This window comes from Schistocerca serialis, chromosome 2, assembly GCF_023864345.2.
Source record: "Schistocerca serialis cubense isolate TAMUIC-IGC-003099 chromosome 2, iqSchSeri2.2, whole genome shotgun sequence".
Taxonomy (NCBI): Eukaryota; Metazoa; Arthropoda; class Insecta; order Orthoptera; family Acrididae; genus Schistocerca; species Schistocerca serialis.
This window is the reverse complement of record NC_064639.1, coordinates 1,154,429,342-1,154,573,520: the sequence shown is the minus strand read 5'-3', so window position 1 is coordinate 1,154,573,520 and position 144,179 is coordinate 1,154,429,342.

Genomic DNA, 144,179 nt, shown 5'->3' with positions numbered 1-144,179 from the left:
AGCCTGTCAACCTGAAGCGGATCTAGGAACTTGTCATAAACGACATACGATTCAGAATCGAAGCAAGCCATTGAACCTGTTCTGAAGTTTCCTTGATCTTGGCTACAAGACAGCCATGATTTTCTAACGAATTTGGCTGCACGTGTCAAAACTAAAACCGATGGCGCCTGTTTGTGGAATGTTCCTGGGAGCCATGGACGGCATCACGCCGCAAGACAACATTCTTCAAAACTGATTCACAAATACGAGACGGTGAGAGACAAACAATGGTGCAACACACAAAAGGAGTCACGTGACACTGAAGAGAAGCAAGGAAGCTCCGCGGCGCTGCAGTAGATTCTGAAACAGGCAGAACCTACCCGCCCACTGAGCGAATCGGGAATATCCACAGACATCGAGTGACAATTTACAAAGATGAAAGTGTCAAAAAAACACCCACACATTCGGCATAAAAAGCTGAATGAGCAATAAATAAAAGTATTTTACTGACTAGCAGAACAAGTTAAGGTACAAATTAGCAAATATAACGCCAAATGTCCCACAAACAATTAGTACAATGAGAAACTGCCTGTCGGCTTCTATCTCGGGTTCTTCGGCCAACGGTTGTTTGATGATGTGTCTCACGTTTCGCCAGCACGAGTGGCTGGCCTTGTGAGAGCTTCACCCTCCATTGCTGGCGGACGGTGGAGCTTTGACAATGGCAGTCACTAGTGCTGGCGAAACGCCAGAAAAAAATGCATCGGATACATGTGGCTCAGTGTGAGATGAAGTACCATACTGAGACGTGGAAATGTTAAGATAGGCATTACGTAGCAAACACCAAAGGGCCAAAGCCAGAGGGAACTTGGTTACTTGGAGCCAAAAACACCAGAGAATGGAGAAGATAGATATAGGAAAGCCCCTAAGCATTGATGTAGAGTCGAAATGAATTGGCTGACACACAAAATCGCTTGAAGGGAGGCATTTGTGCATTAAAAGACAGTATGAGTTACGTAACTCAAGCTTTGTTGTTGTCGTCTACTTCGGAGATAACGAGTACACGTGAGAGTGTCAAAAGGAGAGATAAATTAACGACACATCATAGCCTGAAATTTTTCAGATATCGGCGGAATTAAGCATTGGGCATTTCATTACTCTCAGCTGTAACATTACGTGCGTAATGGAAATTACTGATGTCAGCGCTTTCCAGTGTCAGTATTTCAAAACTGGAATGATGCTAGTACATTTGGGTGTCAGTAATTCAAGAACAGCCTCTTGTATGCTAAGGCTATTGTCCTTGCTGTGTTCACTGATCCTCCTCTCTTCCGCATCCCTCCCCTCCGCGTAAGGTCGTCATGGTCTCACCCAATCGCCAAGGAGAGGGAGGGGGGCAATGCTTTTGAACAATTTGCTCCCAGCCAACAGAAAGTATGTTCCCCCTTCCCTCTCGTTTCTCGTTATAATAATCAAACTGCGTATCATTCTAGCTCGGCACCTCATAGTTAAAGGATCACCACGAAGAGTCATTACAAGGCAGAAGTCACTACCTCCAGCCAGAATAGAAGGCAGAAGAAGGCTGATTGATTTGTCGATCAAGTATTAATAATAATATTGCTACTAATATATTCATTTACGCTTACATTTCCTTATATATATTAGAGAGAGAGAGAGAGAGAGAGAGATAGAGGTCCAAAAAAATGTATCCACTCTTTAAAAGTCCATAACTGGCAAACTAATTGACTGAGTTGTCTCATCTTTGCTAGTGTAATAGTTTGTAGTTCTAGCAATTGCCACACAAGTGTTGTATTGCGTTGTCTTGTTTTGTTAGATGACAATCGCCAGATAGTGTTTTGTTCTTAGTTGCACGTAGTTATCCGAGTAAACATGGCTGGCGCTGGGCTTACATTCGATGAAAGGAAGTCAGTTCTGAAGTGGTACTTTAAGTACGAAAACATTAGTGAGGTTCAACGGCAATGGCGAAATGAGCATGAAACAAAGCCACTGACACATTTAACGATTCGTCGCATTCGAGACAAATTTGAAGCCGAAGGCTGTGTTCGAGATGTACACAAACAACGATCTGGACCACCTGTAACAGTAACAAGTACAACTAACTCCCGTCGTGTGTTACAACAATTCACTCGCTCACAACAGAAGTCTGTGAGACAGTGTGCCCGTGAAACTGGAGTGAGTCGCTCAAGCGTTCGGCGAATTTTGAAAACAGAAAATTGGAAGTATTACATCCAACGATTGCTGCACGCAATGAACGAGGACGACCCAGATCGTAGAATGGAGTACTGCGAGTGGTTTACTAACATGGTGCGCAACGATGAAGAGTTTGCAGAGATGATTGTGTGGTCTGATGAGGCACAGTTCAAACTCAGTGGTACAGTAAATCGGCGCAATGGCATCTACTGGGCCGCAGAAAATCCGAACGCCCAAGTAGACAAAGCCGTGAATTTGCCAGGAGTAAATGTGTGGTGTGGGTTGTCCTACCGGGGCTTGACTAGGGCATTCTTCTTTGACGGCATAGTTACCGTTGAGGTGTACTTTCAGAAGCTTCAGACATCCATTTTACCTGCCATCCGAGACTTGTATGGAGACGGAAGAGTTTAGTTTCAACAAGATGGTGCCCCAGCCCACTACCAAAATCGTGTTAGGGCGTATCTCGACGAAAATCTACCAGGAAGATGGATAGGCCGTAGAGGTGCTGTGGAGTATCCACCACGTTCCCCAGACCTAACTCCTCTGGACTTTTGCCTGTGGGGAACACTAAAGGACTGCGTAAGCTACACTTTCACCAAAAATGAGACAACTCCGTCAATTAGTTTGCAAGTTATGGACTTTTAAAGAGGGGATACATTTTTTTGGACCCCTCCACTCACGCGCACACACACACACGCACATATATATATATATATATATATATATATATATATATATATATATATATATATATATAAGCATAATACGGCCATGATTCAATACTAGCAGAACTGCTGGACCAATACACGCAGGTGTTCAACATATTATTGTCTGCGCCACCACAGTAACAGTAGCGATCCATAGGTGGTCTTCCACACTTATGCGACCCGCCGTTCGACTGTTCTGTACCGCCACAACAGCACCATCGGCAGCCACTGAAGCTTTATCAACTAACTGAACCTCAGTTAAGTATCAGCAGAGTACTGTTATTACACATATAATTTGACTTGTAGTATGTCTAAGCGCGTGAATGTTGGTCCAGCATCCGCCCGAGACTGTGATGCAGTATTCAACGTACTGTCCAGCATGGAGGAGTTTGCCGGCCGCTGTGGCCGAGCGATTCTAGGCACTTCAGTCCGGAACCGTGCGACTGCTACAGTCGCAGGTTCGAATCCTGCCCTGGGCATGGATGTGTGTGATGTCCTTAGGTTAGTTAGGTTTAAGTAGTTCTAGGTTCTAGGGAACTGATGACCTCAGATGTTAAGTCCCACAATGCTCAGAGCCATTTCAACCATTTGGAGGAGTTCACCGAGCGGAAGGTGGCTGAAGACGGCCCACCTCATACACTTGTTAATATCGATATATTTGGGAGAAATGCTTCCATAGTGGGTGTGTATGGAGGACTTGTCCTTCAATTAACTTCAAGCGACACGCGCCTTTACTCAAAACATTCCAGCGTCCTGAATCTTAATGTGTTAAAAATGTAACGAAAACAATATTTTATGACCGATGACTTTTCATGAAACCACGTTACAAATGTTTTGAATCCTGATGGTCTATACTGTGCATTAATTATTGCTACAGACAGAACGAGCGACAGGCGTTCATAGGTCAGAGGTGCATAATATAGCTTTATCCACTAACTGCACTAGAGTAGTGTAAATAGAATAGTGTATAAATGCCTGTATTCACCTAGTGCAAAGTGTACAAGTGTAGATCCAGTGAGCGTAAACTCCATAGAAGATTAGTTTATGGACGGTATACCTACATATACTGTTACAGCTTTAGATTTGAATGCCATACAGACTGAATTTAAGGCATATAGAAAGTAATTATTTGTTAAATATTGCATAACTGAATGACTGTAGGTACGTAAACGAAACAACATATTTCCTGCAAAATTGTTCTTACTTCCCCGCCCTGAACATTCAAGTGTCAACAAAGAGTAAAAAGAAGTACATAGCTACTGTGGGTTAGTGAGTAAGGTGTTTGATTCCTAGACAGCAACGAACTTGTTAAGCTGCCATAGCTACTTGTATTATTCTTATTTTTAAGAAAAATCATTTGTCCTTGTTTCCTTTTTTACAGCCTTCACCGTGTAGTTGAACATGCTTTCAGTCGCTATTATCCCTTAAGAGGGAGTCAATGGTTATATTCAAATTATGCGCAATCTTGTGATACAGACTCACTACCCTCACACAACCTTATAAAGAGGACTGTCAGCTTTCATTTATCAAGTTTACTGTCAAGGTTTTAATGTTGCCCATTTTTCCACGAGAAATGCCGATGAACTGACTGTAGATCCTACAGCAATTATTCTTTTATAATGAAACTTGATATAAATTATTTTTAAAAGTTGCTTGCACTGCTGCTAAAAATTATACATATTGAAAGGTCCCCTTAGAAAAATTATACAAGACTGTGCTTAAACTGACACACAATATTTTTAGCGCAACGCAATCTGACTTTCAAAAATCCCTAAAAAATTACAGTAAGGACAACAATGCAGACAAGCGAAATGTATATTCACATCTTAATGTCTATGTAATTAAAGTGGCGCACCACAAGAAGTTATTCTACCAAAAAAATTACCAAGTAGTTGAAAAGAAAATTCCGTATGCAATTCCTGTGAAGGGAAATGTCTTTTTATGCTCCTTCGTTTTTTTGAATAGATCATAAATTTATAATTGACTGGATCTGTAGGCATAAAATAACTATATTAGTACATCTATTAAATTTTATTTTAACCAATGCTGCAGTGCAGCTAAAAACTAGATATTAAACGAAATGAGCAAATATGTACAAAGGAAGGCATGAAACATCATTCATTAGCCATATGGCATTCCATAAGGTAGTAAAAAAAAATCTCTCAGCTAGAAAGACAGTAGTCATAATCAGGTGTACAGACATAAAATATTTCTCGTCATTTCATTAGACATTTCAGTAAATATAATAAATTAAGAGCTCCACAGTGTTATCATATGTTTTCAAGTTTGAGCGTGTCGTATTTGCGATGCTTTCTACAAAGGAATGTCAATAGCGAGGATAATGCCTCCCTTTTTTTTTGTCCACCTAAGCCTCTGAAAGGCACACACTAATGGCTTTTTTCCAGGCGACTGTCGCGCAGCTGCCCACATAATGTGTCGTGCCAACGACGGATTATGTGAAGGTCACTTAACTTTCTTGCCAAAATATTTACTACACCAGTTTCCGCTACAGTGACAGTCTCATATAAAAATATTTCATAGGTCAAGAATTTGCGTTACAAATCTGTAGAAACAAAATGCTATTGATATAACAGTGTCCAAAAAATTTTTGACGGCATTGTAATACATTCACACATTTACATACATTTCATAACTCTTAAAGTACGATTCTTGGTTTCCAACAACCTTTTTCACAAACCAGAGTCCCTAAACACTACTCATTATTCCTTACCTTATTCGTTGACACTTCTTCAATATTTCATCATAACAGCTACGTAGCATAATCAAATAACTCATATAGCATCAGCTTATTGATCATAAACATACCGCAACAGCATAATACACATCGTCATCGTAATAATAACATCATAACACCTCAATCAAATCTCAAAAACGTCGTAGCTTTCTGCAATAATTTCAAAACCTAAAAAAAATTCTCTGCTCATATCAGTAGTGTCATCTACCTCAAACATACTTTAAAAATCATGATCCCATACCAAATACATCATTCAAAGCTCTCATAGTATCACAATGGTTCTGAAAAGATATGAACAGTTCACAAAGTATAGACAAAATACAATTTCGTAAGTGTGAAGTTATCCAACAGTGTAATTATGTAAACATCTGTCACTTATGTAGTAAAATAAATGTTTGTCTCTCTCAGTTAAATGATCAGATAGCTGTGTAATTTGTGTGTTAGAGAAATATGGTACCAATGTGTAAAGTTGTATAAGCAAATACCATATTAGCTAGGGCTCCTTGTGCTTGCCAAACACATGGCACACAAAATAAGGATTAACGTAATTAAACCCTCAGGTGTTACAGATAACAGCAATGGAATGAAATGTATCACCGAAAACCTTTGTATCTTTGTACTTCAAATATCTTTAAAAGTAAATGTTTTAAGTACAAAATTAATCACTCAAATACGTGTACTGTAGCGCTAAACCGTGCGTCTTGTTGTAGGATAATCTCTGTGGAAGTGTCGTAGGTATCGTCGTCCGAAAGCTAAGTTCTGCAGAAGTCAATGTACTTACCTCATGATAAACAAAAGTGAAATGCATTGCGTATACATATCTTACTTATTACGCTTATTGCCGTGATGAAGAAAGTACTGTGCTGTAACGTATTGTTGTGCTACGGAAAAGGCTGTCTCATTGTAGCTATACCACAAAAGTTACTACTAAAACATGTTTACATTCCAGAATAATTCAGAAAAACTGTGCAGATATAAAACAGAAACACCGCAAAAGCAACATTGTAAATTGTCACTCATTAGTAGTAGTTGTTGTTGTTGTTGTTGTTGTGGTCTCCAGTCCTGAGACTGGTTTGATGCAGCTCCCCATGCTACTCTATCCTGTGCAAGCTTTTTCATCTCCCAGTACCTACTGCAACCTACATCCTTATGAATCTGCTTAGTGTATTCATCTCTTGGTCTCCCTCTACGATTTTTACCCTCCGCACTGCCCTCCAATACTAAATTGGTGATACCTTGATGCCTCAGAACATATCCTACCAACCGATCCCTTCTTCTGGTCAAGTTGTGCCACAAACTTCTCTTCTCCCCAATCCTATTCAATACTTCCTCATTAGTTATGTGATCTACCCATCTAATCTTCAGCATTCTTCTATAGCACCACATTTCGAAAGCTTCTATTCTCTTCTTGTCCAAACTATTTATCGTCCATGTTTCACTTCCATACATGGCTACACTCCATACGAATACTTTCAGAAATGACTTCCTGACACTTAAATCAATACTGGATGTTAACAAATTTCTCTTCTTCAGGAACGCTTTCCTTGCCATTGCCAGCCTACATTTTATATCCTCTCTACTTCGACCATCATCAGTTATTTTGCTCCCCAAATAGCAAAACTCCTTAACTACTTTAAGTGCCTCATTTCCTAATCTAATTCCCTCAGCATCACCCGACTTAATTAGACTACATTCCATTATCATTGTTTTGCTTTTGTTGACGTTCATCTTATATCCTCCTTTCAAGACACTGTCCATTCCATTCAACTGCTCTTCCAAGTCCTTTGCTGTCTCTGACAGAATTACAATGTCATCGGCGAACCTCAAAGTTTTTATTTCTTCTCCATGAATTTTAATACCTACTCCGAATTTATCTTTTGTTTCCTTTACTGCTTGCTCAATATACAGATTGAACAACATCGGGGAGAGGCTACAACCCTGTCTTACTCCCTTCCCAACCACTGCTTCCCTTTCATGTCCCTCGACTCTTATAACTGCCATCTGGTTTCTGTACAAATTGTAAATAGCCTTTCGCTCCCTGTATTTTACCCCTGCCACCTTTAGAATTTGAAAGAGAGTATTCCAGTCAACATTGTCAAAAGCTTTCTCTAAGTCTACAAATGCTAGAAACGTAGGTTTGCCTTTCCTTAATCTTTCTTCTAAGATAAGTCGTAAGGTCAGTATTGCCTCACGTGTTCCAGTGTTTCTACGGAATCCAAACTGATCTTCCCCGAGGTTGGCTTCTACTAGTTTTTCGATTCGTCTGTAAAGAATTCGTGTTAGTATTTTGCAGCTGTGACTTATTAAGCTGATAGTTCGGTAATTTTCACATCTGTCAACACCGGCTTTCTTTGGGATTGGAATTATTATATTCTTCTTGAAGTCTGAGGGTATTTCGCCTGTTTCATACATCTTGCTCACCAGATGGTAGAGTTTTGTCAGGACTGGCTCTCCCACGGCCGTCAGTAGTTCCAATGGAATATTGTCTACTCCGGGGGCCTTGTTTCGACTCAGGTCTTTCAGTGCTCTGTCAAACTCTTCACGCAGTATCGTATCTCCCATTTCATCTTCATCTACATCCTCTTCCATTTCCATAATATTGTCCTCAAGTACATCGCCCTTGTATAGACCCTCTATATACTCCTTCCACCTTTCTGCTTTCCCTTCTTTGCTTAGAACTGGGTTTCCATCCGAGCTCTTGATATTCATACAAGTCGTTCTCTTATCTCCAAAGGTCTCTTTAATTTTCCTGTAGGCAGTATCTATCTTACCCCTAGTGAGATGCGCCTCTACATCCTTACATTTGTCCTCTAGCCATCCCTGCTTAGCCATTTTGCACTTCCTGTCGATCTCATTTTTGAGACGTTTGTATTCCTTTTTGCCTGTTTCACTTACTGCATTTTTATATTTTCTCCTTTCATCAATTAAATTCAATATTTCTTCTGTTACCCAAGGATTTCTACTAGCCCTCGTCTTTTTACCTACTTGATCCTCTGCTGCCTTCACTACTTCATCCCTCAAAGCTACCCATTCTTCTTCTACTGTATTTATTTCCCCCATTCCTGTCAATTGCTCCCTTATGCTCTCCCTGAATCTCTGTACAACCTCTGGTTCTTTTAGTTTATCCAGGTCCCATCTCCTTAAATTCCCACCTTTTTGCAGTTTCTTCAGTTTTAATCTACAGGTCATAACCAATAGATTGTGGTCAGAGTCCACATCTGCCCCTGGAAATGTCTTACAATTTAAAACCTGGTTCCTAAATCTCTGTCTTACCATTATATAATCTATCTGATACCTTTTAGTATCTCCAGGGTTCTTCCATGTATACAACCTTCTTTCATGATTCTTAAACCAAGTGTTAGTTATGATTATGTTGTGCTCTGTGCAAAATTCTACCAGGCAGCTTCCTCTTTCATTTCTGTCCCCCAATCCATATTCACCTACTATGTTTCCATCTCTCCCTTTTCCTACACTCGAATTCCAGTCACCCATGACTATTAAATTTTCGTCTCCCTTCACAATCTGAATAATTTCTTTTATTTCATCATACATTTCTTCAATTTCTTCGTCATCTGCAGAGCTAGTTGGTATATAAACTTGTACTACTGTAGTAGGTGTGGGCTTCGTATCTATCTTGGCCACAATAATGCGTTCACTATGCTGTTTGTAGTAGCTTATCCACATTCCTATTTTCCTATTCATTATTAAACCTACTCCTGCATTACCCCTATTTGATTTTGTGTTTATAACCCTGTAGTCACCTGATTAGTAGTGTCATGATAAAATCGTGTAGCTGTCACATAAACTAACCATTGTGTCATCTGGTATCTCACAGAAAGTACTTTAAATCCAGAATTATTTTCAAGTAAATCAAAATGTTGCATTAAAATCTCATTAGCAGTACTGGTAAATGTTCTGAGTATGTGAGCCTTATAGTCGTTACGTAATCGTGCAACTAACAAGCAAGAATGCACACACACAATAACACTGTGTCGTCTGTTCACAATAACAATGCATTTGTAATTTCTGTTTAAATAAGTTCTCATATTTCGTGACTGGATATTTAACTTCAACATTGTTGCATGTTAACAGTTTCTAAGTCTGACAGCATACTAGAAATGTAAAGTGAAAAGTTATATGGCAAAGACAAAGTTAAAAAGCAGAATATCTTTCAATAAACGGTTTTACATGTGAAATGTGGTGTAAACCTTTACTCTTCCTAGTACGCAGAAGTTCAACTTGAATGGAATTATCATGTGGTATACGTCGGTGAGGAGTGCTAAAATTTTTTTCAAGGTTAGCGTCTATGTTATTTTTCTCTGAGCCACCCGGCTGCCTGCGGTGTGAGTCATTGTCTGTTCCTTTGTTGGCGCGCGTCGTTATTGGGATTTGGAGGTCTAGCTTCTACAAATTCACCTTGCCCAGAGGGCCCAGCCCTGTTTAAATCCCGCCAGTTCTGTTGAAATTCAGGTCTGTCGTTATGATTATATCGTCTGTCGTCATGTCGGTAGTTCCTGTAGTTTCTTTCTTGTCGGTTAAGTGGTGGAGAATTTCTCCCTGAATTATCACTGCACGGTGGACTGTTGCGTCTGAAGTTATTCTGTCTCCCGTGATAATAATTGTTTTTGTTCCCATATTGTCTGTTTCTATGATAATCTCTGTCATATTCATTACTACGGAAATGCGATCTTTCTCTGTAACTATTACTCTGCCAGTGGTTATCATATGGGTGGTGTCTGTTTTGTTCACGATTTGCGTTGTAACAATAGCCTTGTCATGTCCAGTTATTATTTCTGTCGTCACGGAATTGTGACGGATGTGACCTGTAGTGATTGTTTTCCTGATTTCGCATCCTGCGACTGTCTGTGTCAATTTCCAGTTCTTGTAAGAGTCCCTGAAAAGCTTCAATGTCGCCTTTGCAACGCCCTGCCTAAATAATATTTCGTAAATGTTCAGGCAATTTGATTAAGCAAATGCGGATGAGTTCTGAGAGGCTGTATGGGTTTGAAAGATACTGATTCTTATGCAACATGTCTTCAAAATATTTCATAAGACTGGAAAATTCAGATTGTTCGAAACGTTTCATCATTATGATGCTATGTTTTACTCTGTCTTGTGTAGCTTGACACCAATATGCTGAGAGGAAGGCATGATAAAAATCTCCTTCACTGTGACAGTCGTGAATGACCGATCGCGTTCTTTTAGCTGATTCATTCTCTAAGTAGCCACACATAAATTCTAATCTGTGCTCTAACGACCAGTTGGGAGGAAAACAATGAGAGAATTGATGGAGCCATGCTTGTGGATGAATGTCGTTGCCAGAGTTCTTAAATGTTTTGAATTTACGTGTAGTAATGAACAGCTTATAGTCAAAATCATCATGTCGGCGAGTCACATGTCGGTCATTGTTACGTCGTTTCGGCGGTTCCATCTCAAAATTCGGTGCGCCTTGCCAATTTCTTTCATAATTTGTGTTATTATTTTGTGGTTGTTCCGTATTTATAAGTCCCTCTTCCCGTGTTGGAGCGCGAGTGTCCTCTGAAATATGTAATTTTTGTATTACTTGTGCCAACTGATCTTGTACTTCCCGGATTTCTCTTTTGTGTTGCGTATTAATTTGATTCTGATTTTGTTTGAATTTCTTAATTTGTTCATACTCTTCTGTGTCCGTGATGGCTACAGGTCTTGTGTCATTCAGATCATCATCAACCTTTGTAGATAAGTTAGTGAACTGATCTGAAAGTTCGGCTACTTTATCCGTTAGTGACATTATTTCCTCTGTGTGTTTTTCTGAACCAAGTTTCAGAGTATCCATTTGTGTTGAAATCGTATCTACTGTGTCCTTTAAGTTTTCCTGAGTTTTTGCAAGTTGCATAACCGAATCGGTAGATGCAACTGAGTCAATTTTCGCTTGCAAGGTCTCATGATTTTCATGAACAGTAGTTTGCAGTTCTTTAATGGCTGCTTCGTGATTCTGTAATGCATTTTCATGACGCGAAAAAATAGGTTGGAAATGCTCACAAATTTGTGTTTTTACGTCATTACAGACTTTTTGACATTTCGATTCGATTTTATGTAACTCAGTAGTTAAATCTTCACGTGTTTGTTCAAGTGTGATGTCTAACTTTAGAAGATTTTGTTCCATTGTGTCTAACTTTTGAAGATTTTGTGCCATTGTGTCTAACTTTTGAAGATTTTGTTCCTTTGTGTCTAACTTTTGAAGATTTTGTCCCATTTGTTTCTGATTTTGTTCAAGCGTTGTGTCTAACTTTTGTAGTCTTTGTCCCATTTGTTGCATTAACTGTAATAACAATGCACTGGTGTCTGAAACATATTCCTCAGTGCTTTTCGGCAGTGAAGTTGCACCGGCAACATTCGCATTTTGACAAGCAGAAATTGTGTCTTGACTTATTTGAGAAAACGGTGAGGACCCAAAACCTGAATCTGCAGTGTTTGCAAGATTGTGTCCTGTCATTTCCGATTCCTGAGGCGGGCTGTTGCCGACCGATCGATTGATAATGCTTCCCTGTTCACTAATTGTTTCACTGCCTACACCATTATTTGCAGCCTGCTCCATTTCCGTATGCACAATTACCAAATTACTACTTTGAACATTAGTTAATTCATTACATGGTGGCGCTAACACACTGCTTTCGCCTTCACTGTCATTTCTCAGTTTACTTTGGAGCCTAGTATTACGTTTTTCATACGCCATTATTGTCACAATATTTCACACGACAACACAGAAATACACAATTTGGAGAGCAAAAATAAGAGAACACATTAACATAGCACTGAAAATAATATCTAGTTAATTGCAAGCGCAGCTGCGAAATACTTGCTGCATATCTACATGCATGTCACAACTGTTTTACTGTACAACAATGAAAAACTACAACTACAAAGGAAATTCTCTCTACAATTACGCGCGCTAGCAATAAACAAAGGCTGCACTAATTGCACAAACTACAAGAAACAAAATCAGAAGATTCCAGTGAGGTATGCTCGGCTAAGTGTCGACATATTAAACGTCCCCTTAGAAAAATTATACAAGACTGTGCTTAAACTGACACACAATATTTTTAGCGGAACGCAATCTGACTTTCAAAAGTCCCTACAAAAGAATGGCCCTGACTAACATTAACCTATACGTTTCACAAATCACTTACCTCACCAAAAATCTTCGTTACTCGAACTACTGCAATACAGCGAGCGCCACTACTGCCAGCTAAATAAAAGATTCAAACTATGGAAGGCACTAACTACTGATAGGCATAGTTAGCAAATGAAAGGCTTTAATAGAGAACAAACAATGTATTTACCTCAATAGTGTTCAAAGGTCATAATGTATATAGCAGTGCATGATATCCAGTATTGCAAATTTCAAATCTCCGCCATCTCTCTCCTCACATCCACCACTGCTGGCGGCTCACCTCCAACCGCGCAACGCTACGCGCTATTCACATCCAGCTGCCCAACACTACAATGGCAGACAACAATGCAAACTAGCCACAGACTGCACACAGCACAGCCAGTGATTTTCATACAGAGCGCTACGTAACGTTGCCAATAAGAAAACATAAACAGCCTACTTACAATATTAACAGCTGTCGATAAATAATGCACCTAATCATGTAAGAACTCCCTGCTACAAGACACATGCGATGTGAGTATTAGCACTGACGATGGCGAATAAGAATGTATTCGAAAAATATATATATAAACTTAAGCAATAATACTTTGTTTTCTTTTTCTTTACAGGTGTGGCAAACTCAGTGCAGTAGCAGCCACCTGATATGCAAATAATGCTCTTAAATGTCAGCTGCAGTTTAGATAAGGACACCTGTAAACACGTCAGTGAGGGAACGATGCCAGATCACGAATTCTATCCGGTGGTAGTAAAGGCTTCCATAGTGATTATATGGCGTAACATTTTAACAAGCTACTTATTTAGGTCTTTGTGACCAATGTCGTCAATACGACACATACCAGATAGGTTTGTCTCTTGCGGACGAGAGCACTGGCACCCGATTTGCCGACAGCTGACCAGCCGAAGTTGCTTCCTTGGTCGCTCTTCGTCTCTGTCCGGACCTTTCCGTTTTCCATCGATCAATGGGCCCACTACGTGGTCGGGCCTGAAGATGATCTCGGCCCTGTGTTAGTGTTAGTGGCAGACGAGCACTGCAAATGGCGGTGGCTTCCACATTACCGTGCTTTATTTGCATTTGCGCTACACCTTGTATTTAATCGTCAAGGTACTGTACAGTTTTTCTTTCTTTTTCCACTTATTCTGCAGCCTTCTCTCAAAGTTTTCTTCCCAGAAAAAATGCTTTTGAGTCCCGTAATCGTCGAATATCTGTCTATCAAGTTTTATTTTAAAAAGATAAATAAATGAATAAACAATAAGAAAACAAGAAAACGGGACATGTAAGGGGACAGCCCAGTGACAGTGGGAGTGGCGGAGGGAGGGGGGGAGAGCAGTGAGTATCTCACCAGTGTGAACCTGACTGTTTCCGTTCTTTCATATAAAAGGAAAAACAAATGGGCAGCATCTTTGACTAGGGATCAAAACGTCCTGGTTTCTGCGGTCGAACCTAGTCACCGAGTAAAAATTTTCAACAATGATGGCCTTATAGTTCCGCTATAAGAAACACCCCTCTTCTTGTCAAAAAGAGCGGAGGAGTGGGCAGAGGTTCTGAGCACTCAGTTTGCCTTGAGGTGCGAAACTGCCCAAAACGGGCGGCGGAATCAGCAGTGATCATCCACATGAGGATGAAGAAGGCAGTGGATACCTCTGCACTAAAGAAACATAGTCAGTATCCACAGGGAACTTGGCCTGTAATTGAAAAAGTGGCATGGAGATCTCTCCATTGGCAAAAGGTTCCAGACTAGTCCCCCACTTGGAACACCGGAAGGTTGCATCCAGTGGGGCGGTGACCATGAGCGAAAGATGGACTAACCTACGAAAGGGTAGACTTTTACAAGTCGGGGTGCGGAATGACAGAAGTCTGAACGGCGTAGGAAAGTAGAAAATCTGAAAAGATAAGCGCTGAGGCTCAATAAAAATATAGTGGAGGTCAGTGAAGTGAAACGGAAGGAAGATAAAGATTTCTGGTCAGATTGCCAGACGAGTGTAGGGTAATATCAACAGCAGAAGGAAATGGTATAATGTGAGTGGGATTCGTTATGAATATGAAGATAGAAAAGAGCATGAATTACTGTGAACTGTTTAGTGGTATGGTTGTTCTCATCAGAATCGACATCAAACCAACGACGACAGCAATAGTTACACAGGCATACAAGCCGCTGTCGCAAGCAGAAGATGAAGGGATAAAGAAAGTACATCTGCATCTACATCTGCATGGATGTTCTGCAAATCACATTCAAGTGCCTAGCAGAGAGTTCATCGAACCACTTTCACAATTCTCTATTGTTCCAGTCTACATAGCGCGTGGAAAGAACGAACTCCTATATCTTCCCTTACAAGCTCTTATTTCCCTTATTTTATAATGGTGATAATTTCGTCATATGTGAACAAAATATGTGAACAAAACTTTTCTCATTCGGTGGAGGAAGTTGGAGATGGGAATTTCGCGAGAAGATTCCGTCGCAACGAAAAACGCCTTTCCTTTAATGACTTCCAGCCCAGCTCGTGTATCATTTCTGTGACACTCTCCCCCATATTTCGCGATAATACAAAACGTGCTGCCCTTCTTTCAGCTTTTTCGATGTACTCCGTCAGTCCTATCTGGTAAGGATCCCACACCGCGCAGCAGTATTCTAAAAGAGGACGGACAAGCGTAGTGTAGACAGTCTCCTTAGTAGATTTGTTACATTTTCTAAGTGTTCTGCCAATAAAAAGCAGTCTTGGGTTAGCCTTCCTCACAACATTTTCTGTGTGTTCCTCCCAATTTTGGTTGTTCTTATGTAATTCCTAGGTATTTAGTTGAATTTACGGCCTTTAGATTTGACTGATTAATCGTGTAACCGAAGTTTAACGGATTTCTTTTAGCGCTCATGTGGATGACCTTACACTTTTCGTTATTTAGGGTCAACTGCCAGTTTTTACCCCACACAGATATTTTTTCTAAATCGTTTTGCAATTTATTTCGATCTTCTGATGACTTTATTAGTCGCTAAAAGGCTGCGTCATTTGCAAATAATCTAAGAGTGTTGTTCACCATGTCTCCCAAATCGTTTATATCGATAAGGAACAGCAAAGGGCCTATGACACTCTCTTGAGGAATGCCAGAAATCGCTTCTATTTTACTCGATGACTTTCCGTCAGTTACTACGAACTGTGACCTCTCTGACAGGAAATCACGAATTCAGTCACTTAACTGAAACGATAATCGATAAGCACGCAATTTCACTACAAGTCGCTTGTGTGGTACAGTGTCAAAAGCCTTCCGGAAATCGAGAAATACAGAATCAGTCTGAAATCCCTTGTCAATAGCACTCAGCACTTCATACGAGTAAAGAGCTAGTTGTGTTTCACAAGAACGATGCTTTCTAAATCAATTTTGACTGTGTGTCAATAGACCGTTTTCTTCGAGGTAATTCATAATGCTCGAACACAGTATATGTTCCAAAATTCTGCTGCATATCGAATTTAATGATATGGGCTTGTAATTTAGTGGATTACTCCTATTAACTTTCTCGAATATTGGTGTGACCTGTGCAACTTCCCAGTCTTTGGGTACGGATCTTTCGTTGAGCGAGCGGTCGTATATGATTGTTAAATATGGAGCTATTGCATCTGCATACTCTGAAAGAAACCTAAATTGTATACAGTCTGGACCCGAAGACTTGCTTTTATTAAGTGATTTAAGTTGCTTCACTACTCCGAGCGATATTTTTAAACATTTTTACTGGCTGAGGTCCAACAACCGTGCGTTAACTTAATTACAGAATGCATGAACAGCCACCTCGGTTGATTAAATTGTTGTCAAACTGACCATGGTTTCGACAGCACTAAGGTGGTCTTCATCAGAATAACAATTATTTAGGCTTATCATCATCATCATTTAAGACTGATTATGCCTTTCAGCGTTCTGTCTGGAGCATAGTCCCCCTTATACAGTTCCTCCATGATCCTCTATTCAGTGCTAACATTGGTGCCTCTTCTGATGTTAAACCTATTACTTCAAAATCATTCTTAACCGAATCCAGGTACCTTCTCCTCGGTCTACCCCGACTCCTCCTACCCTCTACTGCTGAATCCGTGAGTCTCTTGGGTAACCTTGCTTCTCCCATGCGTGTAACATGACCCCACCATCTAAGCCTGTACGCCCTGTCTGCTACATCTATAGAGTTCATTCCCAGTTTTTCTTTGATTTCCTCATTGTGGACACCCTCCTGCCATTGTTCCTATCTACTAGTACCTGCAATCATCCTAGCTACTTTCACATCCGTAAACTCAACCTTGTTGATAAGGTAACCTGAATCCACCCAGCTTTCGCTCCCATACAACAAAGTTGGTCGAAAGATTGAACGGTGCACAGATAACTTAGTCTTGGTACTGACTTCCTTCTTGCAGAAGAGAGTAGATCGTAGCTGAGCGCTCACTGCATTAGCTTTGCTACACCTCGCTTCCAGTTCTTTCACTATGTTGCCATCCTGTGAGAATATGCATCCTAAGTACTTGAAACCGTCCACCTGTTTAACTTTGTTCCTCCTATTTGGCACTCAATCCGTTTATATCTCTTTCCCACTGACATTACTTTCGTTTTGGAGATGCTAATCTTCATACCATAGTCCTTACATTTCTGATCTAGCTCTGAAATATTACTTTGCAAACTTTCAATCGAATCTGCCATCACAACTAAGTCATCCGCATATGCAAGACTGCTTATTTTGTGTTCACATATCTTAATCTCACCCAGCCAGTCTATTGTTTTCAACATATGATCCAAAAATAATATGAACAACAGTGGAGACAGGTTGCAGCATTGTCTTACCCTTGAAACTACTCTGAACCATGAACTGGCTCTGTGCACTATGCGACTTAACTTCTGAGGTCATCAGTCGCCTAGAACTTAGAACTAATTAAACCTAACTAACCTAAGGACATCACACACATCCATGCCCGAGGCAGGATTCGAACCTGCGATCGTCGCGGTCACGCGGTTCCAGACTGAAGCGCCTTTAACCGCACGGCCACATCGGCCGGCTGAACCATGAACTCAATTTACCGTCAACTCTAACTGCTGCCTGACTATCCATGTAAAGACCTTTAATTGCTTGCAAAAGTTTGCCTCCTATTCCATAATCTTGTAGAACAGACAATAACTTCCTCCTAGGAACCCGGTCATATGCCTTTTCTAGATCTATAAGGCATAGATACAATTCCCTGTTCCACTCATAACACTTCTCCATTATTTGCCGTAAGCTAAAGATCTGGTCCTGACAACCTCTAATAGGCCTAAACCCACACTGATTTTCATACAATTGGTCCTCAACTAATACTCGCACTTTCCTTTCAACAATACCTGAGAAGATTTTACTCACAACGCTGATTAAAGAGATACCTCTGTAGTTGTTCCAATCTTTTCTGTTTCCATGTTTAAAGATTGGTGTGATTACTGCTTTTGTCCAGTCTGGTGGAACCTGTCCCAACTCCCAGGCCATTTCAATTATCCTGTGTAGCCATTTAAGACCTGACATTCCACTGTATTTGATGAGTTCCGACTTAATTTCATCCGCCCCAGCCTCTTTATTGCACTGCAATCTATTGACCATTTTTTCCACTTCCTCAAATGTGATCCTATTTCCATCATCATTCCTATCCCATTCTACCTCGAAATCTGAAACATTACTGATCGCATTTTCACCTACATTGAGCAACTCTTCAAAATATTCCCTCCATCTGCCCAAGGCATCCACAGGATTCACCAGCAGTTTTCCTGACCTGTCCAAAATACTTGTCATTTCCTTCTTACCTCCCTTTCGAAGACTGCTAATTACACTCCAGAATGGTTTTCCAGCAGCTTGACCCATAGTCTCCAACCTGTTTCCAAAGTCTACCCACGATTTCTTCTTGGATGCTGCAATTATCTGTTTGGCTTTGTTTCTTCCTTCAACATAACTTTCTCTACCTGGGTTCTGGTATGTAGCCATTTTTGATACGCCTTCTTTTTCCTTTTACAGGCTGCCTTGACTGTATCATTCCACCAAGCTGATTGCTTCATCCTACTTTGACACACTACTGTTCCAAGACATTCTTTAGCCACTTCTAGTACTGTGTCCCTGTACCTTATCCATTCCTTTTCCAATGACTGTTATTGACTACGTTCAACTAACTGGTACCTTTCTGAGATCGCTGTTATGTACTTGTGCCTGATTTCCTTATACTGAAGTTTCTCCACTCTTATCCTCCTACATATGGACCTGACCTCCTGCACTTTCGGCCTCACAATCCCAATTTCACTGCAGATTAAATAATGATCAGTGTCATCGAAGAATACCCTGAATACACGTGTGTCCCTCACATCCTTCCTGAATTCCTGATCTGTTATTATATAGTCAATGACAGATCTGGTTCCCCTGCCTTCCCAAGTATACCGGTGAATGTTCTTATGTTTAAAAAAGGAGTTTGTGATTACTAAGCCCATACTGGCACAGAAATCCAAGAGTTGTTTCCCGTTCCTGTTGGCCTCCATATCCTCTCCAAATTTACCCATAACCTTTTCATACCCTTCTGTTCGATTTCCAATCCTGGCGTTAAAATCACCCATGAGCAGAACACTGTCCTTGTCCTTCACTCTAACAACTACATCACTGAGTGCCTCATAAAAACTATCCATCTTATCTTGATCTGTCCCTTCACAATGCGAATATACTGACACAATCCTAATTTTCTTGCTAGACACTGTCAAATCTATCCACATCAGTCGTTCTTTTACATACCTTACTGCAGCTACGCTGGGTTCCATTTCTTTCCTGATGTAAATCCCTACACCCCATTGTGCTATTCCTGCTTTGACTCCTGACAGGTAGACCTTGTATTCTCCCACTTCCTCTTCTTTCACACCCCTTACCCGAATGTCACTAACAGCTAAAACGTCCAGTCCCATCTTACTTGCAGCCTCTGCCAGCTCTACCTTCTACCCAGAGTAGCCCCCATTGATATTAATAGCTCCCCATCTCATTACCATTTGTTTGCCAAGTCGTATCTCATGAGTCCCTGGTTTGTCAGTTAGAGGTGGGACTCCGTCGCCTCCAAAGGTCCGAGGCATTTTGCTCTGATTGTTGCCAGCATCATATTTAAAGTACCAGGGAAGCAGGTTTCTAGCCTTACTTGCCCCGAGTCCCATTGGGTTTTACCCCTAACGGCTGAGGGACTAACCGGTGGATTTGGTAGTCTTTGCCGTATGAGCACAAAGGTGACCACAACTCAGAATATGTCCGAGATGCCCAGCCTTATTCCAAAGTAACTGGTATCCCGACTGTCGGGACCACTTACTTGGCCACTCATACGTTGCCCGTGGTTCATGAACTAGGACATGACTACAGGAACCCACACCATGAACCACAGGCTTATCTAGAAAATATAATGACTTGGCTCAGAAATACAACACATTTAATAGGACTGCTTCCACAAAATGTACAATCAGTGTACTTACATGTAATCACACCAAGGGTGAAAAACATCTGAGCAAAAATGTTCTCGTCAAATAGAACACTGCGTAGGCAATTTTAAACATTACAGGCAATGACAGGAACCTGTGCATGGACGTTGCAACATACCGTAAAGGTCTTATTTTACAATAGAAATGCAATTCAAATAATGTACTTAGAAAATACGGAAATGGAAAAGGAAGCGATGTTTAAGAGTCTACATTGAGGTGAGTATCTCCATTCAGACCATTTTTAATCAGCTGCTCTATACCTTGAAAAAAGTTTTTGTTGCGTAATTACAACTGTTCGTTAAGAATGAGACCGTCCTTCAGAGATAGATGTTTAAAAAATCTAACTCTTCTAAGACGTTGAGCCTAAAGCCCTTTTTCTCCGAGTGCAAGATCTGGACGTCTTTTACATCTTTAGGATTATGTCCTGTGATTAACAAATGGGCAGCGAAAGTTGAATTGTGAACGTTGTGCCTTTCTTACCGAGAAGCTATTCTTTGAAACTCATCGAAATAGCTCGGCCTGTTTGGCCTATGTAATAGGCGGGACAGTTGCCGCAAATAATTTTATAGACACCAGAATTCTGCAAAGGGGAAAGTGTAGGTTTCACGTTATGTATGATGTTACTTTTTAAAGAATTATTAGTGGAGATGGCTACTCTACAGTTATATTTATTTTGGAGTAAACGCTGTATCCCGTAAGAAATTGGACCCAGAAATGGTATAGAGAAAAATATTTTCTTTTCATTAGGTTCGTTATTAGCATCGCCTCGGGTGATGACTCTCTCACTGGTTTTCCTACTATAAATACTATCTACTATAGAAGGATCATAGCCATTATTGAGAGCAACAGTCTTAATCAGATTGATTGCAGAATTGAGATTTTCAGAAGAAAGAGGTGTAGAGGTGGCTCTATGAATAGCTGAATGAAAAAAGGCCATCTTATGAGAATGCGGGTGTACTGAAGTGAATGGTATAATTTTATCAGAACTGGTTTCTTTGCGGAAGATATTGAAGCTAATTTTGTCGTCTACTGTCGTAAGAGTGAGATCTAGAACGTTTAATTGCCGCGTTCACAGGTGAAAGAAATATTTTCGTGAAACTCGTTGAACATATTAAAAAAGTCTATCAATACCGTCATTAGACCCTTTGCAAATGATCAAAATGTCATCGACGTATCTAGCATATGATATAATGCTTACAGTTGACGCTAAAAATTATTGAAAAATTTTACCTCAAAGGAATTAATGAACACATCTGCAAGGATTCCTGCTAAGGGTTTCCCCATTGCAAGGCCATCTAGTTGCTGATACAGTTTTCCATTAAATTCAAAATAATTGTATTTTACTACAATACGAAGTAAATTCATAAATTTGGTGATTTCGTCATCAGATAAATCTGTTTTAAAGAAATGTAAATTACTTTCTACATGGGGGATCGTGTTTAATAACTCTGCTTTAGTGGCACTGTCATCAGTGACTTCACCGTTGTTATCGCGCAGTGAAGGTATTGGTTGCTTGTTGCCACTAGTGTGCTTTATGTATTACCAGGATCTCTTAGGATTTTCTGCTAAATTTCGAGTCGGTCAGAGTTTCGTTTTGGAAATTATTCAAAGCATCTCGCATTGAAGTGCGCACTATATTTCGAACTCCTGCAAAACTTAGATATTCTTGGGGATTTTTCGTTCTTTTAAATTTGGCATGCTTTTTTCGTTGCTTCTGCAACAGCTATCTGACCCGTTTTGTGTACCATGGGGGATCAGTACCATGAGTTATTAATTTATGTGGAATATATGTCTCTCAATAGCTTTCGATACTATCTCTTAGAAATCAGTAACGAGTTGGAACTTTGATTTCGCTCCAGACTGCAGCGTCCAGTGTCACTACTTTCTCTGTTTCGGTTTAAAATGATGATAACTCGAACGAGTTCCGTTTTATCATTCAAGTAGAAACTGTCGAAACTAGTGGTCTATATATGTATTTGTTACGATCTGGGCAAATAAAACTTCTCTAGTAAGAAGATTACATTTTTCAAATAGAAAGTGTATTCAATCTCAGTAGTACAGTGGCTCCCAACCTTTACTAGTATCCCTTAGCTCTAAGTCCGCCAACTTCTCCGTCCATTTTCTCCCCCTCCCCCCCTCCCCACAGCCCCGCTTCCACCATCGTCAATACCAGCGCCTAACTAAACATTAGAATGAGAAAGAATCTTTTTCTAGCGTTTTTATTTTTCAAAATAATCAAACATAAATGATATTTATTTTTTGTGGATGTTTCATTAAGCCGTGAAATAATGAGTCAATGACGGAATCGTTACTGTTTATTTCTAGCGATCGGTTATTTATAGAATGCTGAAGCATGCCTCAACTCATAACGAGAGCAACCTACAACTCCTTATGAGAGAAAAAGCTGAGACATTTGCTATAAAACACACTTTCTCTGCGTTACTTCTCTGCCTAATTGACACTTGCTTCGCTTCGCCCACACCCTTATTTGGGTTTAAAGACAACCAACCTACAACGTTAACTGTTGGAAAATCACTTGATTGGTGAACTCTTTATTTTTGAAATGACAGAAGCTGGAAGCCTTCAGACTGTCAATCCTTTGTGTACGACTGTTGCGACTAATGATAATAATAACAATAATAAAAATTATCATTATTATAAATACTGAGAACGGGGCCGAAAGATCTTAGTGGGAAGTTGAAAACCAACATTACTGACAAAACATCTATCTGCCAACTATATCCATCGATTGGCACGTGTCCAGCTAGTGGTAAGATGTGAAATCTAGTACAGTGAACGTATTGGCTGTGTTAACTCTTATAAACAATATGTATAATAATAATAATTGAAACTAAGAAAACAATACTTTTGGTAGGCAATCGAAAGGGGAAGAGGTCAAGGAAACTTGAAAGTTTCATACTCAGTCTTTGCAGACGACTTGGCGACTCTAACCGATAGTGAAGAAACAGCAGTAAAATAAATGGAGACCGACAAAGAGACTGCAGAGAAGGATGATCTAAAAATCTCCTTTGAGAAGGCTGAATTAATTTGTTCCAAGTCAGATATTCTGCAACTTGAAATAAGTTATGGTGTAATCAACAGAGTGAAACACTTTAAGTAACTAGGTGAAATTATTGAACCAATAGGACTTGAAAAAAACAGCACAATAAACAGATTCCAGAAAATCAAGGAAGCGTTAGAACTTGTTTCAAATTTGTATAACAAATAGTGCCTGTTAAAAGACACCAAAATCAGACACTACAACATAGTAATCAAACCGACAGTCACATATCCAAGTAAAACACATTCATTGAATAGAGAACTAGATTTACAAGAAATTAAGAAAGTAGAGAGAAATATTATTAGGAAAATTCTGGGACTACAGCACACACAAGATGGATACAGACGCACGCCATCGAGACAACATCGAAATTGACGTCAGAAATAGACGCATAAAGTTCTTTGGACACCTACACTGATTACCCAAAAACAGACTAACTAAACGTGCTTATGCAGTGGGGTGGAGGTTACAGAGTTACAGCGTGTGAAACAAATGTTTCATTTTACCCACCGAAGAGGTAATTACACCCAGGTTGGGAACTACTGTTGTATTATATTGATATTATCTTTACTGACTTTCTTGACCGTTTTTGTATCAAGCTACTACCCACTTCACTCAATTTGTTTCGCTGTACTCTTTATTATACCTGATACAGACGCTGGTCTGTCCGGTACCCAGCTACCACCACACTGTATTTTAACTAAACTCAGCTGGTTTATTGTATCTTTAGAACTCGTCTGAACGCCCATAAAACACACTGTTACCATTCTGTTTACGTCAAATAATCGATAACTGCGTACACTGATAAACAAACTGCTGCTGTACTCCGTCCAACTTTTACATAAATAATATATACATCAGGATTCAATTGCACCCTCAAACCCGACGATATATCGTTGGTGTGGAATAATAACGACAATATATTATAGGAAGTAATTTATGTGAGTACGTGTTATTTACTAGTCACTAACTGAATGTAATGCTTTGCTATCAAGTAAGAATTATTGTTATATTCAGATTTGTTATTATTTCATACACTCTACACCCAGTTTAAGTTAACACAACCTCAGAGTTAAATCACAAAACGTTAGCGTTACTACTTGCCCTTTAAAACAAATTAATTGTGGAAAATACATAATCTATCTTCAAATTTTCTCACAAGTAACGCGAATTTAACTGGATGCACTCATACAGAAGATGCATGTATCTGTGTTTTCTACTAAAGTCTAACCAGCTACAGTTTACATGAGACTTTTTTTCAAAGCTTTGTACTAATTTATTTTTATTATTTCATTTTCTACTGAATATAAATATTTCAATTAATTTATTTGTTTGAAAAGATGTCGTGATGATCGCGTCGTTCAAAGCTGTAATAATTATGCTTCTGCTATCGTTTTCTAGCTGCTGTCAGAGCTATTTATTTCTGAGAAATTCCTGCCTGTGGATGAAGATAGTTGGCTGTTGCTAAGTGGTGTACCGATGGATCGCTCTGCCGTCCCTGACCTGAGATGACTATAATGGCGGCATCAATAGGTCAAATTACCAAAATTAAGGTGAAAATTAATACATTCACAACTCTGTTCTTGGTGACAGTCTGATGAACACTGAACGTTTTGGGGAATCTAGGAAAAACGTACAATGTATTTCGATGAAGTATCTTGATAAAACACGAAAATTTTCCATAACACACATAATGGAACAGCTCTAACATGCATGTCAGTCACGACAGTCTGCGTAAAACCTAATTTGTCGCAGCAAAATACGGTCGATGCACCTTTCCACAGTTCATAGACATATCTTCGTCTATATTGGCAAATGAAAGTATTCTTGGCCATTCTAGATATTACACTTTTCTATTGCTCCTTTCACCAACACATCTTCATCCAGAGAAGATGAGACACATAGCGAACTTCGGTAGTTACGTCTTGAAATCAGAGTTTTCGAGCAGATGTCTGTAATTACTGAGAGAAGACCGATAGTGTACCACAACAGTAAGGGAAGACAAGATGAAAAATGAGAAGAAAAAAATTCGGAACATACAAACATGCTTACGTTTCGTAAATAGATCTGTAGTGTGGTCTCCACCATGTGATGTGATCAGCTGAGAGGAAACGTTGGTGCCAACCAAAAACGCGAAGAACTATCCCACTCATTACACCTTAAAGTGAAAAATGTGGAAAGCGTCTGGCAGAAATCAAATACAGTGCAGCAAGAAAAGGCGGCTTTTATTTCCAAAACAAATATTATTTAGTTTTATCAGTATCGATTCGTACTCCCCCTATACCTATAACTCCTAAAAAGCAGCAGTTTGAAACGTGTGTCGATGTCTGCGTGAAGATACACTATACTACTGTCTAGCACCGCCAGCTGATGTTGCTGCTTTCCACAGGCGGGGTATCACAACCAACATCTGTTCGGCTGGCGAGTACGCTGGCGGACATTGGTAAGACAATACGGAAGTAGCCAAGGATGGACAACGGATGACTGCTTCAGGCATCCAGAAGAGGTCTGCAGCCGTTTGCGGGGAAGCAGCACCAAGTAGCAGCCGTGTTTGATTGGGTATGAGCGTTCAGAGACGGCAGGGGTTATGTTGATAAACGCAAAAGCACTTGGCTTCCAACAGCTGTACGCAGCCTACCCAATGCCCAGCGTGTCAGTGACTTGTAATGCGCACAGACGAATCACTTTTGATGAACCAGAGAAGATAATAGCTCTATCACGGATAACCCTCCACAACATCATAAATAAGGATTTGAAAATGAAGAAGGTATGTGCACAATGGGTGTCTCTTTCCCTCAGCATTGCACATAAGTGTGAGGAGTTACCACAAAAGTTGATGCAACAGTACAGTGCAGATCCGGCGGAGTTCTCTGAGCATCCGGTATCGGTCGACGAGTCACTGATTTCCACGCGACTCCAGAAAAGAAACGCCAGCTATGGTGCGGAAGCATACAGAGCCGTGCTGCAGATCGCATTGGTGCTGTTGTAGGTTTCCGTCCTCTGTGGGTGGCCAGACTGTATCGTTTAGTTGACATGGTTGCTGTTGACTGGCGCCACTTGGTTTCGCAAGCGTTGCCTCTCCGGTAGTGGCAGCAGCGGCATTATCGATATGTAGCAAGTGTGGCCCTATCTTTGGGGTGACGTCGTTGTTCTTCCGGGTCGTGTGAGTGAGGAGTTCGGTTGGGGAGTCCGGAGGAGCCAAGAGGGCAGTGCGTGAACACGCCAGGACCGCTGGCGGCACGCATGCACTGCCAAATGGAAGGTCTGTGGTCGCGAGGGTACACGACGTAGTCGTAAACCGGACCCAACAAGCTTTAAGTCGAGAGGAGTTTAATCCTAGCAATGAAACCTCCACCACTGTGAGATCTCGCTGATTCTCCAGTGACTTGGGTTAGTGTTGCTGCTCGCAGTGTCACCGAGACGAAGAGCAGCGAGTGGCGTGCTTGGGGAAGGCGTATCTAATCAGCTTTCCTTGACCTCTTGTTACTAATTTGCTGCATTTTATGTGTTACTATTTGAAATACAAGTCGCTGAGGAATGAAATAAATAGGAAGTGCAGGGAAGCTAAGACGAAATGGCTGCAGGAAAAATGTGAAGACTTCGAAAAAGATATGATTGTCGGAAGGACAGACTCAGTATACAGGAAAGTCAAAACAACCTTTGGTGACATTAAAAGCAACGGTGGTAACATTAAGAGGGCAACGGGAATTCCACTGTTAAATGCAGAGGAGAGAGCAGATAGGTGGAAATTTTGCTATTGCCTTGCTGTTTGACTGTATGTTTGCTAAATTTTTTTTTTATAATTCCCATTCTTGGCGTTAAAGGCCTTCAGCCATTACTGTCGCTACTTGCCTTAAAATTCTAATGTGGCAACTGTATTTTAGCGATTAATCTTTAAGACCTTGGTGATTTTTTTCAGCATTTTAATAACTGTAGTTTGTAAGTTTCAACAAGTTAAACAATTCACAATTTATTGCCATTAAGGCCTTCAGCCGTGAAACAATTCTTAATTTGTTGCCGATAAGGCCTTCAGCCGTGAGTTTCGTTACTTATCTTACAATTTTAATTTGGCAATTTTGTTTTTGCAGCGAGCTTAAGACCTTGGTCACTTGTCTTTTATATTTTAATAACTGTAATTGTAAGTTGCAGCAAGTTTAATCAATTCTTAATTTACTGCCATTAAGGCCTTCAGTCATGAAACAGTTCTTAAATTATTGCCATTATTTTAATTTGTTGTTGATTTTAAACAAATTGTGTGTGATTAAAAGAAATGCCAACCAATAGTAACTGATTACTGCCCCGTCCACAATCGTAACCGAATTCTGCCTTCCTTGACCACCAGGTCTCACGTAGTGGCATTCGTCGGCCCCTGAAGTCACGGTCGGTACTGTTCGCTAGGATGACTGTCTTCTGGTATCAGGAAGAGATACCGCTGGTGGACTGGCTCCCCCCCCCCCCCCCCTCGTCCACTCCTATTGCACCTAAACAGTGAGCAGTACTGCAGTTCACTGCACCAACCAAAAACCTCCGCCACGGAAAACTTGGCCATGACGTTCTGCTTCAACACTAAAATGTACAGCCATACCCTCCATATCCGTGGGCCTCTCTCCTTAGGGACTATGCTTTATTCGACGCAATAGAAGAGATCATGTGGGGTAGGAACACCATGCATTTTTCCACCAGTGGCGCTGGAACACCCCCAATTTTATGGTTTGCTACGCAAATACAGAAATTGCCAAAACGATGGCGAAACTGCCTGTATTTATTTATTTATTATTTACACGTCAAGTTCCGTAGGACCAAATTGAGGAGCCAATCTCCAAGGTCATGGAACGTATCAGTACACGAAATTACAACAATAACAGATAAACATAAATGTTTATGAACCTGAAAAAAGCCAGTCCACAAGTTTAAGTAAACGGTATTAGCAGTACAATAAGAAACAGCTTAATTTTTCAAGGAACTCCTCGACAGAATAGAAAGAGTGACCCATGAGGAAACTCTTCAGTTTGGATTTGAAAGCGCGTGGATTAGTGCTAAGATTTTTGAATTCGTGTGGTAGATTATTGAAAATGGATGCAGCAGTATACTGCACACCTTTTTGCACAATAGTTAAGGAAATCCGATGCAAATACAAGTTTGATTTCTGCCGAGTATTAACCGAGTGAAAGCTGTTTATTCTTGGGAACAAACTAATATTGGGAACAGGAAACGACAATAAAGAATATCCATATTGAGAGGCCAATGTGAAAATACCCATACTCGTGAACAGAGGTCGACAAGAGGTTCGTGAACTCTCACCACTTATTGCCCGAACCGCAAGTTTCTGAGACAAAAATATCATTGAAGAACGGGAAGAGCTACCCCAAAGTGTAATACCATACGACATAATTGAATGAAAATAAGCAAAGTAGACTAACTATCGTGTCGAAGTATCACTCGCTTTTGATACCGTTCAAATAGTAAAAATGGCAATATTAAGTCTTTGAACAAGATCCTGAACGTGGGCTTTCCACGACAGCTTACTATCTATCTGAACACCTAGGAATTTGAACTGTTCAGTTTCACTAATCATACACCCGTTGTGTGAAATTAAAACGTCAGGTTTTGTTGTATTGTGTGTTAGAAACTGTAAAAACTGAGTCTTACTGTGATTTAACGTTAGTTTATTTTCTACAAGCCATGAATTGAGGTCATGTACTGCACTATTTGAAAGCGAGTCAGTGCTGCGCACAACATCCTTTACTAACAAGCTAGTATCATCAGCAAACAGAAATATTTTAGAGTTACCGGTAATACTAGAGGGCATATCATTTACATAAATAAGGAACAGGAGCGGCCCCAACACTGATCCCTGGGGTACCCCCCACTTGACAGTACCCCACTCAGATGCCACATCACAGCCGTTATCAACATTGTGATTAATGACTTTTGGCTGCCTGTTGCTAAAGTAAGAAGTGAAGCAATTGTGAGCTACTCCCTGTATTCCGTAATGGTCCGACTTATTTTGTAATCAACACAATCAAATGCGTTAGTTACATCAAAAAATAGGCCAAGCGTTCGAAACTTTTTGTTTTGCTCATCTAGTACCTCACAGAGAAAAGAGAATATAGCATTTTCAGTTGTTGAACGACTTCTAAAGCCGAACTGTACATTTGATAGCAAATCGTATGATATAAAATGATCAATTATCGTTACATACTCAGCCTTTTCAATAACTTTTGCAAACACTGATAGCACAGAAATATGTCTAAAATTATCTACATTTTCCCTTTCTCCCTTTATATAAAGCGACTTTACTACTGACTACTTTAATCGCTCAGGAAACTGACCATTCCTAAAGGAAAAATTACAAATATGGCTAAATACAGGGCTAACATGTGCAACACAGTACTTAAATATTCTGCTAGACACTCCATCATAACCACGAGTGCCCTTAGTCTTCAGTAATTTGGCTTGCCACTAAATAGTTCTTGTGACTATACAGAAATTGTACTAGCAATCATTTTCGAGCAGTATTAAAATATCTGTCACAGGCTCTCGATGAAGAATGGACTGCAATTCCTCCACAGCCATTCAGACACCTCACTGGAAGTGTCCCAGCAAAATGAAAACGTGGTAAAGGTGAAGGATGGACATACCTCATATCGGCGTCAGGCAATAGGTGTTCGAATACTTTTGCTGTGTCCGCAGCTCGTGGTCGTGCGGTAGCGTTCGCGCTTCCCACGCCCGGGTTCCCGGGTTCGATTCCCGGCGGGGTCAGGGATTTTCTCTGCCTCGTGATGACTGGGTGTTGTGTGATGTCTTTAGGTTAGTTAGGTTTAAGTAGTTCTAAGTTCTAGGGGACTGATGACCATAGATGTTAAGTCCCATAGTGCTCAGAGCCACTTCTGCTGTGATATTGATTTTACCATGTATGTTGTAAGAGTAAGCAACCTCAATAATTTACATTGTAAAAAGTAATCTTTCTCGTAATAAAATATTATTGTTCATTGGAAAACAGTGTCTGTTACTTTTTTCTTGCTCTTCCTACTTGTCTTCTGCAGTCGTAAACCTCATTTTGCACCGTTTATAAGACACCGTAACGGAGAAATAAATACTGTACATGCAACGCTTTCACGTAAGTGAGAAATTTAAAAGTGTAAGTGATTACTCTGGTTCGCTTCGGAAGCGAGAGCGACCACTCTCGGTTTCGCCATCCTCCGACGCCCTGGGGGCTGCAGCAGGTGGCCACCGGCGGCGCTGGAACAAGAGCAGCCCCGCGGGGGGGGGACGCGCGCTAAGCAGATATGAACAGCCATCAATTCCGCCTACGGGAACCGGCAGCGCGGCCGCTGTGGCCGGCCGGCGCGGATCGAGACCGCGATCGATTAAGATGGGCGGAGATAGCGAGCGCCGGCTTTCCCCCGCCAGTGCGGCGGCGGGACAATGTCTCTCGTTACGGCGGCTCACGACTCGCGGAACACGGCCGCGGGAAAACTTCATTAGGCGACGCCGGGCGCGGCCCGGCCATCCATCAGCCGGCGCTTTGAGGTCGCCGCGAGCAGGTGGCCGGCGCTTTGTCTGCGCGCCACGCTGACCACTGACCCGTGGGGGCGGTCCGGCCGCCGGGCACCCTGCCTCACTGGTCGCCAGTTGCTGCGTTCTGTGCCGATTCTGCGGCCGAAACGGTTTGTCTACCAGGCATTCACCGCCGGACACTGAAACATTGGAACGGTTCAACCGCTAGAAAATTATAGAAGTCGTACCATTTGTTTAGAACGGTCGCCCTACAATTCTTTTGCAAGAAACAGAAAAATTCACAGGATTCTCCGCAGGTGAGACGTACGTCAGACACCAGAGAACTGTGCATCCTCCGAACGCTACTCGAGAAGTGGCCATCCGCCTAGCTGACTAGTCATCGAGTACGATTGCCATGCAGCCGACCCGCGCACGATTGTACCGGGTGATGAAAAATTTGAAAACTTAATAAACCACAGAATAATGTAGAGATAGATAATGTAGATAGCCTCCCCCCCATGAACCATGGACCTTGCCGTTGGTGGGGAGGCTTGCGTGCCTCAGCGATACAGATAGCCGTACCGTAGGGACAACCACAACGGAGGGGTATCTGTTAAGAGGCCAGACAAACGTGTGGTTCCTGAAGAGGGGCAGCAGCATTTTCAGTAGTTGCAAGGGCAACAGTCTTCATGATTGACTGATCTGGCCTTGTAACAATAACCAAAACGGTCTTGCTGTGCTGGTACTGCGAACGGCTGAAAGCAAGGCGAAACTACGGCCGTAATTTTTCCCGAGGGCATGCAGCTTTACTGCATGATTACATGATGATGGCGTCCTCTTGGGTAAAATATTCCGGAGGTAAAATAGTCCCCCATTCGGCTCTCCGGGCGGGGACTACTCAAGAGGATGTCGTTATCACGAGAAAGAAAACTGGCGTTCTACGGATCGGAGCGTGGAATGTCAGATCCCTTAATCGGGCAGGTAGGTTAGAAAATTTAAAAAGGGAAATGGATAGGTTGAAGTTAGATATAGTGGGAATTAGTGAAGTTCGGTGGCAGGAGGAACAAGACTTCTGGTCAGGTGACTACAGGGTTATAAACACAAAATCATATAGGGGTAATGCAGGAGTAGGTTTAATAATGAATAGGAAAATAGGAATGCGGGTAAGCTACTACAAACAGCATAGTGAACGCATTATTGTGGCCAAGATAGATACGAAGCCCACACCTACTACAGTAGTACAAGTTTATATGCCAACTAGCTCAGCAGATGACGAAGAAATTGAAGAAATGTATGATGAAATAAAAGAAACTATTCAGATTGTGAAGGGAGACGAAAATTTAATAGTCATGGGTGACTGGAATTCGAGTGTAGGAAAAGGGAGAGAAGGAAACATAGTAGGTGAATATGGATTGGGGCTAAGAAATGAAAGAGGAAGCCGCCTGGTAGAATTTTGCACAGAGCGCAACATAATCATAACTAACACTTGGTTTAAGAAGCATGAAAGAAGGTTGTATACACGGAAGAACCCTGGAGATACTAAACGGTATCAGATAGATTATATAATGGTAAGACAGAGATTTAGGAACCAGATTTTAAGTTGTAAGACATTTCCAGGGGCAGATGCGGACTCTGACCACAATCTATTGGTTATAACCTGTAGATTAAAACAGAAAGAAACTGCAAAAAGGTGGGAATTTAAGGAGATGGGACCTGGATAAACTAAAAGAACCAGAGGTTGTACAGAGATTCAGGGAGAGCATAAGGGAGCAATTGACAGGAATGGGGGAAATAAATACAGTAGAAGAAGAATGGGTAGCTTTGAGGGATGAAGTAGTGAAGGCAGCAGAGGATCAAGTAGGTAAAAAGACGAGGGCTAGTAGAAATCATTGGGTAACAAAAGAAATATTGAATTTAATTGATGAAGGGAGAAAATATAAAAATGCAGTAAGTGAAACAGGCAAAAAGGAATACAAACGTCTCAAAAATGAGATCGACAGGAAGCGCAAAATGGCTAAGCAGGGATGGCTAGAGCACAAATGTAAGGATGTAGAGGCCTATCTCACTAGCGGTAAAATAGATACGGCCTACAGGAAAATTAAAGAGACCTTTGGAGATAAGTGAACGACTTGTATGAATATCAAGAGCTCAGATGGAAACCCAGTTCTAAGCAAAGAAGGGAAAGGAGAAAGGTGGAAGGAGTATATAGAGGGTCTATACAAGGGCGATGTACTTGAGGACAATATTATGGAAATAGCAGAGGATGTAGATGAAGATGAAATGGGAGATATGATTCTGCGTGATGAGTTTGACAGAGCACTGAAAGACCTGAGTCGAAACAAGATGTATGAAACAGGCGAAATTCCCTCAGACTTCAAAAAGAATATAATAATTCCAATCCCAAAGAAAGCAGGTGTTGACAGATGTGAAAATTACCAAACTATCAGTTTAATAAGTCACAGCTGCAAAATACTAACACGAATTCTTTACAGACGAATGGAAAAACTAGTAGAAGCCAACCTCGGGGAAGATCAGTTTGGATTCCGTAGAAACACTGGAACACGTGAGGCAATACTGACCTTACGACTTATCTTAGAAGAAAGATTCAGGAAAGGCAAACCTACGTTTCTAGCATTTGTAGACTTAGAGAAAGCTTTTGACAATGTTGACTGGAATACTCTCTTTCAAATTCTAAAGGTGGCAGGGTAAAATACAGGGAGCGAAAGGCTATTTACAATTTGTACAGAAACCAGATGGCAGTTATAAGAGCCGAGGGGCATGAAAGGGAAGCAGTGGTTGGGAAGGGAGTAAGACAGGGTTGTAGCCTCTCCCCGATGTTGTTCAATCTGTATATTGAGCAAGCAGTAAAGGAAACAAAAGAAAAATTCGGAGTAGGTATTAAAATTCATGGAGAAGAAATAAAAACTTTGAGGTTCGTCGATGACATTGTAATTCTGTCAGAGACAGCAAAGGACTTAGAAGAGCAGTTGAATGGAATGGACAGTGTCTTGAAAGGAGGATATAAGATGAACATCAACAAAAGCAAAACAAGGATAATGGAATGTAGTCTAATTAAGTCGGGTGATGCTGAGGGAATTAGATTAGGAAATGAGGCACTTAAAGTAGTAAAGGAGTTTTGCTATTTGGGGACCAAAATAACTGATGATGGTCGAAGTAGAGAGAATATAAAATGTAGGCTGGCAATGGCAAGGAAAGCGTTTCTGAAGAAGAGAAATTTGTTAACATCCAGTATTGATTTAAGTGTCAGGAAGTCATTTCTGAAAGTATTCGTATGGAGTGTAGCTAGGTATGGAAGTGAAACATGGACGATAAATAGTTTGGACAAGAAGAGAATAGAAGCTTTCGAAATGTGCTACAGAAGAATGCTGAAGATTAGATGGGTAGATCACATAACTAATGAGGAAGTATTGAATAGGATTGGGGAGAAGAGAAGTTTGTGGCACAACTTGACCAGAAGAAGGGATCGGTTGCTAGGACATGTTCTGAGGCATCAAGGGATCACCAATTTAGTATTGGAGGGCAGCGTGGAGAGTAAAAATCGTAGAGGGAGACCAAGAGATGAATACACTAAGCAGATTCAGAAGGATGTAGGTTGCAGTAGGTACTGGGAGATGAAAAAGCTTGCACTGGATAGAGTAGCATGGAGAGCTGCATCAAACCAGTCTCAGGACTGAAGACCACAACAACAACAACAACAGTGTAGATAGAGAGGTAAAAATTAACACACATGCTTGGAATGACAAGGCGTTTTTCTAGAACAACAAAAAAAAGACCATATTGGTAGACGCGTGAAAGATCTCTTGCGCGCATCGGTTGGTGATGTTCGTGTGCTCAACCGCCCCTTTCGTCATGCTTGGCCTCCCAGGTCCCCAGACCTCAGTCCGTGCGATTATTGGCTTTGGGGTTACCTGAAGTCGCAAGTGTATCTTGATCGACCGACATCTCTAGGGATGCTGAAAGACAACATGCGACGCCAATGCCTCACCATAACTCCGGACATGCTTTACAGTGCTGTTCACAACATTATTCCTCGACTACAGCTATTGTTGATGAATGATGGTGGACATATTGAGCATTTCCTATAAAGAACATCATCTTTGCTTTGTCTTACTTTCTTATGCTAATTGTTGCTATTCTGATCAGATGAAGCGCCATCTGTCGGACATTTTTGGAACGTCTGTATTTTTTGTTGTTGTTGTAATAAAACCCCATGTCATTCCAACCATGTGTGTCAATTAGTATCTCTCTATCTACATTATTCCGTGATTTATTCACTTTTCAAAATTATACTCACTTTTTGATCACCCGGTATTTCCAGAAAACCACCCAGACTCCATCACAGCTCGCATGGTAGATGCGTAAGGGCCAGGATATCAGGAAGCGCCAGTTAACGTCGCAGATACTCCGTACAAACTACAATGTGTAAGGGATTATTACTTACAGGGAGGCTATTTCCTAGAAACGGTCGTCAACCGTCGCACGAGGACAACGAACATGTTATGCGTAGGACTACGAGGGGAAGCACGAAGAAATAGGACAAAGGCCAAAAAACCACACAAAAAAATTAGAATCAATTGTGGCAGAATACAAAGGAAAGCGCGGTTTACACGAAGATAAAATCTACCTGGTACAAAGTGATAAATGAGATAATAGCGACTAACGCCAAACTGGTTGCAATGAAGTTAAGGCCGTCGGAGAAATGTCGCGACTGCGATCAAAGGGACACAATAGAGCACCGTTCTTAATGCAGCAGCGCGGCGACAATATGGGATACCTGTAAAAAAAAGAAAAAAAAAAAAAAATGCCGGTCGGTGTGGCCGAGCGGTTCTAAGCGCTTCAGTGTGGAACCGCGTGACCGCTACGGTCGCAGGTTCGAATCCTGCCTCGGGCATGGATGTGTGTGATGTCCTTAGGTTAGTTAGGTTTAAGTAGTTCTAAGTTCTAGGGGACTGATGACCTCAGATGTTGAGTCCCATAGTGCTCAGAGCCATTTCAACCATTGTAAAAAAAATGGTTGCGCTAATCAACAGAACAATGCCAGCAACCATAATGGGCGATCTGCTGACGATACCGGATATAAAACCCTTCCCGAGACAAAAGAAAACAATAGCTTCATTGATCTTATGCCAAACAGTACATCCGATTGTAGACCTCAAACACAAAGACGAAATTGAATGTCTCACGTACCTAAGGGAAGAAAACATAAAAGGCACTGTGTTCAAAAGCTACAGAACAGAATTCATGAATTTTCTACAGATAGCCCTGGAGGCGGCCTTCAGAAAAGCCATACCGCCCGTGTGAGGTCGTCGCCCCACCGCCGCCCCGCCCCCCGCAGACGGAGACGCAGCTGAGGGCGGCCAGAGGCCAGAGGGAAAAACCGCAGCCGCCGCCCCCGCCACCAACCACGCCCCGTCAACAACTCGCCACTCGTATCTTAGCAACAGTGTCCTAGGGAAATGTGCATACAAACAATACAACAAACCACATCGGAGGACACAAACATGACCACAGATTCCGAAACCGAGGAAGGAACACTAAGTGAACATGACTCAGAAGGGGTCAACATGTAAAGGACCAAAACCAACAATGGATGACACTGCATGCCACAACACAGTCACAAACAATACAACAATCATAAAACAAATAAACACCGGCACCACATACTACGACTGCAGTAATGAGGTAATGTCGCTTGGGAGGAAAAGGCTCGAAGAACTTTTATTGCGAGACTCCTCCTCCCCAGTGACATAGTGTTTAAAATATACTGCACACAAGCAGTAATGTATTGCTCGTCTTATTGCGTGCAGACAGAAGTATATTCTCTTCTCTACTCAAAGGTACAATCAGTAAATTTCATATATCAGAACTGTATTAAGTTATTTAAGGAATAATGCATTCATGTAGCGATGAACTATACCTTATTTCTGCTAACAAGTTACAAACATAACTGTATTTCTCATGCAGAGCTAAAATTCATGTTTTCCATGTAGGAAGTTCTTAATCAGGATTTAATCTGTATAATCTCTGTAAACATACATTAGCACAAATCATTTCAGATGAAAATACCTTCTCATATGAAATAGGGAGAAATAGGCCATTATTAACCAACATGCTACTTAGACAGTATTACACATCGAAATGCAGCATTTCACTTCCCTCTACATACTACAAAATATTTTCACCATGCTCATTGTGTTACATTTTCTTTTTTTTAAATTTTTGTTTGACATTTACATTATATAAATTATATTTTAATCAACTAGGTAGTAACAAATTATATGGAACCATTTTAACAATTGTTAAGCATTCAATTCGCTATAACCTCAGATAAATCTTTATATATTATGTTCTTTATATTATTAAAAAACAGTAACAACTGTATATAAGTAAGATTGTAACAATGACAAGTATTTGCTATTAAATTAAGAAGCAACCGACCCACCTTACATTTCAATGCAGTGGGTTCCTCTGTACTGTTAATAAACTTAAATAAATAAATTGATGTGCATACAAAATTTTGTACACAGTGATTTCTCCTCACATCAGTGTTTAATTCAAATTTGTTTCTCTCTCCTATTAAACTTGTTCCACGAAATTCAAATTGTAATGAACTTATCTACTCATGTATTCCTTCCTATTTAATTTCAGCCTTTTTCGTGATATTTGTACTTTCGTTTTTAAGTTCCTTCGTTTTTGTGATATTATTATGTGCTGTCTTCTTCGTTCCAACCCTCATGTAACCTTTACCAATGCTAATACCGTCGTAGCGGCCCCTCATCAGTTAGAGAGCCCGCACAACAGACAAGCAAGGTGGGCTGCCGACCTCCCTTCAAGAGCTTATATCGAAACATCACCAACGAATGTAAACATCAACAGACCATTCACATAAACACGGAACTACTTCGTGAAAAGCCATGTGATAGAGATCCACCAATTGGAACTAATGTGACTAAGTGCAGCACTCCGCAGAATCGTTTTTACAAGCACGCCAGCAGAGTGAGACCAGCAGTGTGTACCTACAGCCAGGACAGCTCCGGCCATACCTACGCCGGCTCTAGCCCGGTAGAGATTCGCCACAGTCTTATGTAGAAATCTGTATCTCGTTGGGCGTTGTTTTTGGTTATCATTATTTCTTTTCATTGTCTTGTCACTTTTGCCTGACTTTTTCCACTACAAGAACTATTGAGTTTCTTGTTGATCTTGAGTTTGAAAATTAGTGCACGCTAAGAAGGCGTTTCAGTTAAATCAAGTGTGTTCAAACTTGAGCGTTAGTTTTTTCCTGCCGACCGCAGGACACTTCAAATACCTTCCTTTGTAGTAATTTGCACTGTATATTTGCCACTGTTGTTATTGTATTTACTGCTACACCTGAAAATTAAAAAAATTGTCTTGATTGTAGCAAACTGTGCACCTAGACCAGTGTGCAAGCAAATAGTTCTGAAGAACTATGCAATGATCTCTTAACATGAAGCCAAAAAACAAAAGGAAAATGTGAAAGGGAAATTTAATGGTTGGAACAAGTTGAATAACAAACGAAATTCATAATTTTATACCCCATTGTTATCTTCGTACGTCGTTATAAGAAACAAAGAGTTATAATGTTAAAAAAAGTTCGATTCTCAACTAATTCCGAAATTTTCTCCAGTCAGGGACTAGCTGTTGTGTTGTGTTGTCCTCAGCATCAACTTATCATCATCACCATGCAAGTCGCCCAATGTGGCGTCAACTAGAAGGCTTGCAACTCGGCAGCCGAACTTCCCCAGGCCATCAATGCCATATGGTCAATTCTGTATTCAGAAAGTAAGGTCCGACAGGTCGCGAAATGGAAACGACAGTGAAAATCCGATAAAACTCTGGACATATACGTTGGGCAGTGTCTCTAGTACGCCTATCGATCGCGTCACATTTGTTCAGTTTTGAGCACACAGTGAGGACGTAAAGATGTCTAGAACAATACCCAACCCAACCTGTCGGCATTTCCTTCTTCATGACAATTTTCGGCTGCACACTGCAGGGGAGATGTGGACACCCCTGAGCGGTTTCGATGGGAAGTGTTTGATCACCCACAGTGCAGCCTGGACATGGCTCCCTCGGACGTTCATCTCCGCTCACATGAATCGCTGGCTATGAAGGCAATATTTTGGTGGAGACAACGAACAGCTAAGAATTGGCACAAAGCACAGGCTGCTGCCTTCTTTGTGAGTTTATTGGAAAGTTGGTGTGACACCGCCACAAATGTCTTAGTAGGAGCGGTGACTATGTAGAGAAGTAGTTGGAATTAGTGGTAAATTGTTGCAAATAAAACTTTTTTTTGAGTACATAGATTGAAGCCCCGAATAAAAATTTTTCTTCAGTCTACATGCAAAAAATCATACCTGTATGAGACCAGTAAAGTATCCAAACCTGTATCACTTCGTTTGTAAAACTTTTTTCTTTTCACTGCGATTTCCATTTCGTGACCCAGTGGACCTTACTTTCCGAGCACTCCTTGTTCAAAATGGTTCAAATGGCTCTGAGCACTAGGTCATCAGTCCCCTAGAACTTAGAACTACTTAAACCTAACTAACCTAAGGACATCACACACATCCATGCCCGAGGCAGGATTCGAACCTGCGACCGTAGCAGTCGCACGGTTCCGGACTGCGCGCCTAGAACCGCGAGACCACCGCGGCCGGCGAGCACTCCTTGTATAATACGAAAAGACATCAAGGACATTGTGGCCATCCATTTACTTGGTCCCCTACCAAGGTCTCGTCGTAGTCCTAGAGATGTGTCTCAAGTACATGAAGTTCTGCCTGCTGTGAAGAGTGAAAATTAGGGTACCACGCCGCACATGGATGCATTAATGCGGGGATAGATCATCATTTATCTATAACAGAAACATGTGGTCACTATAATCATCAGGTTTATTATTACAGAGCATCAACACTGTGCCATGGCCGGCTCGCGTTGATGCCGTTTCTTGTTTAGCATTTTCTCACAACCAAGTGGCGTCTTATTGCTCCCTGAGTTACTACCATAACGAGTTGCTGACTTTCCTCCGTCAGTGGCAGCATTAGCTCTTATCGATACTAATACTTCTGTACCATCTTTGGTGTGACCGCTATATTTCCGTGTGGTGGTGTCTGTGAGTGGTCGGTGAGATGCGTCACAGCACCGAGGAAGTCTCCGCGGCGTGTGGTCAGGCCGTGGCCGCTGACGGTGTGCACACGCAGTCAAAATTGTGAGGCACTAGCTGCGAGAGCTGCAAAGTTCGTCGCCCACCGAACCTGGATACTGGAGTTGAATAATCAGTTAACGTGTTATAAAACCTCAACTGCTCCGACATCTCTTCGTTCATTGCCGTTTGCTGCTTCCTGGGCTATTCTCGCAAGCAGCAATGTATGGTGTGAATGAGTCGGCAAAATTTTGTAGCTGTCTTCCTGTATGGTGTTTAACTATTGAATTGATTGTAGCTTATTAGTGAAGTGCACCAGTGGTATCTTCTGCCTTGTGGCCGTTAACGTTCCAGTTACCTGCCCTGGTCGTTAGAGTAGTTTTCTGGTTCAAATGGCTCTGAGCACTATGGGACTCAACTGCTGAGGTCATTAGTCCCCTAGAACTTAGAACTAGTTAAACCTAACTAACCTAAGGACATCACAAACATCCATGCCCGAGGCAGGATTCGAACCTGCGACCGTAGCGGTCTTGCGGTTCCAGACTGCAGCGCCTTTAACCGCACGGCCACTTCGGCCGGCAGTAGTTTTCTGGCAGTGTGGTTTCCTCGCCATGTTGATGCTGTCTGGCACGGCATGTAGTTCGACAGCCTTGGTGGTGGTTGGTCCTTCTCCCAGGCCAACCCTTCGAACACTTCTGAGCACCACTGTTCTGTTGTTTTGGATTGTGATTTTCTTTTAGTCTCATACAGTGCGAGGCCGGTGTACTGATTTAGTTTGTTTTAATGTTCAGTATGTGGCCTTCAGCCGGACTTCTACGTGAAATATTTTAAGATAAGGCCTTCACCCGAATTAAATTAAAATTTGAAAAATGATTTGAAAATTTGAGATTTCCCGTATCTATCTTAATTTTGTTATGCAGGCCTTAAGCCTTGAGTTGTTCTGTGTTCGGTATATGGCCTTAGCTGAACATTATGTGAAATATTTTAAGATAAGGCCTTCAGCCGTCTTAAATTAAAATTTGAAAAATCATTTGAAAATTTGAGAATTTTCTTCCTATCTTAATTTTGTTATCCAGGCCTTAAGCCTTGAGTTGTTCTATGTTCAGTATATGGCCTTCAGCCGAACCTTATGTGAAATATTGTAAGATAAGGTCTTGAGCCATCTTAAATTAAAATTTGAAAGATCATTTGAAAATTTGAAAATTTTCCTCTCTATCTTAATTTTGTTATCCAGGCCTTTAGCCTTGAGTTGTTCTATGTTCAATATATGGGCTTCAGCTGAAATTTATGTGAAATATTTTAAGGTAAGGCCTTCAGTAATCTTAAATTAAAATTTGAAAGATCATTTGTCTAAAACTTTTTAAAATTATCTTGCTGAAATTCTTGTTATCCAGGCCTTAAGCCCTCAGTTCTTCTATTTTGTAACTAAGGCCCTCAGCCATGTGTATTCCTTAAGGCAATTTTCATAACTTGTGTTCTGGCCTTCAGCCGTATTGTCTCTGAATTCTTTTACGGGCATGCGTGATCAATTGTTTTAGCAAAATAAAGTTTCTATCTTTCTGCAACTACCAGCAACTGATTTGGGCCCCATTCCAAAACCTGATCCGCTATGTCATGTGAAACCAGTTTTCAACTGGTAGCAGAGCGTGGTTACGTTCGTCATATTGCCATTCCAGTTGCTGTTAGTTTGAATTTTATTTCTGTTAGTGTTGCACCATATTGTTTTGGTTGTTGATTGTTTCAGGTGCCTTATTTAAATGATGGTCAGGCAGTGCCTGGGGATTGGCCTGTTGAGGAAGGACCACCTTCTTCATGAGTTGGCGGTAAGGCGCCAGCCTGTTTAGGGCAGTGTTCCCGACTTGGTGGCCCGCTTGCGTGCTACCGTTCTCCACCTGGTTGACGTCACGCCGGCGGTGGTGGGTGAGACATAAGCAGCCTTGGAATATTTGTTTAAGTCTGTTAGGGGCCTTGATGACACCGTTTTTTTTTTTTTTTTTGTCATCAGTCTAATGACTGGTTTTGATGCGGCCCGCCACGAATTCCTTTCCTGTGCTAACATCTTCATCTCAGAGTAGCACTTGCAACCTACGTCCTCAATTATTTGCTTCACGTATTCCAATCTCTGTCTTCCTCTACAGTTTTTGCCCTCTACAGCTCCCTCTAGTACCATGGAAGTCATTCCCTCATGTCTTAGCAGATGTCCTATCATCCTGTCCCTTCTCCTTATCAGTGTTTTCCACACATTCCTTTCCTCTCCGATTCTGCGTAGAACCTCCTCATTCCTTACCTTATCAGTCCACCTAATTTTCAATATTCGTCTATAGCACCACATCTCAAATGCTTCGATTCTCTTCTGTTCCGATTTTCCCACAGTCCATGTTTCACTAGCATACAATGCTGTACTCCAGACGTACATCCTCAGAAATTTCTTCCTCAAATTAAGGCCGGTATTTGATATTAGTATATTACTCTTGGCCAGAAATGCCTTTTTTGCCATAGCGAGTCTGCTTTTGATGTCCTCCTTGCTCCGTCCGTCATTGGTTATTTTACTGCCTAGGTAGCAGAATTCCTTAACTTCATTGACTTCGTGACCATCAGTCCTGATGTTAAGTTTCTCGCTGTTCTCATTTCTACTACTTCTCATTACCTTCGTCTTTCTCCGATTTACTCTCAAACCATACTGTGTACTCATTAGACTGTTCATGCCGTTCAGCAGATCATTTAATTCTTCTTCACTTTCATTCAAGATAGCAATGTCGTCAGCGAATCGTATCATTGATATCCTTTTACCTTGTATTTTAATTCCACTCCTGAACCTTTCTTTTATCTCCATCATCACTTCCTCGATGTACAGATTGAAGAGTAGGGGCGAAAGGCTACAGCCTTGTCTTACACCTTTCTTAATACGAGCACTTCTTTCTTGATCGTCCACTGTTATTATTCCCTCTTGGTGTTGTACATATTGTATATGACCCGTCTCTCCCTATATCTTACCCCTGCTTTTTTCAGAATCTCGAACAGCTTGCACCATTTTATATTGTCGAACGCTTTTTCCAGGTCGACAAATCCTATGAAAGTGTCTTGACTTTTCTTTAGCCTTGCTTCCATTATTAGCCGTAACGTCAGAATTGCCTCTCTCGTCCCTTTACTTTTCCTAAAGCCAAATTGATCGTCACCTAGCGCATTCTCCATTTTCTTTTCCATTCTTCTGTATATTATGCTTGTAAGCAGCTTCGATGCATGAGCTGTTAAGCTGATTGTGCTATAATTCTCGCACTTGTCAGCTCTTGCCGTCTTCGGAATTGTGTGGATGATGCTTTTCCGAAACGTGAATAGTCGTTTTGTTGCCACTTCCCCCAATGATTTTAGAAATTCTGATGGAATGTTATCCATCCTTTCTGCCTTATTTGACTGTAAGTCCTCCAAAGCTCTTTTAAATTCCGATTCTAATACTGGATCCCCTATCTCTTCTAAATCGACACCTGTTTCTTCTTCTATCACATCAGACATATCTTCATCCTCATAGAGGCTTTCAATGTATTCTTTCCACCTATCTACTCTCTCCTCTGCATTTAACAGTGGAATTCCCGTTGCACTCTTAATGTTACCACCGTTGCTTTTAATGTCACCAAAGGTTGTTTTGACTTTCCTGTATGCTGAGTCTGTCCTTCCGACAATCATATCTTCTTCGATGTCTTTACCTTTTTTCCTGCAGCCATTTCGTCTTAGCTTCCCTGCACTTCCTATTTATTTCATTCCTCAGCGAATTGTATTTCTGTATTCCTGATTTTCCCGGAACATGTTTGTACTTTCTCCTTTCATCAATCAACTGAAGTATTTCTTCTGTTACCCATGGTTTCTTCGCAGCTACCTTCTTTGTACCTATGTTTTCCTTCCCAACTTCTGTGATGGCCCTTTTTAGAGATGTCCATTCCTCTTCAACTGTACTGCCTACTTAGCAATTTCTTATTGCTGTATCTATAGCGTTAAAGAACTTCAAACGTATCTCGTCATTCCCTAGTACTTCCGTATCCCACTTCTTTGCGTATTGATTCTTCCTGACTAATGTCTTGAACTTCAGCCTATTCTTCATCACTACTATATTGTGATCTGAGTCTATATCTGCTCCTGGGTACGCCTTACAGTCCAGTATCTGATTTCGGAATCTCTGTCTGACCATGATGTAATCTAATTGATATCTTCCCGTATCTCCCGGCCTTTTCCAAGTATACCCCCTCCTCTTGTGATTCTTGAACAGAGTATTCGCTATTACTAGCTGAAACTTGTTACAGAACTCAATTAGTCTTTCTCCTCTTTCATTCCTTGTCCCAAGCCCATATTCTCCTGTAACCTTTTCTTCTACTCCTTCCCCTACAACTGCATTCCAGTCGCCCATGACTATTAGATTTTCGTCCCCCTTTACATACTGCATTACCCTTTCAGTATCGTCATACACTTTCTCTATCTGTTCATGTTCAGCTTGCGACGTTGGTATGTATACCTGAACTATCGTTGTCGGTGTTGATCTGCTGTAGATTCTGATTAGAACAATCCGGTCACTGAACTGTTCACAGTAACACACCCTCTGCCCTACCTTCCTATTCATAACGAATCCTACATCTGTTATACCATTTTTTGCTGCTGTTGATATTACCCGATACTCATCTGACCAGAAATCCTTGTCTTCCTTCCACTTCACTTCACTGACCCCTACTATATCTAGATTGAGCCTTTGCATTTCCCTTTTCAGATTTTCTAGTTTCCCTACCACGTTCAAGCTTCTGACATTCCACGCCCCGACTCGTAGAACGTTATGCTTTCGTTGATTATTCAATCTTTTTCTCATGGTAACCTCTCCCTTGGCAGTCCCCTCCTAGAGATCCGAATGGGGGACTATTCCGGAATCTTTTGCCAATGGAGAGATCATCACGACACTTCTTCAATTACAGGCCACATGTCCTGTGGATACACGTTACGTGTCTTTAATGCAGTGGTTTCCATTGCCTTCTGCATCCTCATGTCGTTGATCATTGCTGATTCTTCCGCCTTTAGGGGCAATTTCCCACCCCTAGGACAAGAGAGTGCCCTGAAACTCTATCCGCTCCTCCGCCCTCTTTGACAAGGCCGTTGGCAGAATGAGGCTGACTTCTTATGCCGGAAGTCTTCGGCCGCCAATGCTGATTATTTATCAAATTTTAGGCAGTTGTGGGGATCGAACCCGGGACCGAAGACGTTTTGATTATGAATCAAAGACGCAACCCCTAGACCACCCAACCTAGTAACAATCAACTGGATCGGGTGCGGGCACAGTTAGTGGATATGAGCAGTCAGATAGCGGATTTGGGCATGTTAGGTTTGGAAGATCATCATACAAAATCAACCATCGAGTTGGGTCTTTGGTTAATGCATTTCAGTTTAAGCTTACATGTCTAGAATTGGATGGCAGGAGGTCTGAAGAGTGGGACTTCCTATATCAAAGAGGAACCATGAGCCAGCCTGGGGGTTGGTGTTGTTGTATCCGCCGTGAAGTTAGACGCAGCGTTTGCCAAATTGCCTAATCCTCTGGCGTATTTCTTTCGAGATATTACTGAATTAGTTGTAGATCGACTTGAGGAGGTCGAAAACTTACTATGGTTGTTGGTTCGTCTTGAACAACATGCTGCTGTCTTTCGTGTTCCGCACCAAGTAGTTTTGTCACTGTTGTACCTGTTAGTTAGAGGTGAGCCGCGGAACCTCCTGTCCTCAGCCATGGCAGAAGGGTTCTCCCTACAGCAATTGAGGGAGCTCGTCATTAGCCAGAGATTGACCACCAGGGTCCAGAAACAGCTTGAGTGTCGTTGCATTTGGGAGATGCAGCAGGATAAAGAGCAGTTACGTCAGTATATCGACAGAGTTCGGACGGCCTGCTTGGCCTTGTTCATCGATTTGCCGGCCGAGCGGTTCTAGGCGCTTCAGTCTGGAATCCCGCGACCGCTACGGTCGTAGGTTCGAATCCTGCCTCGGGCATGGATGTGTGTGATGTCCTTAGGTTAGTTAGGTTTAGGTAGTTCTAAGTTCTAGGGGACTGATGACCTTAGATGTTAAGTCCCATAGTGCTCAGAGCCATTTGAACCATTGATCGATTTGCTAGAACGAGAATTGGTGTCTGTTGTGCTTATGGGAATGCGAGCGGCGGATAAGTCCCACTTTGTTTTTCGTGATCGTCTTCTAACCTGGGAAGAGCTCCGTGCTGCTGTTGTAGCGATATCTGCGTTGCCACTTGCGGACAATGTATGTCGTCAAGTTAAGGGTCAGGCCACGCGCATTGTCAAGGGAGACTCCAAATTAACCACATCGGCTGAGGTCGTTAAGAGGGAACCCCGGCGTTGCTTCAGTTGCGGTAGCAAGGCTCATTTGGTGCGCTCTTGCGTTCAACCTCGCGCGCCCAAAGCCAATAAACGACGCCAGGCTGGCCAGCGACCTCCGGATCGATCCCTTAAACCTTGGTGTACCCGTGTTGTCGCTCCCTCATCACGGCCCCTGCCTTATATTTGTTCTCGATTAAGTAGGGAACCGATTTTCGCCGTTTTGGATTCTGGTAGCTCCTTTCCGCTATTAAGTTTCGAGTGGTTTCTTGAATTTCGTCATCTTACGAAATTACGGTCGGTCCCTTCTCCGGTGCAGAGATGTCGGGTGGCCAATGGCCAGGCGTTGCCTCTACATGGTTGAGTCCGGGGGAGTATTTCGGTTGGGGATTTTTCCTGGCCTTTATCATTAGCCTTGGTTAAAAAGCTGCCAGTCGATTTAATTTTGGGGTGTGATTTCGTCAGTAAAACTGGGTTCGTCTTAGATTACTCTGGGCACACCATCTTCTTTAAGTTCTCTCCTGCGGAGGAGTTTGGTTTCTGGGAATGTGCTAAACGTACTGTGCATCAGGATACCGGCATCCTGGCTGTTGAGGCTGTGCCTAATGAGTTCGATTTCGCCCATCTCTCCCCATATCGAGCTTCTCAGTTACAGGACTTGCTGCAGAGGTTCCCAAAGCTTCTTTGTGATAGGTTGGGGGTTACTCATGTTCTTAATTACCATCCCAGTAAATTGACGTTAGCCAGACAGCAGGTGTCCTTTTTAGGTCACCTAGTGTCAGGTCAGAGTACTCACTTCGACCAGGAGCGAAGTAAGGCATTACAAGCTCTGTCTCCGCCCACTGATAAACGTGTAATTGCTAGGTTCATAGGCATGGCCAACTATTTTAGGCATTTTGTCCCTAATTTTGCTCAGTTGGCGGCCCCCTTAAACGAATTGCGCCGGAAAGGAGTGCGATTTGAACGGGGACCTGCCCAAGAGGCCGCGTTTGAGCACATTAAGGCAGCTATAGACAACCCTCCCATTCTCGGAGTACCGCACTTTAATAAAAGGTTTATTGTCCAAACTGACGCATCTAATGCCGATATTTCGGCTATCCTCCTCCAGGACTTCGAGGGTCAGAGGCAGCCATTAGCGTACGCGTCTTGTCGGTTGATTGGTGCCGAACTTAAATATTCTGTCTACGAGTGCGAGGCGTCGGCTGTTTGTTCACACTGGAGAAGTACCGCTTCTATTTTGAGCATCGGATATTTCAGAGAGAAACCGACAGTCACACATTGACCTGGGTATTAGCCAGACCACGTAAAACTGGCCGTATTATCAGTTGGGCACTACGGATTTCTGCATTTCAATTTGAAGTTAAACACGTGAAAGGCACTGAAAGCTTCCATGAGGATGTCCTCAGCAGGATGTTCACTGAACCTACACTGAGTGTGGACACCCCAGAGACAGAGGGAGGCAGTTTTAGTTGTAGCGTGTTAGGTGAGATTCTCCTTTTATTTGATGATGTTGGTCAGCATCAGGATCAGGACCCTACTTGGGCACCCGCTGAACAACGCCTCTTGGCTGGAGAACTATCGGATGAGTATGTTATCAAGCAGGGCATTTTGTGTAAAAGGATGGGACGTGCTAAGCTACTCAAGACCTGTTTGCCAGTAGCTCTGGTGCGCCTGGTTTTCCGTTATTTTAATGATTCGTCGGTGGGCGGGCACTTAGGAACTTACAAGACCTTGCAAAAAATTAAGGAGCATTTGTCTTGGCCATCCATGGACCGTGACGTGAGAGAGCTAGTTTCTCGATGTCGGATGTGTAATGCAACCAAACCTAAGAATGCTCTTCAACGGGGTATATTGAGCTCTGAGCGTGAATTCTGTCCTATGCACAAGCTCTATGTCGATTATGTAGGGCTCTTACCTTGGACTAAGAAAGGTAATCGGTATGTATTGGTTATTATCGATGCGTTTTCGAGATTTACCTGGCTCCTTCCGAGCCGTAACGTGACTGCTACCACATCTATTCCGCATTTAACCAATGTTTTCAGTGTTTTTGAACCCACTAAACAAATAGTTAGTGATAATGCGCCCGCCTTCCTTTCGGATCCCTTCAAGGCCTTCTGTTTTCAGGGAACTTTTGCAGAGAGGGTCAATCGAAATCTTAAATCCGCTTTGATTATTTATCATCAGAAGATGCCTAGCCTGCATGACTTAGTTTTGTTTTCAATACCGCCAATCACGAGCCCTTAAAAGCTACTTCCGCCTCCTTGACGCTTGCCTATCATGTTAATTCCCCTCTTTCGAACTTGTGGGAAATTACCCCTCAGGTCGTCAAGGAAAACTGGAACCGTGCAAGACACAATAACTCAGAGCCCATAATAAACAAGCTGAGCGTTATAATCGTCATTGATGAAACTTTAGGGGAAGGCCAGAGATCAGGTATATGTCCATAATTTACCTGGGAGGCAGGTGCGTGTCGGAAATCTTAGTAAATTCACTCCCTGTTTTTTGGGGCCTTGCTCCATTGTACATATTTTGGGCCCGGTGAATCCGATGGTTCAGGATAACTGCATTGGTAAGCAGTACTGGGTCCACCTTAGCCAAGTTAAATTTGGTTGGGTTACACCCCCCCCCCCCCCCCTCCCCAGGTTGGTGTTAGAGGGCTGAGAGGTTGAGGAGGCCGTTGTGGCCGAGCGGTTCTAAGCGCTTCAGTCTTTCAGTCTGGAACTGCGCGACCGTTACAGTCACAAGTTCGAATCCTGCCTCTGTCTCGGATGCGTGTGATGTCCTTAGGTTTGAGTAGTTCTAAGTTCTAGGGGACTGATGACCTCAGATGTTAAGTCCCATAACGCTCAGAGCCATTTCAACAATTTTTTGGTGGAGGTTGAGCCGTGGCAGGCTCACATGAATGCTGTTTCTTCTTTGGTATTTTCTCACAATCGAGTGGCGTCTTATTGCTCCCTGAGTTACTACCATAACGAGTTGCTGACTTGCCTCCGTCAGTGGCAGCATCAGCACTTATCGATAATAGTACTGCTGTACCATCTTTGGTGTGACCGCCATATTTCCGTTTGGTGGCGCTTGTGAGGCAGTCGGTCGGTTGCGACAGAGCACCAAGGAAGTCTCCGCGGTGTTAAGTCAGGCCGGGGCTGCTGGTGGCGTGCACGTGTGGTTGGATTTATGAGGCACTAGCTGCGAGAGCTGCTAAGTTCATCGCCCACCGAACCTTGAAACACGTATGTATCATTACCAGCGATGGCGAGGCATGACAGAATCTCTGACCAGAGAGTTATTTATCGTTGCTAGTCTGCGCTTGACCGCGCGAGTCGTCAGTTAGTTGCGTGTAGCGAGTCGGCAGTAGTAGTACCATGTAGCGAGTCGGCAGGAGCAGTTGTACTCTGTCTGTAGTAGAAGTCAGTAGTAGTGTGTGGCGAGTCGGCAGAGGTAGAAGTCAGTCTGCGCTAGTATACGCGAGTCTGCAGTAGTAGTCAGTCGACAGTAGTAGCGAGTGGACAGTTGTACTGAGCAGAAGTCGGCATGCGTCGGCGGCGTGCTCTTCTCGCGACTCTGGTCACGATTCGGGACGATATGTATTGTTGTAGAAGGTAAAGACGCAGCATTGCGCACATCTAATAATGTATGTTAATTGTAATTAATTTGTTCAAAAAAAATGCCCCAAATAATAATTTCTTTTATAAAGTAAATCTTTTAAAGAAAAGTAATCATTTCAATTTAAAGAATATTTCCTATGCATTTCCTCCAAGAATCAAAATTAAATATACCCCAGCATTGCACGAAGCTGTGTCCATAAATAAGAGCAGATATAGATACAGTTTTTTATTGAGGTAAGAATTTTTGCTTTTTATTCAGAATACAGGGCCGAAGGTCAGCGCTCCTGTCCTTATAAAATTTATCTGGTTTAATTATTTCACAGGGCCGAAGGTCAGCGCTGCTGTCCTTATAAAATTTATTAGGTTTAATTATTTCACAGGGCTGAAGGTCAGCGCTGCTGCCCTTACAGAATTTATCAGGTTTAATTATTTCTGTTAGGAGGTTCCATTTGGGTCATGGTTCACTATTTAATTAATATTGTTGTTGGTTTATGGTCAATTTTCATTCCTTAATTTTTTGCATTTTTATTTAACAATATTTCGTAAGGAGAGGTTACACTTAGCTAAATTACCACATTTATTTATTTAAATTTGTGTGGGGAGGTTACAACCTGGATACTGGAGTTGAGTAATCAGTTAACCTGTTATGAAACCTCAACTGCTGTGACATCTCTTCATTCATTGCTGGTTCTTGCTTCCTGGGCCATTCCCGCAAGCAGCAACGTATGGTGTGCTGGAGTCTGCAAAATTTTGCACCTGTTTTTCTGTATGGTGTTTAACTATTGAATTGATTGTAGCTTATTAGTGAAGTGCACCAGCGGTATCTTCTGCCTTGTGGCCATTAACATTCCGGTTACCTGCCCCGGTCGTTAGAGTATTTTCCATCAGTGTGTTTTCCTTGCCGTGTTGATGCTGTCTGGCAGTGTGTAGTTCGACAGCCTTGGTATTGGTTGGTTCTTCAGCCGTCCGTAGGTTGTGTTGACATCCGATTATTCAGCCTTACACTTGGAGTGTCTGCCTCACCTAAACTTATGTTAGCCCGACCCTTGCAACACTTCTGAGCACCACTGTTCTGTTGTTTTGGATTGTGATTTTCTTTTAGTGTCAAATACTGCGCAAGGCCTTCAACTGTGTATTAATTTAGTTTGTTTTAATGTTCAGTATGTGGCCTTCAGCCGAACTTCTACATGAAATATTTTGAGATAAGACCTTCAGGCGAATTAAATTAAAATTTGAAAAATCATTTGAAAATTTGAAAATTTTTCTCTCTATCTTAATTTTGTTAAACAGACCTTATGCTTTGAGTGGTTCTATGTTCATTATATGGCATTCAGCTGCAATTTATGTGAAATATATAAAGATAAGGCCTTAAGTCATCTTGAATTAAAATTTGAGAGGTCATTTGTTTAAAACCTTTTAAATTTTTCTAACTAATATTCTTGTTATTCAGGCCTTAAGCCCTCAGTGCTTCTAGTCTGTAACTAAAACCTTTCAGCCGTGTGAGTGTAGCGCGGGATTAGCCGAACAGTCTAGGGCGCTGCAGTCATGGACTGTGCGGCTGGTTCCGGCGGAGGTTCGAGTCCTCCCTCGGGCATGGGTGTGTGTGTTTGCCCTTAGGATAATTTAGGTTAAGTAGTGTGTAAGCTTAGGGACTGATGACCGTAGCAGGTAAGTCCCATAAGATTTCACACACTTTTTTTTTTCCTTCAGCCGTGTGTATTCCATAGGGCAATTTTAATAACTTGTGTTCTGGCCTTCAGCTGTATTGTTTCTGAATTCTTTTAAGGGCGTGTGTGATTAACTGTTTTAGCAAAATAAAGTTTGTATGTTTGTGCAACTGTTAGCAACTGATTTGGGCCCCTTTCGACAACCTGATCCGCTCTGTCCAGCAAAACCAGCTTTCAAACACACTGAGATAAGGAAATGAAAATGTAATAAACCGGCAAGGGATAATGATTTGAGAATATAAGCTAGGCACGACAGAAGCATAATTATGAGAATAATCCACGGATACAGCAAATGATGTTAACAGTGGTTAGTGTTTTAAAGTAAGAACGTAGAAAAGTGGGCCTTGATGGGAGTTAACTATCAGTACATCCCTATCAAATAAGTGATTGCCATGCCAACCAACTCATACCACAATTAAACAGCTGGGATGTTGAAGTCCACAGCAGTAATGGCTGGAGATTCTGAGTCCTTCTCGGCCTCTTTACTCAGTACTAAAATGGAGACATCCTTCTGTATGAGACCAGGCCTCAGCTGGCTGGTAGTGTTTACTCTTTGGTATGCCAGAGTCAAGTGTTCTGTATCTTACTCCTCTGATATTTGGCTGTTTCTGCCAGAGTAAGAATCTCGATGGTTAACAGTGGCAAAGACTGTGAGTTCTGTCCAGTAGTAACTTTGTAAATAAAGTTAAATAAACTCCTGCTGCTGCATATTTTGATATAATTAAACAACTGTGTTGTAGTGTCCTATCGTTCTGCTAAGTGGTTTATAGCTTCCTGAGAGCTGATTTATGAACCCCTGACGATAATCCATCCTTCTGAGAAACCGTCCACCACTCTGTGTTCCACACACACACTGGGAAATCACCAACCACTCCCCTGTACCCTTCGCATATACAAGTACACTTTTCGTATCAAATTAATTGATGAAGTAATTAAATCGATCAATTAATTAACCCCTCCCATCTGGGAAATCTCACAGCTCTCCCCTCCCATCCCCCACCTGGACACTGCAGGGAAAGGAGTCAGTCTGTGCTGCGGAGGAAGGATCTCATTATATAAAATTGATGGATCTATTTATTTGGTGGGAAAAGTTCACATCCAGCAACTACATGTCCTAATTAGGTAATTACATTGAAGTTTTTGCCTGGTTTTGACTGTTTCGTGTGGTAAGATTTTAAAGTCCGTGCTCAATTGCATATCAGAAAGCGCAGATAAAGCAAGCTACATTGTTGCACTTAAAAGTGCAAAAAGTGAAAGACCTCTTACGGATGGCCAATTTGTAAAAGAGTGTTTTTTACAGTGTTTGGGGATAATATGCCCATCTGTAGTGGCCCAGCTTGAGGCTTCAAATTTGTCTAAACATACAATTTCTCGACGAGTGCAGGATGCAGGTGCCCAATTAAAGGAGCACTTGCGTAATAAATGTCGTAACCTCATAGACTACTTGATTGCCCTCGATGAGAATACAGACAACCACAGCATACTTCAACTTCCAACTTTCGCAAGCGTTATCGAAAAAAACATCACTCTCTGTTGGATGTTATTCCTTTGGAAAGTACCACAACCGGGGAAAATATGTTTCTAGCTATAGAGATGGTTTTGAAACATATGCATTTGTTATTCAAGCAACTGTACAGCATTGCAACAGATGGGGTCCCCACAGTGTTGTAAGAAGCGGTAGGGTTTGTAGGGCGTATGAAAAGAAAAGTGTGTGAAGTTGGACTTCCTCCAATTTTGACAATACACTGACTTTTACATCAAGAACAGCTATGTGCAATACTTTTACACAAAGTTAGGTCCATCGTGTATAACATAGGAAGAATTATGAATTTTTGTAGAAAGCAAGTGTGGTGTCACCGCCAGACACCACACTTGCTAGGTGGTAGCCTTTAAATCGGCCGCGGTCCGTTAGTATACGTCGGACCCGCGTGTCGCCACTATCAGTGATTGCAGACTGAGCGCCGCTAGCGATGGTTCACTGCCTGCATACGCTCTCAATTGCAGAGACGACAGTTTGGCATAGCCTTCAGCTACGTCATTTGCTACGACCTAGCCAGGCGCCATATTCAGTTACTAACAGATAATATTTTGAATCATGTACCGTCAAGAGCGACGTTCATCACTAATGGATTAAAGTTAAGTATTAAACTAATTACGTCCGCTTTCTGAATTCTCATTCCTTGTCATGTTCCAGACCTCACGTCAGTATAGTTCTTCCCTCTTCACGCCAGCCTGCGTGAGCTAAAACGAGTGCGTTTCGGCCTCCTCTAGTAAAACGGCGTTGGCTCTTTTGCCAACTATAACAGCAAGGCTTGAATCATTGAGAATTTGAAGGATTTTTGGAGGATCAGTTCACAAAGACATTCCTTTTTATTGTGCCTCGTGATGGTTAAATGCTCAAAAGTGCTCTCAATCATGTCTTGTTTTTGAGACAAGAAGTAGCTCTATTCACTGATATGAAAGCTTCTCCACCGTCAGACTTAGACGACGAGCAATGGATCGCTGACCTCGCTTTCATGAAAGACATAATGGGGGATTTATATTATTTGAATATCTCGTTGCAAGATAAAAATAAATTAATCGGCACAATGTGTGACTGCATTGAAAGTTTCGAATTGCAGCTTTTGCTTTTTAAAAGTCAACTTCAAGGAGGAAATTTGGACAATTTTCCTCTCTAAAATCCTTGAATTGAGGTATGCATGGACACATCAGTGAGTACATAAAAGCTTTACAGTCATTGCATGAAGAATTTGAGAAAAAGTTTGAAGAAACAAATAAGTAAAACCTGAACTCAAAGTTTTTATGATGCCTTTTCGATGACCCCATAGAATGACAAATGAAGTCTCCAAGTTCAGCTGATAAAACTACAGCGCTATTCAGTTTTGACAGACTTCTATTACCATTACATTGGTGATATGAGTCCATTTTGTAAAGTTGTTGGTCAACAAGAATTCGCGAGGTTTCATGCCGATGCCCTGAAATGTGTTACTGTATTCGAAACAACGTTCCGATGTGAACAAATGTCATCACTTATGAGTATTAAGAGAACAAAAGCTGTACTTCTAATAGCAAGTGTGAAAACGCTTGCCGCCGGCCGGAGTGGCCGTGCGGTTCTAGGCGCTACAGTCTGGAGCCGAGCGACCGCTACGGTCGCAGGTTCGAATTCTGCCTCGGGCATGGATGTGTGTGCTGTCCTTAGGTTAGTTAGGTTTAATCAGTTCTAAGTTCTAGGCGGCTGATGACCACAGAAGTTAAGTCGCATAGTGCTCAGAGCCATTTGAACAATTTTTTTGAAAGCGCTTGTTGGCTTCAAAGTGATGGCAAAGGTAAAAATTAGCGCAAAATAAGGACCGCAAGAAAACTATTCTTTCTGTTTGTACATAAATTTGGCATTATTATTATTATTATTATTATTATTATTATTATTATCATTAATTCATTTTAATTCCAGTACACCGCCTGTCACGCTCTGATTTGACCAGCCCCTTAAACCAAACAAAAGCACAACTGTTGCCTCGCTAAGCACCAACGCCACACGTTCCTCTGCTACCACTACCACATCAGTGCTGTGTGTGCCTCCCTCACCTTACCAGCGTTACAGCAGCCGAGCACTGGTTCTTTTACCAGCAATGGCCAGAGCTCGTCAAGTACGTTAGTTGGCGTGGATAAGGCTGGAGGGGGGGGGGTAGGACGTCGAACGGGCCGACTTGGAGCAGGAGAGGCACCAAAGGACATTTTAATTTCCACTGTCTATACTTTTACAAATAATTTCGTAAAACTGTCAGCATAACCAGGAAGGATTACGGATTCACACTCATTGCAGTGGAAGTTCGAAAACATAACAAAATACATTTCCTTACATGCGAAATGTTATCATTTTTTCACTTACTCTACGCTGCATTTGTTGCTACAGGTACGCTTTTCTTCATAAGTAAGAGAGATTCTACAATGAATTTTGCACAGCATAAAACCATAGCCGGCCGAAGTGGCCGTGCGGTTAAAGGCGCTGCAGTCTGGAACCGCAAGACCGCTACGGTCGCAGGTTCGAATCCTGCCTCGGGCATGGATGTTTGTGATGTCCTTAGGTTAGTTAGGTTAAGTAGTTCTAAGTTCTAGGGGACTAATGACCTCAGCAGTTGAGTCCCATAGTGCTCAGAGCCATTTGAACCATTTTTGAACCATAAAACCATACTTACAGGAGTAAGAAACTCTAGAATTTTCCAAATCTACTAAAAACTTGGTAAAATTGCGTAATTAACTATAAAGTTTTAGTTTTTCTAAAAATGAAGTTTACAATGTAACAGCTCATTCATTTTTTTTCATAAAGTATATAAATTCTAGAGTTTCGTAGACCTGTAAGTATGGTTAGTATGGTGTGCAAAATTCATCGAAGAATCTTTCTCACTGATGAAGAAAAGCGTACCTCTAGCAAAAAATGCAGCCAATGCTAAGTGAAAAATTCATCAAATTCCACATATAAAAAAATTAGTTTTGTCTTTGAACTTCCACTGCTCTGATTCTGAATCCTGAATCCTTCCTGGTCATGCTGTTAAGGTTTTGTGAATTTATTTGTAAAAGTATACACAGTGGTAATTAAAGTATCCTATGGTGCCTCTCCCGCTCCAAGTCAGCCCGTTTGACATCCTACTCCCCTTAAAGTGATCATGAGAGTCACTTTGCATGGCAGTCGGATTACACCAGCCAGGTAGCTGAAATGAGAATGCCTGGAGGGAAGACAGTGTTCGTTTCGAGGACCGCTGTTGAGAACAGACATTTGAAGCTTACCACAGAAGGATTCTACCGCTCTCAGAGTACATTTTGCATAGGGACCACAAAGGTAAGTTACGATAAGTTAGCACTCTAGGAGAAGCATATAGGTAGTCTTTTTATCTTGCTCTATTTCCGAGTGGAATAGGACAGGTAATTACTGATAGTGGAACAGGGTACCGTCACACACTGTCTCGTGGCTAGCAAAGTAAGCACGAAGATGTAAATGTAAATTTACCGTAAGTATTAAGATGCTGGTCCATCTGTTTACCAGCAAACAGAACTCTCGGTAGTGTTGTCCATTATTTATCGAGAAAATAAGAGACAGATCTTCTGCTGCTGATTGCCTCACTGCAGAGACGATCGTATTAGACCCTATTGTTTTCAATGCAGTCACTTAGTGAGATGTATGTTAGAGGTTGTACTATGTTTGCCTACAATCCTTACAAGAAACGATATAGAGCTCACCTCCCAAATCCCATTTCATGCCGCGCGGACGGCCGCGTGGTTAGAGGCGGCATATCAAGAATTGTCCCGCCCCTTCCGCCGGAGGTTCCAGTCCTCCATTGGGCATGTGTGTGTGTGTGTGTGTGTGTGTGTGTGTGTGTGTGTGTGTGTGTGTGTTCCCTGAACAGTTACAGAACTGATATAATTTTCTCGAAATCCCATCAAGTTCAAACAGTAATGTTCCATTACAAGGCTAACAGGTAGAGAGATATCACAATGAGAAAAATAGTACACTAACGAGCAGGGGCAAATTCACAACCACACAGAGTACACACAGACTGCACAAACCCTTTCAGAAACCCTACAAGTCGTCGATTTCGAATGGCGCTCTATAAATATAACTTTCTACATGTCCTTATTTCCTTTATCGTGTTCCTATTATTACCACGTCAGAGATACGACAGTGCAATGCTGTCTGAGCCTTCGTTGACAGCACATTCTCTCCCTCTCCCTCTCCTCGTTATTTCTGTAACATCCTACATAGTAAAACTAAGAACTCTAAAAGCTTCGCTAACGTCACCTGGTGGAAAATTCAATCAGATTTTACCGCAAATCTCTCTTCCGACACATTGGGAAACAATGTGGTGATCACATTAAATATGTATGTATTGGTCTACTGGAGCAGAAGACAAGTGGTCGAAGTAGCTTGCATGGACCTATGTAATCTTTTCTCACCAATATTGGAGGAAGACCAAATAGATTATCAGTCACAAGGAGAGGGTTCTTGTGTTGTTGTTTCTTAAGCACTTTGATTTCTATAACGCAGCGAAGCAGTGAATGACTACAGCTGTGAACACAGCCATACACTTTGTTTTTCTACCGGGGTCTGTGTCAGGAGCTAAGCCAACATTTACACGTTTCGACTGATTGTCTGTCACAGAAAGCTGGACATCACATTGTGTAGCCTACGCTGCTCCCACAACACAAAATGGTTTAAATAAAAGACAGAGGCGGTGTTTCTTATCGGCAAAAATGTGGAAGACATCGCACCGTATGGAAACTGGAAGAGTTCCCGGCACTGTGGAGAGTTACCGAACAGCTGTCTCAAGGTAATGACCTCTACATTTAATCTCATCTTCCATGACCGGGTGTCAGATGTATCAGTGTTCCATTTGAAGAGACTAACAGCATTGATTCTGCATATTGCACCCATGTACGCGATCAGTGCTTTGGTGCTAGTCATTCCCAGAAGATATTGCTCCCAACTTCACTCAAGACACCGTCGATATGGGACGATGTACTGTAATAAGCACCACAGCTGAAAGTTCAATCAAATTTTACAAGTTGTTCCGTCCGTTTAACACCAAACAATGACATGGTAGCATGCTTGCCAATTTCTGTGTTATCGCTAAACCACAGCTCCACTACTTTGCAAGTACAATACAGTAGATTATAAATGTAGATAGATGACTGTGCAGTACATCCAATAATGGTTAATTTTCAGACATGTATATCACAGTATGCCAGGCAGCGTCCTATACCGATGCAGTTAGGTTATCTACATCTTTGTAGGACTCCGATCATAGTGCGAAATTTTCGATTACGATAGGCCAGCTTTCACCCTGTGGATTAGAGTCGCTGGCGTTCTCGCATTCGTATTATAAAGTTACACATTGAAAGGCCTCCCCGCAATGTCTCTGAGCAACCCTCCCTGCAACACTGTCGTCGATGTAAATTGAAATCGACCATAAGTAGGAGAGTTCACGTCTCATGAATTAACAGACCGTGCTGAGTCCATAACTGCCGTTCAGTGAAAGCTGCTCTACACCCGTATCACTCATGGCACCCAACCAAGTCCACAAGATCTCTCCAGATGCATGCATGTCGAGAGGCTTAGCTTCCATTACCGGTGTGTAGTAGATGTGAGGGTATTGTGGTGACATAACAGACAGTTAAGAAGAAACGAATGATTTATGCATGCAGTCGACACGCTATCAATAAAATTAATAGTTTATTACTGGGGTAATAGAAGTAAATATATGACACTATAGTCTGTAGATGTCCTGATGGGTTGTGTAGAAGTAAATATATCACACTATAGTTTGTAGATGTCCTGATGTGTTGTGGATAGGTATCAGAGTTCAAGGGCATAAACAGAAATAACAAAACATATCTGGTAAGCAACAAGAGATATACTTACCGAAAAAAACTGAGCAGCAAGAGCAATCAACTTTGTACACATGTCAACTCCCTGTGGCAGACTCCTACACGATGACATGGCAGTCATATGAACGTGTGGATCTGTTTCTAGACTTTGAGTTGCAGGCAGACCCTGAAATATTTTCGCAAAACATTTCACACCCTATCAGTCTGTAGCTGGCTGTATTTCCAAAAACAGCGAAACGTGTATTTTTTCTCACAGAGAAGCCAAATACAAATTTTCAGAGATTATCCATAAAAATGCTTTCACAGCGAAACAGTTTCAGAAAACATTTCGGCCCCTGTTTCTCCCTCATTGGGGTCGAACTTCCGAAAACATTGAAACATGCATTTTTTATTCCTAACAAAGAATCCAAATTCAAATTTTTATAGATTTAGCTTTAAAAATAAACCAAATACCAATTTTGGCAGATCTAGCTTGAAAACTGCGTGAATAGCGCCACTTTTCCAAACCCCTTTAATCCCCTTCTTAATCGACGCCTACAGTACAAGAACAACACCCTCTGCAAATTTCAAGTTTCTGTCCTTAGTGGTTTGGGTTGAGTGATGATTAGTCAGTGTCTCAGTCACTCAGTCGGGACATTGCCTTTTATATGTAGAGATAATGACACGATCAAACACCTAAAATGAATTTGTCACATGTTTTCCACTTATCAAAAACATTTATACCTGGTGGTAAATGAGTAATTTAAGTCATAAAAGGAAGAAAGAATTATCTAACGAAAATTTGTTGATCCATTCTGATTAGGTTTAATTTGAGTGAAAAGGAAATCTCAGGAATTTCATCATGTTACTGAGATAACTCAGAAACCTTCAGGAAGAGATAACTACAATTTTTCAGAACGAATTATGATTGACTGCCCGAAAGAATTTTCCTTCTCGTCTCATTCAAAGGTAACGATAATTTTCTGCTTGAAACTGAAAGATATCATCAGAAAATTGTCGTCAAAGTGAACAGGATACAATATAGAATGCGTTCACAATGGAGAGAAGAACGGAAGAGAAACTGCAGCGAAAAATTAAATGATTTTGGGAATAATGATTTTAAAAAAAGGGAAAAACACAATTTTGTAGTAAGAGATATTTCCGACCCATCGAACAGAACATATTTTTAGAATGTTCAGTGTTTACTCACTTTCCCCATTCTATTACTCGTAGTACTCCGTATAAAGTTAAGCTGCAGTCCGTGTTTTGTGGTTCGATCCGGAAATACTAATAGACGCCACGTTCTCATAAGCTTTTACTGTGGCTGGAGGGAACAAAAGGAAAACTGGTCGTACGCCCATTCTCACCGTTAATAAAGATGATACACGCAGCTGGCAGTATGCTCTAGGATACTTTCACCCGGTTGTAAACTTTTTGGCACTACTTTCAGAACATGAACAGTAGTGCGTAAGCTTTAATGCCAACTATTTTCACAACACAGATATTTTACTACAGTTAATTACACTTTCTGTGACCCTGTTTCCAGTGTGCATCTGGGCTCTAAAGCCTACCGCTTAATGTAGTAACAGTGGCAGAGGTGATAGGGAATAAGATAGCTAAGATACAGCCTATTGTGTCGCGGCAGATAACATCGGCCTCCCTGCTATCGAAATGGCGGCCTCCTTGGTGCACTGCACAACCAAAGAAGGAGTTCCAGCTGCCTGTGTACATACAGAGCCCGAGTTTCTCCTCTAATGCCACCGTGGAAAGATAAACACACGTCGAAGAGTTAACGACCCTCTGATTTACACGAGTAATATAGGCAAGGCGTTAAGGTACATAAAAGCCCAGCCCCATTCAGACTTCACACTATCCGTAACTAATGTACAATGACGTATTTACCGTACTCTCCTACGAAGGCCGTTAGTGTTCGCTTCGATAATGTGACACCTGAAGATTACTTATCCGTAAAGTGAATTCAGGGATCCCGGTAATAGTACTGGTTGTCATTCTCAGCAGTATTAATCTTAACGTTAACTAACTACACAAAGCCTTTGTAGAAGCCAGACTGATAATGCAGTATAACGCCTGAGATGTTGTTGTTGTTGTTGTTGTGGTCTTCAGTCCAGAGACTGGTTTGATGCAGCTCTCCATGCTACTCTATCCTGTGCAAGCTTCTTCATCTCCCAATACCTCCTGCAGCCTATATCCTTCTGAATCTGCTCAGTGTATTCATCTCTTGGTCTCCCTCTACGATTTTTACCCTCCACTCTGCCCTCCATTACTAAATTGGTGATCCCTTGATGTCTCAGAGCATGTCCTACCAACCAATCTCTTCTTCAAGTCATGTTGTGCCGCAAACTCCTCTTCTCCCCAGTTCTATTCAATACCTCCTCATTAGTTATGTGATCTACCCATCTAATCTTCGGCATTCTTTTGTAGCACCACATTTCGAAATCCTCTATTCTCTTCTTGTCTAAACTATTTATCGTCCATGTTTCACTTCCATACATGGCTACACTCCATACAAATACTTTCAAAACCGACTTCCTGACATTTAAATCTAATTTCGATGTTAACATATTTCTCATCTTCAGAAACATTTTCCTTGCCATTGCCAGTAAACATTTTATATCCTCTCTACTTCGACCATCATCAGTTATTTTGCTCCCCAAATAGCAAAACTCCTTTACTACTTTAAGTGTCTAATTTCCTAATCTAATTCCGACAGCATCTCCCGATTTAATTCGATTACATTCCATTATCCTCGTTTTGCTTTTGTTGATGTTCATCTTATATCCTCCTTTCAAGACACTGTCCATTCCGTTCAGCTGCTCTTCCAGGTCCTTTGCTGTCTCTGACAGAATTACAATGTTATCGGCGAACCTCAAAGTTTTTATTCCTTCTCAATGAATTTTAATTCCTACTTTGAATTCTTCTTTTGTTTCCTTTACTGCTTGCTCAGTATACAGATTGAATAACATCGGGGATAAGCTACAACCCTGCCTCACACCCTTCCTAACCACTGTTTCCCTTTTCTGTCCCTCTTCTCTTATAACTGCCATCAGGTTTCTGTACAAATAGTAAATAGCCTTTCGCTCCCTGTATTTTACCCCTGCCACCTTCATAATTTGAAAGAGAGTATTGAAGTCAACATTGTCAAAAGCTTTCTCCAAGTCTACAAATGCTAGAAACGTAGGTTTGCCTTTCCTCAATCTATTTTCTAAGATACGTCGTAGGTTCAGTATTGCCTCACGTGTTCCAACATTTCAAGGGAATCCAAATTGATCTTCCCCGAGGTCGACTTCTACCAGTTTTTCCATTCGTCTACAAAGAATTCGTGTCAGTATTTTGCATCCGTGGCTTATTAAACTGATAGTTCCGTAATGCTTGAGATGATGTACTCATATTCGGGAACCATCGGTTTCAAATTTACTTCCGAGCGGTCTCTCTCGAATTTTTCCGTTTTTTATTTTATTTTTTTTTTTTTATTTTTTTAAATCCGATAACTTTAGTGCGGTAACGAATGCGTCCCGTCCCATTCCAAATGAGCTTCTCCCCACATCCACAATGACCTCTGTAATGACAGGACGTTGCACCTGCTTTATATTTTAATTTTCTCTTGCTGACACCAAACAGGAACATCCTTCTCTTCTGCTAAGCGCCTTCGAAACCTAAACTTCCATCCTTTCCTTCTTATTCTTTTTTATGTAGCACATTAATTTTCTGTAAAGTTTGATCACTTAGTTAGTCGAACTTAAGGCTGCAACAACGACTTCCGTCAGTATTATACACTAGGCACGGTACGTAAGTTTGTATTAACTGTACCAGATGTTTTATATTAAAAAAGGGTCAGTGTAAAGATCAGCAAAAAAATTGAAAAAGGGAACTGTTCTAATATACCAAGCGGGTTACGTTTGCTTGGTAAGCACTACACTTTCTATCTTTGGGATACGGCTAAGCGTAATTCAAATTAAATACGTATTCCAAAAGAAATATCAGTCCCCAACTCCTAGATGTACAACATATTTATCAGAGCAACCATAACTTTAGAAACTGTAATAAAATTTGGAGAAATTTAATCATATATTTTACAATGCTGAGTTGCTCTGCGCATGCTTAATAAATACGAAAAATAATAACTTCAACAAATAATACACCCCTAAAATTCAGACCGAGCGAGGTGGCGCAGTGGTTAGCACACTGGACTCGCATTCGGGAGGACGACGGTTCAGTCCCGCGTCCGGCCATCCTGATTTACGTTTTCCGTGATTTCCCTAAATCGCTTCACGCAAATGCCGCGATGGTTCCTCCGACAGGGCACGGCCGACTTCTTTCCCCATCCTTCCCTAATCCAATGAGGCCGATGACCTCGCTGTTTGGCCTCTTCCCCCAAATCAATCCAAATCCTAAAACTCACTTCAAGTTATATGATTCTAAATAATGCTCGCGGAGAAACCAAACGACTAAACGAGTCTCAGATATTCTACTTAAACATTAGGCTAGTTTAGTCTTTTCCGAATCAGTGCACATTATGTTACTGTGACAGCTGGCAAAATTTCCACCAGTAACAATAAGCGGGTGTCGAATTATAATCCTTCCTCAGCACTGCATACCTCATTGATTTAGCAGTTCTGTTTAACAGAAACCTGCAATGCACATACTGTGAGAAAATTTAAAAATACATATAGCTGTCTCTGAGGTTCGGTGGAAGGTAGGTAATGTTGGAATCCTCAGGATCACTATAACCAATAAAGAGGTCTTTCATTAAAGCCTTCTATAAAATCTCTTTGAGAGCCGTCTCACCATAAACCTTACGATACTCATTCAGAACTCCGTTGTCAAATCGTCAGCAGTTTTGTACAACAGCATGTTATCTGTACAAGTCGTAATACTTTTGTGTGTGTGTTCCACTTCCTGTTAATATTTTCTTAAACCATACAGTCATCAGCGTCGAATTCCTTGGATGTTTTGGCCCCTAATTGAATTCCTCCAGTGCGAAAATGTAATTACCAAATTACTGTCAATGACAAGGAAATGACCAAAGTAATAGGCATTGGGCATTTCTAAGAACCATCACGCGATTCAAGTGGAATAATTTAATACAATCTAAATCGAGATGTGTGGACAAGATAACTTTCACGAGACCTCATACAAGAGCAACATTTTCTAAATTATGTTAATTACAGTAAGACAGTATTACAATAACAGTATAACGTACTTTAGTAAGCCTGCAGAGGCAATCATAGCTTTGAGAAGAATGACAGTTAAGTTGTACTGGAGACGCCCGCGATTGCTGGAACAGTTGTTTTCAAAATAACTTATTTTCCGTCTCAATCACATGAATTTCAGTAGGAAATTGTGACTCTGGTTTCGCCAGCGGTTAGAGTGAACCCTGTGTTATGACCTGAATATAGTCGACGACGCCTAAATAGTTAATTTCGTATTGGAATTGTTGTGATTGTGCTAGAAAACAATTTTCAAAACAAACAATAATAAACTGTTAAAATAAACTGGTTATATCATTGATATACTTCCGGAAACTGGGGTTCCAATTTGGAGCTCCGTGAAACATTCCCCAGTTTTAACGTCCCATTTAACTTTGCAATATGCGACTTTCACAAGAAAACTCATGCTTATGACCAAACAAGTAATTGAATCAACTTTCTGTATTTATTTAATCTGATATTATTAGAAACCATCAGACCCCCCCCCCCTTGACATCAGACAGGCGTTCAAACATACAGTACCTTATTTATAGCATAGTTAACTAAGAAATAACAGTTTTAATATGACAAAGAGTATTAAAATTATATGTGTCTCTCTAGAGACAACGTGAGTAAATAACACTATGAACTAATAAAGTTAATACCGGCAGTCCTTTCCTACTGTTGTTGCCACTAATAATGATTATTATAGCAATAATGTCAACAACAGCAATAATGATAGCGTTATATATGAAAAGGCTTTGTAGGTGTACAAAATAGGTTATTTCCGGTATAGTGAGTTCTGGAAAAAGGAAATTTAAAGCGACTGCACCAGCTAAGAAGGGAAGTGAGGCAGATCTGGTTAGATACAAGGGTGTTTAGGGGTAAGGAGTGCTTATTGGGGAAAATCGTAGTCATTATTGTTGTTCGTTAGGCACTTTATTAACTGTCTTCTGAAGCTGAAGATTGTATTCAGTTCTCTAACATAATGCGGGAATTATTACTCAAGACTTTCCCTTAACCCCATAATTTTGTATTTCGCTTACAAAATAATAACATAAAAAATTATTCTGGAACACAATCCTTGAATTATTTATTTTTCGTTAATTTTAATCTTGTCATTCTCTCCCTACAACTACTTTGTTCAGATTAATAGATCTACCGTTTCATTTCACTTCGTTTGTTATTTTAACTTAGTACATATTATAATTAAAGTAATTTTATTAAGTAACAATTTACATTTCATATATTTTTACAGTAGAAACTACACTGCTGACGATGAACTTCTGTCGAAAGTAATTTGGGGATAAAAACAATTTTTTTGGGATGAGGGTTTAAAAGTAGAAGCCTCGTATAGTATTTCCACTTGTAATGTTATGTGAGCATCACTGCCCCCCCCCCCCCTTTTTAAGTAATTTGTGTCTGATTTTATTCTGAGACGCTCAGAAATTATACCGTAAATGTAAATTTCATTCAAAAATTACTTGAAGTGAAGTGAAGCGCAGCTGGACAGCAACAAACTCTTTAGCGCGCAATCCCTGCAACGATAGTAGTGGTGAATCTTTGAGTATGGACTCAAAAAAAAAAAGACAATTGATTATTAAAAAAACAGAACTGCTAATCTGTATCTTGTGGAAAGAGGACGTGACGCTAGGCCGCCGCTCAGAACATATTGTTAGATTTAACGAAAATTGATATTTTAGTGATAAAACCGAGTAAAGTGTGTGTAAGAGTTGCCAAACATTTATGTATACAAATTTTCTGGAAGTGAAGAATTGTAAGTGTACAAAGATCACTAAAATACAGGAAAAGAAATGCATTCTCTATAGTTTTCATTCAATAAGTAACAACCTCTCGTAATTTCTTAATTACAGTAACTGGATTATGTTCTTGTACAGTAGTATGGTGCTGAACTGCACTGGCCAATTATGACGAAAAGCAGATTGCTGTTTGATCTTATTTACTTACAACAGTGGTCCCTTAGGTATGAAAAGCTACGAAAACTTAGGCTCAAGGCTATACGCAATACGGCCATAGAAATAACAGAGTCGTATTTTAAACCTTAAAGAACAATAACTTCCTCCAAATTGTAATACGTCACCAACTGGTGAAGAAGCTGATCATTCAAAGAGGCAGCAAACAAAATTCAGGTACCAGTTACGACTTAAAGGTAAAAATCTCAATCAGAAAAAAATCTCTCTCTCTCTCTCTCTCTCTCTCTCTGTCTCTCTCTCTCTCTCTCTCCAAACACATATATAAATATACATATTATTAAGATGAAAGTCAATTTTATAAACTTTGTTCCATACGCTTGAATATAGCAACCAGGAAGATGTATACAATAGAAGTTCTCATTGTAATAATTACTGTGACTTCATAAGAAATAGTATTAGAGAAACGGGGAGTTCAGCTCCCCTATCAGGATCTGAAACAGTACACTATTAATGTAATGTGGCATACCATTAAGTCAATGACAGCGTGACAACAAAGAGTCACTTACAAATTCTTTGAAGTGGTAAATAATGACATCACTGTAATAAAATAATAAAAGATTGTGCACCTTATATTATCAATTATATCAGCAACAGACTTTGTTATTATCTGCCACAAACGCTCTCCCAGACAGTTGTATTAGTTATGTTTGACGTTGCGTCGGTTATTGGAGGGATCTGATGGTTCTATTTTTCTTGAAGAATCAAGTTTGTCAAGATCGCCGGGACATCAGCACAGCACGTATGTTTTAATTGTGTGTTATTTTATTTTTGACAAGCTGATGTTCCCTGCCACGTTTTATTTGACGCAGCATCACTATGTGACTTTCATTATTGTACAAAGCAAGTACATCTAATGATGTTACATGATCCTATGATGACAGTGTACATCTGAAGAAAACGAACGCAGTAATAAAAAGAATTGCTATCGACCTTGATAAACTAGGTTTTTCAAGAATAATGTAGTTGCGTTAGTATTCTCTCATTGGGTTCCTTACCAAAAAATGGGAAGCAAATGAAGGTAACAATGACTGGCCAACGTCACATTTTTAAAAGACTGGGCACAACGGAGTAGGAGCTTAATTTAGCCAATGCGGCCTGCCTGCAAATAGACTTGCGATTTCGCTTCAGAAAAGCTCAGCAGTTAAAAAATTAACCAAAAAAACTTTGGAGTTTGTGCAGTGGTGTCACTATGACATTATTTGCGGCGTAATCTCCTAGGGTCTTATCACTTCCTTCGGCTGCCGCGTACTTTAATGCGAGATGCTTTCAATAATATCCACAGCGAAATTCTGTCTTGAAATCTGGCAGAAAACCCAAAGAGATTCTGGTCATACATAAAGCGCACCAGTGGCAAGACGCAATCAATACCTTCACTGCGCGATAACAACGGTGAAGTCACTAATGACAGTGCCACTAAAGCAGAGTTATTAAACACTGTTTTGCGAAATTCCTTCGCCAAAGAAGACGAAGTAAATATTCCTGAATTCCAATCAAGAACTACTGCCAATATGAGAAACATAGAAGCAGATGTCCTCGGTGTAAAGAAGCAGCTTAAATTACTTAATAAAGGCAAGGCCTTCGGTCCAGATTGTATACCTGTCAGATTTCTCTCAGAGTATGGTGATAAAATAGCTCCATCTTTAGTAATTATATACAACCTCTCGCTCACAGAAAGATCCGTGCCTAAAGACTGAAAATTGCTCAAGTCACACCAATACCCAAAAAGGGAAGTAGGAGTAATCCGAAGAATTACAGGCCTATATCACTAACGCCGATTTGCAGTAGGGTTTTGGAACATATACTTTATTCGAACATTATGAAGTACCTCGAAGAAAACGATTTGTTGGCACATAGTCACCACGGATTCGGAAAATATCGTTCTTGTGGAACACAAGTAGCTCTTTATACTCATGAAGTAATGAGTGCTATCGGCAGGGGATGTCAAATTGATTCCATATTTTTAGATTTCCAGAAGGCTTTCGACACCGTTCCTCACAAGCGTTTTGTAACCGAACTGCGTGCCTATGAAATATCGCCTCAGTTGTGCGACTGGATTCGTGATTTCCTATCAGAAAGCTCACAGTTCGTAGTAACAGACAGAAAGTCACCGAATAAAACAGAATTAATATCCGGCGTTCCCCAAGAAAGTTTTATAGGTAGGCCCTGTATTGTTCCTGATCTATATTAACGACATAGGAGACAATCTCAGTAGCCGTCTTAGATTGTTTGCAGATAATTCTTTCATTTGCCGTCTTGTAAATTCATCAGATGATAAGAACGACTTGCAAAATGATTTAGATAAGATATCTATATGGTGCGAAAAGTGGCAAATGACCCTGAATAGAGAAAACTGTGAAGTTATTTACATAAGTACTACAAAAAATCTGCTAAATTTCAATTAAGTGATAAGTCATACAAATCTGAAGGTTGTAAATACAGCTAAATACTTAGGGATTACAATTACAAATAACCTAAATTGGAACGATCACATAGATAATGTTGTGGGTAGAGCAAACCAAAGATTGCGATTAATTGGCAGAACACTTAGAAGGAGCAACAGGTCTACTAAAGAGTCTGCTTACACCACGCTTGTCCGCCCTATTCTGGAGTACTGCTGTGCGGTGTGCGATCCGCATCAGGTGGGACTGACCGACGTCATCGAAAAAATACAAAGAAAGGCAGTTCGTTTGGCATTATCGCAAAATATGGGAGACATGATATGTGAATTGGAGTGGCAATCATGAAAACAAAGGCGTTTTTAGTTGCGACGAGATCTTTTCATAAATTTCAATCACCAGTTTTCTCGGTTAGTTAGGGTTAGTGGTGTTTAACGTCCCGTCGACAACGAGGTCATTAGAGACGGAGCGCAAGCTCGGGTTAGGGAAGGATGGGGAAGGAAATCGGCCGTGCCCTTTCAACGGAACCATCCCGGCATTTGCCTGAAACGATTTAGGGAAATCACGGAAAACCTAAATCAGGATGGCCGGAGACGGAATTGAACCGTCGTCCTCCCGAATGCGAGTCCAGTGTGCTAACCACTGCGCCACCTCGCTCGGACCAGTTTTCTCCTCCGATTGCGAAAACATTCGGTTGCCACCCACCTACATATGGAGAAATGATCATCACGATAAAAGAAGAGAAATCAGAAAAGTCTAAGTGCTGGTTTTTCCCGCGTGCCGTTCGAGAGTGGAACGGTAGAGAGACAGCATGAAGGTGGCTCATTGAACCCTCTGCCAGGCACCTTATTGTGAATAGTAGAGTAATCACGCAGATGTAGATGAACCGGCGCCGGATACACGACTGTCGGGTAGACCCTTTTTCTCAGATCAACACTGCTGCCGTGTGAGCGATGCAGTAGCCTGTACAGGTAATGGCTGACAAGCTGTTCAAAATGGTTCAAATGGCTCTGAGCACTATGGGACTCAATTGTTGAGGTCATTAGTCCCCTAGAACCTAGAATTACTTAAACATAACTAACCTAAGGACATCACACACATCCATGCCCGAGGTAGGATTCGAACCTGCGACCGTAGCGTGACAAGCTGTGACGTCAGCGGCACGCCCACCTTCCTAAAGACTGATACAGCACGAAACCAATGGATCGCTATGAACTAATTGCATGGGTGTTCTTCTACAGTTGCTAGAAGAAAAGAAGAAATAGAACACAGTGGCTTCATCTAATCAGAAGATACTATAGCATGTCGGGGCATTCTTTACACTTCTTGAGCAGTTGAGAAACGATTTAGATCGACTTAGCTATTTTGGGATGTCAGTTTTTGACGATATGCATGTAAGAATGAAGGATTCAATCCCAATCCGTAACACGCCCTCCAGAGAACGTATGCAACTTATGCACATATTGGAAGCCAAAATCAGGGAAAATGAAACATTATAAGTTTTATTGTAATTTCTATTCCTGTTTCAGTTGACTCTGTTGTGTCCGACGTCTTGGACACTGAGGTAACTAGTAATAATGACTAGTAATAATTCAGTTAGTCAGAACACTCCGAATAAGTAACACTTTACTAGTTACAACAAAACACGTCTTTGCTCGCTCGCCAGGCTCGGCTGCAGCTATGAGGCAGCAGACGTGGTCTTGGACACACGAAATGAAGCACGATTACTGAGTGGAGAACTGTTACGAGTTCAGAATGCCTTACTGTGGCTTGACAACAGTCACTGGGAAACACAAGTTCGTAGACAACTGTTGACACAGATCTGACAGCGTTACAGGGTAGGCACACTTCACAGGAGAGGGAAGTGTCTCCACTGCCTGACTGTTTGCACGGGCTGTGTCACGACGCTACGACCACAGGATCTTCGTGGAAGTGGGCTGGAGGCGACCACCGACAGAACTGCCCACGTGGCCCCTGGCGATGCTGTCTGATGGCAGAGGCCCGGCGGTGGCGCCTCGGAACTACGGCAGACACGACTTTTCCCTGGCATCTCATTGCTGCCTCGTGACACCACTCTCCTCAACAGTATGTCTGTGGTGGTCGATACTTCTTGCTCCGGCCTCAATACACGACAACATACAGTATTATGTATTTAAAAGCTATTTAAGAACCAAATATGGTAGTACGTTAGACAAAGATCTTAAATTCAAAACAATGTTTAAGAAAACCTTTAAGTATTCAAGTGGCGAAGTGGTGAAGTTTCGGAGTGGTCTGAGACAGCAAGGGATTGCAATATCTTCCTGTGTATTGTTGGTAACGGGGCTGTAAAATATGGTGGTGCCTGCTCTTTGCTGAATGGTGTTCACGGGATGTGCATTTACTACCCTTTCGGAAATTTTATTGTTATTTTTCAGAAACGATTTGTGGGAATCTCGGCTGAAACTGCACTATTCCATCGTTGTGAAAACCATTTGAAGACGAAGTTACGACGTATGCCGGTATGGCTTTTGCTTCATGGCACCAATTAGTTGAAGTTCATTTGGGTATGGTTTGCTAGCTTTCGTTTTAAATGATGTTGCTTTCTAAAATGTTTCAACGTCGACATCATGATACACTACTGGCCATTAAAATTGCTACACTACGAATATGACGTGCTACAGACGCGAAACTTAACAGACAGAATGAAGATGCTATGATATGCAAATGATTAGTTTTTCAGAGCAATCACACAAGGTTGGCGCCGGTGGCGACACCTACAACGTGCTGACATGAGGAAAGTTTCCAACCGATTTCTCATACACAAACAGCAACTGACCAGCGTTGACTTGTGAAACGTTGTTGTGATGCCTCGTGTAAGGAGGAGAAATGCGTACCATCACGTTTCCGACTTCGATAAAGGTCGGATTGTAGCCTATCGCGATTGCGGTTTATCGTATCGCGACATTGCTGCTCGCGTTAGTCGAGATCCAATGATTGTTAGCAGAATATGGAATCGGTGGGTTCAGGAACGGAACGCCGTGCTCGGTCCCAACGGCCTCGTATCACTAGCAGTCGGGATGACAGGCATCTTATCCGCAGGGCTATAACAGATCGTGCAGCCACGTCTCGATCCCTGAGTCAACAGATGTGGACGTTTGCAAGACAACAATCATCTGCACGAACACTTCGACGACGTTTGCAGCAGCATGGACTATCAGCTCGGAGACCATGGCTGCGGTTACCCTTGACGCTGCATCACAGGCAGGAGACCCTGCGATGTTCTACTCAACGACGAACCTGGCTGCACGAATGGCAAAACGTCATTTTTTTCGGATGAATCCAGGTTCTGTTAACAGCATCATGATGATCGCATCCGTGTTTGGCAACATCGCGGTGAACACACATTAGAAGCGCGTATTCGTCATCGCCATACTGGCATATCCCCCGGCGCGATGGTATGGGGTGCCATTGGTTACACGTCTCGGTCACCTCTTGTTCGCATTGACTGCCCTTTGAGCAGTGGACGTTACATTTCAGGTGTGTTACGATCCGAGGCTCCACCGTTCATTCGATCCCTGTGAAACCCTACATTTCAGCAACATAATGCAAGACCGCATGTTGCAGGTCCTTTGCGGGATTTTCTGGATACAGGAAATGTTCGACTGCTGCCCTGGCCAGCACATTCTACAGATCTCACACCAACTGAAAACATCTGGTCAATGGTGGCCGAGCAACTGGCTCGTCGCAATACACCAGTCGCTACTCTTGATGAACTGTGGTATCGTGTTGAAGCTGCATGGGCAGCTGTACCTGTACACGCCATCCAAGCTCTGTTTGACTCAATGCCCAGGCGTATCAAGGCCGTTATTACGGCCAGAGGTGGTTGTTCTGGGTCCTGATTTCTCAAGATCTATGCTTCCAAATTGCGTGAAAACGTAATCACATGTCAGTTCTAGTGTAATATATTTGTCCAATGAATACCCGTTAATCATCTGCATTTCTTCTTGGTGTAGCAATTTCAATGGCCAGTAGTATAAATACAGAAAAGAGCAAGTATAATTTCATACGAAGGAACACAGAATAATTGGAGACTAGTGCGACCAACGTCAGATATCGCCAGACGTGATTGCCAACAATGTCTCAGAAGCCCTACTCCACTGGGCTGGCCGGCCGCTGTGACCGAGCGGTTATAGGTGCTTCGGTCCGGAACCGCGCTGCTGCCACGGTCGCAGGTTCGAATCCTGCCTCGCGCATGCACGTGTGTGATGTCCTTAGGTTAGTTAGGTTGAAGTAGTTCTAAGTCTAGGGGACTGATAACCTCAGATGCTAAGTCCCATAGTCCTTAGAGCCATTTGAACCAATCCACGGGTCTGTGTGGTCTGCCGACAGTGTCAGCCCCTGTGGAACACGGGGCTCCCCACAGCAGCCGTATGACGTTCAACGACGTCCGGCGAATATGAAATGCATCATGCAGTGTACCTCCCGATAACCATGTGCGGGCGCCGTTTACACAGCAGCGGAACAAGTGTGAATCACCCGTACTTCCAGGGACAAATATAATGGACGACACTAAAGTAAAAACTATGTGCGCCATTCTTTACACACGAATGGAAAAACTGGTAGAAGCCGACCTCGGGGAAGATCAGTTTGGATTCCGTAGAAATATTGGAACACGTGAGGCAATACTGACCTTACGATTTATCTTAGAAGAAAGATTAAGGTAAGGCAAACCTACGTTTCTGGCATTTGTAGACATAGAGAAAGCTTTTGACAATGTTGACTGGAATATTCTCTTTCAATTTCTAAAGGTGGCAGGGGTAAAATACAGGGAGCGAAAAGCTATTTACAATTTGTACAGAAACCGGATGGCAGTTATAAGAGTCGAGGGGAATGAAAGGGAAGCAGTGGTTGGGAAGGGAGTGAGACAGGGCTGTAGCCTCTCTCCGATGTTATTCAATCTGTATATTGACCAAGCAGTAAAGGAAACAAAAGAAAAATTCGGAGTAGGTATTAAAATTCATGGAGAAGAAATAAAAACTTTGAGGTTCGCCGACGACATTGTAATTCTGTCAGAGACAGCAAAGGACTTGGAAGAGCAGTTGAGTGGAATGGACAGTGTCTTGAAAGGAGGATATAAGATGAACATCAACAAAAGCAAAACAAGGATAATGGAATGTAGTCGAATTAAGTTGGGGGATGCTGACGGAATAAGATTGGGAAATGAGACATTTAAAGTAGTAAAGGAGTTTGCTGTTTGGGGGGAAAAATAACTGATGATGTTCGAAGTAGAGAAGATATAAAATGTAGACTGGCAACGGCAAGGAAAGCGTTTCTGAAGAAGAGATATTTGTTAACATCGAGTATAGATTTAAGTGTCAGGAAGTCGTTTCTGAAAGTATTTGTATGGAGTGTAGCCATGTATGTAAGTGAAACATGGACGATAAATAGTTTGGACAAGAAGAGAATAGAAGCTGTCGAAATGTGGTGCTACAGAATAATGCCGAAGATTAGATGGGTAGATCACATAACTAATGAGGAGGTACTCAATAGAACTGGGGAGAAGAGGAGTTTGTGGCACAACGTGACAAGAAGAAGGGACCGGTTGGTAGGACATGTTCTATGTCATCAAGGGATGACCAATTTAGTATTGGAGGGCAGCGTGGAGGGTAAAAATCGTAGAGGGAGACCAAGAGATGAATACACTAAGCAGATTCAGAAGGATGTAGGCTGCAGTAAGTACTGGGAGATGAAGAAGCTTGCACAGGATAGGGTAGCATGGAGAGCTGCATCAAACCAGTCTCAGGACTGAAGACCACAACAACACATGTGCTCCATGATTGTACCTGGTGTTTCAAAACAAATATCGTGATTTGATGGCTTGATACAGTGATTAATGAAAGCGTCTTACTCTAGATTCTGACAAAATAAGTTTACGACACTACAGGGACATCAGTTCTGAAAGGGCTTCACTCCTGGAACAATGCCTTTCCACGGCGATCATCTTCGCGTGTCGTCTAGCGCTTTTCGTATTCTAGTCATGTTAAGCGATTCTGCTAAGTTGTATGTGTAGCATAAAGAGCGGTGAGTATGTAACGCAAGTATACCGAGACAACAGTGCGAAGAAAGGAGCAAATGAACTATGTTCCTACAGATTTGATTATATAAAACAATATGCACCACAAAATATCCAAGTACTAGGTTTGTTTCCCGACGGTTGCTTTGTGAAAAATAAGTATCACTGTAAGATTCTAATATGTACATCTTTCGTGTACACTAGACATTTTGATGTGCAACAACTCCTTCCTATTCGTGGACATTCATATAACGTATGTTACGGGAAACTTTCCGTGCTGAAACGGGTAACCAGAAGAGCTCATAAAGTGCATGCAGTGAAAGAATATTGTGAAATTATTAAAGTGCTTCCAAGCATCGTAAGCTCACCTTAAGGCTAACAGGAAGTGAAGGTACTTACAGATTACCTAAGTGGTGGCCAACATATTACAGGAAAGAGCTGTTGTCGAACAAATCAGATTGTTGGCGTGTTCAAGAATACCAGAATGTCAAGTTACATCAATGCTCCTTTACGCATTTTGAACGTAGTACGTCACAGCCAGGTGTTCTGGTTTCTGAATACACAGGAGAATCACAGAAGCATAATTTGATCTTTTAACTATTAAAATGTCAGTTGTTTTTAATTTTGAAAAGTTTATACCGGAGACAGCAGCAAATGCAAGACCTTCAAAATTTGCTTGATTGCATTTCGCATGACTATACGTTTTTCTATGACGAGTTAATGAAATGGGATGTATTTGATTCTGCTGCTACTACGGCTGCTGAAAACCAGTGAAACCATTTTGTATATGCTTTGATTAGAGTTGCAATACTGTAAAAATTTATCAGTAAAAAAAGCAACAATACACAATAATAACGTAACTTGACCGTGCGTATAATTTACTTCCTCAATAAAACAACCTAATTCCAAGATTTTGGACTTAATTTTTCAAAGAGATGGCAAAACTCAAAGAGATGGCAAAACCTAACAACTGCAGTGGTGGTGAAGTATCTGTCGTATTATGATTAGAGATTAGATTAGATTAGTATCTGTTCCACAGATCATGAATACGACACTTCGTAATGACGTGCAACGTGTCAGGTTAATAAAATGTGTCTCTACAAGATATTACATTACACAAAATATTACATGACACATATCTTTTTTTGTTGGGGTAGCGGAAATTACCCACTTACTTTATCCAAAAATTTATCTAATGAGTAGAAGGGGTTGCCATTAAGAAATTCTTTTAATTTCCTTTCAAATGCTATATGGCTGCCTGTCAGACTTTTGATGCTATTAGGTAAGTGACCAAAGACTTTTGTGGCAGCATAATTTACCCCCTTCTGAGCCAAAGTTAGATTTAACCTTGGGTAGTGAAGATCATCCTTTCTCCTAGTGTTGTAGCCATGTACACTGCTATTACTTTTGAATTCGTTCGGATTGTTAATAACAAATTTCATAAGTGAATATATATGTTGTGAGGCTACAGTGAAGATCTCTAGCTCTTTAAATAAGTGTCTGCAGGATGATCTTGGATGAGCTCCAGCAACTATTTTGATTACACGCTTTTGTGCAATGAACACTCTTTCATTCAATGATAAGTTACCGCAGAATATGATGCCTTACAAAAGCAGAGAATCAAAATAGGCGTGGTAAGCTAATTTACTGAGATGTATATCGCCAAAATTTGCAATGACCCTAATAGCATAAGTAGCTGAACTCAAACGTTTCAGTAGATCTTCAGTGTCTTTTTTCCAGTTCAACCCCTCATCAATGCATACACATAGAAATTTTGAATATTCTGCCTTAGCTACCGATTTATGATCAAAATCTATATTTATTAGTGGTGTCATTCCATTTACTGGTTGGAACTGTATGTACTGTGTTTTGTCAAAGTTTAATGAGAGCCCATTTGCAGAGAACCACTTAATGATTTTCTGAAAAACGTCGTTTACAATTTCACCAGTTAATTCTTGTCCGTTGGGTGTGATAGCTATACTTGTATCATCGGCAAAAAGTACCAGCTTTGCATCTTTGTGAACATAGAATGGCAAGTCATTAATACACTCCTGGAAATGGAAAAAAGAACACATTGACACCGGTGTGTCAGACCCGCCATACTTGCTCCGGTCACTGCGAGAGGGCTGTACAAGCAACGATCAAACGCACGGCACAGCGGACACACCAGGAACCGCGGTGTTGGCCGTCGAATGGCGCTAGCTGCGCAGCATTTGTGCACCGCCGCCGTCAGTGTCAGCCAGTTTGCCGTGGCATACGGAGCTCCATCGCAGTCTTTAACACTGGTAGCATGCCGCGACAGCGTGGACGTGAACCGTATGTGCAGTTGACGGACTTTGAGCGAGGGCGTATAGTGGGCATGCGGGAGGCCGGGTGGACGTACCGCCGAATTGCTCAACACGTGGGGCGTGAGGTCTCCACAGTACATCGATGTTGTCGCCAGTGGTCGGCGGAAGGTGCACGTGCCCGTCGGCCAGGGACCGGACCGCAGCGACGCACGGATGCACGCCAAGACCGTAGGATCCTACGCAGTGCCGTAGGGGACCGCACCGCCACTTCCCAGCAAATTAGGGACACTGTTGCTCCTGGGGTATCGGCGAGGACCATTCGCAACCGTCTCCATGAAGCTGGGCTACGGTCCCGCACACCGTTAGGCCGTCTTCCGCTCACGCCCCAACATCGTGCAGCCCGCCTCCAGTGGTGTCGCGACAGGCGTGAATGGAGGGACGAATGGAGACGTGTCGTCTTCAGCGATGAGAGTCGCTACTGCCTTGTTGCAAATGATGGTCGTATGCGTGTTTGGCGCCCTGCAGGTGAGCGCCACAATCAGGACTGCATACGACCGAGGCACACAGGGCCAACACCCGGCATCATGGTGAGGGGAGCGATCTCCTACACTGGCCGTACACCACTGGTGATCGTCGAGGGGACACTGAATAGTGCACGGTACATCCAAACCGTCATCGAACCCATCGTTCTACCATTCCTAGACCGGCAAGGGAACTTGCTGTTCCAACAGGACAATGCACGTCCGCATGTATCCCGTGCCACCCAACGTGCTCTAGAAGGTGTAAGTCAACTACCCTGGCCAGCAAGATCTCCGGATCTGTCCCCCATTGAGCATGTTTGGGACTGGATGAAGCGTCGTCTCACACGGTCTGCACGTCCAGCACGAACGCTGGTCCAACTGAGGCGCCAGGTGGAAATGGCATGGCAAGCCGTTCCACAGGACTACATCCAGCATCTCTACGATCGTCTCCATGGGAGAATAGCAGCCTTGCATTGCTGCGAAAGGTGGATATACACTGTACTAGTGCCGACATTGTGCATGCTCTGTTGCCTGTGTCTATGTGCCTGTGGTTCTGTCAGTGTGATCATGTGATGTATCTGACTCCAGGAATGTGTCAATAAAGTTTCCCCTTCCTGGGACAATGAATTCACGGTGTTCTTATTTCAATTTCCAGGAGTGTATATATTGAGAACAGCAGAGGACCCAAAACCGAACCTTGTGGCACCCCATTTTTGATTGTTCCCCAGTTTGAGAAATCACCAGTTTTTTGCATCTTATGTGAACTGCTTATTTCAACTTTCTGCACTCTTCCAGTTAAGTATGGTTTAAACCATTGTTCCTTAAACATTGGAAAGCCCATCCTGTTACATCCCATATATTCACCCAACGATTCTCTTCCTTCGTTCCTGAAAACTTTTAGGTTTTGGAGTAAGGTCCTTTCTAAAGTGACTTTATCATTCATTTATTGCCCTCAACTTACAATTACAAATAATTCATCAAATGAAAGAGCAACTCAAAACATTTTCCGTACACGTGTTCAGTATGAGCACCATTCGTCACACAGCACACATCTAACCGATAAGCGAGTTCTTCCCAAACCTTGATGAGTGACGAATCGACATTTCACTCAAATGGAATTGTGAAGACACATAACGTGTGTGTATGGGTGTGTGCATCTGGTGGTCAGCAAATATCCATTAGATGGTACATTGCAACGACACTCCGCTAAATTGAATATTTTCATGCCATATACTGGTGGAAAGTTATTAGACCATTCCTTTATCGGTGAAGCAATTATAACTGCTGTTTCTTACCTTCATGCACTAGAAAGTATTACTCTTTTCTGAACTGAAAGAAGTTGAACCACAGAACTTTATTTGGCAACAAGAAGATTAAACGCCTCTTAACCCGATTGCTGGACTGGCTGCAAGGGGCCGGATGGAAGAGATTGCTTCGCATGGGCTCCACGTCCACCCGATGTCACGCCATGCGGTCTTTTTTTACTTTTGGGGCTTCATGAAGGATCCTGTGCCACACGCCTCCTCTTATCTACCCGAATTAAGAAACAGGACTGAAGCTGCTGCGCGAACAATTACTTCGGACACACTGATGAAGATTTAGGAAGAACTCGCTTATGGACTAGATGTGTGCCATGTGAAGAACGGTGATCACATTGAACATCTGTAAGAAAAAGTATTTCGATTGGTCTTACATTTGACTTATTATTTATAATTGTAAGTTGAACATAATAAATGCTGGAAGGCGTTAAAATTCCGATGCTCGTTTTCAAACACCAGGTATTACAGTTTTGTGACTCGCCACTGGTGGTACTCTTCTTTTGGCCTATCTCTTTACACGACGTATTACCCTTCCTCGGCCTTTCTTTCACACGACGTATTTCACAGTAAAACGACATACGTTCACAGAGTTCGCAACGCTGATTTAACTATGTAAACATCTAAATTGGCAAATACAAGAAGTAATGTAGAAAAATTTTTGACTACAACGAATTTCTAGTTTTGGTAATGTATTTTTCAAATCAATAAATGTGGACATCTGTTCTACTGTAAAAAATAGGTACATAGCTGCGTATTACAAAATTCGCATGTAACACAACATTATCTGTTGGAGGATCCGTGTTGACAAAAGTTTTCTTTCTTATGAGACTTTAACGGAAAGAAACCGCGGGATACGACTACAGTTGACATTCGGCCTTAGTAGGGCATATTAGCTGACTTCAGGTTAATAACTCTATAATTTTCGAATAATCGGCGTAGATGGACTCATTACAAATATAAAAATAATGCTCTAGAAATATCACAACGTTAGTTTACAATGGAAGCCGTTTTGACGTAAGATGTCGTGTACTGAGCAGTAAAACTAGCCTGGCTGCTTGGAACTTGTAGAAGCATGTAGAGTTCGAAATACCTGTTAATCGCATGGGACAAAGCAATGGTCAGTTACACCAAACACCAATTTAAATACTCAAAATATCACTGAGAATTCTTGTTTAACTACGATATCCCTAAATAATTTTAACTGAAGATTGAGGTACGTGTTCAATGGGACGAAGGCTCTTTCCTTTCTCATCATTTTCTAGCAGCTCAGTCTGTAAGGAAATCACCTGTGACGATATGTCATAAGCCAACATTCTTCCTCGTATTAAGTCTTGTCGTTTGACGAACGCCACCATTTTAAAAATCAGCACGTCACTTTAATCCAAGGCTCTAAGAACGATTTACTGTATTTTGCTAACTCAGAGGTTCACAACCTCACCACATACTGCAAAACAGCGAGAAATGTCAGCGAAATGGTTACAGAGCAGTGTAACTGTAGAAAGGAATGTCCTCTTTCTCATGACGGGTACTGTGAACAGGTACAGGACCTGTTCGTGTTTCGCTGTACAAGACCTGTTCGTGTTTTACTGTAATGGCCTAATTATAACGAATCACGGCCGCGGAACTTTCTAAGAATGTATTCTTTTGCGGAGCTAGAAAAATATGCTTTGCACCGTGGCAGCACATTTACATCATGGTAATGCTCTGCTGTCGATTCTACTTAACTCATTTTTCTCAGTGAGTGAGTGTATTTCGATTGTGTTTCGTTATGTTTGTGAGGGGTGTGCGTTGGCTTGGAGACAGGGCGGGAGCGATCTAGCCAATCACAGCGATCGTCCGAAAAAGTACACGTGGTGAGACTGTATGGGAGTGAGGGAGAGGACAGGGAGTTCTGGACAGTGCAGCATGAGGGACAGTAGGTCACATGACAGAGGAGTGCTGGACGTGGAGGCGCGACGGGCGGTGGAGGGAAATACTTGGAGAGTGGAGCAGTCTGCTCGTGGTCGCGAGAGATAGAAATATTTCGTAGTGCCAACCTGTGCACTGTGGGATTTCCGTGGTTTCTGCAGTGAAGACGTAGTATGAGTTTAGAAGTGAATATCTCGCGAGCTATGCTGTAGTTCATAACTAATTACGTGAAGTAGCAATCTATTGTTTCCCTGTTATTTAACTTATATTTTATTTAATTGCTTAACCATCAACACCAGTAAGTGTTTTAGAGTAATAAATGGTTTTCTTAAAGGTACTTCTATCGTATCCATCATTTGAAGTCGTTAAAATAATGCCTGAAGAATTTATTTAATTGCAATCTTTCATTTATAAATTTCTAAATAACATTCAAAATTTTCAATTGTCGAGTAATAGGAACCTTCGACCACTCGGTTCATGTACGTACTCTTACCGTATACTGTCGACTTAGTAGTACTCGGCCTGTAATGCAGCAACTACGTATCCCTGCCCCTACTCAACGAAACCAGCCAAAACTTTTAATAGTTCAGTTCTGAGTCAGAGGTACATAGTTGAGGGCCACACCACATTTCATCACTTGATTTGAAAGCCCGCACTCACCAACAGCCAACGTCTGAAAAATATGAGAGAAAATTGTTCTTGCAGTTACTCAGCAGCATGCTCATTTACTCGAAAGCAGGTAGGTGCGAAACTGATCTATGGACAGAAAATCTTGCAGATCTTTGATTCACTAAGCGTCTCAGATTTCATTAGCAAAAAATTTAATCTCAAAACAGACAATTAGTAAAACGAATACTCCATCAAGTAAGGTGATGCTATGTAAATGACAATTCCAGACTGAGAAATATGCCGAGAATCGTCGGAACTCTAACGCGTCTCCGTATTCGCTAACACGCTGGGAGTGACATAGTGCGCGTGTGAACTAAATGGAATATCAAAGAAAAAACTCTATAAAACAGTAACATGAAGTCTCAAGTACATCATCCTCTATCTACCATCAGATTTATTCCTTGCTGCACACTAAATACAGACTATAACTCCAGATATGTAAATCATTTACGTACCACCACCCGCAAGACATTTAGATAAATATATCCAGTGGTTGGGCGATCTTGTCTCTACTGCTAACTTATTACGTCCTCAGGTTTTCCACATTAGTCGCGTTTCAGATGTGGTATCAATGCCGTTACGGCAGCTCGATGACCTTTAGTAAGCACGTAACTAGGAAAAACGTTATATCGGATAAACTATGTCACTGAATTAACGCTGCATACTTTCGGGCACTAACGTAGTACTGATTTAGTTTTTCCACGGTCTGCCCGCACGCGTTTTACATCATTCTTAAATTTTATTACAATATAACGAAAAATCACACATCTTTTTGAAACAGAAAACACCCGTTACATTGAGAACGAATTTTCCTAATGGCAGCATACAACAGATACGAATTCCGTACAGTATTTTTCTTTTGGTCCCCATTCCATAAAACCATCTCTCAGTGTTTTATGAACTTTCAGAAACTTTATTAGCATAAAGTTACACCAACCATAATTATTTTTGTAATTAATATTTTGAAGTACGGGTATTTCCGTACTGTTGATAAATGGCTGGTGAAATCTGGTTAGCAGCTTTCAGAAATTTGTTTTGTTCTATGTACAATATTTGCTTGCAAAGAAAGTTTCCGCACACTTCAACAACATTGAAATACGAGCCACACTTGTTTATAAGTCAGTACGTTTTGGAGATACACTACGCTTTCCTCGTCTAGTACCAATCAGTTGCATCCTTGAGTTGCTTTACCTACACCTGGTCGTTTGTGTGTCATTCCACTCTGTATATCTGTAGATAGTTACTGTCGAGTATTTATGTGATATGACTAACTATACTGGATACCACACGTCCTGGCGTGTGGCAGCTGGCCAGACACTTCACCAGGGATAAACATTACATTCCCTCGTTACAAGGACCAGACGGCCCAGCCTACTCCGCGACGGAAAAGGCAGAGCTTACGGCCACAACACTTGCAGCGTCCTTCATGCCGAATCTGGTTCCCTCAGACATAGCATTCACACTTGAAACGGACCAGGAGGTTACACGACTTGTAGCCCAGCCCTCGCGCAACGAAATAAGACGTACTAGCACAAATGAAATCACATGGGCTATCAAGCACACCAACGCTAGAAAAGCCCCTGGGCTTGATGGCATTCAAAACCGTGTCCTCCAGGAGTTCACGGATAAAGCCGTAGAATACCTCACACACTTAACGAATGCCATCCTGACACACCAACACTTCCCTGACTTTTGGAAGGCGGCCAAGGTCCTGATGTTCAGGAAGCCAGGGAAAGACCACTCCCTCCCACAAAATTACCGACCTATCAGTCTGCCGTGCTCGCTCAGCAAGATTGTTGAGAAGGTAATACTGAAACGTATCACTAGGCATTACATCGCCAACGACACCTTGAGACCGGAGCAATTCGGCTTTAGGAATCACCACTCGACAACACAACAACTCCTCCGCGTAGTCGAACATATAACACACGGCTACAACATGAACAAAGCCACAGTGGCCGTGTTCCTAGACATCGAAAAGGCTTTCGATCGTCTCTGGCACAACGGACTCATACGCAAACTAAGCGAAGCTGGCTTCCCAGACGGACTCGTACGTCTCATACACTCATATCTCACGAACAGGTGTTTCAACACTAACGTGCAGGATAAACAATCAACACAACACGGTATCCAAGCTGGAGTACCCCAAGGAAGCATCCTAGGGCCCATCTTGTTTAACCTGTACATTAATGACTTCCCAGCGACACAAAACACGACGTTAGCCGTCTACGCGGATGACACAGCCATCCTCGCGCAAGGCTGGAAACCGTCGAACATCAATTCACGAATACAGACAGCACTCAGAACAGCTGAGCCTTGGTTGGAGCGATGGCGTATTAAAGTAAACGTCGGCAAGTGCGAAGCAGTTCTGTTCACACGCAGACCGAAACTACTGCGCAAGCACCAACACTGTAGACTAATAACACTACATACACGCCCAATACGTTTCCGAGAGAAAGTCAGGTACCTTGGTGTCTGGCTGGACCGGAAACTTACATGGGGGGACCACATCGAATACGTTGCCAACCGAGCGCACGCGAGGCTCAAACAGCTCTACCTAATGCTCAACAGGGAAAGCACACCGAATAGGAGGGTGTCGAGGTCCATATACATGACACTGATTAGACCTCTGATGACGTACGCAGCTCCCGTCTGGGGATATGCAGCTCCTACACGACTGCGCCGCCTGCAGATCATACAGAACAAGGTGCTACGAATCATTAGCAACGTTCCACGCTACACACGCACCGTGGATCTTCACCATGAATACCGCCTTGATACCCTCAAAGAAGTATTCAAGAAACACGCCACACGACTATACAGGAACTCGAGACATTCGAACAATCCTTTCATCCTCACTCTGGGAAACTACGATCACAGCCACAGGTGGAAGCACAAGCGGCCAAAGACACTGCTAGCTAGGGCATAGCCGCCTATGGTAAACTAACATACGCAAACAGCGACAAACGCCGGTAAGCCCCTGCATATCAGCAACACTGACTGGCAACTACCAGCTGCTATTAGAGCCGACCAACAGGCCACAGCAGGGACACCGACGAGCTCGCCCACAGACGCACGAACAATCTCCCAACACTCCCTCACACTGTGCCTCCGGTATATGACCTATCGGACACAAGATCGATAACAAACCTAACTGTTGCAGGTTGCAGGACGCTGAACGAGGACTCTGTACCAGCACCCAGCGCCAGCCGCCGAGCAGCACAAGCGCACAACGTCAAGGTATCGACATGCATGATACCCACTACTAACAAAGCCTATACTTGCACGACCTATCGCAGGCATCAAGACAACCGCTACTGCTCTTACCACCCGACCTAACTTTCTCAGAGGTTTTTTTCCCTTGGCTCTTGCTTTGGCACTTTTTTTCCTCTACCCTTCAAACCGCTACCCTTCGTTCAACTTTCGACCCAGTCTATCTCCAGATGAGCGCGTATTAATGGTTAATCCTAACCAGACGTACGCAAACATAGCAGTACCCACATCCTGCGACACCTCACTTTAGTGAATACTAACCCCTATGCAGAGATGGCAGTAGACCTTTTGTGTTGGCCATCATGCCGGTGTGGGCGTGGAGGGGCTCCACCTCTATATAAAATATAACGTGAATCATTAATCTTGCTGTCAAAAGGCTGCCAAGGTTTCTTGAACTGAACAACTTAAAATGCGTATGCACTAAGAGCTCTTTACCACTCTAGGGCAAAGCATGTTATTTTATCAAGATCCAACTGGATATTTGTACGATTTTTAGAGGGTAATTGCATCATTAGCAGATAGCTTGAGATAGCAACTAATTATGTTCACCATGTAGTTATTCATGCCAAAAGGACTTATTCAATATCCCGAAGAGGCCATTTCAGCAGTAGTAGGACAAGATTAGTGTTTAATGTCCGGTCAACAACGAGTTCATTAGAAACGGAGTACGAACTCGGACTAGGGAAGAATGCAGATAGAAAGCGGCCGTGCCCTTTCGAAGGAACCATCCCGGCATTTACCTCAAGTAAGTTAAGGAAATCATGGAAAAGCTTAATCAGAATGGCCGGACGCGGGTATTCGCCATCGTCCTCCCGAATGCGAGTCCAGTGTGGTAACTACTGCGCCACGCCCGCGCTCGGTGCCATCTGACGAGTAACTGGCGACACATAGTTCACCGAGTTCGACATTGTTCCTGGTTTGGAAAGATAAAAAATCTAACTGGCTTCTGGCATCATATTTTATTCTTTCCAATGACTGACAAAGAAGATTAAAACAGACGTTTTCGTTCACGGTGTTTCAACGAAGCTCTCAATCTATACCATTAACGCAACAGTAGAACCACTATGGACCACTGAATACCAGTTTGACCCACGTAGTTATTCGAGAGCTCAGTGTACCGATTGTTTTATACAGTGTAAGAGAGCATGCGTGCAATGGATGAAATTTTACAAAATTGGGTTAGGAAACTCTCTGAACAGGTAGTCCCAGTCTTCAAGAAGGGACGTCGAGCAGATGCGTAAAACTATAGACCTATATCTCTCACGTCAATCCGTTGTAGAATTTTAGAACATGTTTCTTGCTCGCATGTCCTGTCGTTTCTGGAAACCCAGAATCTACTCAGTAGGAATCAACATGGATTCCGGAAACAGCGATCGTGTGAGACCCAACTCGCTTTATTTGTTCATGAGACCCAGAACATAGTATATACAGGCTCCCAGGTAGATGCTATTTTCCTTGACTTCCGGAAGGCGTTCGATACAGTTCCGCACTGTCGCCTGATAAACAAAGTAAGAGCCTACGGAATATCAGACCAGCTGTGTGACTGGATTGAAGGGTTTTTAGCAAACAGAACACAGCATGTTGTTCTCAATGGAGAGACGTCTACAGACGTTAAAATAACCTCCGGCGTACCACAGGGGAGTGTTATGGGACCATTGCTTTTCACAATATATATATAAATGACCTAGTGGATAGTGTCGGAAGTTCCATGCGGCTTTTCGCGGATGATGCTGTAGTATACAGAGGCGTTGCAGCATTAGAAAACTGTAGCGAAATGCGGGAAGATCTGCAGCGTATAGGCACTTGGTGCAGGGAGTGGCAACTGACCGTTAACATAGACAAATGTAATGTATTGCGAATACATACTTGAGTATTGCTTATCAGTGTGGGATCCGTACCAGATCAGGTTGACGGAGGAGATAGAGAAGATCCAAAGAAGAGCGGCGCGTTTCGTCACAGGGTTATTTGGTAAGCGTGAGAGCGTTACGGAGTATTTAGCATACTGAAGTGGCAGACTCTGCAAGAGAGGCGCTCTGCATCGCGGTGTAGCTTGCTGTCCAGGTTCCGAGAGCGTGCGATTCTGGATGAGGTATCGAATATATTGCTTCCCCCTACTTATACCTCCCGAGGAGATCACGAATGTAAAATTAGAGAGATTCGAGCGCGCACGGAGGCTTTCCGGCAGTCGTTCTTTCCGCGAACCATACGCGACTGGAAAAGAAAAGGGAGGTAAGGACAGTGGCACGTGAAGTGCCCTCCGCCACACACCGTTGGGTGGCTTGCGGAGTATAAATGTAGATGGAGAAGAATGCTCCAAAACATGCATATGTTAGCTGAATAAATGATCAGAATCCTTAAATTTAGCAATGAGCAATACTTCGATGCTACGCTGTGGGAAACGTTACCAAAAAGTGCCAGACTTTGAAGCGCTACTGAAAACCCATGAGACTTACATAATATTTGGTATTGTGAGTTGGCTAAAACCAGAAACTGAAAGCAGGAACATCGCGGGGGGCAAGCCTGATATTTTCAAGCTCCGTATGATATGAGATAGTGTTCTTGTAACACCAAACAGCACCAGCTTGTGATATCAGCGGTCATTGTGGAGCAAAAATGTTCAAATGTCTGTGAAATCTTATGGGACTTAACAGCTAAGGTCATCAGTCCCTAAGCTTACACACTACTTAACCTAAATTATCCTAAGGACAAACACACACACCCATGCCCGAGGGAGGACTCGAACCTCCGCCGGGACCAGCCGCACAGTCCATGACTGCAGCGCGTCAGACCGCTCGGCTAAACCCGCGCGGCCACTGTGAAACATTTGAGCTAAGGAGGCAGTGGTACACAAGCAGATAGGGGCACCAGTATTTTCTTGACACTAAAGCCCGCTGATCGGAGTTGGAAGTGGGAGAGGACAACCCTCACTTGGAATTAATCTACAGTAAATAAGAGTTACATAATGAATTCGAGACTGCTGTTACAGCAGTTTGATGTATTTATTGTGATGGATCCGTTGCGGCTAGACTGCCGTCTTCAGATCATCTGCTTAAGTTGCGTAACATTTTTAATTTTATTATGATATTGGTTAACCAAGTTTTCGGATATACAAATTTGGTAATTACGTTCCTTGTATTACCAGTGCTCGCTATCAATCCGTATTGTATTACAATGTGGTTTAGGTTTGGGACTCTTATGCTACAAGTTGTTCTGTGGTTTGCTCCTGTTGTTAATGGTAGTTTCTAGTAATTTTTTATAATTTGACATTTAATCGTGAGATTTGACAGATTAACAGTTGTGACTGCTGCACAGACAGATATGTGGTTACAACTGCTATGGTGTGTTGATGCTGTCGTTTCGGGCAGTAGGCATAATCTTTATAATTCCTGCAAACGTCACATTATTTTGACGCCACGCGCAATATCGACAATCGCATGATCGGCTATCGACTTTGTGACAAGGGAGAATATGAATATTACTGCTCCTCGATTCACTCGCAGCATTTAAACTGTCCTCTTAGATTCTTGCCTAACCACATAATCGAAAGCCGATACTTATTCGGTAATAAGGGGACAAATATTTGTGAGAAGAAGAAACACAAATTTTATTGCAGCTCGTTTTAGTCACAGAAATTAAAATTGTTCTCTTAGGCTCCTGCCTAACCTTACACTAGAAAGGCGGCACATACTCGGAAATAAAAAACCAAACCTTTTTGAGAAGTAAGAATGTGAATTTTATTGTTGCTCTTTTCAGTCACAGCAATTTAAGCTGTCCTCTTAGGTTCCTTCCTAACCTCACACAAGGAAATCACTAAATTTTTATTTCATCAGGTTGAATGTAAATTACATCCGATATTGAAGAACATATTTGTATTACATTCATGACAAAATAACAAAACGTGTTATCGACGCTAACAGGAAGAAAACATATGTAACGGTATGCGAACCAACAACTTTCGGATCCAGAAACCGCGACACGCACTTAATCATGTGATGTTTAACTCCGGTCTTGGTTATCCTATTCTGTCTTGAAGGCTTGTATCGTTGATGCGTTATTAAGTGACATTTAATGATAATGGCGTTGTGCTTGTGATAAATTTTTAATGCTCCGTTACAGTGAAACGGCATACTTTAAATTATAAAACAAGTGTCTTTTGTTTTTAATTTGTAAATTACTTACAGTTATAACTTACTCCTGAGAGCTCAGACTTATGTAAAGGTACTAACAGTCGATAAATCACCACGTGAAATTTTATTTTATTATAATAAATCACTTCTAGAATGACGTGATTTTGTAAATCTCCAGTTTGCGCACATGAAATATTGCGAGAGCCCCGTATCGAATGCTAACGACAGTCGACAGCCGACCATATTTGGGTCGTCGATGTTGTGTGTGAAGTTAAAATGACGTCACGTTTGTGAATCGAGCGTTACCCTGTGTCTGTGTGCAATTTTTTGTGTCTGTCCGTTATCTTTGGGTAGGTATTCAACAACGTTTAGTTTGAAATGTTCATATTTTAGATCTGTTCGTTCATTTAAAATGTCACCAATGTGTTGTATTGTATGTATGCAGATTTCTGTCCTTTCAAGTACGTTCATTGTTAAACCTTAGGTAGAAAGCGTAAAATTTTCATTGCTAACGCCATTCGTCTTACGTTGTGGTTACCTTCTTTAAGTGGTTGAAGAACGTAGATGGTTTATTTTCGTTAATTCTCGTATGCTCTCGATTTCTTATACTGAAGTTGCGCCCTGTACATTCTATGTAAAAATTATTGCAACTCTGACATTCAGTTTTTGTTATGCCTGGGTTTTTTTGTATTGGTAATTTTGTTTTTCCTGAGGGAAATGTACGCCAAATATTGTTGTTGGTGCCATTCGCGAATTGGATGCTTGTGTTCTTCATTAGTGCATTTGTTTGCTATTGTACCTAAACATGGTACAGGTATGTATGTTGGGTTTCGGTGTTTCTCGGGACAATTTTATGGTCTTCGGACTTTTTGTTGAACACAAGAAGCTTTTCGTTTGTATATCTGCATCACTACGTCTGAGTTTAAATCATTTTGTTGTGCTATATTGCTTAATGTATTGAGTTCTTTTTGTTTGGCAGCTTAGTGTAGCGGTAGATTTATTCTGTTGCATATTACTTGGAAGTATGGGTGTTTGTGTGCTTTCGGGTGGCATGAATTAACATGTATAACGTTGCCAGTTGTTGTGTGCTTTCTATAAATTTAGAAAATATGTCAGTTATTGTTATTAGTGATCGTTGTTAGTGATCGTTTCTATGTCCATGACAAAATGTCTAATTATAAAAATTACAAGAAACTGCCATTAACAACAGAAACAAACCACAAAAGAGCTGAGCACGCAACAGGTTCTAATACAATATAGAGTGACGGCAACCGTTGATGGTACATAGATATAAGTACCAAATCGGAATATTAGAAAATATGATTAATCAACATTATAATAGAAGAAAAATGTTATGTAACTTTCGCAGATCGTCTGAAGATGGCAATTTAGCCGAAATGAATCCATCACAATAAATAAATCACTAAACTACTATAGTGGCAAATTTGATTTTATTATGTAATGTCGGTAAGAAATATGTTCTACCGCCTGGATCGTAAATAAGAGTTATAAACACAGTGAGACAGCTAAGGCCGCTCCGAATATACTGATAGTTAATACGTTTAGGTGCGGTTTTCTCTAGGCTGTAAATCAGAATGTGGGGAATTTTCTGACGTTAGTAATTTTTTATGTTTATAGCTGTTGAATTACGTCAGACTTGTTTCTGTGGCATTGAAAAGACATTGAAAGAGACCTTCGATACAGGGTGTCTGGAACTTGATCAAATCACACGGTAGGAAGATGCCACAGTCGCAAGCCATGTCCCGCCGCTAAGTGATGAGGTCCCGAAACCGCCTAACCTAATGTGTAATGTGCTGACTGTGAGCAGATGCGTAACTCAGGTTCGATTTGCGTGTATATTGTTTTATCACTGTCATAGCAAGTGCTCAACATGTTGAACCTCAGCAATGACAAGTGATATAAAGCGATTCCGCTGAGTCAATACTGAATGCTGAATTTCACCTGGACTAAGCAGTAGCACAGATGCGCGTTATGTGACACATATTTTCGGAAGTCGTCAGTGTTTCCTTATATAACTCCCACTAAAAAAAAAAAAAATTAAAAAAAAAAAAGGTGTTTCTGCAGTTCTGTGGTGTGCTCCTCCCAACTGAATTTATTGTCAAGTTGTAATCCCAGGAATTGAAGACTGTCAGCGTCTTCTATCTGCTCTTCTTCATACTTTATGCATATGCTGGATGGAAACCTCTTACAGGATCTGAATTTCATATAGTGAGTCTTTTCGAAGTTTAATGACAGTGAGTTGGCTTTAAACCGTTTATTAATATCCATGAAAATAGCATTAGCAGATCTTTCTAGAACAACACTCAACATACTATTTATTGCAATACTTGTGTCATCTGCAAACAAAACGAACTCTGCTTCTGGCAGGGTAATTGATGAGAGATCATTAATGTACACAAGAAAAAGCAATGGCCCTAAGATGGATCCTTGTGGGACACCACATGTAATTTCTTCCCATTCTGATGATGACTGATGACTTAATTCACTAGTCCCTTGCACTGACACCCTTTGTTTCCTGTTAGCGAGGTATGACTTGAACCATTTTGCAGCACTGCCCGTGACACCATAGAATTCTAATTTACTTAAAAGGATGTTGTGGTTCACACAATCAAATGCCTTTAACAAATCACAGAAAATACCTGCTGCTTGTAATTTGTTATTTAATGAATTAAGTACAATTTCACTGTGGGTGTAAATAGCCTTCTCGGTATCAGAACCCTTCAGAAATGCAAACTGCGTTCTTGATAATATGTTATTTGTGGTCAGATGGATGAGAAGCTGCCTGTATATTACTTTTTCTAAAATTTTTGAGAATGCTGGCAGAAGTGAAATCGGTCTGTAGTTTGATGGTATCTCTCTATCCCCTTTCTTGAATAGAAGCTTAACATCTGCATATTTTAGCCAGTCAGGAAAAGTCCCAGTTATAACTGAGTGGTTACACAAGTAACTTAGAATTGTACTAAACTAACAAGAACATGCCTTAATTAAATCGAAGTCTTACAATAACAGCGGGGGGATTATCTGTCAGGAACAGATAGACACTTGTGGGTCTCATCAGTAAAAGGAAGACGTGACCAGATCATTGGAAAGCTCACTCTACAAGCTGCCATCCCAAGTCATTGTTTGCCCACTCCTGTCAGCCAGCGTGGCTTTTCAACTGACCAGTAGTGAATATTTCGAATATTTTGTTTACGTGTTACGTAAACGATGCTTCATCCGTAAAAAAAAAGATGTGTCAAATATGCAACACCATTTTCCCAATTTCCAAGACACCACTTACAAAACTGGAACTTATTTTCGTAGTCCGTGTCATGTAGCTGTTTGTGGAGAAAATAACCGAAAACCACTTCCGCTCTTTAGAGGGTTGTACACATTGTGAAATCTGTTTGATCGATACAAGACTACTGGGCTTCAAGTGCACACGTAGTCACACAAACCGTAGCTGAGTTACGAGTTGGCTTATATTTGGTGCAGCAGGGCTGACGTTCGTAGGACATCTGCTCCTGACGTCTGTACAGTGGTTTGTGGCGTTGTTGTCTTGTGATTATTTGATCAAGCTCCACAGATATAATGTGAAGGTTCTCTTCGAAGACTTTTCAGCGCCGCAGAAAAACTTGTACAGATCCACTGTGCGTTATAATTGAGCGAAAAGCGTATCGCAATATGTTTATTAGTCCACGATACATTTACGATGGCTTGTCTCCGCTGAATCACCCTGTGTTTGAACAAAGCTCACTGGTGTGATAGACAAACAGAAATGACCAATCGTTAAAGAGCATACACTACTGGCTATTAAAATTGCTACACCAAGAAGAAATGCAGATGATAAACGGGTATTCATTGGGCAAATATAGTATACTAGAACTGTCATGTGATTACATTTTCACGCAATTTGGGTGCACAGATACTGAGAAATCAGTACCCAAAACAACCACCTCTGGCCGTAACAACGGGCTTGATACGCCTGGGCATTGAGTCAAACATAGCTTTAATGGCGTGTACAGGTACAGCTGCCCATGCAGCTTCAACACGATACCACAGTTCATTAAGAGTAGTGACTGGCGTATTGTGACGAGACAGTTGCTCGGCCACCTTTGACCAGATGTTTTCAGTGTGAGATCTGTAGAATGTGCTGGCCAGGGCAGCAGTCGAACATTTCCTGTATCCAGAAAGGCCCGTACAGGACCTGCAACATGCGGTCGTGCGTTATCCTGCTGAAATGTAGGGTTTCGCATTGATCGAATGAAGAGTAGAGCCACGGCTCGTAACAGATCTGAAATGTAACGTCCACTGTTCAAAGTGCCGTCAATACGAACAAGCAGTGACCGAAACGTATAACCAATGGCACCCCATAGCATCAAGCCGGGTGATACGCGGTGACGAATACACGCTTCCAATGTGCGATCACCGCGATGTCACCACACACGGATGCGACCATCATGATGCTGTAAACAGAACCTGGATTCATCCGAAAAAATAACGTTTTGCCATTCGTGCACCCAGGTTCATGGTTAACTACACCATCGCAGGCGCTCCTGTCTGTGATGCAGCGACAAGGGTAACCACAGAAATGGTCTCCGAGCTGATAGTCCATGCTGCTGCAAACATCGTCGAACTGTTTGTGCAGATGGTTGTTGTCTTGCAAACGTCCACATCTGTTGACTCGGGGATCGAGACGCGGCTGCACGATCCGTTAGAGCCATGCGGATAAGGTGCGTGTCATCTCGACTGCTAGTGATACGAGGCCGTTGGGATCCAGCACGGCGTTCCGTATTACCCTCCTGAACCCACCGATTCCATATTCTGCTAACAATCATTGTATCTCGACCAACGCGAGCAGCAATGTCGTGATACGATAAACCGCAGTCGCGATAGGCTACAATGCGACCTTTATCAAAGTCGGAAACGTGATGGTACGTATTTCTGCTCCTTACACGAGGCATCACAACTACGTTTCAACAGGCAACGGCGGTCGACTGCTGTGTGTGTATGAGAAATGAGTTGGAAACTTTTCTCATGTCAGCACGTTGTAGGTGTCGCCACCGGCGTCAACCTTGTGTGAATGCTCTGGAAAGCTAATCATTTCAATATCACAGAATCGTCTTCCTGTCGGTTAAATTTCGCGTCTATAGCACGTCATCTTCGTGTTGCAGCAATTTTAATGGCCAGTAGTGTATATGGAAACCGATTCCATTGCAGAACGAACTGTATAGTTAAATTTGGTTTCTCTTTTCTAATCGCTAAAAAAATCGAGCCAGAGAGCGAAAAATGGTGGCCATCGATGCTTGTGTCTTACGTAGCAGTGGGATTTTCACGATAACTGGCGACGTATGTGGCCGCATAGTTCAATACATTTTTAGTCAAGAGCGGTAATCTCAATCAGGTGTCGCTCGCACTCCTTTGAAAATAGTATGGTATCTCATTGAACCGAGTTCCCGAAAATTACTGCTGAGCATTTCTTGATGCAATTTGATTCAAGTCAGGGGTATGTTGAGCACAAGGTCCATATGCAGGCATCCCTCGACTGGAAGGACAGCGAAACTGCATGCTGGTATTGGCCACAAAGACGGTCGGGTTGTGGTCTGTAGTCGCCGCTGGGCCCTATACGAAACCACAGTTGTAATATGTTGATTATTCCTTGCTACTGTAGTGTTATCTTGAAGCTGTGAGAAAGGAGGACAGGCGCTCCAAGGCGCGGAAGCAAAGACGATGCTGAGGGCAGACGAAACTAGGAGAGATATTGTTACTTGAAGTAAACAGTAAGGGGAGAGCCTTGCGAAAATGCAGACGCCCCCAGACGCGGTCCCAGGGCGTCAGTTACTCTTCAAGGAATTAACAGGTAACTTCATGTGTCGTCTAGACGCTGCAGTAGGTTGCCGCCGTAGAACTTTGTAACCAACAGGCACGTACTAGCGTATAAAGCCAGCTTGATGTCAGCCCTGAGAACAGCAACGTCAGTAGACTCACAAGGGTTAGAAAGAGAGCGAAAACGCCAAAAACTGTTGACCCAGCAGTCCCTAATCCGGGGAGCCCGAGGGGCGGGGCTAAATCACGTATAACAATAATGTTGCAAGCCTTATTTGGCACAGCAGTTACGTTTACGTTTCAGCTGAACACTGTTGATACCAAATACGGACTTAGTTACTGCAACTGCATTTAACATCCCCGCCTTAGGAGCAGTAGAGGGGACCTAACTAAACCGTGATTGGCAGGCACCTGCACGAGACCTACGGGATTGGCTGGCTGGCTTTAAGTGGGAAAAACAGTGCACCCACGCGACTCTTTAAAACCCCTAGATTCCGCATTTTGGCAGAGTTCTCAGTCAGACGATCTGGGCGCCGAATCCGTGTCCGTCGACTCCAGTCTCGGTCCAGCTCCGCGTAAGTCTGCTCTCTCTCACTTGGACTGCCTCAGTGAACAGTCTCACATTCATTATGTTTTGTTTTGCAACTAAGTTGTTGCCTTAAGATGCTGCTAGTGATTGCTACTGTGATTAGCATCCACTCCTGAGACTTCTGCACTGGCTTCTGTTGTAACAGTGTTATTCGCGCTTTTTCTAACCCTATAACTAGCCTCCAGTGTATTAGTTAGTCCCGTCTGGAATAAACGACTATTTCAAAACCCTGTTTGTCCAAGAGTCTGCACAAAGAGTTCCCTACCGAGTCTCACCACAGGCATTTACTAGAAATGCCTGTACTAATGTTGGCCGGCCGGGGTGGCCGAGCGGTTCTAGGTACTACAGTCTGGAACCGCGCGGCTGCTACTGTCGCGGGTTCGAATCCTGCCTCGGGCATGGATGTGTGTGATGTCCTTAGGATAGTTAGGTTTAAGTATTTCTAAGTTCTAGGGGACTGATGACCTTAGAAGTTAAGTCCCATAGTGCTCAGAGCCATTTGAACCATTTTTTGTACTAGTGTAGGCTAAGATAGAAGAAATCAATGAAATGCCTTCACTGTGAATTGTCCTTCTGCCTTCTGCTCTGTACCGCTCCGGAGCGCAGACTGGCCAGCAACCCCTTTTTCCCTCTCCCACCTATGTCAGGACACGATATCTTATATGGGTGAGCTGTTAAATTAACTGATGACTTTTGTGGAAAATGACGTGAGGATGAAAACAGTGTGAGATTTAGAAGTTTGGGTCGGTCCGGGGAGTGCGCACGGATAGCCGAAGTGGTTAAGGTGACCTCTTGCGATAAGTGGGAAATTCGGGTTCGAGTCGCGGTCCAGCACAATTTTACATATGAAACTATTGGGCAGTAGATCTGCGCCTAATACAGCTGACGCCAAGGAATTCGCAGTCAACGAATGAAGTTGGAACTACATCCTACAGATCGGATCGTCAGTAGTGACTGTTTTTTCAGACATGGATGTAAGTAACGAAATGAGGTATCTAGTAAAACGTGAAACGCTATGGGATCCTTTATGTTTTTCATACCTGCTTGTTAACTGCTAGTTTCTTCCTGGTCCTCTACGCTATGCGACGACAGTTATCGATTCACAAAACACTCCCAGCGATCTTCTTGTCATCTTAATTAATCATTCCCATGTAACAAATGAAGGGCTTATTTCAGTAGTGGTACAAGTCCATTTTTGCTCATTCTGAGATACAGAGTCCTAAAGTTAAATGTGCGCTGAAAAAACTTCAGTTGAGATACCAGAAATATTCAGTACTTGAATATTTCTGGTATCTCAACTGCAGATTTTTCAGCGCTCATTTAACTTTAGGACTCTGTATCTCAGAATGAGCAAAAATGGACTTGTACCACTATTGAAATAAGCCCTTCTAATACTAATCTTGTTAAGTAAATTTCGAAGGAAACACATCTTTTCTTGAAGAATTACATTGGCTAATGTCTCCTCTCTCTCTCTCTCTCTCTCTCTCTCTCTCTCTCTCTCTCTCTCTCGCCTCAGGAACAGATACTGACGGGAACAAGATCCAAACAGCAGAACGAGCTGGGTGAGATGAAACATGGTAGGCGTGTTTCTACATCTGAAAGACGATACGTATTCTACTTTCGTCCGGTCGCTTGTAAGTTGCGCCAGTAGTGCTACTATTAGGATGAAAATCAGGTTTCCCTTAAATAGACGCTTTAACGGTCATGGGCGTTAGTTACCTTCAAGATTGGACTCAATGAGTTGATGATAGTCAAGAATGCTTTTAAGATGACGATGACACCATTATCAACACCTGATTGAGTTCGAACGATGTCGTATAACAGGGCTACGAGACGACAGACGTTCCTTCTGCGATATTGCAGAAGACTTGCCAGGAATATAGCCGCAGTATACGATTGCTGGCAGCCGTGGTCACGGGGAAGGTACGATCGCAAGGTGGCCGGGCTGCGGACGGCCATGTGGCACCACCGAGAGGGAAGACCACCAACGTGTTCGGCGCATGGCTCTGATGCATCGTATTGCGTTTGCAGCAGTAATTCGAGCCGCCGTTGGCAGCACAGTGGCACAACGAACTGTTACAAATGCGATCTTCAAGGACAGCTCCTAGCCAGATGCTCTGTAGCGTGCATTCCATCGACCTCAAACCACGGCCGTTTGCGATTTCCGAGTGTCAAGCAAGAGGTCAGTGGAAGGCTTAGATTAGATTAGATTAGTTTTCGTTCCATAGATCCGTGCTGAGGAGATCCTCTTGGATGTGGAACATCTCATTTTTTAAAAGCTGAAATAACAATACTAATAGTATGAATATATACAAGACATCATTTGTTTCTATTAAAAAATTCGTCAATGGAGTAGAAGGAGTTGGCCACTAGTAAGTCTTTCAGGCTCCTTTTAAACTGATCTTTATTTGTAACTAAATTTTTTATGTTTACTGGCAAATTATTGAAGGTGAGTGTTCCTGAGTGGTGGACCCCTTTTTGAACTAAAGTAAGTGCTTTTAAGTCCTTGTGCAGATCATTTTTGGTCCTGGTATTGTATGTATGAACTGAGCTGTTTGTTGGAAAAAGAGATATATTATTTAGAACAAATTTCATTAATGAGTAAATATACTGAGAGGCAGTAGTTAGTATACCCAGTTCCTTGAAGAGGTTTCTACAGGACGTCCGTGAATTTACTCCACAAATAATACGTATTACACGCTTTTGGACTCTGAAAACTTTTGTTTGACCTGAAGAGTTACCCCACAATTTTATACCATTTGACATTATGGAATGAAAGTAGGCAAAGTATGCAAGCTTTTTCATTTTTATGTTGCCAATGTCTGCTAACACTCGTATTGCAAATACAGATTTGTTAAGGCGTTTCTGCAGTTCTGTGGTGTGCTCTTCCCAACTGAATTTATTGTCAAGTTGTAATCCCAGGAATTTAAGACTGTCAACCTCTTTTATCTGCTCTTCTTCGTATTTTATGCATATGCTGGGTGGAAACCTCTTACAGGTTCTGAATTGCATATAGTGAGTCTTTTCGAAGTTTAATGTCAGTGAGTTGGCTTTAAACCATTTATTAATATCCATGAAAATATCATTAGCAGATCTTTCTAGAACTACACTTGACATACTATTTATTGCAATACTTGTGTCATCTGCAAACAAAACGAACTCTGCTTCTGGCAGTGTAACTGATGAGAGATCATTAATGTACACAAGAAAAAGCAATGGCCCTAAGATGGATCCCTGTGGGACACCACATGTAATTTCTTCCCATTCTGATGATGACTGATGACTTAATTCACTAGTCCCTTGCACTGACACCCTTTGTTTCCTGTTAGTGAGGTATGACTTGAACCATTTTGCAGCACTGCCCCTGACACCATAGAATTCTAATTTACTTAAAAGGCTGGAGGTTTGTTGTGTTTTCTGATGAAACCTGGTTCTGCGTCGGTGCCAGTGAAGGCCGTGTGTTGGCTACAAGGAGCCCTGTTGAGGGACTGTAACCAGCCTGTCTGTGCGCCAGACGCGTGCTGGGCCTGCACCTAGGGTTATGGTCTGGGGTGGTATTCCTTATGGCAGTCATGGACTGTGCTGCTGGTCCCGGCGGAGGTTCGAGTTCTCCCTCGGGCATGGGTGTGTGTGTTTGTCCTTAGGATAATTTAGGTTAGGTAGTGTGTAAGCTTAGGGGACTGATGACCTTAGCAGTTAAGTCCCATAAGATTTCACACACATTTTTGAATCTTATGGCAGCAGGAGCACTCTCGTGGTTATCTCAAGGAACCTGACTGCAGATCTGCAAATCTGCTGATTCTGGCTGTTTTGGACCTCATTCATGAGCAGTATTTCATAGTGTGTTTTCCAACAGGATAACTCTCGTCCTCATACCGATGTAGTAAAACGACATGCTCTACAGAATGTCGGTATATTGCCTTGGTCTGCTCTATCACCAGATATGTCTCCAGGCAAACGCGTATGGGACATCACTGGACGACAATTCCAGCGTCATCCACATACAGTATTAACCGTCCCTGTATTGACCGACCAAGTGCTAAAGGCAAACTGACACCCAGATAGGTGCGGTACTGCGCATGCACGTCTCCATGCTTCCATTCAATATTGTGGCGGCTACACCGGTTATAATATGCCAGCATTTCACACTTGCAATGGCTTTTTTCTCGCCGTTACAATAACATTCCATTAGGACTACTGACGGTCGTGGGAGAGCCAGTCCTGACAAAACTCTACGATCTGGTGAGCAAGATGTATGAGACAGGCGAAATACCCTCAGAATTCAAGAAGAATATAATAATTCCAATCCCAAAGAAAGCAGGTGTTGGCAGATGTGAAAATTACCGAACTATCAGTTTAATAAGCCACAGCTTCAAAATACCAACACGAATTCTTTAGAGACTAATGGAAGATCAGTTTGGATTCCGTAGAAATATTGGAACACGTGAGGCAATACTGACCTTACGACTTATCTTAGAAGAAAGATTAAGGAAAGGCAAACCAACGTTTCCAGCATTTGTAGACTTAGAGAAAACTTTTGACAATGTTGACTGGAATACTGTCTTTCAAATTCTAAATGTGGCACGGGTAAAATACAGGGAGCGAAAGGCTATTTACAATTTTTACAGAAACCAGAAGGCAGTTATAAGACTCGAGGGACATGAAAGGGAAGCAGTGGTTGGGAAGGGAGTGAGACAGGGTTGTAGCCTCTCCCCGATGTTATTCAATCTGTATATTGACCAAGCAGCAAAGGAAACAAAAGAAAAATTTGGAGTAGGTATTAAAATCCATGGAGAAGAAATAAAAACTTTGAGGTTCACCGATGACATTGGAATTCTGTCAGAGACAGCAAAGGACTTGGAAGAGCAGTTGAACGGAATGGACAGTGTCTTGAAAGGAAGATATAAAATGAACATCAACAAAAGCAAAACGAGGATAATGGTATGTAGTCGAATTAAGTCGGGTGATGTTGAGGGAATTAGATTAGGAAATGAGACACTTAAAGTAGTAAAGGAGTTTTGCTATTTGGGGAGGAAAATAACTAATGATGGTCGAAGTAGAGAGGATATAAAATGTAGACCGGCAATGCCAAGGAAAGCGTTTCTGAAGAAGAGAAATTTGTTAACATCGAGTATAGATTTAAGTGTCAGGAAGTCGTCTTTGAAAGTATTTGTATGGAGTGTAGCCATGTATGGAAGTGAAACATGGACGATAAATAGTTTGGACAAGAAGAGAATAGAAGCTTTCGAAATGTGGTGCTACAGAAGAATGCTGAAAATTAGGTGGGTAGATCACATAACTTATGAGGAGGTATTGAAGAGAATTCGGGAGAAGAGGCATTTGTGGTACAACTTGACAAGAAGAAGGGACCGGTTGGTAGGACAAGTTCTGAGGCATCAAGGGATCACAAATTTAGCATTGGAGGGCAGCGTGGAGGGTAAAAATCATAGAGGGAGACCAAGAGATGAATACACTAAGCAGATTCAGAAGGATGTAGGCTGCAGTAAGTACTGGGAGATGAAAAAGCTTGCACAGGATAGAGTAGCATGGAGAGCTGCATCAAACCAGTCTCAGGACTGAAGGCCACAACAACAACAACATTAACCTGTGATCCTGCGACATTAATTATTTAAATACGTTACCTAGACAAATGTGTTCCCGCAAGTTCATTACTCTAGAATAATTATTTCCTGGTGTTGGGAATTTTTTTCCGTCAGAATATGCAAATAGTTAACGTAATTTTGACTACCAGTTTATAACAAACCTGTGAACTAGGATGAATAAATCATCTCATGTATAATATTTGCTTTTTTACGCATATGGTATCACTCGGCGCGTTGGTATTGACATTACAAATTGCGGTACAAACTGAGTCTGATTAGCAAGAATCACGATTACAAACAGGATAAAAGTTTTAGGTGAATGTTTCCCTCGACCTAATGACTACTGTGGTATTGATATTGTATCGTATTGTATGTTAACCGGGTACCTAGAAACGACGGAGAGGCTACGTCCCCGCTGCAGCCGCAGTGGTCCACAACCCCACGACGACTACCGCAGTCCACTTCACCCCTCCGCCGCTCCACACCGAACCCAGGGTTATTGTGCGGTTCGGCCCCCAGTGGACCCCCAGGGAACGTCTCACACCAGACGAGTGTAACCCCTATGTTTGCGTGGTAGAGTAATGGTGGCGTACGTGTACGTGGAGAACTTGTTTGCGCAGCAATTGCCAACATAGTGTAACTGAGGCGGAATAAGGTCAACCAGCCTGCATTCGCCGCGTCAGATGGAAAACCGCCCAGAAACCATCCACAGCCTGGCCGGCTCACCGGACCTCGACACAAGGGCACCGGGCAGATTCGTGCCGGGGACCAGGCGCTCCTTCCCAATCCGGAAAGCCTTGCATTAGACCGCACGGCTAACCGCGAAGGCTACTACTCTGGTACACTGACACAATGTCTGAGAAAACTTTTGTTTCTGGTAGGTATGTTCCTGAGTTTTCGGAGAAGATATTACTCAGCGCAAAAATGACTGAATTAACTGTAATTTCATAATTGACGAACAAAGCAAATATTGCAGAAAAACAATTACGAAAACTTTCTCAGATTTTTTTTTTAGAGCAGTTGATCCTTGACAACAAAACGACCTTTCTTCTTTGAGAATGTCCGCTTTGTAAATGGTATCATTGATCACAATACCTTTTTAGGGACAATGCGTAAAATACAGGAGTAACAAGTAGAGGAGTTTACATGTTTAGTAAAATAGATACGGCTGAGTCTACCTCCTTTCTTAGACAGGAAGCTTCTTAAAAAACAAAACCTACTGCCTCCATAGGAACGATGTGTCGACCCATTAATAACCACGAAGCAAAAAATTAAGGGCTTGATGTGCCCGAAAAATCAAAGAAATTTTGCTCATATTTCGGTCGCAGATGGGACGAACAAGTTATCGATTGGCTTTGATGGCTGGTAACTTGTGAATTTGCAATTATATCTTTAATTCTTTGATTAATTTCAATATTTAAGCAATAGCCTTTCATAGAAATGACAATAGCTGTTCTTTCGGACCCATTTTAAAAAATAAATTCTAAAATATGTTAAGACTGAAACATCCTGGCAGATTAAAACTGTGTGCCGCACCGAGACTCGAACTCGGTACCTTTGCCTTTCGCAGTCAAATGCTCTACCAACCGAGCTTTCTAAGCACGATTCACGCCCCTTCCTCACAGCTTTACTTCCACCAGTACCTCGTCTCCTACTTTCCAAACTTCACACAAGCTCTCCTGCGAACGTTGCAGAACTAGCACTTCTGGAAGAAAGGATATTGCGGAGACATGGCTTAGCCACAGCCTGGGGGATGTTTCCAGAATGAGATTTTCACTCTGCAACGGAGTGTGCGCTGATATGAAACTTCCTGGCAGATTAAAACTGTGTGCCGGACCGAGATTCGAACTCGAGACCTTTGCCTTTCGCGGGCAGAGACCTCCGCTGCAGAGTGAAAATCTCATTCGTGTCTAGTTTAAGACTGTCTACGGCCAAAAAAAAAAAGCATTGTCCAGACATTTGTAGACAAGATAGAATCCAAAACAGGAAACTGCTGAGAAAAAAGAACATGCTCTTTGTTGTCTAAAACTCAGCTTTACTAAGGAACATCAGTATCAGTAGTGCTGAAAAGCAGCTTACATTGTTGAAACTGAATAAGCCCTAGGGACCGTTGTAGTCAAGCACTGTACGCAGTTTGTTGATACCGCTACTGTAAAATGTTTGTTGACCGAGCCACAACTTAACCTCTGCTTACATCGCTTTATTACTACCACATTGAAGTATTCGAAGGTTTTCTTGAAGTTTTGCAAACAGATGAAAATCGGATAACGCCAAGCTGGGAATGTATGAAGACTGGTCGAAGACAGTAATCACAATACGTCCGATTGTTGCAGATGTCAGCGCTCGTGTGTGGTCTGGCATTTTCACGCTAAAGGAAAGGATGCTCCACTCAACTTATGGACGATCTCCCCAGATTCGAAATTCGATTACAGCACGCTATTTTTCACCTCACGCACCGACATAGTTACGTTACATGCCGTCATGTTATGCACTACAATTCGGAGCCCTCTAGCGGCACAGGGTTACAATTATATAGATATGAAGAATACGGAAGTAAGATATTAATAATTTTTGTTTTATACAAAAAGCTTTAAACCTTTCGCATAAAAATTCGGGGGCATTACTTTTCAGCAATCCCTCGTGTAGTACTCACTTCTATTTGGTTTTGGGGGCAGAATTTCAGAGATTAAACTTAATAACCTACCTGCAATTAGATTAGATTAGTACTTGTTCCATAGGTCATGAATACGACACTTCGTTAATAACAAATTTCATAAGTGAATATATATATATTGTGAGGCTACAGTGAAGACCTCTAGCTCTTTAAATAAGTGTCTGACGGATGATCTTAGATGTGCTCCAGCAATTATTCTGATTACGCGCTTTTGTGCAATGAACACTCTTTTACTCAATTATGAGTTACCCCAGAATATGATGCCATACGAAAGCAGAAAATGAAAATAGGCGTGGTAAGCTAATTTACTGAGATGTATATCGCCAAAATTTGCAATGACCCTAATAGCATAAGTAGCTGAATTCAAACGTTTCAGCGAATATCCAGTGTGTTTTTTCCAGTTCAACCCCACATCAATGCACACACCTAGAAATTTTGAATATTCCATCTTAGCTACCGATTTATGATCGAAGTCTATTAATGGTGTCATTCCATTTACTGTGTGGAACTGTATGTACTGTGTTTTGTCAAAATTTGATGAGAACCCATTTGCAGAGACCCACTTAATGATTTTCTGAAAAACATCGTTTACAATTTCCCCAGTTAATTCTTGTCTGTTTGGTGTGATAGCTATACTTGTATCATCGGCGGAAAGTACGAGCTTTTCATCTTCGTGAATATAGAATGGCAAGTCTTTAATATATATTAAGAACAGCAGAGGACCCAAAACCGAACCTTGCGGTAGCCCGTTCTTGATTGTTCCCCAGTTTGAGAAATCACCAGTTTTTTTCATATTATGTGAACTGCTTATTTCAACTTACTGCACTCTTCCAGTTAGATATGATTTAAACCATTTGAGCGCTTTCCAATTCATACAGCAGTACTTGAGCTTATCTAGAAGTATTCCACGATTTACACAATCAAAAGCCTTTGAGAGGTCACCAAAAAAAAACCCAAACGGCTGACTCCCGGTTGCTCAGAGCGTTTAATATTTCATTAGTAAAAGTATATATACCATTTTTCGTTGAAAAACCTTTCTGGAAACCAAACTGACATTTTGTTAAAACTTTATTTTTACAAAGGTGTGAAGCAACTCCACAATACATTACGTTTTCAAGAATTTTGGATAAGGCAGTCAGAAGAGCGTTTTCTCCGTATCTCCGAGAATATATTTTATCCGGAACCAGAATCGTTATCTTCACACACGATGGTTCCAGAGCCACAGACAGAGGTAGCCAAGTTGATTGATTTCTTTCTATACTTCCACAGGCCTTTCGATTTAAAAATACCTCGATACCCTCAACAGAAAGTACGTTCCTCTGGGATACCTAACTTGAGAAGTAGGACGCAGTTCGCTACTCTGCGTGCAATGAAGTATTATCTCTTGTGTAATAACGCCATTACTGTTCAAGCGACTATTCTGTTCACACTTTGTCGACCAATTTATGAATCCAGTCCGTCAATCACTACCATTATTCGTGTATTAGCTTTTAGACAGCTCAAAAGTTTATTATTTTTTAAAAATGTATGTGCAGTGGAGTGCTGCTTACGAACAAAAATATTATAGGATAATTACGCGGCAGTTATCTAACGGTAGGATTTATTGTGTACAAGAGTTGCAACCTTGTTTCCTTCTAGACTGATGCCGGCCCCCACGCTGCAAGAAGCGGAATGCCGCTAGGTCACTCGGTGCCGTGGACAAGAGCGTAACGGCGCCTCGGGAGCCGCTATGGCGTGAAATTAAGCGACTTGCGTTGTGCCGCCTGCGAAGTCCCGTTTTTGCTCCCTCCTGACACACCGGCGACCTATGGAGCGGAATAACTACCTCAGCACGGCCGGCTGACTTATTAGCGCCGTCTTTTGTTACCGACGAACCATCTCCCGAGCTTAGTGAACCAGTCTCTTAAGCTACAGTAAAGAAAAAGTCGCTCCTTTGAAGTAACATGTTTTCACCAGGCTGCCAAACGACCCAAATGAAAACTGATCTGATTTTCGATTACCGCGCTTCCTGGGAAAGTGTCTCAGCTTTAGGGGAGCACATCGAACTAACTACGCTCCGTTTGTGAACACACTGTACAGTCGTACTGTTGCCTTTACTAAGAGAATTAAATTCTTGGAAACAGAAAAGATTGTAACTACTACAGAGGTATCTCTTTAATCAGCGTTGTGGGTAAAATCTTCTCAGGTATTGTTGAAAGGAAAGTGCGAGTATTAGTTGAGGACAAATTGGATGAAAATCAGTGTGGGTTTAGGCCTCTTAGAGGTTGTCAGGACCAGATCTTTAACTTACGGCAAATAATGGAAAGTGTTACGAGTGGAACAGGGAATCGTAACTATGCTTTATAGATCTAGAAAAGGCATATGGCCGAGTTCCTAGGAGGAAGTTATTGTCTGTTCTACGAGATTATGGAATAGGAGGCAGACTTTTGCAAGCAATTAAAGGTCTTTACACAGATAGTCAGGCAGCAGTTGACGGTAAATTGAGTTCATGGTTCAGAGTAGTTTTAGGGGTAAGACAAGGCTGCAACCTTTCTCCACTGTTCTTCATATTATTTATGGGTCATATGTTGAAAACAATAGACTGGCTGTGTGAGATTAAGATATGTGAACACAAAATAAGCAGTCTTGCATAAGCGGATGACTTAGTTGTGATGGCACATTCGATTGAAAGTTTGCAAAGTAATATTTCAGAGCTAGATCAGAAATGTAAGGACTATGGTATGAAGATTAGCATCTCCAAAACGAAAGTAATGTCAGTGAGAAAGAGATATAAACGGATTGAGTGCCAAATAGGAGGAACAAAGTTAGAACAGGTGGACGGTTTCAAGTACTTAGGTTGCATATTCTCACAGGATGGCAACATAGTGAAAGAACTGAAAGCGAGGTGTAGCAAAGCTAATGCAGTGAGCGCTCAGTACGATCTACTCTCTTCTGCAAGAAGAAAGTCAGTACCAAGACTAAGTTAACTGTGCACCGTTCAATCTTTGGACCAACTTTGTTGAATGGGAGAGAAAGCTGGGTGGATTCAGGCTACGGATATGAAAGTAGCTAGGATGATTGCAGGTACTAGTAGATGGGAACAATGACAGGAGGGTGTCCACAATGAGGAAATCAAAGAAAAATTGGGAATGGACTCTATAGATGTAGCAGTCATGGCCAACAGGCTTGGATGGTGGGGTCATGTTACACGCATGGGAGAAGCAAGGTTACCCAAGAGACTCATGGGTTCAGCAGTAGAGGGTAGGAGGAGTCGGGGCAGACCAAGGAGAAGGTACCTGGATTCGGTTAAGGATGATTTTGAAGTCATAGGCTTAACATCAGAAGAGGCACCAATATTAGCACTGAACAGGGGATCATGGAGGAATTTTATAAGGGGGGCTATGCTCCAGGCTGAACGCTGAAAGGCACAATCAGTCTTAAATGATGATGATGATGATGATGATGATGACCAGAAATAGTTTTATCAATATGTAACACATTATTTGTGAACGGAGCGTTTTATTGGGAGAAAATGCTATGTTGTAAGTTGTTCGTGTCAGGAGTTGGTGAGAGTGCATGTAGTTATGGAAATAATAAATGTGTAACATAAATGTTGTCAATATGAGCGTATGCAGAGAAGTTTCGTGGCCCTTACAAATGGTTCAAATGGCTCTGAGCACTATGCGACTTAAGTTCTGAGGTCATCAGTCGCCTAGAACTTAAAACTAATTAAACCTACCTAACCTGAGGACATCACACACATCCATGCCCGACGCAGAATTCGAACCGGCGACCGTAGCGGTCGCTTCGGCTCCAGGCTGTAGCGCCCGGAACCGCACGGCCACTCCGGCCGGCTGGCCCTTACAAAAATCACAATCTAGTTGCCTGCTGACTTGGCGGTAACTGGCGGACACTAAAATACACACTGTCCTGACGCCTAAGAGAAACACACCCAAAGTCAAGACGATGTACACTGATGCGACAAAAGTCGTGGGATAGAGATATGCACATATATGTACAGAAGGCCACAGTATCGCCTACACAAAGTGGGAAAGGGCAGTGAACGTTTTCGACGTGATTATGACCACACAACGGGAAGTGACAGACTTTCAGCGCTGAAAGGTACTTGGAGCCTGAAACATGGCATATTTCCAGAACGAGATTTTCACTCTGCAGCGGAGTGTGCGCTGATGTGAATCTTCCTGGCATATTAAAACTGTGTGCCGGACCGAGACTCGAACTCGGGACCTTTGCCTTTCGCGGGCAAGTGCTCTACCATGTGAGCTACCCCAGTCGTGCTTGGGTACCTCAAATGGTAGAGCACTTGCCCGTGAAAGGCAAAGGTCCCGAGTTCGAGTCTCGGTCCGGCACACAGTTTTAATCGGCCATGAATTTTCATGGCTCATTTCATTTCATAAATCGTTAGGGAATTTAACAGTACGAAATACACATGTCAAGAGTACGCCGAGAATACCATATTTCGGGCATTACCTCTCACCATCTACAACGCAGTGGCCGACGGCCTCCACTTAACGACCGAGTGCAGCGGCGTTTGCGTAGAGTTGTCAGTGCTAACAGACAAGCACTACTGCGCGGAATGACTGCGGAAATCAACGTGAGACGTATCCATTAGGGCCGGCCGAAGTGGCCGTGCGGTTAAAGGCGCTGCAGTCTGAAACCGCAAGACCGCTACGGTCGCAGGTTCGAATCCTGCCTCGGGCATGGATGTTTGTGATGTCCTTAGGTTAGTTAGGTTTAACTGGTTCTAAGTTCTAGGGGACTAATGACCTCAGCAGTTGAGTCCCATAGTGCTCAGAGCCATTTGAACCATTTCGTATCCATTAGGACAGTGCGGCGAAATTTGGCGTTAGTGGGCTATGGCAGCAGCCGACCGACCTGAGTACCTTTGCTAACAGCACGACATTGCCTGCAGCGTCTTTCCTGATATCGTGACCGTACTGCTTGGACCCTAGAAGTCGGGCAAACTGTGATCTAGTCAGAGTGTGGCGTAGACCCTACGAAGCCACGGACCAAAGTTGTCAGTAAGGCATTGTCAAGCTGATGGTGGCTTCACAATCGTGCTTATATGGGATGGATGGGGTGCTGTGATCCAACTGGACCGATCATTTGCTGGAAATTGTTATGTTCAGCTACTTAGAGAGCATTTGCAGCCATTCCTGGACTTCATGTTCCCAAACAACGATGGAACTTTTATGGATGACAATGCACCGTGTGATCCAGTAACAACTGCTGGTGACTGGTGTGCAGAACATTCGGAACAACTGGAGCAAATGATCTGACCACCGAGATCGCCCGACGTGAATCCTATCCAACACTTATGAGGCATAATCGAGAGGTCACTTCGTGGAAAAGTCCTGCACCGGCAACACTTCGCCAAGTATGGAAGGCTACAGGGGCAGCATGGCTCACTATTGCTGGAGGGGACTTCCAACGACTTGCTGATTCCATGCCACGCCAGGCAAAAGCACATCCGAAACGATGTTAGGACGGACGTATCCCAAGACTTCTTTAACCCCTCTGTATATACGTAGGTTAGAAATTAAGCAGTGGCAACACTGCTCTGGAGACACTATGCAATGGAATCTACCATTGTCGCTGATAGCACATGTTGTTAACATACCTACATTATAGTTCAATTCATTTATCTTGGCGGCTCACGCATGCCCGCCTAGACGCGGGAGATTACTGCGTTGCCAATTGCACACGACGCACGCGCCAATAGAAGCAGCGCCATAGTATAGCATAGTTCGCAAGCTTACGTTTAGGGGGGAGCGCGCCGTTCATGAAGTAAAGCCACCACGGCCGCATTAACCCTTTCGCTGCTACAGAGACGTGCTCCCTGCATTCCATGCTGTGCGCGATTTTGTCACTGCACTGCTCGCCTGTGCAGACACATGGTGTTCCGACTGCTTTGACACTCTTATCATTCGATTCCACAAAAACCATTCGGCCCAAAAATTAGATTTTTGCATGTCTTCTTGACTGATACCTTCCCCCCATAAATGACTTAATTTTGTTTCGATGTTCAACGTAGTTACTATGCAGCATTAAATATAGTAAACCATTGCACGAAATTTTGAACCGTTTGCAGAGGTAAAAGTCCATTGAGTATACTTTCCGTATGGTCGATTTTAGTTGCCACAATGATGAGAATGAAATGTGGACAAGATACCTAAATTTCATATAAAATTACTACATGTAATGCTGCATAATAACTGCGTTGAACATCGAAACAAAATTAAATCATTTATGGGGGGAAGGTATCAGTTAAGAAGACGTGTAAAAATCAAATTTTTGGGCCAAATAGGTTTTCTGAAATCGAATGATAAGTGTGTCAAAGCAGTGGAAACACCATGTGTCTGCACAGGCGAGCAGTACAGTGATGACAAAATCGCGCACAGCGCGGAATGCGGGGAGCACATGTCTGCAGCAGCGAAAGGGTTAATGAGGAGACAAAGCACTAGAAATTTCAAAAAATTGCATTCAAACGAATATAATTCGTGAAGTAAGGCACTTCGATATTGTTTTTAAATAACGAAAATATTAAGCAGCACACAAGGTTTGAACTCATAACCTTTCACCTAGAAGTCCAACACCTTAACTGTTACGCTAACGCACCTCGTCTGTCTATATAACGCCATGAGGATTATAACACGGCACGCAAAATACTGACAAACACTGTTGGTGTGACTATGAATTACTCACGCTTCGTCGAAGTACAATAGGAAATAAACAATTACCGCTGTTCTTTATTGCGAAAAAGTGGTTCGTGAGATTGATACAAACACCTTTCCTTGCTATCGCCTGAATTGGGAGTCTTATTGCTTGTTTGGTTTAATTAATTAATAGAATAGGAAGCAACTGGTATAAAGAATGCTTTTTCCAAACTTTCTATAAAAGAAAGTCTGCTATCAAGACATTGCTTCTGTTCAATTACTTTATTTATGACTGAACGTTTCTAAATCTGAAGACACTCGTCCTGCTATGCACTGCAGTCAGAGATCTGGCAACGTCGTTCTCTGTTCACTGGCTGACTGTGTGTTGTGACGTCAGATGCGCAGAACGAACCTAAACTCGGCCGCCAACATAAATGACGCGCACTTTACCTCCGAGCAAATGCACTCGCCCGTCCTACAACACCGGAGTGTGCACAAATGAAGGAAACACAGTCACATGTGAGGGAGCGGTCTAACGTAACGGTGTCACTATGTTTTCGAAACAGGAACAACGGAGCTCAAGGTCGAATATGCCAGAGGTCGTACGGCACGACAGTGTCATCAAGGTCTTCAAGAGGCGTACGGGGAATCGGTATTGCCGCAGAGAACAGTGGCAAGTTGCGTAAAAGCCTTCAACGAAGGTCGGCAAACTGTGGCAGACATGCATCGGGCAGATCGACCTACCATCTCTGAAGAAGTGCGTGCTGTTGCCGCGTTAGTGGAAAGTGATGGACGCCATACGATTCGTGAGCTCGCCCACGAAACCGGATTAGCGCATGCGACTGTGCTTCGCATCCTGAAGCAACCCCTGAGCATGCGAAAAATTGCACCACTATGGGTTCCTCATGACTTGAGGGAAATGCAGAAATGGATGCGTTACGAAGCTGCTCAGACGCACTTGGAACGCTATGTGCGCGAAGGAGAGGCTTTCTTACGCCGTATCGTAACACTGGATGAGACATGGGCCACATCTTACGAGCCAAAACTGAAAGATCAATCCAACGAATGGCGTCCTTATGGGTCGCCGCGAAAGTCGAAAGTGCGTCAGAGCCCCAGTATGGTGATTCTCGTGTATGACTGTGATGATGTTATCCTAACATCTATATCAACGTCATACTCCGCAAGCCACCTAATGGTGTATGGCGGAGGGTACTTTGGTACCACTATCTGATCCCTCCAACCCTATTCAACTCAGGAACAGTGCGTGGGAAGAATGATTGTCGGTAAGTCTCTGTATCGGCTCTAATTTCTCGAATATTTTCCTCGTGGTCAATACGCGAGATGTATGTGGAGGGAAGTATTAACGTCTCTCTTGTAACGTCTAATAGTGGAGTTTGTTTAGCATCTCCCTAACGCTCTCTCGCCAGCTAAACGATTCCGTGACGCAACGCGCCGCTCTTCGTTGGAGCTTCTCTATCTCCTGTATCAGCTCTACATCTACATCTACATAGATACTCTACAAATCACATTTAAGTGCCTGGCACGGCGTTCATCGAACCACCTTCCGAATTCTCTATTATTCCAATCTCGTACAGCTCGTGGAAAGAATGAACACCTATATCTTTCCGTACGAGCTCTGATTTCCCTTATTTTATCGTGGTGAACCTTCCGCGTCTCCCATATTTCGCGATAATACAAAACGTGCTGCCTTTCTTTGAACTTTTTCGATGTACTCCGTCAGTCCTACCTGCCAAGGATCCCACACCGCGCAGCAGTATTCTAAGTGTCCTGCCAATAAAACGCAGCCTTCGGTTAGTCTTCCCCACAATATTTTCTATTTGTTCTTTCCAACTTAGCCGGCCGGGGTGGCCGAGTAGTTCTAGGAGCTTCAGTCTGGAACCACGCGACCGCTCCGGTCGCAGGTTCGAATCCTGCCTCGGGCATGGATGTGTGTGATGTCCTTAGGTTAGTTAGGTTTAAGTAGTTCTAAGTTCTACGGGACTGATGACCTCAGCTGTTGAGTCCCATAGTGCTCAGAGCCATTTGAACCTTTCCAGTTTAAGTTGTTCGTAATTGTAATACCTAGGTATTTAGTTGAATTTACTGCTTTTAAATTAGACTGATTCATCGTGTAACCGAAGTTTAACGAATTCCTTTTAGTACTCATGTGGATGACCTCACACTTTTCGTTATTTAGAATCAACTGCCACTTTTCGCACCATTCAGATATTTTTTCTAAATCGATTTGCAGTTTGTTTTGATCTTCTGATGTTATTAGTCGATAAACGATAGCGTCATCTGCAAACAACCGGAGAAGGCTGCTCAGATTGTCTCCCAAATCGTTTATATGCATAAGGAACAGCAAAGGGCCTATAACACTACCTTGGGGAACGCCTGAAATTACTTCTGTTTTACTCGATGAGTTTCCGTCAATTACTATGAACTGTGACCTCTTTGACAGGAAATCGCAAATCTAGTCACATAACTGAGACGATATTCCATAAGTACGCAATTTCACTACGAGCCGTTTGTGTGGTACCGTGTCAAAAGCCTTCCGGAAATCCAGGAATACTGAATCGATCTGAAATCCCTTGTCAATAGCACTCAGCACTTCATGTGAATAAAGAGCTAGTTGTGTTTCACAGGAACGATGTTTTCTAAACCCATGTTGACTGTGTGGTAATAGACCGTTTCCTTCGAGGTAATTCATAATGTTCGAACACAATATGTTCTAAAATCCTGCTGCATATCGAAGTTAACGATATGGGCCTGTAATTTAGTGGATTACTCCTACTACCTTTCTTGAATATTGGTGTGACCAATCTCTACCTGATAGGGATCCCAGATAGATGAACAATACTCAAGAATCGGGCGAACAAGCGCCTTATAAGCCACTTCTTTCGTGGATGAGTTACATTTCCTTAAGATTCTTCCGATGAATCTGAGTCTTGTGTCTGCTTTTGCCACTATCTGTTTTATATGGCCATTCCACTTAATGTCGCTCTGGATAGTTACACCTAGATATTTTACGACAGACGCTGTCTCCAGCTGTTTGTCATCAGTAGCGTAGCTGTACAGTAGTGGATTTCTTTTTCTATATATGCGGGATATGTTACATTTATTTACTTTCAGGGTCAACCGCCAGAGTCTGCACCATTCATCAATTCTCTGCAGGTCGTTCTGCAAATCTTACGGTCTTCTGGCGTTGTTACTTTGGTATAGACAGCTGCATCATCTGCCTTAAGGAGCATCCGACGCTTTCTACTAGATCATTTATATACGTTGTGAGCTGCAACGATCCCATCACACTTCCCTGTGGTACTCCGGACATTACCTTTACACGTGTCGATTTAGTTCCATTACGAGCGACGTGTTGAGTTTTATCCGCAAGAAAGTCTTGAATCCAATCGCAGGTCTGCTCCGTTACTCCGTAAGCTCGTATTTTTTTCATTAAACGACAATGCGGGACGGTGTCAAATGCCTTAACTGAAATCAAGGAAGACAGCATCAGCCTGAGCGTCGTTGTCCAGTGCGCTGTGGATCTCAAGGAGGAAGAGAGCTAGCAGAGCTTTGCAGGATCTCTGTTTGCGGAATCCTTATTGATTTTTATAGAGCACCTGTTCATTTTCCAAGAACGTCATAATTCTTGAGCATAAAACATGTTCCATAGTTCTACAACAGATTGACGTCATCGATATAGCTCTATAATTTTGTGGGCCTGTCCTAAACGGTCGTCCTTAAAAACAAGAATGACTTTTTTCCAGTCGTTATGTACCTTTCGTTGCTCAATCGATGTACGATAAATTAGTGATAGAAGGGGAGCAAGTTCTTTCGCATAATCTTTATAGAATTTTATTGGTATCTCATCTTCTCCTGAAGCCTTTCCAATACTAAGTGATTGTAGCTGCTTTTCAATTCCACGATCGCTTATCTCAATATCTGCCATTTCGACGTTCCCACGATGATTGAAAGGAGGGACAGTGTTACCGTCTTCCGCGACGAAACAACTTCGGTAGACCGAATTCAGTATTTCGGCTGTCTCTCAGTTATCTTCCGTTTCTGTGCCTCTGTGGTCGCTGAGATAATGAATAGATGGTTTTGACCCACTTACTGATTTTGCATACGACCAAAATCTCTTAGCGTTTTTACTCAGGTCGGTTGATAATGTTTTACTTTCGAAGTCGTTGAACGCTCCTCTCACTGCTCTTCTTACGCTCATTTTCGCTTCGTTCAGCTTTTGTTTGTCAGCTAGGTTTTTACTTCTCTTGAATCTGAGATGAAGTGCTCTTTGTTTATGTAGCACTTTTCTTACACGGCTATTAAACAATGGCGGATCTTTCCCATCCCTTACAACCTTACTCGGAACGTACTTGTCTGGGGTATATTGAACGATGAATTTTTTCCATTTGTTCTCCACATCTTCGCCCTCATCACCGAATATTTGATGCTGTCTCCTGAGATATTCTGAAATTTATATCCTGTCACCCTTACTGAGCAAATACATCTTCCTACCTTTCCTAATATTCCTCGTAGGACCCGTCGTCATAGATTCTGTCACAGCCTTATAATCTCTGATACTTTCCTCTGCGTTAACTGATTCAATAAATTCAGGTCGGTTTGTTGACAGGAGGTCTAAGACGCTACCCTCACAAGTTGTTTCTCTAACTATCTGCTCAAGGTAATTTTCGGACAAAACATCCAGAACAATGCCACACGGTTCCCTGTCTCTGGCACCAGTTTTGATGGGATTATAAGCCCAGTCTATACCTGGCAAGTTGATATCACCCCCTATTACAACGGCATGATCAGGAAAATTACTAACGATATTCTGCACGCTCTGTCTGAAGCGCTCTACAACTATAGATCCTGACCCAGGTGGTCTACAAAAGCACCGACGTTCCCACGACAAAATTTCATTTTATCTGTTTTTACTATTGTGTTATAGTTTCATGTATTGACTCGTTCCATGACCATGGAGACTTCTCCTTAATTTGGTCCCACGGAACAATAAATAAATAAATAAATAACCCGGTTACCATTTTTTACCGTTCTTTGATACTCAATTTCACCCAATTAATTTACATTCTGAAACCGTGATAAACTCGCTAGATTTTATCGAATTTTTTACTGCAATAAACACGCCGCCACCATTGGCGGCTCACCTACCCTTACCGTAAATATTCAAGTCTCACCTTAGGATTTCGTTGTCTCTGACATCTGGCTTCGACCAGCTTTTTGTTCCCAATACTATCTGTGCATTATAACCTCCAATAAGTGATGCTAATTCTGGGATCTTTCCTTGGATGCTCCTGCAGTTTACTAAAATCGTATCAATCTTTTCTGTTTCTGATCTGCGAGGACCTAGATTCTCTGAGGTCGCTGTGGCTGATTTAACAGGCAAATCGTCTTTGCTCCCAAGGGAGGAGTCCTCTAACCTAAAAAAGGCCCCATTTTATTTTATTTTATTTTTCGAGTCCAGTACATAAAATAATTGCAAAAACTAATAATTATTGATTCACATAACAAATTTGCAAAATTAAATATGTACAGTAGTTTGTTTGTGTGGCCATCCTCCGCAGCAAGCATATAAATACCTGTTTTGCAAATCAAACTGCCTTTTCCTGCTGCTATTTATTTTATTTAATCCATACGCGTTTCGCCTTCTCCTGTTCTAAGGCATCATCAGTGGGATGTATAATGCTACAGTTTTGTTTAGTTTTAGATTATCAAACAGTTCACTTCGCGATGTTTTTGTAAAAAAAGTAATTACTTACGATTTGTTGATCTGCGTTTTCTCACATCTGGTCTGGAGGTCGCACTATCACTTTCATCACTGTGCTATATTCACATCTTTGTATTTTCGCCACCCACACACTGTTCACTATGTTTCTCACTCTTTATTGTGATGGACTATCGTTCTTCTGACACTCTATACAACTATTTCGTCGTACACTTCTTTTCACAGCGTGAATATCGCGACTCCATCACGTGTTTCATCGTCTTTGGTATGTTTACCTATTTGTTACCAACCCAACGAAGTATATAGTAACGAACATATACTTCATTGGGTTGGCAGTTTTATTTGCAAAACAAGTGTGTAAAGTAGTATTTGTGAGACAAACTCAATAATATTTACAAACAAGCAGCAGATAAACAAGCAGCAAGATGATTATATATTTTGACGGACCCAGTATTCGGCAGTTACCACAGTAGTTTCGCTCGCTGCAGCAAGATCACAGGTAGTGCATGCAGCTGGTGGGTTCCTGCAAACTAGCAGATGTTGTTCGTCCTGTACATCACCACACTGACAAGTTTCCTTCTCGTTACTGAAGCCTCACTTCCTGAGGTCGGCTTTGCACCTTGACAACCCAACTCGCAGTCTGTTCAAAGTCTTCCAGGTCACGTATGACAGGTGTGAACCAAAGAACCAAGAAGAACACAAAAAAATGCCCCATGTGCAAACCACACGCACTCCGCTACCCTAGAAGCCGCTTCCTGCGTGTAGTGCACGCCAGACCTATCAAGTGGAACCCTACGATTCTGCATCCGATAGCCGAGGTCGAGAAATTCGCATCCGATAGCGTCGCAGAGCAGTCTGAGCCTCTGGTTTAGATCTTCCACTCTGCTCCAAACCAGAGGACCGCGATCATCCCTCGGAACGATGCAACAAATAGATAGCTTAGCCTGCACCCAGCGTGCGTTGCTAGTTGCCTTCATCAAATCAGCCAGTCGCCGAAAGGAGCCGAGGATGGCCTCAGAACCCAAGCGGCAGGCGTCATTCGTGCCGACATGTGCCACTACATGCAGCCGGTTGCACCCGGTGCGCTCGATAGCCCCAGCCAGGGCGTCGTCCCCATCACCGATGAGACCTCCCAGCAAACAGACCGAATGCACGATGGAATTCTTTCTCGCTTTGCCTGCTATCTCCTGAGGGGCTCCACCACCTGCCTAACATTGGAACTCCCAGTGACTAGCATACCCACCCACTGCACTTGTCCGGACTGGGCAGGAATATCGACCACTGGCCCAACAGGAGAGGGATCCCGTGCTGGTTCAGAGTTATCATCAACACTGGGAAGCACCTCGAACCTGATGCTAAGACTTAAGGAGCCAGCCGCACAGCCTGCTCCCTCTTTCACCTTCCGGCTATTCACACGCGAACCCACCACTGTCTGCCACCCATTCTCGAGGAAGGACGGACCTGTCAGATGTTGCGTATCGGAAGCCGCAGTGACGTCCGGGTCACCAAGGGATTCCAGTCCAGTAACACCGAACATGTCGCAGGTCTCGTCTCTGGCGCCCCGACGTCACCACAAAATGGTTCAAATGGACCTGAGCACTATGGGACTTAACACCTCAGGTCATCAGAACTTAGAACTACTTGAACATAACTAACCTAAGGACATCACACACCTCCATGCCCGAGGCAGCGGTCACGCGGTACACACTGAAGCGCCTAGAACCGCTCGGCCACAACGGCCGGTACGTCACCGTAACTTCGGAACTTCGGGCATTAGCTAGAAGTTTGGTGACGATGGCCAACGCAGCTTCCAGCTGTCTACGGACAGCAGCCATCTCCCCTTGAGTCCGCTCACAACAAGCACAGTCCCTAGCCATGTCGTACTGTGTATAAGATAAGGCCTCAAATGGCGCTACTGGTTTTGAAAATATACTAAAGGAGAATAAAGTAACGCTAGAAGTTGGTGTGCAGATTTCTCACTGAACTCTGAGACCGCAAACGATTAAACAGAAGTAAATTTCTCTGTACGGAAAATTTACACTAGGAAGCCGCCCTACACGAGGACATTCACAAGACTTAACCAAAAAACAAAAACTACGATTAATTATCTAACCACTAGTCTACATAGTAAAATACTCACGTACAGTTCAGTTCACTTCTTTGCAGAAGCACGTGAATAAGAAACAAAAAGCACTCCCTCTTCAGGCAACAAGTGGCCCATTGGGACCATCCGACCGCCATGTCATCCTCAGTAGAGGATGCGGATAGGAGGGTATTGTGGTCAGCACACCGCTCTCCTGGTCGTTATGATGGTTTTCTTTGACCAGCTACTACTCGGTCAAGTAGCTCCTCAGTCGGCATCACGAGGCTGAGTGCACCCCGAAAAATGGCAACAGCGCATGGCGGCTGGATGGTCACCCATCCAAGTGCCGACCACGCCCGACAGCGCTTAACTTCGGCGATCTCACGGGAACCGGTGTATCCACTGCGAAAAGGCGGTTGCCTCAACAAGAAACAAAGACTTAATTAATTTACAGATTGTCACACGAGTGCTACTGCTGCTCTGCTGCGCGTGTTCTCGGCTCGGCGGCTGCGCATTACGTTCCTCCACGGCAGACCTTCAATACACAGTACTACTGTTCGTTTTTGGAGCATCACCTTCGACCAGCTTTGCGAAAGAAAGGGCGACACTTTCTGCGCAACCCACCCATCATATTTTGCACGGCAATGCGCGGGCGCATACAGCGCAAGCTGTGGCAGCTCTGTTCGGTCGATGGGACTGGAAAGTACTGTACCATCCACCATACTCCCCGGTCTTAAGTCCTTGTGACTTTGATTTGATTCCGAAGATGAAGAAACCACTTCGTGGCATTCGACAAGCAGTAGACCGCACCATCAACAGAACAGGCTCTAGAAGGTAGGAGACGAGGTACTGCCGGAATTAAAGCTATGAGGACGGGGTGTGAGTCGTGCTTGGGTAGCACCGTTGGTAGAGCACTCGCGCGCGAAGGGCAAAGGTCCCGACTTCGAGTCTCGGTCCGGCACACAGTTTTAATCTGCCAGGAAGTTTCAGAACAGGCTCTGCTAACGGTGTACTACGCCTTCCACATCGCTCGCAACGGGTTCTACACAACGCTGGCGACTACTTTGAAGGGCTGTAACAGGTGCAAACATGTAACTCTTCGGCTGTGAATAAATAGTTCCGGATATCCAGCACAAGCTGAAAAATGTTACAGCGAAGTACTTTGCTGTAAGGGGGTTGGAGCATTTTGCTTTTCTGATATATGGTTGTAGTAACAACTGGTCCAGGCCTACGGTCAAGTTCTGGGTTGTTACGTCTAAAGAAGATGGAGTTGGCGAGTGGCTTATCATTTAGCAGTTTGTGTAACGTATGCCAAGAGTAAAACATTTCGTCCATCCCTAATCGGTGAGGGTAGATTCTAAGTAGAGTAATACGTGTAGTAGTTTGCTAGGGTGAGAGTTTTCTCTTCAGAAACAAAAACAAATTGAAACTGCATTAGTCATCCGAGTTAGAGGCAGTAACCAAAAAACTGACACAATGGTCCTGCTCGTCGGCGAATCCTGATATTCACGGTACACTCGTGAAATGGTCGTAAGGGAAAATCCCCACTTAATCGCTATCTCGGAGATGCCGTGTCCCATCGCTCGTGTGCCTACTATAACACCACGACCAACGCTTAAATCGTGGTAACCTGCCATTGTGGAAGCAGTGACCAACCTATAAACTGTGCCAGACACTTGTTGTCTTATATAGGCGTTTCCGACCGCAGCGCCTTATTCTGCCTGTTTCATATCTCTGTATTTGAATACGCATTCCTATACCGGTTTCCCTGGAGCTTCGGTGTGTATTAGTTGACTGGCTCCATTTGTGACTACCTGATACTGTACTCAAAAGATATTACAGTTCTGATTTTTGTGACAGGTTTACACATCTGACTTGACACCACCACTTTGGAATCTTGTCAATATATTAGATTCGTACCTAAGTTACTAGCGTTTTTGTTTTGCATGTTGGTATTCCGTTTGGTATGTGTTTGTTTATCGATTGTCATTTTTTATTTGTAGTGAGTCCACAGTTGTTATTTGAGTTTACATATTGTCAGTTTATCATTTGTAGAAGTGAGTGGAGCTGTGGACGCTTCAATGGAGTGCCAAGTGGACAGGTCGAAACATTTCCGACAAATTCATCTGTTTGAGTTCAGTAGAGGGGCGACAGTGGCGGAGCTAACCAGAAACATTTTCGGCATGTGTGAAGATAATGTCATTGAACAGCACACGCCAAGGAAGTGGTTTCCTCGTTTTAAGGAGGTTCATTTTGACATTAAAGACTCTCCACGTTTAGGCAGACCTTCGGAGTTTGATGAAGGTCGTTTAAACGCATTAATCCACAATGATCCACTTCATTGTACTCGGTAATTGGCAGATATGATGAACTGTGATCGCTCCACCATGGTGTGGCTTTTGTATGTGAGGGGGAAGGTTAAAAGATCGCACGTATGGGTACTGCGTGCTCAAAGCCAAAATGACAAAAACTAGCAGATGGCAACATGTCCATCTCTCCTTACTCATCATCAACTGGTTCATGAACAACACCGACCATTCCTATCCTGTACCGTTACTGATGACGATAAAAAGTGTCTTCATGTCAACATAAGGAAAAGAAAGTATCAGTTGAGCCCGAAAAAAGCAACAACTCTCCCTACATAGACCTGCGCACATCAACAAAGGATAATGTTATGCATGTGGCGGAACAGCGACGGGATGGTGATGTACTATGAATTGTTTACCTGAGGTATAACCATCTCTGCTGACATTTATTGTCAATAGCTGAGACGTCTTGCAGATGCAGTCCAAGACCAGGAAGACTGCGTGAAGTGACGCTACTCCATGATAACGGTAGCCCGCATTCTGCTAGACAGATTGGTTCAAATGGCTCTGAGCATTATGCGACTTAACATCTGAGGTCATCAGTCCCCCAGAACTTAGAACTACCTAAACCGAACTAACCTAAGGACATCACACACATCCATGCCCGAGGCAGGATTCGAACCTGCCAGACACTTGAAGGTCCCGCGGTTCCGGACTGCAGCGCCTAGAACCGCACGGCCACCGCGGCCGGCAGCTAGACACACAAAAGAACAATACACAAGGTTGAGTCAGGAAGTCATTCCCCGTCCACCTTATTCACCTGATCATACGCCTTCAGATTTTCACCTTCTTCGCTCTCTAACGAACGATCTTCAAGGAATTTCCTTTCTGGACGAAAATGCGCCCCGAACATTACTCGATGAGTTCCTCGTTTCTACAGTCGCTAATCGAGAAGTTACCCCAACGTTTTCAGACTGTTTTAAATAGTGAAGGAGAATATACAGGGGTATTACAAATGATTGAAGCGATTTCATAAATTCACTGTAGCTCCATTCATTGACATATGGTCACGACACACTACAGATATGCAGATATGTAGAAAAAATCTCATAAAGTTTTGTTCGGCTGAAGCCGCACTTCAGGTTTCTGCCGCCAGAGCGCTCGAGAGCGCAGTGAGACAAAATGGCGACAGGAGCCGAGAAAGCGTATGTCGTGCTTGAAATGCACTCACATCAGTCAGTCATAACAGTGGAACGACACTTCAGGGCGAAGTTCAACAAAGATCTACCAACTAATAACTCCATTCGGCGATTGTATGCGCAGTTTAAAGCTTCTGGATGCCTCTGTAAGGGGAAATCAACGGGTCGGCTTGCAGTGAGCGATGAAACGGTTGAACGCGTGCGGGCAAGTTTCACGCGTAGCCCGCGGAAGTCGACGAATAAAGCAAGCAGGGAGCTAAACGTACCACAGCCGACGGTTTGGAAAATCTTACGGAAAAGGCTAAAGCAGAAGCATTTCTTAAACAGGAAATTGGAAAACCGATGGATCGGTCGTGGTGGAGATCATGATCAACAATTCATGTCATCGCCTCCACGCTCTCCCGACTTAACCCCATGCGATTTCTTTCTGTGGGGTTATGTGAAAGATTCAGTGTTTAAACCTCCTCTACCAAGAAACGTGCCAGAACTGCGAGCTCGCATCACCGATGCTTTCGAACTCATTGATGGGGACATGCTGCGCCGAGTGTGGGAGGACCTTGATTATCGGCTTGATGTCTGCCGAATCACTAAAGCGGCACATATCGAACATTTGTCAATGCCTAAAAAAACTTTTTGAGTTTTTGTATGTGTGTGCAAAGCATTGTGAAAATATCTCAAATAATAAAGTTATTGTAGAGCTGTGAAATCGCTTCAATTATTTGTAATAACCCTGTATTATTAATGACTAATGTATCTATTGTGCTTATTAATCATATGGAAAAACACTACGAACTTACGTACCAACCCAATGTATAAATGGGCAATTGTGCAACCGCATTATGGAGAACTGCATCACCTGTAAAACGTCTGTGGCCACTGTTAATATCGTCTGAAGGTCGTTAGTATACGGTACAAAAATTAAGTGTACTATAATACTATCCGGGGTCATGCTCGAAGTTTCCTCTACATCTGTCGGTGACACTATCCAGGATAAAACGCTGCAACCTCTTTGGCAATAAACTCAATAAACTGCACCACCCGTTTTTAAGTACATACAACGACTTGAATGATAGGACCATTAGCGGTCAACGTTCGATAACATTTCTGGAGCCCATACCAGACACCTAAGACGTCTTCAGGGCAATGAGTTCCTACATTCTCTTAAGAGCGTGTCTCTAATGCGGTTGCTTGGATCGTAACTATGGCAGGTCACTGTTCCTCTGTTCAAACACATACTTTCTCGCAGCCATCATTAGCAAATCGATATCTAAGGCTGGACAAGGTCATACCACAGACTTCCCGTGGACAACGAGCTTCAGCCATGAGTATCCAAATATCCCCAGTACATACCTGAGTATCCACTATCCACCTTCGACTAGATCGGCGAGATGCTTTTTTCTTTGATTTACAATAGAGCAGATGATTTCGGTCTTCCACCTTCCATCAAATGTTGAAATGCGTGTGAAATCTTATGGGACTTAACTGCTAAGGTCATCAGTCCCTACGCCTACACACTGCTTAACCTAACTTATCCTAAGGACAAACACACATACCCGTGCCCGAGGGAGGACTCGAACCTCCGCCGGGACCAGCCGCACAGTCCATGACTGCAGCGTCTCAGACCGCTCGGCTAATCCCGCGCGGCCCACCTTCCATCCATTCGCAAGGGTACATACCCCACTCACACCTGTTTGTCATTAAAGCCCTAAACAAAACCGTTCTATGTATGTTTTCCTGTCTTACGGGTAATTTCTGTGGTTTTTACAGCCTTGCACTTAACGTTCTCGAATCTTCCACTTATTAAACTGTTATTGTATCTTTTCACATACTCTCGAAGACGACTGTAAACAGTTTTGTCAGTCGTTCCTATTATCGTCTACATGAAACTCTCATCCTTCCCATAACAACTGCCGTCGTCCTTTTAATATCTGGAGTATCTTAACCGATCGGTTCCTTTTCCTACTTTGTTTCTATATTTACTTTGTGTTGTGACTTGGCAAGACAACCAAGTCACTCTGAGGAAGTCGAAAGGCACGCGTTTAAGCTCACGCAGGCTGGCGTGAGGTCTGGAACAGTTAAACGAATAGAGACTAGCAAAAAAGGTACGTAGCTTCTGGAATACTTAACTTTAATCCATAATTGGTGAACATCAGTCTGACGATACATGCATCACAAGATAAATAGCAAATGATAATGGCGCCTTGCTAGGTCGTAGCAAATGACGTAGCTGAAGGCTATGCTAACTGTCGTCTCGGCAAATGAGAGCGTAATTTGCCAGTGAACCATCGCTAGCAAAGTCGGCTGTACAACTGGGGCGAGTGCTAGGGAATCTCTCTAGACTAGACCTGCCGTGTGGTGGCGCTCGGTCTGCAATCACTGACAGTGGCGACACGCGGGTCCGACGTATACTAACGGACCGCGGCCGATTTAAAGGCTACCATCTAGCAAGTGTGGTGTCTGGCGGTGACACCACACTTTGCGTATTATCTGTCTATGATGCCTTGATAATATAACATAATATTACAACCGACACATCTTGTACAATTTCCCTAATGTTTCAATAACATATAATCAAGTAAAAAAGATTAAACTCTATGTCAGTGTCCTCTGGACCATGGACTACAAGTTGAATGCAGAAACGGCGAATATCAATCAGGTTTCAGGCAATTAGAGCTTTCTCAGAACAAATTTTAATTCTGTAACCAATTCTCAGATGAAAAAATTTATAATAGGAAAGTACTTTGTACCTATGTAATTTTTAAAAAAACAGTGCTATTCAGTGGATCGTAAGTCTCTCTTTCTGAAGGACAAGGTCTGACCTGAAAGCTACCACAGTTATTAGTGACACATTTGATGATGCAAAAACTGACGTAAAACTTTATAGGAAAGATTTCGGAAGATTTTGAAATGAGACAAGATGTCGGAAATCTCCGTTACTTTTCATCAGTGTCTTAGAAAACGTAATCCAAAAATGTCTAGAGCTAATATCGGACGTTAAAACTGACGAATCAGTCAGAGTAGCAAAAATTAGTACGAGGATAAACTGCTTAGCTTTTGCTGACAACCTGCTGATTTATTTTTCTACGCCTACATGATTAATGTGCTGCCATACTTAAGTACCTGGTAGGGGGCACACAAACAGTTGAAAAACGAAGGTAAATTCTTAAAGGAACAGCTGACGGAGAACGTCTCTAGGTATCATCCGAAAGAACGTACAGTACACGTCTAGCAACAGCCTGCCATCCAAAATTGTGAAAACAAAATACGGGAAATTCAGGAATTTTTCTGTTCAAATGTTTAGGGGATTCGACAGAGGGAACTGTTCTGAAAAGGTGGTTACGAAATTTGTTGTCACGAAACGGGAACAGCTGTCATGCTTACAAAACACGTCTATAACGAAAACTGCCTCTCAGAATATACAGACCTGAGGCAGTACAACACAGTCATTATACCAGAGTGTCTTTGCTGGGCTGAAACGCTCATTTTAAAGAGGAAGACATACACCTGAGAACTCCAAAAGAGAGAACGAAAACTAACAAAATTTTTTGTTCAAATTGTACTGCAGAAGGAATGTACAGACTAAGGCCAAAAAAAGAAACGAAAAAGTATACCAACAGTTATTAGTACATGAAGAAATGCAAGCTAAATGTCTATGGGCATCTTCGAAAAAAAGAGACTAAGCAGTGTAACTAGATACTTTCGAAAGGGCTACAAAAGTAAAGCTAAGACTGAACCAATAGAATGGGTCGGTACTGTAAAAGACGGCCTGAAGGTAGTAGAAATAACACAGCTTGATGTATCAGACAGGCAGAAAATTCACGACTGGACACGTGACCACACAGATAAACCCCAAGAACACTACTTGATCTGTCCATCAGAAAAGAGATCTGGTATCAAACATAAAGTCTCCAGCATAACGTTTTTTATTTAATGTTGACTTTTTTAAATTGAAGTCCAGTATTATCACTTTGTAGTGACATACATAGTCATCTATCAGTATCTACATCTTGCTTGGAGGTTCTTCTGCCCCTTTATCAGACTTCTGTTCATCGTTCAAGTCTTACTAATAAGTCTGAGATTCCTTTAGTATCTGCAATGTTCTATTTAATTTTCTTGTTCACAGTAATGACTTCAATCGGACTTTTTAACTAATTTTCCCCGTGTAATAGACATTTCTCCTGATTTTAATTCAGTCTGTCAAAAATAAATAAATAAATAGAAAATAATACATACTACTGAAATAGTTTAAAATTTTTTTGTCAACAGTACAATCAGGTTTGCTTGCATCACTCTTTCGATGATTCCTGGGTCCTACTTTCTAACCGTTTTCATTTTTTAAGTGGAGTAAGTAAAAACTTTTTTTCTAATCTGAAACAAAAAAAGTAACAAAATTAAACAATGGAGTGTATTAAACAAATGTACTCACTTTACCGTGTTCCAAATGTTACTTCTTGTCAAATCTGACTCTTCATTCGTTAAGTTAAAATTATTTGCATCAATAAAACAATACCTTTCACATACTCTACATTTCCAGTTTGTAACACAAGTGCAGGTGCTGTGTGCACGAGGCGGTGCACTGTGAAAACGCTGCTGCAGTTGCCCTTATTTCATTTTTATACAGTTACCTTACAGTTGGCACAGCGAGGTCATGAACGTGCAGTTGTCTCTACGTCTCGTCTTCAGGGATTTTAGAAACATAGATTCTCTTCTCACCTGATCGTACTAACTTTCAGTTGTTACGGTATTCAGCGCACTGATCTCTCCATATCTCGACTGTTATCATAGTCTCCACGAGTGGTGAAGACTGGATGCCCGTGTTTTCCCTAAGAAGAAAAAGAGATGAAAGAAGAATCAGCCATCAGAGAGCAGGTACGGTAAGTAAGAAAAAATAAGAGAAGGAAAACGTTGGAAAATAGGTCTACGGAATACAATAATGATGGAGGGATACGTCTGAGAACAAAATTAGGTGTAGAAATACTTTCGTAAGATACCAGACTATGAACAATTACACTTTTTGATCTCACAATACATTTCACTAGCAGTATATATCTGTCGTACTACGCTTAGCTCAAAATTGCCTCTTATCAACGAAAACTTATTTTTGTTCTACAGTGTTATGAAGTAAAACTCTGCAAAAAGTTACTCTATATGTATGTCCTACTGGCGATGAAAACCTGTTGTTAAAGCAAATTTTAAGTAAAGCTGATGTTGAAACTTCCTGGCACATTAAAACTGTGTGCTGGACCGAGACTCGAACTCGGAACCTTTGCCTTTCGCGGGCAAGTGCTCTACTGGCAGAAGTAAAGCTGTGAGGACGGGGCGTGAGTCGTGCTTGGGTAGCTCAGATGGTAGAGACCGCGAAAGGCAAAGGTCCCGAGTTCGAGTCTCGGTCCGGCACACAGTTTTAATCTGCCAGGAAGTTTCATATCAGCGCACACTCCGCTGCAGAGTGAAAATCTCATTCTGGAAAGCTGATGTTATTATATTCTCGACCTGTGTCTCTTACATTTCCGAATTTTCCTGTTTGTTTTCAAAATATAGCATCGGTATCTAGCAGGGAAAAGTAAATATAGCCAAAATATACGTCTTGAGAGGTTCAGGAAAGACGTTGATATTTGAGATAATTCTCATTTACTATTCCGCCTCAGTTGCACATTATAATTAGATTACATGTTGCGATCACTCAGGATCGTCTTGAGATTTAAGTAGTTGCGTCTACAACCCATCTTGTCTACTCAGAGCCACAAATCAGATTACAGTACTCTGATACGTGGTTCTGCGTAGGCAAGACGGGTTCCTGAGGTCGCTCCTTAGGTTTCAAGATGATCCCGAATGATCGCAACATGTAACCTAATTAAAATGTGCACTTGAGTCAGAATAATAAATGAGAGTTATCTTGAACGGGTATAACTATTGGAAAATAATATTTAAGATCTTCAAACGGTTCATATTAAGCTAGACTGCAAAGTAATGTCTAAAAAAGATGAAAGCATCATGAAATTCTGCCTCTCTCTCTCTCTCTCTCTCTCTCTCTCTCTCTCTCTCTCTCTCTGTGTGTGTGTGTGTGTGTGTGTGTGTTTGTGCGAGAGAGAGAGAGAGAGAGAGAGAGAGAGAGAGAGAGAGAAAGAGAAAGAAAGGTGGGAGGGAGGGAGGAAGTGGATTGGAACACACACACATATATATATATATATATATATATATATATATATATATATATATATATATATATATATAGTGAGAATTTTATGATGCTTTCGTGTGTTCTCATGTGTTTGCAAAGTATCAGAGAACTGATTTCAGCAGAAGTGTATTCTTATTTTCATAGACACAGTTTTAAAGAATGATATCTTAAAAATGTATACGTTCACAATTCGTAAACTGAAGCACATCGGTAGGACGTAACAAAGTTCGTTCTAAGTCAAGCAGGTCGGGAGCTCTCGGCGTTAAGGCAGACCCGTTAACAAAGTCATCTGCAGACGCCAGAAGCTCGCAGTGGATCACAAGAAGACGTAACTCTTCGCTTAAGAGGCCTGGCATTTTCGCGTCCTCGGTGAAACGTGAAGCGCTTGTGAGCAGCTACCGTCCTGTTCTATGGCTCCGATTTCTAAGCGAGAAAACCGCGCCGGAATGCAGACGCTGCAAAAACGGCCGACAGACTGCCACAGTTAATTGCGCTCCCGACTCTCGGCATGTAGACGTTGCTCGGCCGTGGTCGCGCGGCGAGCATTCGCCCTGGCTCAAATGTTTATGTGAATGTCAGGCGTCTGCGAGGCCGAAGACCTGCTCTCAAATACCTGGCTTCACGTTGACGGGAGGCACGCAGGAACCCGTAGGTACGGTCTCAGAACAAGTAAGTTTCGGGAGTGCGTTCCTGGACAACTGTGTAAGCATCTGGCGCCAAACTCTTCTATTCGAGATAACACGCTTCTGAATATCTGTGGTCTAGCGTTGAAATGGGTGATGAAGATCTTATGAGGAATATTGGTGCAGGTGTCACATTTAAAATTGGCCAGCTGTGGGTAGGACTCGCGAGCTGATCATCCCGTACAAATTTAATTATGTATACAGACAGTTCATCAGTTCATGGTGTAACCTCCCTCTTATTAATCGGCCTATCCTGCTTACGACATGAAATATGACCGTGGATCGCGTGTATACCTAATGGATTTTTTCTGATTGTATAAGGCTATCTTTCCTGAAGACGTGATACCGATAAGTAGGAGGAAAGTAGGAGGAAAGCGTACAACCGACCCTTCTGATGGAAAGTCTACTAAAAATAAAAAGTAATTAAACCGAACAGGGCTATAATATGGAAAATGAAAGTTATTTTGTGCATTCACTCACGTACAACACTGGATAAAAAGGGATACCACTTATCATGAATCCAAAAGTTACTCTAATGAACGAAAAGGAAGCAAAAATTAACGGTCGCCAGCCCACTAGGGCAATTTACATCCAAAATCCTGTACAAGACGATGGGAAAGAAAAACATGTATTATTAAACACTGACGTGGCAACTAAAGGTTGCCAAGTTTGTTTGTTTTTTTACACTAATTTTAAGTGAGTATGTAATGACAAACAAAACTGAGAGGTCACTCTTACGCTTACGTTATTTTGAAAAAGGCAATCGAGTAATAATTTGAAAATAGGCAATGAAACTGTATGTTAGTACTGAACTTCGTTACGTGAACAATGCCTCTCAGTGACCTCAGCACAACGTCATCAAAGAAATTTAGAAAAAAGCAAGCACTTTTTATTTTACCGTTACTTATTTTGCAGTTGGACTTCATATTATTGTCTGAACAACTGAGCCTTTTTTACTGACTTCAACAGAATTAAATACTAGAATAGTACCAAACCAGACAGTCATTTGCTTCAAGCTATATGTAAAATAAATTAAACTTCCGCACTTAATTTGTGCATTTCTTTAGATTTCGGTTTTTTCCAGTGATTGATTCTCAAACTTAAAAAATGAAATTGCTTTATTTTAGTCGTATACTGAAGCCTCTGTTGTACAACAGTTAATTGAAAGTAGACTGAGGCTAAAATTCGTAAAAGAGAAAACATTCATTAATAAACTGGCTGTAACTATTCAATTTGTTCCTTGTGACTCTCAGTTAGCATATTACGGAAAAAAAAGGAACAAGGATTCTGCTTGGTAACAATTTCTGGGGCCAATGAGTACACAATCGCCCTGATATTAACTGATTATTGTTTAAACAAATCTTATCAATCAAATCACATTCAGTGGGTCTAGTGAAGCAGGGGATACAACCCGTCGGCTTTGACCAATGACGTCATACATTACTCATAGATAGTAATGTCTTCACTTGGAGCCATAGATAGTAAAACAGTTCTGTGTTCCGGATAAGCGGTATCATTGTACGTTAAAATAACTGAATGTGATTTTAAAAGCGATCGCTTCGCATTGCTGAAAATATTCTTCTTATGATTTTATTAAATTAATTGGTTGTTTCTGATTCATTGGGTACTTAATTTCATTCGTAGTGATATTGAGTTGATTTGGAGTATTAGTTTCTTATTGTAGAACAATTTTTGGTACATGATTTTCGTTTGTAGGTTTGGATTTGTCTGTTGCGATGAACCTTGGTGATTTACGACAAGCTATGGGCGAAGACATGTTGGCCACGATATGTTTTTTGCAAATGTGTGGTCTGATTGCTGAGTACGTTCGATGTCGTGAGTGTGGCGAACATATGTGTATCTCGTCTCCGTATTCACGACTTATTCGTATGGTGCTGCAGCAGAGATAGGTTGTGGCGATCCATTAGAAGAGGGACGTGGTTCGAGAAATCTAAGCTCGCCTTGAGAGACATTATGAAAATCACTTACTGTTGGTGTTTGAGATATCCTGCGTGTGCATGAACGTCGTATGAGTAAGCGTACAGTTGTGGATTGGTACTCTTTTTGTAGGGAAGTTTGTGCGGAATAAATGAAACATAGGGGGCCGTTGGGTGGGGCCGGGTGTTATGGTCGAAATTGACGAATCACATTTTGGCAAAAGGAAGTACAACAGGGGGGAACCTCCGGTGGGATAGGGTCCTTCAGTTGACCTTTATACTGATAACTACGTATTCGAAAAGAACGACATATGTAACATTGATGAGATTTACGTATATATGTCAACTAGAGAGCAGGATACGAATGTTGTGTATAGCTATACAGCTCAACTAAAGAATGGGATACTATTAGCGCCGAAGGCGAAAGAGAAACTGTACCCCATAGCGAAGTACGGGATACAAATTGTATATGTGTCGTCTTATCGCCTCTTCGCGTAGTTCAACTGAGGTACAGGTTGCAAATGTAACGTACGTCAATTTCCACGTTTTCGTTACCGGTGTACATGTACAGAGATCAACGGAAGTATGGTATACAAATATCACGTACGTAGCTCGTTCTGCCATCCGTAGTACTAATATCTGCGCAAGAACAGACTGTTACTGATAGCAGAGGCGAAATAAACAACACATCTGAAATTTGTATCCCGTGCTTCATTTAGGGTTTAGTGAAGCAGGGCATACATAGTTCAACTCAGCAACAGGACACTAATGTTAGTGAAAAAGAAGAAATCGACGTACGCCAAATCTGTATCCCGTACTGCACGTAAGCAATACAGTTCGAATGAGTTTCGACATACAACTCATATATATGTAACGTGATGTATTCTATGCTAACAATATTTTCCAATCAATTTTTCCCTTTCATTTTCTAGAGAAATAATACGATGCAAACAGCGTTATCCTTAACGCGAAAATACTATTGGCCTTTATATATGTCAACTATATTTTTCGTCTCTCGTATTCCTTTGTTTTTGAACATTCTTCTCAGCTCTTTCATCTGTGTAATAAATGCTCTCTGGCCAATTCTGACGTCATTGGTCAAAGCCGACGGGTTGTATCCCCTGCTTCACTGGACCCCATGCAGTTGTACTTCTGGGTTAGCCGTTAAAACTTTCTACCAATGAACAGCCTTACTTCAGTGCTGTGCATACGACGAAACTTAGAGCCGACGACGAAACTGTGTTGTTGGAACTGCTGCTGTTGAAGACGGTAGCATATTGTAGAGCCATTAATTATAGGAATGGGCAATCGTAATTAATACAGCCTCTTCCGCCCGTCCACTGTCCTTCCTCCTGCTACTAGACATCTGGCCGGCGCGCGTTTCATGATGCCGCCGAAAATGGTACTCTCTACTGCGAGAGCGTTAACACCACACTTCCGCACACTACAAGCGCTGGAAACCGCCTCTCCTCTCTTCGCGCGCTCTGTGCAACAACTCCGTACCCAAAGATTTTACAATGCACAAGCACTGCTGTTATCGTTGCTGGTTGATGCAAATAACAATACCTTTGGCTTTTTCCCAGAGCTTATAAGTTTCACAGTAAAACACAGATAAATACAATGAAACGTCAACACTACCTAAATGTACACATACAGTGAAGTAATGTCCTTACTTATTAGAGGAAGCATTTAAATTACAAATATTAACATGCAATTAAAAAAAATTATACAGCGGTAACAGGTGCCATGAATTCTGCTTTTTCGGTGTTACAAGGGGATCGCGAAGCTCGATCAATTTTGCCTGTTGGTCTGCGAATGTTTGTTTCACATATAATCTGAGGCGCCGTATCTAGGTGCAGTAATCGCCCTTGGATATTCGATGGTGGATAAATTCTGAAAAGCGTCAAATGAGCAATAAAGTTATTGTTTACTAGAAATTTCACTTTTACCGTTGCGACTCAGTCGGCCCAAATGGATAGCTAGAGATTGTTTTAATTTCAAGACTGACGCGGATAACAAATGACAAAAGAATTTTTTTTTCGCATGATATAATTACAAACTAACGATCTTTGTATTTCTTCGTTTATCTGTACTGCGGACTACTTGTCAAATTTTATCATTGCAGATCAACGGAAAGTACTCTGCAGGTTTTGATAAATGAGGTTTCGAGTCTAGAAAAATGTGGCATAAACAGCCCTACCTTTTGACTGCTCTGACTTAGAAGTTAACGTTTGTTGTACCTCAAAAGGACCAAAGATCTTAGTATGTGACACAAAATTCCAACTTGCTACGTCTACCCGTTCCAGAGAAAAAAAAGGTCTTAACGGGCGGACGGACAGACAGACATTGATAACAAAATCTTCTCGGGTTGACAGCCGAGTCAATGCGTTGTTCGACTGTCAAACCGAAAGGATTTTATCACCGAGTTTCGCCGAGAAAGACTGCATTTTCACAGGACAGACAGACACATTGGAAACAAGTGATCAAAATTTTTTCTCGTGTGATATAATCACAAATTTACCGTTTTCGCATTTTTCCCTTTAGTTGCAAGGTGAAACCTTGCTTCTCGCCGAAAGTCATGATTGTAGTCCAACAGGAAGAATCCTATAGGTTTTAATGAATGAATTTGGATCGAAATGTGTGACATAATTAGCCTTACCTTTTGACTGACGTGACTCCTCTGATATTCAGTATGCACGTATTTTATTTTCGAGATGGCGGTGCAGAATTGTATCTTTTGTCCTCTGGATCTCATGAGTGATCGTAACAGTCATGATTTCAAAGTTATGCTGAATAATTCAAACAATACCTATACGCACATCTGAAAGAACAGACATTGTTGCCGATCCGCAGCTGAACGAAATACACTCCTGGAAATTGAAATAAGAACACCGTGAATTCATTGTCCCAGGAAGGGGAAACTTTATTGACACATTCCTGGGGTCAGATACATCACATGATCACACTGACAGACCCACAGGCACATAGACACAGGCAACAGAGCATGCACAATGTCGGCACTAGTACAGTGTATATCCACCTTTCGCAGCAATGCAGGCTGCTATTCTCCCATGGAGACGATCGTAGAGATGCTGGATGTAGTCCTGTGGAACGGCTTGCCATGCCATTTCCACCTGGCGCCTCAGTTGGACCAGCGTTCGTGCTGGACGTGCAGACCGCGTGAGACGACGCTTCATCCAGTCCCAAACATGCTCAATGGGGGACAGATCCGGAGATCTTGCTGGCCAGGGTAGTTGACTTACACCTTCTAGAGCACGTTGGGTGGCACGGGATACACGCGGACGTGCATTGTCCTGTTGGAACAGCAAGTTCCCTTGCCGGTCTAGGAATGGTAGAACGATGGGTTCGATGACGGTTTGGATGTACCGTGCACTATTCAGTGTCCCCTCGACGATCACCAGTGGTGTACGGCCAGTGTAGGAGATCGCTCCCCACACCATGATGCCGGGTGTTGGCCCTGTGTGCTTCGGTCGTATGCAGTCCTGATTGTGGCGCTCACCTGCACGGCGCCAAACACGCATACGACCATCATTGGCACCGAGGCAGAAGCGACTCTCATCGCTGAAGACGACACGTCTCCATTCGTCCCTCCATTCACGCCCGTCGCGACACCACTGGAGGCGGGCTGCACGATGTTGGGGCGTGAGCGGAAGACGGCCTAACGGTGTGCGGGACCGTAGCCCAGCTTCATGGAGACGGTTGCGAATGGTCCTCGCCGATACCCCAGGAGCAACAGTGTCCCTAATTTGCTGGGAAGTGGCGGTGCGGTCCCCTACGGCACTGCGTAGGATCCTACGGTCTTGGCGTGTATCCGTGGGTCGCTGCGGTCCGGTCCCAGGTCGACGGGCACGTGCACCTTCCGCCGACCACTGGTGACAACATCGATGTACTGTGGAGACCTCACGCCCCACGTGTTGAGCAATTCGGCGGTACGTCCACCCGGCCTCCCGCATGCCCACTATACGCCCTCGCTCAAAGTCCGTCAACTGCACATACGGTTCACGTCCACGCTGTCGCGGCATGCTACCAGTGTTAAAGACTGCGATGGAGCTCCGTATGCCACGGCAAACTGGCTGACACTGACGGCGGCGGTGCACAAATGCTGCGCAGCTAGCGCCATTCGACGGCCAACACCGCGGTTCCTGGTGTGTCCGCTGTGCCGTGCGTGTGATCATTGCTTGTACAGCCCTCTCGCAGTGTCCGGAGCAAGTATGGTGGGTCTGACACACCGGTGTCAATGTGTTCTTTTTTCCATTTCCAGGAGTGTACTTCGAAGTTTATTCCTCGACTGTTAATTCCTTGAAATCAGCTGTATTAGGTACAGATCTGCTACCCAGTAGAACCAAGTCAAGGAATTTGCAAGAAGTGAATAAAGTTCGAAGTATTCCGTACGGCTGTGGATCGTCAACAATGTTTGTTCTTTCAGACTTGGATACAAGTATTACAAACCTAGGCACGCACACGGCGATAATATTTTTGGTCTCGATTCCGAGGTTTCATTCTCCCTGTGGCGGGAATCCAATAAACGTTGCGAACATTAGGTGATAAATTTAGTGAATTACGATATGAGGGTGTAGACAGTGTAATATATGGAAGTTTGGATAGATCTGAGAAGCGTGCTCAGATAGTCGGAGTGGATAAGGTGACCGCTCTCGACAAGCGGGAAATCCTGCTTCGATTCCTGGTAGAGCACACATTTTCGTATTCCGCTATTGGGTAGTAAATCTATACCTAATACAGTTGATGTCAAGGAATTTGCAGTCAGCGAATTAATTTCGAAGTAATTCGGACAATGTTCGAATTAGGTACAAAATTTTAGTGACTGGGGAGAAATCACAAAGGCAGTGCCATATGGTTCAATTTTGGGTCCACTCCTGTTCCTTAGACCGGTTGTCTCCACTGCGAGTCGCCAGGCACATTTTCTCTTGTGTTTCGTCAGATCTTTGTAATTTCATTTTTGCAATGTGTGGCAGGAATCAACCTAAACAATATTGCTTGTCATGTGTTTCATGCGACGCCGAGAGTCCATGGAAAGGATTGGTCTGTCTACCATCACAGAAAAATTATTTTTAAAGCTGAATTTTACGTGCCCGTCCGATAAAGCGGACCAAAATTAGACTGGAGTGATATTCGTTACGTCGATATGTATTAAAAGGGGCAGTATAACATGAGCAGTAACCTGTTCTCTGTTAGTGAAAGCAGCATTGTGGAGCTCGATTGCTGGTACCACCATGCAACAGCAGTGCTCAGCCACTGCTTGAGTACTGCCTATTCTTTCTGTTTTGCTGTCCTTTTTGGTACATAACAATATAACGAATATGGTAATACACTAATGTGGGGTACCTTCATCGAATGGACTCGTAAGATGTCTCTTTAAAATTCATTTTGTTTGTATGAGGCAACAAATCGTTGCGTTTCATCGACAATGAGCATTGCATGAAGGACGTAGTGAGCGGTATTTGTTTGTGCTGGCTCCAGGTGCACACTGCAAAAACTAAATTGCAAATACCTACGCAACATCAGAAAAATTCGCGTGACGATTCTTAGGAGCGGCACACTGTGTATGAAAATCAACAGACATAACCGGTACTTCTTGCAGACGACACTAGTGTTATAATAAATTCCATCAGAGAGAAAGCAGTGGAAGAGCTTGTTAATGATGTTTTATGAAGATTTACCAAGTTAATCTTTGAAAATGAACTATCCACATATTTCGAGAAAATACACTATATTCAGCTCAGTACAAAAAGTAGACTCGTACCAACAACTGAAGTAGCTCAGGAACAGTTGTCAGTAAATGGGGTACAATTCTCGTAACTTTTGGGTGTATATACTGAAGAAAACTTGAACTGGAGGAAGCAAATTACAGAATTTATCAAACAATTAAGTTCAGCTACAAAATTTCGTGCTAGGACATCTGCAACTGAGAAATATGATAATTAATTAAGAGAGGTCTGCTTCAGTTGTACAAATGAAGTGGGTCTCTCTAAATTAAGTTCAACTACCTTTGCTCTTAGTACAATTGCTAGTCTTTAATACAAACGTGTCAACCGCCTGAGTAATTTGGCATATTTTGACTCAGTAATGTCTTAAGGAATAATTTTATGGGGTAACTTATCTGAGAGAAAGTTGTGATTTCACGTAAATGAGCCAGTAGAATAATACATGTTGTTCACCCGTGGTCGTCATGCACGTACCTCTTCAAGAAGTTCGGCATTTTAACTGCACATCACAATGCATATATTCACTTATGAAATTAGTCGTAAATAATATACCACAATTTGAGAAGAATTATAATGTCAATAAGTGAAACACTAGAGGATAAAAACGACCTTTATTACACAATATTAAACCTATCAGTGGCTCAGAAAGGAATTCAATATGCAGCAGTAGCTTTTCTTTATTATTTATCCAATACAATAAAATGTCGGACAGATATCCAAAAAGTTATAATCGCACCTAAGTTCATTTCTCCTAGACAACTCCTATTCCATTCCTATCCAAAAATTGATAACCTGCAAAAAATACCAGTTTTTAAGTATAGTGGTGCGAGAAAGACTAAAAAAACTGTATCTTGATTGATGTTAACACTAGTTCTGTAGCATTTACACAAGTACAATAAACTGACTAGTTCCACATCATCTAAACAAAAGAATCGTCCAGACATGCAAGTAGCTATGTTATTAACTAACACGACCCACAATTCCGCAAGAAATCCAAGTCTGGAAGACGCGTCTATAGTTTTGCACATCGGTTTTGTTGAAATTGCAAAACAGACTGGCAGTTATGCGGCACCCAGTGTTGTCTAGTCGATCTTCTGTAAACTCATGACAGGAGAGAGGCATAGTCACTACAGAATCTAACAAGCACTTCGGCAGCTTCTGTGGCCTTTCTGCTATTCAGCGGTTTCAGGTTTTGAATTAATCTCTCTATTTTTTGCTGTATTCGTCAGTTTCGCATCCGTGTGATGGTCGAACATTGGAAAGACGATTTAATCTCTTTCAGTGAAAAAGTTCAGGAAGAGGGAATTTGGCCTTTCTATTTCTATACCATAACGGTCAATCAGCATTTGGCTACACATTGATTGATTTTACGTAAGACCAAAACTTTTTTGGTGATTTTACAACACAGCAGTTAAGATCTTACTTTCAAGACCTTGCTTTCACTGAACACTTATCCCATAACAGTCTTGTTTTCAATTCAACCTTTCTTTGTTGACCTCATTTAGACTTCATTTAGATTGGCTATGCAGCGCACTATCGTTATTTAGTACCTTCATAATATTGATATTGAACCTTTGTGGGTCATTCTCATTTCTCGCAGTGACGTAGATGCACGTAGTTTCAAAAGCACCTAATATATTACGATACCAACAGAAACGATGTGGTGAAAGTAATCGTGAATTAATCGCAGCTACCGATATCCTACAAAGAGCTAGAACTTCATATGGGAACTGTGGAACAAAAGATGCGAGGAGTCGTCTAGAGCCAGAGGTAAAAAGTTTAATTACAAATACTTCCTTCACTATGCATGCGTCACAGGTCGACAATGACTGACATTGAAGGATCGAGGTAAATAATTCCACGCCACAGCTTCAAACACCTCCACTTCTAGCATATAGTGAATGGAAGGACACCAAACATATCCTAGCCGATTGTAAAGCTTGATGTGACTCCACAAACGTTCTTTCCAAATGCAGTCATGTCAGATTTATTTGAGAACAAATACAGTTTATAACTGGTATAGATGAGGATTTTATTAGTGATGACAGAGAACAGTGTACTGAACAACATTATATAATTATCTACATCATTTGCAGACAAATAATTAGAGCTGTTAGGAGTAATATGTTTGTAGGTTGATTAGTACCTCGAAGAATATGTGGCAACAGCAAGTCATTAATGCTTATCTTCCTCTGGGTAGTATGTCACGTGTTAAAGTATGGACATGTAGACGCAAAATGGCTAGCCTACAATACTGACGGGTATATTCCACTTAGTGGTGCAGTTACGAGAGTGCAGAAGAAATTAAGTAGTTAATTGTGTGACGTGTTTGTGGGAAGACTGTTCGCCGCAGAGAAGAAACGACCAACAGACTGATGTGTGTGCATATTGAGGTACCACATAAACAGTACATCTACATCTAATCCATACTCCGCAAGCCACCTGACGGTGTGCGGCGGAGGATACCTTGAGTACCTCTATCGGTTCTCCCTTCTATTCCAGTCTCGATTTGTTCGTGGAAAGAAGGATTGTCGGTATGCATCTGTGTGGGCTCTAATCTCTCTGATTCTATCCTCATAGTCTCTTCGAGAGATATACGTAGGAGGGAGCAATACACTGCTTGACTTCTCGGTGAAGGTATGTTCTCGAAACTGCAACAAAAGCCCGTACAGAGCTACTGAGCGTCTCTCCTGCAGAGTCTTCCACTGGAGTTTATCTGTCATCTCCGTAACGCTTTCGCGATTACTAAACGATCCTGTAACGAAGCACGCTGCTCTCCGTTGGATCTTCTCTATCTGTTCTATCAACCCTATCTGGTACGGATCCCACACCGGTGAGCAGTATTCAAGCAGTGGGCGAACAAGCGTACTGTAACCTACTTCCTTTGTCTTCGGATTGCATTTCCTTAGGATTCTTCCAATGAATCTCAGTCTGGCATCTGCTTTACCGACGATCAACTTTATATGATCATTCCATTTTAAGTCACTCCTAATGCGTACTCCCAGATAATTTGTGGAATTAACTGCTTCCAGTTGCTGACCTGCTATATTGTAGCTAAATGATATGGGATCTTTCTTTCTATGTATTCGCAGCACATTACACTTGTCTACATTGAGATTCAATTGCCATTCCCTGCATCATGCGTCAATTCGCTGCAGATCCTCCTGCATTTCAGTACAATTTTCCATTGTTACTACCTCTGGATGTACCACAGCATCATCCGCAAAAAGCCTCAGTGAACTTCCGATGTCATCCACAAGGTCGTTTATGTATACTGCGAAAAGCAACGGTCCTACGACACTCCCCTGGGGCACACCTGAAATCACTTTTACTTCGGAAGACTACTCTCTATTGAGAATGACATGCTGCGTTCTGTTATCTAGGAACTCTTCAATCCAATCACATAATTGGTCTGATAGTCCATATGCTCTTACTTTGATCATTAAACGACTGTGGGGAACTGTATAAAATGCCTTGCGGAAGTCAAGAAACACGGCATCTACTTGGGAAGCCGTGTCCATGGCCCTCTGAGTCTCGTGGACGAATAGCGCGAGCTGGGTTTCACACGATCGTCTTTTCCGAAACCCATGCTGATTCCTGCAGAGTAGATTTCTAGTTTCCAGAAGAGTCATTATACTCGAACATTCCAAACATTCCAAAATTCTACAACTGATCGACGTTAGAGATATAGGTCTATAGTTCTGCACATCTGTTCGACGTCCCTTCTTGAAAACGGGGATGACCTGTGACCCTTTCCAATCCTTTGGAACGCTACGCTCTTCTAGAGACCTGCGGTACACCGCTGCAAGAAGGAGGGCAAGTTCCTTCGCGTACTCTGTGTAAAATCGAACTGGTATCCCATCAGGTCCAGCGGCCTTTCGTCTTTTGAGAGATTTTAATTGTTTCTCTATCCCTCTGTCGTCTATTTCGATATCTACCATTTTGTCATCTGTGCGACAATCTAGAGAAGCAACTACTACAGTGCAGTCTTCCTCTGTGAAACAGCTTTGGAAAAAGACATTTAGTATTTCGGCCTTTAGTCTGTCATCCTCTGTTTCATTACTATTTTGGTCACAGAGTGTCTGGACATTTTGTTTTGATTCACCTACCGCTTTGACATAGGACCAAAATTTATTAGGATTTTCTGCCAGTTTGGAAGGTAGGAGACGCGGTACTGGCAGAAGTAAAGCTGTGAGGACGGTGTGTGTGTCGTGCTTGGGCAGCTCAGTTGGTATGCCGGCACGGTAGCTCAACGTGTTCGGTCAGAGGGCTGTGTGTTCTCTGTAATAAAAAACTGAGTCAAGGAATGAACGATCAACTTGAATGGATGTCTTGTGACGTCCGCCCAGAACAAACGCAATGAACAATACCGAACAAAATGGAAAAAAAACGTGTTCGGTCAGAGGGCTAGCTGCCCTCTGTAATAAAAAAACTGAGTTAATGGATCAACAACAAACAGAAACGGGTGTCTTTCGACGTCCGCCCAGAGGAGCAAAAACGAACGAAATGAGATTAAAAAAAAAAAAAGTTGGTAGAGCACTTTCCCGCGAAAGGCAAAGGTCCAGAGTTCGAGTCTCGGTCCGGCACACAGTTTTAATCTGCCAGGAAGTTTCATAACAGCGCACACTCCGCTGCAGAGTGAAAATCTCACCCTCAACCTTTGTTTTCGTTTATCTTCTAATTTTTGAATTGATCGCCAACTTGTAAGGTTCAAATGGTTCAAATGGCTCTGAGCACTATGGGACTCAACTGCTGAGGTCATAAGTCCCCTAGAACTTAGAACTACTTAAACCTAACTAACCTAAGGACAACACACACATCCATGCCGGAGGCAGGATTCGAACCTGCGACCGTAGCGGTCGCGCGGTTCCAGACTGTAGCGCCAGAACCGCTCGGCCACCAGCGGCCGGCCAACTTGTAAGGCAGTGAATCAATTGAACAATGCGATACTCTTAATTGAAATATACGTGACTCTGCCATTATTGTAGTACATGTATTTATCACTAAACAACAGAATTTTTTGTAAGCTATTGATAGACATCATAACTGTGACACCTATTTCTTAGGAAGGGTTGGCACCGAACAGACTCAACTATTGATATCTTATAGTTTGGACGAATGGGTTGATAGAGTGGGAAAGCCATTGGATCAGCGTCCTTGAATCAGAAAAGATTCATAAAAATTACTGTAATACAATCTTCATTCATTCATCCAGTGCACCACACAAACTATATTTTATGCTGTTACCGCTTGCAGATATATATTCACCTTTAGACACCTATATTCATCACCGATGAATCTATGGACTAAGTCGATTGACGTTAATGAATAGAACAGTCGTAGAGTGAACATTTAGCTGACACTGCTAACAATATGAAATTAACATTCTTAGGTGGAATGAATAGGCAGTGTAATTATAATTCCTTTAGTCTGTTAAGGCGATTGCCGGGACGCTGGTGTTTAAAAAACGTACAAACCATTTCGTTCCCTAGCTTTGTCCAAAGTGGTCTTGCGATATTCATCCAACTAATATCTTGGCTGTTAATGGGACGCTAAAACATAATCTTACTTTTTTGAACTCTTCAATAGTCTCAATTGTTGCCATATATACCGGAAGTTCACATATAGTTTCACAGCTCAAAGCAAATAGGAAACGTTATGTTTTCCCTAATTATTCATATTTTCTGTGTATATTAGGTATTCTGACTTGAATTTCGTAGTTGCAGAAACATGAAGAATGGAGTATCTACAAAAATAAGAGCGAACATCAAAGGTCTTATTAGCTTTAAGCAGGGTGGAATTAATGTCCGCTGTTCGTAAATGAACGTCGAAACACAAAGTAGGAGAAGAAAGGTCCGATCGATTGCGAAATGGAAACCACAGTGAAAACCAGACGAAGCCTTGTGTAGATGCGTTGGGCAGTCTTTCCAGGATGCCCGTCGATCGCGTCACGTCACTCTTTTATGAGGTCACAGTGAGCACGTAAAGAGGCCTGGAAAACAGTGTCATCTGCCAAGTGCGAGATTTCGCCTGCTTTCATGGAGAACACCCAACGTAGCTGCCATACATTCCCTTCTTCTTGACAACTATTGTCAGGTGTACACTGCAGGGGCAATGAGGAAGTTAATACAGCGTTTTCGATGGGGAGTGCTTTATCACCAGCAATACAGCCCGGACGTGGCTCCCTCTGATGTTTACATGCGCTCACATGAACCGCTGGCTACGAAGGCAACATTTTGTCACAAAAACATGGTGAAGATCAGCCTACTGAATTGGCAGAAAGCACAAGTGCCTGCCTTCTATGACGAGATATTGGAAAGTTGCTACAGCGTTAAGACGAATGTCGTTATCGGAGCGGCGACTGAGTGTAGAAGTAGCTGGAAGGTGTAGCTAATAGTTGCAAATAAAAATTTTTGATTTTCACTGTGGTTTCCATTTCGCAACCAATCGGACCTTACATTCCGAATAGCCCTCGTAGTTTAGAGCATTAAATTAAGCTTGCAAATTTAAGCAGAAATTACTCACTGCAAATACCTAAATTGTCGCAGTGAAAACACGTCCGATAGTGTTTTAAGATAATGGGCTGCCATTATTAATATTTCAAATTATGATATTTGCCTTTTTGGTGGCCCAACTTTTGAGAACTATTATTGCGTTGTATGGATAACAAACAGGAGGGTAGCTTTTCTATACGTTCTGGCACTTTTTCTTTGTGCGCAGTACGGTAATACTTTTACAGACGAGAGCACTCCTTTTTGACGGAGAGTGAAAGTTGGAATCGAGTAGATTCACATATTCCTTCAGTGTAAGCCAAGTTCCGTTCAGTTCTAGGAGTTAGTCATCAACGAACAGATTTCCAGGAATTTAGTCCTAAGTCTTATATTAAAATTCGTTTTATTGCGTAGCAAATCCCGTTATAAAAAGGAAGAGGATACTTGTGCGTCGTAGTCCTACGGTGTACTCATTCGAAGAGAACCAGCTGCTCATCGCGACTCACTGGTTGGGCCTTAAGCCGTCCTCACACGGGACGAGGCAACTAACACGGACGTGAACGCAGTCGGGATATCCAACACCACAACACACAGCGCCTCACGGCGTCCCACGGCACGGGCTTGTTAACGTGATACTGCGCTTTCCCACCTCTCTCCAGAGGCATTTGTCGGCTTTATTTGGCTCGCAAACAATACAGCATGTTCACGGAAAAGGGCGCCACTAGAATTTCTAAATTAGCTCTATTAAAGAAAAAATTCATTTCTTGATCATATGCTAGTCATGTTCTCTCTGTAGTGTACACAAACAAAACCTTCAGTATCTGTGAACGTGAAATAAGACAAAAATCAAAGATACACGTTCGCTCAATAAGGACGTCAACATCCATATTTCCATAACATCAAATATTACAGAAATTATTTCCATTAATGTCATAGGAAATTCCGACAACGTTTGTGAAAACTCGAAGGTGACCAAAATAAAAAAAAAACTGCAGGATGCGAAGTATCTACCGATCATTCGTAAACTTATTGACATGGCGCCTCAACCAACTACGCTAAGCTGAAATTTCGATACTACGGGTCTCGTATTTTATATTACACTCTTCAAAATGCAGTAACAGCCGAAATGTCACTAATTGACATTTAATTGAGAACAACACGTTTTCATGAATCTTCAGTGGATCATTGCCTCAAAACAGCATACTATCATAACACGCGACGTACACACATCAAAAAAAGTCTTGCTTCACCCCGGTTCCCAGAACTCCTGAAGATAGACGTTGACTGTGGATATTGTATCACAGACACAGTCCCTTTGACTGTTCAGAGATGCCACTAAACCCGCCCAAAACATGTAAACAACCATGCATGAGAAGCGCCTATTACACGCATGTGGTCCGAGAGCCGATCATTTCCAGTCATTCCACAGGAAGGAGGTACACGGCTCGTACTGTCTGTTCTTCAACTGCCTAGACGGTCAATACCGCGGTTCGATCGCGTCCGCTTTGTTGCTTTGTGCCAGGAAGGGCTCTCAACAAGGAAAGTGTCCAGGCGTCTCGGTTTGAACCAAAGTGATGCTGTTCGGACATGGAAGAGATATAGAGGGATAGGAACTGTCGATAACATGCCTCGCTCAGACCACTCAAGGGCTTCAACTGCAGTG